Raw genomic sequence first — 111,708 nt, 5'->3', positions numbered from 1 at the left:
TGTTTTTTTTTTGACGCTGCCTAAGAACGACGTGCTCGCCCGCACATGCGCAGTAGAGCTGCTCTCTACTGCGCATTTGCGGGCACGTCGGTCAAGCTTCGTTTATTAGATAGGATTTAACCGATTACTTGCAGACTATATACGCTACTAAAGTTCCTTGTAAAATGTGAACACAAATAATGTTATAATAATATTATCTGTTTGTTAAATACTATTGTTACTTTCACTGTTCCTTGTAATAATGTTCAATAGTTGATTGTTATTGTTCTATGTTCTATGTAAAAAACCCCAGTCTAACCTCCCAGACCAGGGCAACCTTTTCGTTACTTGTAAACCGGACTGATTTGTATTGCATACAGGAATTCCGGTATATAAAAATTAAAAATAAAAAATAAATAAAATAAATCCACACTCTGGATATGCTCCCATGCAGACAAAGGTCTCATCCTATCGTTTGGCTTGTCTGAAATTCTCTAGGTTACGCCCATTTTCCCACTCAAAGGGGTTAAGTATTCTACTCTGGATGGGTGGCTCCTGTTCCTCTGAGCCCTTCTCTCTGGTGGCCCTTGAATTTGTAGGATAACATACGCTTCCTGTCAGCATTGTTTCCAGGATTTAGAGTTAGTACCTTTATGATACTGATTGGGAATTTCTAAATGGAAGAGTTCTGGAAATACCAGTTCTTCATTGCTAGGTGTCTGTAAACAGGACATCAGCTGGTTCCATAGGATTTTGAAGTTCGGACAGTCCCGTCCTATCACCACTGGATATAGAAGCCAAGGAAGAACTCCCATTTCTATCTTGTCCTGGCCAAATGAGGTCTTCAGTTGTACACTTGGGATCTCTAAAGACAAGAAGACAGAAATGAAGAAAAGAGTTAAGGGGATAACATGCTGGTGCGGTAGTTACTAACCTTAACATAAGCCATGGGGATTACTACCCTTAACCAATAAGCCTTGATGCTTTGATGCAACTGCAACATCACTCTCTGTTTTGATGGCAGAGTGGGGGTGGGTGGGTGGAAAGAGGTATTGGATTCAGACTACATCCAGCACAGGCCTTGACTTTTACAGTTTGGGGTACTGTTATGCAGACATAAGGAAAAAAGCACAGGAATGCTTCTATGGCCAAGTCCATAAGCAAAGCGCATCAAGCAGCACTGGCTGGAATTTCAAGAAGGTTCCTCATCCAGTAAAAATATTACTAGCAGTAATTTTTTATGGGTTGTAAAAAGCCTTGGGAATAACTGCACAGAGCAACAGTTACTATCATAAGAAGCTTGCTGGGCAGACTGGCTGGACCATTTGGTCCTTTTCTGTCATCATTACTACATTACTGTGTATGTTATATGACTATGTTCATTTTTGATAAAGGAAAACAGAACATAATCATGGCAATGTAGAGTCTGAGGATACTAGTGGTCCCCTGAAGTAGTTGTATGAAACATGAATTCATGTTGGGATTGCCTGCATTGAGATAAGTTTCCCATTATGGATCTACTAGCTGTTAGACTTTTTATTAAAAGTGTTTGAACTGGACATAAAATGGGTTTATTGAATTAAGGATTTTGTAATCTTTTTGAGTTTTGTCCAAGCACTGTTTGAAATGGTGTGAACACTGAGGAGTTGAACATTTATTTTGAAAACAGGTCCTATGATTACAAAGCTTTGACCCTACATTGTTTAATTTTAGTGCCCGGGTCTGGCATATGATGGTCCAATTTTAAAATATTTAAGAGTATATTACAAGACATTTTGGATTATTTATTTTTTGTTATTTTTTCTGAAACTTAACACATAAAAATTGGAGATTTTTGAATATTTTGCTTTAAAAACAGAACCATTTGCCTGAAGGATGGCACCAAAGTGACTTTCCTCGGTATTGCTGGTTCGATTTTGCCTTACAGGTGTACACTGGTATGAACATACAGCAAAATACTGATGGACACACCAGAGAAAGTTGCCAAAGTGACATTACTTCAGCACCACCATTCAGATGGACAGTGGCATTTTTAAAGCATTGTGGCCTAGGCAGGAGATACTGGGCATTGCTCCTGCCTGTTATGGAGGATCTAGGAAGGGGGTAATTGGAGGCCAGCGTGGGAACTTTCCAGCCACAGCAATTTTAAAGGGGGGAGGGAGAGACAGCAACCTCACACTGGCCTGGGTTTCGGTCAGCTTGGAGCAGGTCCTGGCACACTGTAGGTCTCAGTGCCAGACTGAATCAGGGCAGTCACCAGGTAGGCCTCAACACTGAGCTGGCTCTGGGCAGGCCCCATTGCTGGATAAGCCATGACATTGGACTGGCTTGGGGCAAGTCCCAGTGTCATGTTGGCCTCAGTTCTAGGCCATCTTAAGGCAAACGTCAGTGCTGGAGTGGCTCAGGGCAGACCTCAGCACTGGTTAGGCCTTGGTAATGGGTAGGCCCCGGCATTGGGCTGACTCTAGAGAAGCCCCAGCATTGGAAAGGCCTTGCACTAGAGCGGATTGGCACAGGACCCAGCACCAGGTAGGTCTCAGCACCAGCCAGCTCAGAGCAGGCCTCAACACTTGGTTGGCTCAGGTAGGTCCCAGCAGTAGATAAGCTTTGGTGCCAGGCCAGACCGAAGTCTGGACGGCCCCTGGCCTGAGCCAGATTTTTGGCCTGGAGAGACCCTAGCAGGGCAGCTGGAGGCCCACTATTTAAAAAATTCTGTTTGGGATGTTTTTGTATGGACAGGGGTTTGTTGAATTATTTTCGGTTTAGCAAATGAAAGAAACTGAAAAAAAAACAAAAAACATTTAACGAACCAAAAAACCTAAACCACCACAAATTGCAAAAACAAACCATAATGAAAAAATGGGGGCTACACATTCCTGCATTTTATTCAGAAGCCTCCAACTGAATACAAAAGTACTGCTGGAGTCCCCATGAACCTCCATGAGCTCTCTTCCTGGATCTCATTCTCCAGTCACCCACACTCTTTCAGCTGCAGGATAAGGGAGCAGTCTGGGAGCGTGGAGTCCCCATGAAGCTACATGAGCTCTCTTCCTGGATCTCATTCTCCAGTCACCCACACTCTTTCAGGTGCAGGATAAGGGAGCAGTCTGGGAGCGTGGAGTCCCCATGAAGCTACATGAGCTCTCTTCCTGGATCTCATTCTCCAGTCACCCACAGTCTTTCAGGTGCAGGATAAGGGAGCAGTCTGGGAGCGTGGAGTCCCCATGAAGCTCCATGAGCTCTCTTCCTGGATCTAATTCTCCAGTCACCCACAGTCTTTCAGCTGCAGGATAAGGGAGCAGTCTGGGAGCGTGTTTAGGTAGGTGGTGGAAAACAGCACATGAACATCTGATGTCTAATGTACACAGGCTATTTTCACCCTGCTCAGCTACCCACACAAATAACAGGTGCAAAATACGCTGACCCTTTAGCATATACACTTTACGTTTCCTAATTTTCAAAGAGGAACAATACAGGTAGTTTCTCCTTGGAAATTTTCATAAAGTACATGTGTTAAAAATGCTCACGTAGTTTGCAACTACTTGGGCTGTTTGAAAATTGTTCCCATGAGTGAAATGAAGGGGTTACTGAAGGTCTTTCACACACACAGCTCTGCTATGTGACTGCAGGTCTTTATCGGAAACAGCTCACGTGATGGGACGCATTGCACAACAGGTGACTGATACCTAGGTACAGGGCTATCAGAAGGGACAGAGGAGACAGGTCACTGCTCAGGGCACCAACCCTAAGGGTGCCAATGTGTCTCGTCAGAGAGGAGGGTGGAAGCGATCCGTGCTGACGCTTTCGTGATAGCAGCTCTCCTCAGCAATTATATCCATGCTAGTAGTTTGTGGCCTCCCTGCAGACTGTCTAGGAGCACTATGAGCCAAACTTTCAGAACTATTTATTTGATTTATATTCCACTTTTTGGTACTTCAAAGCAGATTCAGATACTCTAGGTATTTACCTATCCACAGAGAGCTTACAATCTAACTGCCTGATTAATTAAGGCTTTTCTCCCATTCCCAGGCCAATACAATAGAGTGCGCTCGGCCTAGCACACAGGTTTACGCACGTTTGGACGTGCATTTTGGATCTGCTACACTAGCACCCGATGCAATAAGGAGATTAGCGCATCCAAAACACAGGTCCAAATAAACGCATAGCTGATAACGCTCATCACATGTAAATTTTATGTAGATGAGGCTGTTAGCTATTACCCTCTGATGCAGAAAATCATTGAGCACCCAACACGCACTATTTAATGTGGTAAATTTAACTCCGTCCCCGGAGCGGGCTTAAATCAATCCGCGAGTCAAGGGCTCAGGAGAAATTTTAAAAATAGTGGCCTGTGTGGTTCCTACCTTTATTCTTCAACACCTACTGCTTGCGGTGTTTAAGAATAAAGGTATTATGTGATGGCTTGAAGAAAAAAATAATTCTGGACGCATAATATACACGCACAATAGACACGCTCCAGGCCGATTTCGCCTCTTGCTATTGTGCGTGTATATTGAGTGTGCAGAAATAGACCTGAAGCAGGATAAAACAGATACTCGTATTGAGCGCCCGTTGCAATTGTCTCCTGGGTACCCAAAGCACTTGAGCACTAGGACACAATTTTTCCCTAGCATATCCTTTTAATGCAGCAGCTCATTAAAATATAGCATCGAGTGCCCAAGAGACGTAACTGTGCGTGTGTTAGGAAAACGGGCGCTCAATACGAGCATCCGTTTTAACGCGCGTCTTATTGCATCGGCCCCTCTGGGTCTATGGGAAAATACCTTGATGAATCAGGCCCTAAGGTTGTACCTGAGACAACGGAGGGTAAAGTGATGTGCCCAAGGTCACAAGGAGCGACAGTGGGATTTAGCTCTGGTTTCCGCTGTTCATAGCCTGCTCTAACCACTAGGCTACTCCTCCACTCTGTCTGCAGTACAGCATTTTCACACGTTACGTGGACACACAGAGATTAATGCTGGCATTTTGTTAATTGTGTGGCAGAAGCTACACAGTTTATGGAATACCACATATTTGTACTCCAAACGTATGTGCATACAATACAAGATTCACGACATTTATAATATAGCATATATGTGTATACGTGCTACTTGCACATGTATTTGCTATTTGTACACTTGAAACACCTTTGAAAATTCACTTATCTATATTGGGTCCAATTTTCAAAGAGTTTAGGCTCCTAAATTGGCCCTTTTGAAAATTTACTAGGACTGAGTGTCTGAATTTAGGTTTCTAATTTCATTAGGCTCCTAAAGAACCAGTGGACTTTTGCACTTGCTTTTTATATGGGCAAACGCCCTTTGCAAATACAATTTCCGCATGTTATTTTCTGCTTCTGTCTGAAACACCTCCCCTTAATGAAGCTAAAAGTATGAAATTTCCCTCCCCATAATCAGAAAAGGATAAGGCACACAGCACTGGGTCCTGCCCTTCACTAGACCATACTTTATTGAAGTACACAGCTTATTCCAACCTAAATAAAAATAACTGTAGATATTGCTATCTCTTTACAGATATAGAAATTCAGTTCAGAAAACAGAGACACATTTTCGGGAAGATTTCACCTGATTTTTCAAACCATTCTTTGGGGGTTAAAAAAAACAAATAGAAAAAATGTTGGGAACGTGGATCCTTGAGCCGGCTCGAGAGTTGGAGGATCCACTGAAGGGAGGCCTACAGAGGCACTCGTAGCCGGGAGGCGGACCTGGACCAGGAGGCCTGACAGGAGCTTCACCTATACCAGCCCTCGTTCCCCGCAGGTTGAGCCCTTGGGTGCCGGGGCCGGCAGGACTTAGGCGAAGGTCTCCTGGCGGAGGAAGTCCGGTGGGCTGTTTTAAAACTGGCAGAAGTCTGAAGAGGCGGTGACGGTCCAGGAGTTGTGGCGGGCAGCAGAGGTGCAAAACAAAAAACCAGGCCAGAGGTCGGGGCAGGCAGAAGACAAGCGGAAGCCGGAGGACGGGCAGAAGACAGAGGAATCCAGATACCGGGCCGAAGTCAATATCGAAGAGGCAACCGAAGGCAGGAGCAGGAGTGGAGGCACAGGAACAGGAAAGGAGCTGGAACAAGCAGGAAGACGGGAACGGAGTCGGGAACAAGCAACTAGCTACTCAGGAGAGTCAACCTGATGCCAAGGCAAAGCAGAGGTGCACTTAAATAGGCCTCTACTGATGACGTGCAGTTTGGGGCCGGGCCGAGCCTTCCCACCGCGGCCCCTTTAAATCCCGGGCCTGTGTGCGCCTAAGGGGACAGAGCCCCGGAAGAGTTCGGTGGTGTCTCCCTCATGGGGAGAACGCCATGGCAAGGCCCCGGAGCGGCCTGGCTCGGGATGAAGAAGGTAGCGGAGAGCGCTGGCGTCTCCCGGTAAGGGAAGGGGGGCCCGGCTACAGCTGCCCGCATCCAGGTTTCCCCAACAAAAAAAAATCAAAAGCTATTCCAAAGGTTTTCATAGATATACAGTTAAAGGTGAGTTTTAAAATCTGGGCGTGTGCCGACACACGCGCCCGCACACCCGTTTGAAAGTTACCGTCCCTAAGTTTGACTTGAAATACTGTAATTTTCCATCATAGGCATAGAGTTGTTTCTTTGTAGTCCCAGTTTTATTTTAATAAAAAGCTTCATTCACTTTGCTTCTATCCCTTAAATAACAGGCCAATGAATAAACTGTAGGTGATACCTTTTGATTGGACTAAATGCATTTGTATCAAATTTTCAAGAGATGATTCCTTCATCAGGTCAGTACAAAATGAGTTACCCCTTCAAAGAGCCCAAATCCTCTGATGAGTTTCTTGTATTTCATCTATGGCATGTTTATCCATTTCCTCTGCACTTTCAAGCTTTATGAAGAAAGAACCAAAGATATACATAAGTAAAGTACTTGGAAAAAAAAAGGTTAAAACCATGTCTTGATTCCACAAAAATGCATGAAACCTCAGAATACACTTAATAAAGAACTGCCCATTGACCATCATCCAACTGTATCCGTCCTATTCCATCGCAGGACGCTTGCTCCAAGCAGCTTCCTCCAAATGTCTTCTCTCTGCCCTGAGGATCTTTTCCTGATGTCTGAAACACTGCCAAATCAATGGGAAGAAATCAAATAGGATTCCAAGCTGTCTTCTTGAAGACTTTTCATCAGAGTTGGTGTGGCTGTGTCTTCTTGAAGACTTTTCATCAGAGTTGGTGTGGGTGTGGCTGTGGTAGGGGAAGGAGGGAGGGAGGCTGTGTACATATTCAGCCAAATTTTAAATCCCCCCCCCCCCCGCACGCAAACAGGGGTTATGCGTGTGGCCGGGCCTTGCGTGCACCGCGCTCATCTTCAAAGGGGCCCGGCCACGCAGGTAACCCCTGTTACATGCCAAACTGCCGGGCCCAGTAAAAGGGGCTGTCCAGTGGGCAGGAAGGGGCGTTCCAGGGGGCAGGGAGGGGTGGGGCTAGAGGCAGCCGGTACAGCGGCCATTTGCGCTGTACCGGGGAAAGATCGGAAGGCGCTCCATTGGAGCTGTAAGCAACAAAACAAAAAAAAAGACAAGTAAGAGAAAGGGTTTAGAGGGTGGAGTAGAGAGGTGGGAGGTTAGGGTAGGGGGTAGGGAACTGGGGAAGGCCTCAATGCGTCACTGCGTGGAAATTAGAATTATCTACCCCCTTGCACGCAAAATCCACTGCGCATGGGCATGCGCTGGGTCCACGTGCCTTTAAAAATCTACCCCTTAGAGTGCCCAATGTTCGAGTCGGTTAAAATAATGGCTTTCTTTTTAACAGCAAGCATACCTGGCCAACCTTCCACTCTATGTGCAAACTGTCTCAAAGCAGACTCACAAATGGTGACAAATTTCTGTGGACTGTTTTTGGGTTAAATGTGCCCTGCATTTAAAAAATGCACATGCCCAGGAGGCATATATGTGTGCATACTTTCATGGTGAAGATACGCAGTATTTTCTAACCTGCATGGTGAAAGCATATAACTTCTGCCCGAATCCACCAACTGCACACCATGGAAAATGACCCTCCCAGAGTCTAACTGTAAATTATTTGCAGAGATAAAATGAAGTATTGATTTTCTCTTTTTTTTTCTTTTTGGGTTTCATTGCTTTAGAGACACTCAAACAAAAGCAGGCCCTTTAGTTGAATTTTAAAATGTGGAAGTTAAAGACATTAATACGGTTAGATTTGGAAGGGTTAGTATGTCTGATTCCGGCACTGAGCATGCACAGTTACGTCCTCCGATTCGTTTTATCTCACATTTTTATTGCACATTTATTAAGTTTCCTCTGGTTAATTGTGGTATATATTGTACACAGCTCTGTTTTACAAATTTAATAAGATGTGATTAATTGAAAACGTGAATAAACGTGTAGCAATACAAAGACAACACAAGCACTATGACCTAAAAGCTGGAAGCCTGTGATCAGAGCGCTGTGTCGGAATCCCATGTTTATATTCGCTGAGGACTCCTGATAACAAGAAAGCTTGCTCACTATCGGAAATTATTCACTTAGAAAACACCTAAAGGTCTCCTTGAGTAAACTTGTGGCTGAAACTTTATGTTCCAAAGCAGGAACGGATTGCAGGAAAATATCAACCCAGGGGATTTTTATCCAAACCAGTGCACGCTTTATCTGTCCAACTTCCTTGTGTGCTTTCCCTGCGACACATGCTTCAACAGTTCCCAAAAGCACATCAAGCTGAACCTTGAAAGGTACATCATGTGATCTGGAGCCTGACAGAATTCAGCCAAAAAATCTCCTAAATAAATCGTACATTTTTCCTAAATAACTAAGAAGTAGAGCACAACCTATACCAGGGGTGAGCAAACCGAGCTACAGTGCCCCTTCCATCCATGCAATCAGTTGGGTGCCCCACAAATTTGGTTACATCTCTGGTCTGGTGTTAGTCTCTTGCCAACCAATCAGTTCTTGAACCAGTTGGCAAGTAATGAGAAAACGACACTGCCAGTCAGTGTCTGGCACACATGCACTCTCAGACGCATACTGTATCAGATACACTCTCTAGGACACAGGCACCCACTCTGACACACAGACAGATTTTCATATTGAGGAAACTTTATTGGCACACATTCTCAGGCACACATACACTCTCAGACGTATACTGTATCAGATACACTCTCTAGGACACAGGCACCCACTCTGACACACAGACAGATTTTCATATTGAGGAAACTTTATTGGCACACATTCTCAGGCACACATACACTCTCAGACGTATACTGTATCAGATACACTCTCTAGGACACAGGCACCCACTCTGACACACAGACAGATTTTCATATTGAGGAAACTTTATTGGCACACGTTCTTAGGCACACATACACTCTCAGACACATACTGTATCAGATACACTCTCTTGGACACAGGCACCCACTCTGACACACAGACAGATTTTCATATTGAGGAAACTTTATTGGCACACATTCTCAGGCACACATACACTCTCAGACGCATACTGTATCAGATACACTCTCTTGGACACAGGCACACACTCTGACACACAGACAGATTTTCATATTGAGGAAACTTTATTGGCACACGTTCTCAGGCACACATACACTTTCAGAGACAGAAAGTATGTATGGGAGCGTCTTTCTTTCTGATACAAAGAGACACCAATACACTGAGAGTTTATGTGTAGGTGTGTCTCAGTGTCAGAGAGATACCCATAAACACACTTTGTGTCTAAGAGAGCAAATGTATGAGTATATGTTTGTGTGTGTATGTGTCTCTCTCTGACACAAAGACACATGTACACACTCTCTGACTCTCAGAGTATGGGTGTGTCTTTGTGTCTAATAGAGAGAAAAACAAACACTCAGATACACTCTCTCGGACATAAAAAGTATGTGCATGGGTGTCTCTATCTGACACAAAGACACACACACACACACTTTCTCTCTCTCAGATACATACATTCTGCTGCTCATGTGCTCACATACGAGCTAATTTTAACCCCCCCCCCATACACATACACACACACACACACACACACACACACACATATACACACACACATGCGCAAAACCCAGCAGATATGCATGTGGCCGGATCGAGCGCATTCTCTAAATGGCCCAGCCATGCGCGTATCTACAGATACATGGGGAAGAGCCGGGCCAGGGTCTGGAGCGGGCTGGAAGCCGGCCGGGACAGCGCCATTTTGGCTGTCCCAGGGAAGCACGCGCCGACAACCGGCCAGCGCACTGAACTTACTTCATCTATTCAGATAAAATAAGCTCCGAAATAAAAAAAATGAATGTAGGGAAAGGGGTTTTAGGGGAAAAGGCAGGCAGAGTAGGAAGGGGGTACTTCCTCTTCCTTAATTGGAGCGGACTGGGATGGAACTGGAAAAAAGCCCGATTGCGTTGCTGCATCTATTTAAAAAAATCCCCCCTCCCCCCGTGTGCGCGAGTGGGGCACCCGCCAGCTCATGCAGCGCGTGCATGTTATAAAATCAGCGCGTCCATGTGCGCGCGGGTTTTGAAATCTACCCCACAGTGAGAGGCACTGCCGTATCATTAGGTACAGTATTTGTTTGCTGCCAGCCCTTTCCCAGCCTGCAACAGCTCCCTCGCCTTTCCCATTCCCAACCCCTTCTCAGCAGGAGATTCGCTGGCTCCACAGCGAGCTCGGCCCAGCCACCTCTGACGCAAGGCTCACCACCACTGCACAGGCACTGCCTCCTGGCTCACCCACCTCCCTTTCTGTGACTGTAGTTTGCATCCACTTCTCCCACCACCACCATCACCACCACTCTAGCACATTCCCGTTGACTGTATGTTATACAGTCTGCAGGTCTTTAATGGTTCCCCAACCTCTGCTCTGCCTACCTACACCAGAAGAGGGGAGGACCAGAAGTACTCCATGCTGCCCTGGCCTAGACTGAGGTGAGCTGCTGTCACAGATGGACGCAGTGCAGCCAGGTTGGTGTAAGAGTATTAGAGGTCATAGACAAACCTAACAGCCTTGCATGCCCTAGCCCCACACTGCCCAAACACAATTAAAAATAATGCATTTATGTAAATAGGGTAAATAAATGAATACCTGCCCAGGAATCGCTGGTGGGCTAGGGAAGCCCAGGAATTGTTGAGGATTTTCACTGAGCACATTGTGAAATTGCAGGCAGAGCTGAACTGGAGGCTGAAGGGGAGAGATCAGGTTGCAGGTTACTATCACAGAAGTCTAGACTAAATGGAAAAGAACCCAAACACCTTAGGAAACACTGGGGTAGATTTTAAGAAACTGCACCCGCGCGTACGTTTGTTCGCGCGACCGGTGCAAGGCTGCGCAAAATTGGCAGCCTGCACGCGCCGAGCCGCGCAGCCTGCCTCCGTTCCCTCCGAGGCCACTGCAAAATTGGGGCGGCCTTGGAGGGAACTTTCCTTCCACCCCCGCACCTTTCTCTCCCTTCCCCTACCTAACCCCCCCCCCCCAGCCCTATCTAAACCCCCCCATCTTTGTTGGCAAAGTTATGCCTGCTTGAGGCAGGCGTAACTTGCGCGCAATTCCCCAGCCCGGGAGCAGTTTCGGAGGCCTCGGCCACGCCCCCAAAACGCTCCCAGGCCGGAACCACGACCGCGACCCCGCCCCCGGATGATGCACCGCCGCAAAACGCCCCCCCGACACACGTCCCGGGGCTTGTGCGTGCCGCCGAGCCTATGCACGCAGGGGGAGTTTCGGGCAGGTTTTAGGGGGGTACGCGCGTATCTTACACGCGTACCCCTTTGAAAATCTGCCCCACTAGTTTTATGTATCACAGTGCGTGTAATGGAAAATATTTGTTAATGTATTGCTGACGGAGGTACAAATTGGTTAAAGTAATTTTAATTTCATAGCTGGTCAGCAGTGTTTAACAGCTTTAATAGTCGCATGTGAGAAAAGTGGATGATTCATGATCTGGTTCTGAGTTGACTGAACTGAAATTCATACCACTTCAGCAATATTATTTCAGAGAGTCCCATACTGTGTACACTCCACCTATAGATAAAGGTGCTGCAGTGTTGATCTCAGATCCTGTATATAAAAGTACTTCTGTGTTGTTTCCTTACAGGATTAATCTTTGGAATTTGGAAGGTAGAAATCCCATAACTTGTTCTTGTCTTTACTGGCAAATTTATTAGAATGGGAGAACAAAAGTCAAATATTTTTCTTGGGGTGGGGCAAGATGGCCGCCAGATAGGTCGCACAGGAAGCAAGCTCCTGCAGCGGCGTTTATCTTTTTTCTAAATTCATATAGAAAATGCCTCATACGAAACGTAAGGGGAAAATCCGGGGAGCCTCGACTAGCTCCCCGGTAGTTGACCCTTACCAGTCGCGCATCGAGGGATTCCTGGCTGGAGCATCTGCAATGCCTGAAAGGCAGGTCGCTGGAGGGATGTTGGGAGAACGAACACTTTCCCCCCTGACCTCGAATGTCACCTTGAGCCCAGGCGATCCGACGAGACCAGAGCGTCTAGCGCAGGGAGAAGAGTCCCCGCCCGAGTTTGAACGAGGCGGTGAACAACAAGAGTCTCCTGAGCCAGGGTGAGAGAGCACTGGGTCGACTCGAGGGGAGACGGATGCCACACGAGTTGTGGAGCCCCCTAGACAGCTGAAGACGGGTCCGGGAGAAGAACTAAGGACCTTCACTGCAGATACCATTGCAGGTAACATTCATAGCCTGGAAGCACAACGGGACTTGGATGGAACCCGAGAGGAACCTTCTGCAGTTAAAGTAAATCTAGGATTGCCTGAAGATATAACTTTGGGGAAAGTCTGGTATGCTCTTAAAGCCATTGATTCAGTTTTAAAATCGATTGCTCAGTCTATTACGGAAGTTAAATTGTAAACTAAGGAAAATGATACCATGATTGGTATAAATAATGGGAAAATCCAACAACATGAGGAAAGTTTGTTAAAGATGGAGTCCTTACAGCACAATTTTGCTAAATCAGAAACTATGGCTAAAAGAAGAATTGAAAGATTGGAGAACAATTTAAGAATGTTGAATTTGCGTGTGATAAATTTTCCAGTGATTAGAATGATTTCCCCAGTTGGATTATTTAAAACATATTTGAAAGATGTTTTAAAAATACCAGAAACTGCTTTGCCCATTTGCACTAGAGCTTATTACCTCCCACAAGCTGTCTCTGAGGCTGGAGGAGAAGACAGACCTTCTATGGATCTTTCTGAGATATTAGAGTTATCGTTGGAAGCAGAGGTCAAAGAAAGGAAAGCAATGTTGATAACTTTTGCATTTATTTCTGATTGTAATTACGTATTAAAAATGTTTTTGAGAAACAGATCGGCTCTATTTTATGGAGCCAAGATCTGGATCTATCCCGATGTAATAAAGGAAACGCAGCAGCGCAGGAAAGATTTCTTAGTTATGAAACAAAGGGTTTGGGATTTGGGTGCCCGTTACGTATTAAAATTTCCCTGTAAATGCTGCGTCAGGTATCACGAGAACAATTATGTTTTCTATGATCCTAAACAACTGCAGGATTTCCTTGTAGGCCATTCCCAAGATGTTCCTGGAGTGTGATCGACTAAAGTAACAGTTGTGTACCTATCTATAGGTAGTATAATTTAATAATATGCTTATTTCGTTCTGAAATTTCACTTGTCCCAGAATTTCCTATGTTTAAGTGCATAATCTGGAAATATTTTTTAATTTCTAAGTTGGAACTACTTGTTATTTCATCCTAGCTGGATGATAAGAAAAATATGTATACCAGAATGATGTACTGAATTTCAACATATTTGATTTATGTAAGAATATTTGAAATTTTGAAAATTAAAAAAATATATATTTTTTTCTTACATACAGGCCAATACAGTACAGTGTGCTCTGGTGGAGCGCACTGTTAGCCCACATTTGGCCGCGCATTTTTGACGCACTATTTTTACCCCTTATACAGTAAGGGGTAATAGCACATCGAAAATGTGCGGCCAACCCCTCCCCCCCCCAAACTAATAGCGCCCGCAACATGCAAATGCATGTTTATGGGCCTATTAGTTATTCCCACAAGATACAGAAAGTAAAATGTGCAGCCAAGCCACACATTTTACTTTCAGAAATTAACGCCTGCCCAAAGGTAGAAGTTAATTTTGGCCGGCACAGGGAAAGTGTACAGAAAAGCAGAAAAAACTGCTTTTCTACACACCCTCCGACTTAAGAACATAAGAACATGCCATACTGGGTCAGACCAAGGGTCCATCAAGCCCAGCATCCTGTTTCCAACAGAGGCCAATCCAGGCCATAAGAACCTGGCAAGTACCCAAAAACTAAGTCTATTTCATGTTACCGTTGCTAGTAATAGCAGTGGCTATTTCTAAGTCAGCTTAATTAATAGCAGGTAATGGACTTCTCCTCCAAGAACTTATCCAATCCTTTTTTAAACACAGCTACACTAACTGCACTAACCACATCCTCTGGCAACAAATTCCAGAGTTTAATTGTGCGTTGAGTAAAAAAGAACTTTCTCCAATTAGTTTTAAATGTGCCCCATGCTAACTTCATGGAGTGCCCCCTAGTCTTTCTATTATCCAAAAGAGTAAATAACCGATTCACATCTACTCGTTCAAGACCTCTCATGATCTTAAAGATCATAGCGATATTAAGTTGGAGGCCTCAAAAATAAAAAAAAAATTAAAAATTGCCCCGCGGGTCGGAAGACAGATGCTCAATTATGCCAGCGTCCGTTTTCCGAACTCCTGGCTGTCAGCAGGCTTGAGAACAGATGCCAGAAAAATTGAACTCCTGTCAAAAAGGAGGCGCTAGTGATGCACTAGTGTCCCTAGTGCCTCTTTTTACCACGGGCCTCATTTGCATGCGGGCTGATACTAAATCGCGTGCACAGGAGAGTGGCCTGTGCACGCATCAGGAGAGCAGGCACTCGCTGGCTCTCCCGCACTTTCTTCTGTATCGGCCCATTTATAAGTTCTCAAAAAGCCTGCATAATTAGACAGGGTTGATATAGCTATCTTTTGATTTCTGTGAACAAGAACTTCAGTCTGAATTAGATGTTGAGACACACACTAGCACCATTGCAGCTGTGGAAGTTTGGCAGTGTGAAGGTCAGTATTTGTTTTTGATTTGGTTTGGGTTAGTGTTGTAGGTAAACCACTGTATCCTGAGAATGGTAGTGCAGGTCCAGCGTATGCCATCAAGCAGTGTACTCTATTCCTTCATAACAAGCCAGCAAAGCTTCACTTCATTCCTGGGTCAGCATTCTATATCCAGCATTTACAAGCAGTGCTCTCAAAATGTATTACCCAGAAATAAAATAAAGATAAGTGTGAACCAACGAACTGTAACCAATATAGTAAATTGCACTAGTACCACACACATGGACAGACAAGAGTGAGATCATAGTTAGTCATTGAAAGGTTAAAGAGAAAACCTGTTCATACTTACCTGATGGGAATCCTGGAGAATTCTAAAATATCCTGAAGAGCTCGTAATGATAAAAAGTTAACACAATGAATCAGACTTCTTGAATTAAAGTCTAAATTCAACATTTGTTCTCATTAAGAAAAGCTAAATAAGAAAAATACTTTTCTGATATCTTGGTGAGAAGTAATCCTTGTAAAGGAACCAGGTACTATTCAAAACACCGTCTTAAAAATTAGAGTGAGAGTCACAAATAAAAATTGTTTTGTATATCAGAAGCAATATATTCTCATTGAAAATATTGACATTACTGAAATGTTTATTCTGTTATACTTGCTTCTAGAAGTGAAGAACCTGAAAAATTATCCATTTGCCTGCAAAATAAAATTATTTATTTGATTCCAGAGGTACCTTTGAGATCATTAGTCTATTTTAATTTATTTCTTGGTGAAACCTTAAACAAGAGCTAAGACACAAAGAACAGAGATGGCACAAGGACCCCAACCCCACTTCACTGTCAGCCTACAAAGCCACCATGCACTCTTACAGGAACATCATACTCCGCACTAAGAGAGATTTCTACACCAGCAAAATCCACAACTTCCTCTACAACGCAAAGGCCTTGTTCTCATACATTTCAGTACTCACAAAACCCTCCCCTCCCTCCATACCAGAGGACAAAGCCCAAACTAAGTGTAATGAACTGGCAACTTTCTTCGAGAAAAAAATCTCCAACCTTCTAGCCCCCCTCATCCTCTCAAATACCCAACCTCCTCCACCCTACACCTCCCCAACACACAAAAAACAAACTTCGATTCCTTCGAACTCACTTCATCCCTAGAAATCAAATCCATCCTCAAGAACATGAAGCCTTCTTATCACCCTTCAGACCACATCCTCACAAAACTTCTACTCACCATCCCTAACACCATCTCCAAATCTCTAGCCGAATCATAAACTGCTCCCTATCCCAAGGATCTGTACCTGACCCTCCGAAACTCGCCTCGCTTAAACCACTACTAAAGAAACCCAACTTGGATCCTGTAGACCCCACCAACTTCTGTCCCATCGCTAACCTTTCTTTTATTGCCAAACTAATGGAGAAACTGGTCAACACCCAACTCTCTGACTATCTAGACTACCACAAGATACTCTATTTTATTTATTTATTTATTTAAAGCTTTTTTATACCGGCATTCATGATAGAATCACATCATGCCAGTTTACAAATAACAAGGAGGGTGATAACCTAGAACATTTAACAGGTGACAAGAAGTAAGACAAGAAGTACCCTGCTCAGTTCGGATTCCGTAAATCCCTAAACATAGAATCCCTCCTAATCTCACTCATGGATAACATCCTCATGGGCTTAGACAATCTTACCTATTGGCATTGCTGAACATTTCGGCAGCATTTGACACCGTGAATCATTCCATTCTCATTAACCGCCTGACCGACATTGGCATCTCAGGTACAGTCCTCAGCTGTGGGCATGGAGAAAAGCCTTTAAAGAGCGATTCATATGCTCAGCTTGTCCATTGGCTTGAGGGTGGTAGGTTGTTGTCAGACTGATGTTAATGCCGAATTTACGACAAATAGCACGCCAAAATCTGGCAACAAATTGTGGACCTCTATCAGAGACAATGTCCTTGGGTAGGCCATGTAATCTGAAGATGTGACGAAAGAACAGGCATGCCAACTCGGGAGCAGATGTTAGGCCCGGTAGAGGGACAAAATGGGCCATCTTTGAGAATCGATCTATTGTTACCCATATAACGGTTTGGCTCTTAGATGGTGGCAAGTCCACGATGAAATCCGTAGACAGGTGGGTCCACGGTTCCTCAGGAGGTAGAAGTGGTTGAAGTAAACCCCAGGGTCGACCGACCGGGGGTTTTGGTTGAGCACAAGTGATACAGGATTTAACGAACGCTTTAGCGTCAGAGACCATAGTGGTCCACCAGAAGAACTGCTGGAGCAGCGCCAAGGTTCATGCTCATCCTGGGTGACCAGAAAACTTTGAGTCATGTGCCCACCGGAGGACTCTTTCTCGGAGTCATTGAGACACAACAGTCTTCCCAGTAGGGACTGGGTGAGATGCAGACAAGCAGATACAGGCTAGATCGATTATGTGACCAGGTTCTTCCGGAATATCTTCTGGCTCAAAAGAGCGTGATAGGGCATCCTCCCGGAGGTTTTTCCCAGCTGGATGGTAATGAAGTTCAAAATTGAACCTGGAAAAGAATAATGCCCAACGGGCCTGGCGGGCGTTGAGCTGTTGGGCATGGCTCAAATATTCCAGATTCTTGTGATCAATGAATACGACAAACTTGTGTTGAATGCCCTCTTACCACGGGCGCCATTCTTCAAGGGCCAGTTTAATGGCGAGTAACTTGCAAACTCCGATACTATAATTTAGTTCTGCAGACGAGAACTTGTGATAGTAGAATGAACATGGGACTACAGATCCAGAAGCGGTGCGTTGGCTCAGGACTGCCCCAGTCCCAATTGCGGAGGCATCCACCTCAACCAGGAATGGGCAGTTCGGGTCTGGGTGATAGAGACAGGAACCAGCTAGGAAAGCTTCTTTGAGGCGGCGAAAGGCTGTAATCCAATTTCAAGTATCTTGGCCCTTATGAGTCAATGCAGTCAGAGGGGCTGCCAAGGTTGAATAATGTGGAATAAAATGACGATAGTAATTTGAGAATCCTAAGAATCGTTGTAATGCTTTAACTCCCACGGGCTGCTGCCAATCTTGGATCCCTTTGAGCTTGATGGGATCCATGGAAAATCCTTGTTGTGAAATGATGTACCTGAGGAAAGGCACTGGACTTCTCAAACAAACACTTATCCAATTTTGCGAATAAGTGATTCTCGCGAAGTCGTTGAAGGACGGTACAAACGTCCGTGCAGTGTGTAGCCAGATCTTTAGAAAAGACAAGGATGTCATCAAGGTATGCCACAACCTTGGTATACAGTAGGTCTCTGAAAATTTTGTTCATCATTCGTTGGAATACTGAAGGCACGTTACAGAGGCCGAAGGGCATCACCAGATTTTCATAATGCCCGTCTCTGGTTTTGAAAGCTGTTTTCCAAATATCATCAGGGCGAATCCGCACCAAGTTGTACCCCCCACGTAAGTGCAACTTGGTGAATATGGATGCCCCGTGCAGACGATCAAATAGTTCTGAGATCAGAGGCAGAGGGTACTTGTCTTTGTGGGTAATCGAAATCAGGCCATGGTAGTCGATACATGGCCTGAGAGACCCATCCTTCTTAGTCATGAAAAAGAATCCTGCACGAGCAGGAGATGTAGAGTGTCAGATGAACCCCTTCGAAGGTTTTCTTGAATATGCTCTTCATTGCCTTCGTCTTGGGAAGAGACAGAGGATAAGTATGCCCTTGGGGAGGCATGGTCCCAGGTAGGAGTTCTATGGGACAATCAAACCTCTGAAGATCATCTGCTTTTTGCTTAGAAAATACGTCTTCAAAATTGGATGGCACACATAACAGTACCACCTCTTTTACGCCGCCCCCCCGTGGAGGTCTGGGTTTGCTCAGATGGGCCCGATGAAATTGCAGGAAGAGGGTTTTATCCAAGATGTTTCGAGCTGGTTCCCACAAGTTTTCTTTGGGGCCATAACCCTTCCAGGAAAGGAGGTATTCTCACCAGCGGCCCCTTCGGTGGATGTTGAGGGCTTCGTATACCTTAAAGTTGATATCAGTCTCAGCCACCAAAGAAGATGATCCAGGAGACTTTCATGAAGGTCAGGCAGGACCACTAGTTTTAAAAGAGATATGTGGAACATATTGTGGATTCCCAGCATAGGCGGCAGCCGAAGCTGATATGTAGCTGGTCCAATGCATCGAGTAATCGAGAAAGGTCCAATATACCTTGGTGCAAACCTTTGAGAGGGTATCTTGAGCTGGATATACCAAGTGCTCAACCAGACTTTCTGCCAGGAAGGAATTCGGGAGCTGAGCATCGGCGATCTTCAGCAGATCTCTTGGGACAGAAAGCAGCTAGGTGTAAGCGAAGGCAATTTTATCCTCAAGGATCTAGTTCAACTACTGTGTATAAAAACCCATCCTCTGGAGACCTCCTTGTGCATTGCTTCTATCTATGGAGAACCGCTACCCAGTCGAGTATTCCTGACCACAGAGCCAGTTCAACTTTGTACTAGCGCCCTCCACACGGAAGAAATTGAATTACTGATACTGGAGAAATCCATTCATCTGGTAGTCTTAGGACTACCCTGACTCCAATGTCATTCCCCTCAATTTGATTGAGGGTCGCACTAGCTGGTGGAATGGGGTTCCACCTGCCATCAGTCTTGTCTACATAAAGTGGTGCCGCCACCTGTGGTTCCTTTGGCAGCCACCTCTTCAGGTATACCCGCTTCCTATGCGCACTGTTAGCCCCCGTTTGGCTGCGCATTTTCGACTCGCTATTTTTACCTCTTATCCAATGGCAGGAGTTAATTCCAGCTGGCACCAGAAAAGTGTACAGAAAAGTAGAAAAAACTGCTTTTCTGTATACCCTCTGACTTAATATCATAGTGATATTAAGTCAGAGGCCCCAAAAATTAAAAAAATTAAAAAATTAGAAATTAAAAAAAAAAAAAAATTAAAAATCTGCCCGCAGCCCGGAAGACGGATGCTCAATTTTGCTGGCGTCCGTTTTCCGAACCCGTGGCTGTGAGCGGGTTCGAGAACCGACATCTGTAAAATTAAGCGTCGGCTGTCAAACCCGCTGAGAGCTGCCGCTCCATTCAAAAAGGAGGCACTATGGACACGCTAGTGTCCCTAACGCCTCCTTTTACCGCAGGCCCTAATTTGCATATGTTTCTTTACTGAATCGCGTGCCCAGGAGTGTGGCCTGGGTGAGTGTTGGGAGAGTGGGCGCTCCCGCACGTTTTTCTGTATCGGCCCGTATGTTTGCTAATGCTGTTCATACTTTTACTCTGCATAAACTTCTTTCTTTATTGGTATACCATAAGCTATTTATTTATTATTTATTTATTTATTTAAGGATTTTTATATACCGGGGTCCGTAAGAAACATCACCTCGGTTTACATTCAAACATTAATTCAGCAAAGAGCTTTACAATATAACATAATAACTGTATGAATATAAAACTAATTATAACTTTGTAAAAAAAAAAAAAAGAAGATTAATATAAGAGTGTCTGTAGAAATATTCTGAAAGGTATATAATAGAACTCAGTTTATTGATAGAAGGCTTTTTTGAATAGCCAGGTTTTTAGGTTTTGTTTAAATTTTTTGTGGCAAGCTAGTGGTTGGCCTGCATGTTCAGTGCTTCTGCTGTATTCTGTGCAGAAACCTGGGAGATTTCCTTGTGTGTCTACGCCTGCCCTGCCCTGTCCTAGCCCTGCAGACTAGTCCTCCTTTTACCTGTCCTTAATTTCTCTGACCCAGGCTGCTTTGATAGCTGTTTCCTCCAGCTTATTATCACAGTAAGACTCTATCTTCTTGTTCTGCCTGTTAATAAAGGTTGGAATTGAAGCGACCACCTCTGTCTGCAAAGTCAAGACTGAGTAAAGCCAGCTGTGCAGTTACACATAGGAGGCTTTCTTTTGTTTGTCAAAGGAGTTGTTATGCAGGCTCCAAGTAAAAACGTACTAATACTAATACTCCTTAAGTTTCTATAGTGCTGCTAGACATCTGTAGTGCTGTACAAATACACTAAGAGACAATTACTTCCCTGTAACCCTTACAAACTAGTCAAAAAAATATACAGAATGAAAAGGGCTTCGGGAGTTCCAGTTATAAAGAAAATGGTTAAAATAACGTAACATTTCTCTGAGACTTTTTTTTAGGAGACATTTTCCTCCCTTGAATTTTCCAATGGCAAATACGATTCTTCAACAGAATTTAAGCCACAGCATTTTGTTTATGCCTTGTTCTATGCTGTCTCTGAAATTTTTAACCTCTGACATTTTTTTTTTTATTTCTAAGGAATATGCTAATACTCCGTTAAGATTCATTAGCGGCCAATAGCTTGCCAACTTTCAATTTTTCAAATATTTCTTGGAACCTGCAGCTGTTTAGTTAAACTTGTAGTGGCTGATAAGGCGTAACAAGGGAGGACATGCTGGTTCTGATTAGTATCAGCTCGTACCAGGAATTCTGTTAAACTTTTAGCCTGCGATTTCATTTCTCAGGGATGACAAGCTATGTAACAGGTTGAAACTACACAGAGATTTAATATGATGAAAAATATAATTTAATTACATTTAAAGGCCTAACATATCAAAGTGGTATATATAAACCGATATATCAGTGTATATCACATATACAATATATAAAGCATAAGAAGGTAGATATTCAAAAAATATCCAGCTGGGAAAGTTACCAGATAAACATTACTGGCTAAGTAAGCCACACCACTGAATATACTCAGGTAATTTGTAGTTAGCTGGATAACTGGATAGACCCGCCCCCCCATGACATCACTAACATCGGACAGTTAAGACAGCCTCAACACCAGGCGTCGCATATGGGAAGCCAGATAACATCAAGGGGCACCCTGCAGCGCTTCTCACCCCACAGTCATGGGAGGGGAAGTGAAGGAAACAGCTTGATCTTCACCTGGAACTGGAAAGAAGCAGCGATGTAAGTGCTGCGATCATTAGACCCGCCCCCCCCCCATGACGTCACTAACATCGGACAGTTAAGACAGCCTCAACACCAGGCGTCGCGTGCCAGGCGTTGCGCGCCAAAGGGGCGCAACAAAGGGGCTCTCCCCTTTGTGCACCCCTTCGTGCAAACCTTTGTGTATATGTAAAAATTTATTTTTATGTTTCCTTTGTTAACTAAGCTGTTTCATTGTATTCGACTAAGGAATTTTTTCCTGCTTTTTCTGTTTCACTGTAAACCGGCATGATTTGCATTTAATGCAAGAATGTCGGTATATAAAAGTTAAAAATAAAAAATAAATAAATAACTTTGAACCTTATCAATAGCAGGTCTAAGTTATCTGGCTAACTTAGCCAGATAAGGCTGAATATTGCTACTTATCTGACTAACAGGGAGATGCATCAAGCTGTGGTGATGCTCTAATGTGTAGCAATATTGCCTAATATACACATTATTTTGCATCTCCCCACCCAGGTTTCCTCCCCTATTACAATGACCTTCTTTGCATGTGAATTGAATGCATTAATAATGCAAATGCATACAAATGAGGTCATTACTAGGCAGTCTGATGCAAATGTTTTATCGCAGCAAACCGAGGAGGTGGTCAGCCGTGATAAAATACCTACATTTTTTTGAAAAGCAGTAAATGTGAGGCGGGAGGCCTGGGACTTTAACGTGAGTCCTGAGGCTCCCACTTCACATTTAAAGAGCCAGAAAAAAAATAAAAATAAAGTCGCACAGCCAAACGGAGAGGTTGAGCGGGGGTCAGTGGAGGTCACTGCTACATCTCAACCCGGGGCCATGACTCCCCCAGACTAAAAATAAGTACAAAATGCAGCCATGCAGTGATGCCTCTACCCTCCCCACCCCCAAAGTCCAATGATAAATTGTAGGGCCCTGGTCCTCCCTTCTGAAAGCTCAAATACAAAAAAAAAATGGGCCCCTGAGCCCCAGAGCCTCCTGCTAACCTCCTCCTTCCACCCTCCCCGCACGCCTCAAACCTTAAAATCACACCCGTGGTGGAGCTGGTGAACACCTCACACCCAGCCTGATCGGTGCCAAAATGGATCTGGCCTGACCTTGCCCAGCCATGTGACTGGGGCAAGGTCTGGGGATTGGACCCATGACCCATGGCTGGAGCAAGGTCAGATCAGTGCCATTTCAGAAAATGTCGCTGACCGGGCTGGGTGCAAAGCTGTTCGCCAGCTCCACCACGGGACCCGCAATGTGATTTTGTTTCGGAATGCAGGAGGGTGTCGGTGGGTGACCCGGTGCTTGGGGTCCTATTGTTTTGTAGTTGACCTTTTGGGGAGGAGGAAGGGGGCCTATGGCCAAGACCCTACAATTTATCTTTGGACTTTGGGGACTGGGGAGCTAGGGCCATCACTGGGCAGCTAATTTTGTACATCTTTTTTAGTTTGGGGAAGCCAGGGCTGCCTCAAGTGGCAGTCCCAGCTTGAGACTGGGTTCAGCACTGATCCCCCATTTTCTTGGGACACTTTTATTGGGGCCAGCAGCCCTTAAAGGAGATGGTGGTCCCTTGAGGTTGGTGTCCTCATTGTGTTGAAGGGTCACTAGGCACATTATTTTGTCCTACGGTGTTTGGCCACAAGACAAAAGAACACGCTATAGAGCCTCAATGTTTTTGAGGGGAGGAGCCCCATTATCACAGCGACACCCCTTGCAATAGTGGGACCCCTCCCACAATTACATTTCAAGGCTTAGTGGCTCTAGGCCCAAGTTAACTGGATAAGTAGTTCCTCCCTTGAACACACTCATTCTGCCTACCACCTAGCCGGATAAATAGTTATCTGGCTAAGTAGCAGCCATTGAATGCTGCTGGATATTCAGATGCCACCACTTAGCAGGATAAGTCTGAACTTACATGGCTAAGTGGTGCTGAATATTGACCTCAAAATACAATCCCCATCTAATTCTCTCCCTCCATATATCTATTTATTATACTTATATATCACCTTCCTCAGTGATAGACGCATGCACAGCTCTTCCCCTAAACTCCCCAATACCACTACCCAAACTCTCAAAAGTCAATCGTCCCATATTCTTTGATTTTTTGATTGTTAAGACTAATCAGAGAAAATCGGAGAAAATTTTAAGACTAATCGGAGAAAATTCTTTTTCAGTCAATGCACAATAAAGCTCTGGAGTTTGTTGCCAGAGGATGTGGTTAGTGCAGTTAGTGTAGCTGGGTTCAAAAAAGGTTTGGATAAGTTCTTGGAGGAGAAGTCCATTAATGGCTATTAATCAAGTTGACTTAGGGAATAGTCACTGCTATTAATTGCATCAGTAGCATGGGATCTTCTTGGTGTTTGGGTAATTGCCAGGTTCTTGTGGCCTAGTTTGGCCTCTGTTGGAAACAGGATGCTGGGCTTGATGGACCCTTGGTCTGACTCAGTATGGCAAGTTCTTATGTTCTTAGAGGTATAATCAAAATAAACTTAAACATAACCAATAAGCCTTCTTTCGCTTGATGCAAATCCATCATAGCTCTCTGGTTCAACAGCAGGAGGAAAAGGGGAATTGAATTTGAACAGCAACCAACAAGGGCCCCAACGTTTGCAGTCTGGGGAAACAAATAAGTATGGCGGTAACTTGCTGATATGGCAGTTATTATTCTTAACCAATAAGCCTTCATACTTTTGATGCAACTCCATCATAGCTCTTTGCTTCAACAGCAAAGTGTAACGGATTCAAACAGCAACCAATTAGGTCCCTGACTTTTACGGTGTTGGAAACTGATAAGCATGGTGGTAAGCATGGTGCAGCAGATACTACCTGCTTGCTGGGCAACTGGATGGGCCATTTGGTCCTTTTCTGCTGTCATTTCTATATTTCTATATTATGCTTGCAGTGTGGCTGTCATAGCAATGGTACAAATGTCTGGGATCATTCAACCACACTGCGATCCCAGCAGAAGGGTTTTCAAAGGTACCAGGTGGGTGAGAGGACTAGTATTGGGTTTGGGAGGAGGAGGAGGAGGGAGGGGGAAGAGGAGGAACATGAGTGTGTATCAATTGTGCCTTGGCAAGAGGGGCTTACACTCATGTCACTCACAACAGGTTGCTAAGGCAATGAGCTCGGTGAACACGTCCCCGCAATGGGCCATCACTGCGTTGGTCACCCAGATACAGGAACAAAATATGGAATAGAATGGTCTCCTGAACAGGTTCATGTATCAGGCCCAGCAGTAACTTGATCAAGTAAATGGGTTACTACAGACCTTGTGTCTCAGTGATACAAGTCCAACGTCTGGCCTCAGTCCTAGTACAAGCTTTGGTGAACCTTACACTTGCACCCATGAGGACCATGGAATCCATGAGGTATAGTGGGGAACCTCAAGGGGTGCAGAGAGTTTCTCAATGTCTGCAAGTTGCATTTCGAGTTACAGCCAGCACTTTTTTTTCTGATGTCAAGATTATGCATATTCTTTCCCTGTTGGAATGTCCTGCTCTCACCTGGGCTTCTCCCTTGTGGGAACAAGATGCCTTACTCATCAGGAACTTGGATAACTTCACATCACAATTTTGTCTGATCTTTGACCAACCTGAGAGTGTCTCATCTGCTGCCATGGAACTTCTTCGTATTCATCAAGACACTTGCTCAATCAGTGAGTATTGTTTTCTTTTTTGGCACCACCAGGGGGTGGGGGACTATGTACTACACCTGAGTTTAACTGTTCCAGATACCTAAAAGATAATGAGATTAGCAGGCTGCATGCTGCCAGTGGGAGATGCTGTTGAGCAAGGACCTAAGACCATACTTCATCGAGGGGTGGAGAGACACCCAGAACACTGCACATATGGATGCAGGCTATACTGAGCGCAGTAGGCCTGATGCTGGATCATCAATAAGCAATAGAATTTCATACCTTAGTTTCTGAACTTGGTTGGGGCAAAGATAGCCAATCCACCATTTTTTTTGGCATGGTTTATCTGGGAGAATATAAGATGAACTAGCAGCTTGAGATCTTCTCCTGGCCCTAGAAGCACTTATTGCCTTGGCTATTTGAATGGATCTAAGATTTCAGAAACAAGCTCGAAATAGGAAGAGCTCCCACTGGTCTACTCCCATAGCTCCCAAGCCCTTAAGTCGCTCGGATTCCACCCCAGAACTACTGAAGGTTGTTGCCTTCGAAGAGCCCATGCAATTTGGTAACACCCAACTTTCAGTCGATGAAAAACAAAGATGAAGACGGCATAAACTTTGCCTCTACTGCATAACAATTGATTGCCTTTAACGATTTATTGTAACTGAACCTTTCGTGGCACCTGTTAGAATGTGCTATAGTACACATCCACCTACATTAATTTATGTGCCTACATGTAAACCGTTGCGATGGTATATAACTTAGCGACAGTATAGAAAAGAATTTAAATAAATAAATAACCTAGGGACATTTTGTCAGTAGGTGCCCAAAATACTTGGAAACTCCAATGAAACAAGTCTAGTTGGGAGGGCAGTTCTTCACCATCCTGTTTCTCCTCCACAATTGATAGTACCAGTGTCCCTCACCTTTGAGAAATAGTCCAAACTGAAGCTTTAATAGATACTAGAGCCGGGGGCAACTCTTTGCAAGATTCATTGTTACACAATGTGACTGCCCAACCACCAGCTTGATTACTCCTCATGTTATTTCTTCCATTTTAGGAGAACCCTTACCTGGTCATGTGACCGCAGTCACCTTGCCCATCACTATGCAGATAGGATCTCACCAAGAGAAATCTTCTGTTCTATGTGTTACCTAAGACATCCAGTTCTCTTGTATTTGGACTACTCTGGCTTAGACTCCATCAACTGTTTATCGACTGGAGCACCTTACGGATTAACCACTGGGACCCACCCTACCAGGAGCATTGTGCCACTTCTTCTCTGAGTGCTTCACTCTGGACTACCTTGCCTGAAGTACTGGATCTGCCGCTCCTGTACACATCCTGTTCCAGCTTATGTTATGAGACACAACCAGAAGCCTTAGCATCTTGCAATTCTTCTGACTGTCCCAAATCTCTGAAGTCCATTGTCGTGGAATGACAGGACATCTGGAACTAGGACCTCTGAAACATCAGGACAAGGCAACGAAGGAGCTCCGACGGGGAACGAGACCAGTAACAAAGAACCATCTCAGACACACGAAGACCACAGAGGATCTGGACCAGCAAGGAACACTTGGAACACTCGAAACTTGGAACACTTGGAACTCAGGATCATCAGGACTTCAGAATGACAGGACATCTGGAACTAGGACCTCTGAAACATCAGGACAAGGCAGCAAAGTGCTCCAGAACATCATGACAATACAACGAAGGAGCTCCGATGCGGAACGAGACCAGGAACAAAGAACCATCTCAGACACATGAAGACCACAGAGGACCTGGACCGGCAAGGAAAAACATGGACAATCATGGGATCCAATCCAAAGGCCTCGAGGAACTGGAAGTGAGCCCTTAAATAGGGCTGAATCAGGAAATGAAGAGGACTTCCAGTGGGGTCACGTGCTTTTCCCACCACTGGCCGTTTAAATGCAGTGAAGAAGCATGGCTACGCACCTAGAGGAGGGCCCAGGGAGTGAAGCAGGACATGGACAGTTATGGCCTCCAGGCCGCAAAGGTGAAAAGCAGGCAGGCGTCGGGAGCAGCCTGCAGGCCGCAAGATGGCATCTACAGCGGTTTCCAGAGTGGCACAGGCCGCGAAGAGGATTCCCAGAGGGCCGTGAAGGAGAGACTCAGTGGCGGCTTCCTGCCGCATGAGGTGTCCTGGCAGCAGCGCTAAGAAGGATTCATTGGCAGCTTCCTGCCGCATGGATGGAGATGTGCGATGGTTTCCACAAAGATGAAAAGCAGGCAGCAGCTTCCTGCCACTTGAAGGTCCCAGCAGCGGCGGCACTAAGGCCACAAAGACAGAGGTGGCAGCGGCGGCTCACAACCGCGAAGGGAGATATCGGCGGCCCCTCCTGCCTCAGAATGGTGTCAGCCTGCACAGAGGTGGCAGCGGCGATGGTGGCGGTAAGTGGAGGCCTGCTCATGGGATGGGGTCCACGAGCAGGTTCGTAACAGAAGCTCTAGATTTCAACTTTCTATCTAAAAGTTATTGATACCCACATGTACCACAACAACCAGCTCCTTTCCAGCACTGTCTAAAATCATATCTAGGTGGCACATGAAGTCCTCCATCTTTGCACCAGGCAGGCAAGTTGCCAGTCATACTCACTGCTGGACACAGGCCCCTGAAGACACATCCTCAGTGTGAGAGGATCCTAAATTATATGGTGGAAGGTCCTAGCTACAGGATGATTTCCTACCACACCAAGATGATGCATTCCTTCCAGGCGACTTTGCTTCTCCAAGGCAGCACATACAAGGGGCTTCCAGACTGGAGGTATGACTGCTCTACTATTATGTCCCTGAAGGTCTCCTCTATATACCTTTGCCTACCTCAGCTACTCCAGATTTGCCACCTTAGCCTCCAGAGACTGGACTCATTCTCTGAGAGTCAAGAGCTCTTTGCACCAGGTGCACACATACAATCTCTCAGAGCTGTAGCCAGGCAATGTAGTGCCTATGGCGAAGTGAAAAACTGCACCCTCACCCATTACACAACACATGACACTAAGGTTTGGGCCTCTTGGATGCTATAAGCAGTTCCTGATTCCTATTGGCTTCTTGAATTCCTGCCCTGATCAAGATACTTGGGTTCTTCCTGCACTAGGGTGAGCTCAATGAGAGATCACTTACATGACCCCAGTTAATCCCTTAGAGGTCTATGTACTTCTGTACCTACTGGAAATGTAGACATGTCAACCCCTTGTTTGGTTAGGAATGCTGGATGACTAGATTTGTATATAAAAAGACCGTTTAACTTGTTTTCAATTGTACCTATTCTACAATGATTTAGTATGTGTTCACTCAGTTACTTTTATTTATTGTAGATTAGAAACCCAATGAAAGCCAAAAGTGAAAATCTCATGACTATAAAACAATTTTGCGTAAGCAGTGCCACATTCCATTGCTTCATTCAATGTACCCTCCCTGATTTGTCAGTACCAAGGTCTGTTTACTCCTGCACATCCAGCAAATGCTTTTTAATGTAGTAAACTAAAATAGCTAACACTGTCTATCTGATCAGATCTCTAAACCTGTATTTTAAAGCAGTATGCATGTCTCGTGTAGCTAAAGCAATCATAAATTAGAGTGATTATCCAAGGTAGGAGTTATACCATTAATTGAATGGAGTAGGATTTGTACTAAAGAGCAACAGCAAAGTACACTTGTGCAAGGATTTCAAAGTGTTTCTTCATGCTACGATGCAGGGAGACAAAACCCCTAGTCCAAAATTGACGTAATGTTTGCACCCTTGGCAGGAGATATGATGTTTATTGTGCCAGAAGTGCATAATGCGTACCTCCAGTATTAGCCACTAACCATTATAAAGTATTCCTGTTCAATTAGTTCTTATTTTACAACTTTCAGACTATGCTGCCACCCTCTATCAACCACTGAAATTAGAGGTAGAGATAAGTAACACAGTTTAACAATTAATACAGAGAAAAATGAGGGCTACAAAGATCTGATTTAGACTCCTTCTACCCCACAATTCTATTCACAGATAGTCTTCCCTTGAGGAAATACTGTTTATCCTTCTTCTGGATATTCCTCTGGAATATGCACATCATCCATAACTCAGCCACAGAGGTTAAATGAAGCTCACCCACAGGGTACTTGCCAGGTTCTTGTGGCCTGGTTTGGCCTCTGTTGGAAACAGGATGCTGGGCTTGATGGACCATTGGTCTGACCCAGCATGGCAATTTCTTATGTTCTTATATTCTTATCACAAAATAGAAACCCAGTAGAGTCATGGGGCTCCCCGTCCTACATATTTCTCCCTGGGCAGTATTCCAGTGACCAGGGCCTAGCTTAGGGGCCCATCACACATGAATTGAAAGGATAAGTTGGCAGATTGAAAGGATAAGTTGGTCATTTTCTCTTGTCACCTACTGTGTTACTATTAGGCCAATTTGGCACTCTGGCTTTTGCAGAAAATGTCCTAAACCCAGGATGCCAAGATGTGGTCACCTAGATTTAAGTTGCTAAGCCTTGCCTGAAAATGGGCACCTAAGGGTGCGCAATTCGATCCTCTTCACTGATCTCCTTCTTTCTGAACCTCAATATTTAAAACCCACTGTACCCCCAACATGCAAGCCTCTCCCTCCCTCCTACCAATCCCTACCATCCAGCAATCTGGGATCTCCTTTATCCTCTCTCCACCTTGGTACAATAATTGCCTGGTGGCCAGCCTCTTTCCCAAGAAGATGCCGAAGTTCATTCACACCCCTCTGGAAGCTCACCTTATCTTTCCAGAGGGTCTTGCATTTTTCTCAATCTTCTCTCTGCCTGGTACTGCTGGTGGTGTTATTCAGCACAGGCCTGTGGTGATGGCAGGATGGAAATGATGTCCCTCCTGGCTGTGAAAATGCGAGTCCCTCCAGGATTACAAAGTGAAATTCCAGAGGGATGCAGGTGGATACAAGCATTTTCTTGGGAAGGGGGCACTGACCATTAGGTCATCATTGTACCAGAGAAAGGGGAAGAGGGGGGTCATAATTGTAAGGAGTTTGAGCTATCAGGATTGGGCAGGAGGGATGGAGAGGATTATGGCTAGGATGGAGTTGGGGTTATAATTTTGGGAGGAAAGAGATCTGCACAGCCAGGTGATCACTTACTAATTTAGGGATCTAGCACCAAACATCAATGCTACATCCCTAAATTACCTTCTCTGACCTATCTTTACCTGCTTACCTAGCCATTTTTTAGGCCCCTAAATTATCTTCCCTGACCTAAGTTTGACTTTCTGTTTATCCATTTTTATGTCCCTAAAATGAGACACCTTGTGAACTTAGGTGTCAAATGGGGAAGAGGAAGGGGAAGGGATGTTCAGATTTTCAGTTCAGTAGGCATCTAACTCTTTACATTCATAAATGAAATATTTATTTTATTTTATTTATTTATTTAAAACTTATCTACCGTCATAGCAAATAAAATCTGATCAAAACGGTTTAAAAATAATTCCAATTTAATAGAATAAAATGTAAATAAAAATAAAATAAGGTAAAGGTTTTTTGTTTTTGTTTTTTTATTTATATTTTATGCTTTTACCTAATTTACAAAGATAGACTTTGATCAGAAATCACAAACATACATTTTCTCACATTTTTATAATTATTCCATACAGAAAACTATATTCAATTATTTAAACCACAATCGTATCAAAAAAAGAGAGAAGGGGTGAATATCATTTAGGGAGTCTCAAAAAGCTAAACAAACAAACCTCTGAAACCAGCATAGCAGGCTAATTTCTTTTACCCTCACCAATATTTAAACTTGCTTTTTCCCCATGGCCCTCTTTTGGAGAGGAGGATACAAAGACCTTCTTTCTAGAGTCTAGAAATACTCTGAGCTGTTCCGGGGCATAAAATATATATACATCTCTGTTATAGGTAATCACGCATTTGCATGGGTATCTTAAAAGAAACAGCCCCCAACGTATTTAATTCCTGTCTCATAGAGAGAAAGGCTTTCCTCCTATCCTGCGTTATCTTCGATAAATCTGGGAAGATTTGGACACATTGCCCATAAAACTTTCTCCCATATATTGAAAATAATATTTCATTAACAAACTCACATCTGTTTCAGTAGCCATGGAAATAAGTAATGTCAACCTCTCCAAGATATCAGTTAAATTATTTAAATCTAACTGTAGCTGATTACCCTCTCTAGATTTATTTTATGGAAGAAAATAGACTTTATTCACAGATGGTAAATGATCATTTGGTATTCTCAAAGTCTCTAACATATATTTCCTCAATGTTACTCGAGGTTGCTCCCCTATAACCTTAGGGAAGTTCAAGATTCTTAAGTTTAGTCTCCTCGGTCTATTTTCTATAGATTCCACTTTTCTGTTTACCACTTGCTTATCTTGGATTAGTGCATGACAAATATTCTGCGTCGACTTTACTTCTTCTTGTAAAAGAGTAATCTTGTTTGTATTTTCCTGTAACAAATTATCGTGCTCCTGGGACACTTTATCCAGCTTTCCAGATAGCAAATTTAACTGCCTTGCAAGCCCCTGAAAAGTGGGGCCAAAAGAGGCTACCAACTTCCGGAGGGAGTCTAGAGTGACCATGTCTGGTTTAGAGAAGCCCTTGCACACTAGTCCTCCCTGCAGGCCTCCCAGTTCTTCCTCTGCCGCGAGTCCCCCAAATTCATCTGACCGAGGTAACTCACCGCCTCCACCGAGGCCTGGCAGGATTGGGGCCGCAGCGCCTAGCGTTTCTAGGCTTCCGTCGCTTCCGCTGTCTCCGGACCACTCCTCAGCTTCCACTCCCTCCGACTTATTTGCAGAGCTCTTCGGTTCGACGTCTAACGCCATGGCTGCTGAAGGAGATTGCCGTCCTGGCACGACCGGATTCCGGGGGGGCTGAGAGATGTTTCCCCAGATGCAATACGACGCTCCCAACGGTGATTCGTCAGCAGGGACTTTACCTTCCCCAAGCGGGTAAAGTGCAGCCAATTCCGGGATCGTGCGTTGCCCTGGTAGAGTTGGGGGTATGGAGGGATACACCCTCACTCATCCTTTTCTCTTGGGGGGCATTTTGAATTTCTTTAGAGGCAATATCCAAAGTTTTTCAAATAAAACCGCGAGCAGCTCCGGACCGCCGCAGTTAGCCTGCCGCCATCTTGGCTCCACCCCGGTGTGAAATAAGGTAAAGTTTTAAGAGTAATAAAGTTAGAGCAAAAAAATACAATTGGTAACATATCAATATAAAATAATAATTTTATGTTAATAGAAGTTAATAAATCTATTTTACTAAAACAAAAAAGATTGAAATAAGATAGTTATATCAACTAGAGAAGAGTAGAAGAAAAGAGATACTTTGCCTCTTATTCTGTGTTTTTAAATGCTTCTTTAAAAAGATATGTTTTTAATGACTTCTTAATGATAGCAGATAACGTCCAAGTAGCCCATCTAGTTGCCCAGTAATTTGCTTACAGTAGTAACTACCATGTTGTGCCCTCTGTTAAGGGTAGTAACTGCCGCTCCATGCAGGTTACACCCATACCTTGTTAAGGGTAGCAATTTCCGTTCTTTGTAGGTTACCCCCATGCAGAAATGTTAAAAGTTAACATAGGTTACCCCATTTCTTTATTTCCATCCTCTAGCCTCTAGAGATTAGCATTTAAATCTTTGAATATTTATATGCCAAATTTGGCTATGTGATCAGACTGTCAGACCAACCTTTCAGACCCAGTACTCATGACTCATGTAGCAAAGGCAAGCATGAATTAGAATGATTTTCAAAGGCAGAGGTTTTATCAGGGATTGAATGACATTCTTGGATGATCCCAATAGTAGGGTTTATATTAATCAGCAACAGCAATGTACGGTTGTGCGGGGATTTCAAACTGTCTCTTAATTTCATGATGTAAGGAATCTTTGGTTTCCTTTTGAAAAGGAATGTACAATCTAGCTGGGGAAATTCAGAGAGATTTAGTGAAGAGAGCTATGGCTTTGACTCCCCCAAGTGGGAGTTGTAGATAATGTGCTCTAGCAGTATATATATAAATATAAAGCTTGCTGTCTGTGGAGCACTGCAGCCGGCCTCACTCACCTGATGCCGTGACGCCATGGCAAGGACAGCCCTGGGCTCCCTTGTAGCAATGGGGAGCCGCCACCGTGGTCCTGAATCTTCGCGGCCCCGAGTGCCACTATGCTCAGGGTGCCACAGATACCGTTGTCTCCATGCACTCCCTCTCCGCAGCAGGAGAACGCTACCAACTTCAGCTTCTGAATCAAGACTCCCTAGGCACACACATGTGCCTCTCCTCGTGATTTAAAAGGCCCTCGGTGGCAAAAGCTCCGCGGTCCTCTCTAATCACATCACCATCTAGGGACTACTTAAGGCTGGTCCCTGCCTTCAGCCAGTGCCTTGGCAATAGGTTTCCTTGCTCCTGAGAAGTGGATTGCCGTTCCTGAGTTCATTATGTATTCCATGCCTTCCTCCTTCTTCCCTCGGACTGCTCATGGCTTTGACTTGGACCAGATTCTAGGGATGTACAGCAGGGATGGATTCATCCCATTCAGTATTCGTATTTGTTGGGACCCAAATTCGTTGCATCCGTTCTCAAGGGAACCCGATCCGTTCATTAGTTACATATATATTCATTTCCCCCCAAAAAAACCCATCCCAACCCTTTAAATTTAATTAATTACAACCTCCCACCCTCCTGACCCCCCCAAGACTTGCCAAAAGTCCCTGGTGGTCCAGCGGGGGTCCTAGAGCGATCTTCTGCACTCGTGCCGTCGGCTCCGGTATTCAAAATGGCGCCAATAGCCTTTGTCCTTACTATGTCACAGGGGCTACCGGTGCCATTGGTTGGCCCCTGTCACATGGTAGGAGCACAAGATGGCGCCGGCTGTCCCTTGCTCCTACCATGTGACAGGGCCTAGGCTGGGAGGCCTTGGAGGTACTACGATATATGTAATGTGGGGCCTTAGCAGGCCTCAGCGTTTCTAGTGTTCCTTGCATATCATGGCGCAGGTTAAGATTGTTACAATGAACGTGGATGCATCCATTCTCCGATTAAGAGGACTAAATTAAATGCTGAAAACACAAGTGGCTTTCCTACAGGAAACTCACCTAGGGGACGGGGAACACACTAAGTTACGGAGAGATTGGGTGGGCCAATGCTACTATTCCTCTTATAATAGGCGACAACGGGGGGTTGCCATCCTCATCCATAAAAACATGCCGTTTCAACTTTCACGTACCTGCCGGGATGAGGAGGGCAGGTATGTTGTAGTGGCGGGCACCCTGTACCAACAAAAGATCGTTTTTTGTAATGTTTATGCCCCAAATATGTATTCTCATGGGTTTTTTGTTTCCCTGATAAATGTACTGGCTGACTTTTCAGATTACAGCTTTAACATAGTTGCGGATAAGCACCTGGATATCACCCCCACCTAAGTATCCCTCTAGGGCTGATAATACAGAAGGAATTAACCTGTTGTGTCAGGAATTGCACCTGATCGATGCTTGGCGGATACTTCATCCACAAGACTGTGATTTTACCTTTTTTTCTCATCCCCATCGTACATACTCTAGGCTAGATTATTTGTTGATCTCGGATCAATGCTTCCCTAGAGTAAAAGAGGCTAATATTGGGACCATTTCCTTGTCTGACCACACCCCTGTTACGATGATCCTTCAGTGGGGTTTGGGGGCCCGCCCCCCATTTTCATGGCACATGCGGCTGGACCTATATTTGGATAAGGAGTTCCATAAATATTTGCAGGCCAGCTGGAGGGAATATGTTGAACACAATGTTACTTCAGAGGTTTCCCCTACGACAGTGTGGGACGCGGAGAAGGCGGTCATTAGGGTGGCTGTGATCGCCTACGTAGCCAAGAGAAACCGGCAATGTAACGCAAAAATCCTAAGACTTACTGCGGTTCTTAAGGCCGCACAGAGGAATTGGCCAGAGGTGCCTCCTCCTCTGAATCCTCAGAGTCCCCCTCCATAGTGTTTGGATGGGCCGTTATACCTAGGATTCTCCAAACCCTCAAAGAACTGTTTTCATGTGAAATCCTTGATCTTTTCCTGGGTCATGATCCAAGGGATGCCTCCAGCTGCCACCCCGTGGCTTTCCTGGCTAGGTATGCTTTGTGCAGCAGCACAAAGTCCGATGAAAAGGCTGAAGAATTGCCAGAATCTTCCCCCAGGAGGTCTCATCCTCACCTGACTGTGCTCCCTGCCTTTCCTCAGAGCTCTGAATGGCAGGGGACAAAGGCAGCTCCTGCAGCAGCTGCAAACGAGGACAAAATGGCTGCCATGCCCGTGCTAATCAGGAAGTCGGCCACGGCCTCTCCAGATGCTCCAGCAACTTCTTTAGGTCCCTGCTGCTTTTTGGGCACTGCCATAGCCTATCTCGAACTGCCCTCTCCACCAGAGAGGCAACAGGAACTAAGGTTGGTTCGGGAAAGCCTTGCGTGTGCATCGCCGCATGAAGTGCACTTGTTGCTGCTGGCCATGTCCCAGCCTTCCCTGACCGCATGTTTGCTGCGAGCCACTGCTGAAGAACAACTGCCCCAGACCTGGGAACCATGCTGCTGCAGAACCGGCACCTGCACAACCCTGCTGCTCGATCCTCTTCCCCTCAAGTATGGTGGGTTTTTTTTAATAAAACTTTAAAAAGAAACAACAGCTATCTCTATGGTAGCCAGAAGAAAGTGGCTGAAGAACTGCAGCAGGTTTTACAAGTCCTCCTGGGGGAGAGGGAACTGGCACCACCAGCTGTCTACCCCCTGTGGTGAAAGGACTGAGCTATACAAGGGTTCCCAATCCCCTGCTCATCCCCCTCAGAACCAGGAGGGATGGCCCTACCAGGACCGTATTCTAGCTCTTATTTATTATTATTTTTTAAGCTAAACTAAATTTCTAGACTGTAGGTTTTGCATCCCTACCATCTGCTGGAGACGGAGAAATACTGAGGGACTGCAGATGACACACTAGGTTATATGGCAGTGTCAGTAAAACTTTCTCTGTCTCCATCTGCTGGAGGGGAGGAAAAGCCCAGGAGTCTGGACTGATCTGGGTATGAACAGGAACAGGGAATCCAACCCTCATAGCTCCCTTTTGGCTTAGACAGATTTTGGTTTCCAGTTCTTTATAATCTGTTCCTGAGAAAACCAAGAAGTTGGACATTTTTTTCATTATATAGAGCCAAGAAGTGTTGCTCACCCTAACATCCAGGTTCTGGCCCTTACAACTTAGATAAGTTGTTCAAAAATCTATCTTTCTGACTTCTAGAAAGTATTCCATTAGGTTTAGAAAAGCATTTGTTGTTTCTCTTCTGTTAAAATTATAGATTATTTCAATTTTTTAGTCATTTAGGGTCTGATATTAAAAAAGCTGAGTTCCCAGATTTAGGCGTCTAAATTAGGAGCCTCTTTTCAGACAAACATAGGAGTCTAAGTTTTCAACTGAAAATGTATATACATTTAGGAGCTTAAAAATTTAAGGTTTGCTATTCATTATCCTAAATGTAGGATCCTCAATTAGGTGCCTAGTTCTGAAAATCAGAGCTAAACTCCTTTGTTTCCCACATTTCCTTAGCTACCTACTCTTTCATTTCTTAAATTTAGGAGTCTAATGAAACCAGGACCCTAAATATAGGTACTAGGCTGTACTAAATTTTCAAAAGAGATAACAGAAGCCTAACTCCAAAGGTTAGGAGCCTAAACACTTTGAAAATTGGCCACTTAGATTTTATACTGTACTTTTATGTCCTCTTCTCCCCCCCCCCCCCCCCCATACGCATACAGTTAGAATAAAATTGATATCACAGAGCCCAATATTAGCTGGGAGCTGACAGTCACTAATGTACATGGCATTCTTTAAAACAGAGCTACAGGAAAGACGTTTAATACTAAAGAAACATGCAAAAGAATATCCCAAACTATTAAAAATAATATTAAACATGGATATGGAAAGAGGAGGAAAACTCATAATGGTAACAGAAGCTATTTCTAACATGTCAAAGAAGTAGAGGGAAAAGGAGAAGAGAAATAAAAGGTGACAAAGAAGAAAAAGAAACTTAATCAGTTGAATTTAAGCATGTTCCTTTTCCTTCTCAATAATCTAATAATTAGAAATATCGGAAAACTGCAGCAAAGAAGAGCCAGTACTTTAAGAAGTAAAGGGATTGAAGAGGATTGCTCCATTGTTTTATTATCCAGTTGTCGAGTTTTTGTGGGTTTGATAATTCGGTCTCTTTGAGTCAGTATAGCTTGCCTGGCTCCTTCCCACTTTCCAGGTCCTCTCAGGCGGTACTGATATGGTGTACATGGTCCAAAGAACACTTCCTTGGCTAGCTTTGGATCCGTAAGGAGAAGGGAGAGCAAGTTGGGCTTCACATCTATCTGTGTGGCAAGTTCATCCAAGTATTCTATGAAGTCCACTTGTAAAGTGTGGCGTGGGCTATCCACATAACTGGGAAAGGAAGAGAAACACAATGATCAATACATCCTGCTTTCATAACTACAAATTACTCAACAAGAACCATAAGAAGAGTAGTTTTACTTTATTACCAGAATGATAAGCATCCTAGACAGTTATGTATTTGGTCACAACAGTCTGGGCAGCAGCATTTAACACCCTCACTTCCACCATTTAGTTTGAGACCAACCAACATCAAAGATCTCTTGAGACCTGGAATGCCTCAACGAGTTCATGGTCATTCAAGCTCCTTCTTTCTCCAATCTGCTATTAGTCTCCTACAGATGCACACCTATCCTTAACTCTCCCCACTGAGAGTATTCTTTGTTGCTTACACCTGTAGTCCAGACTACAGAGCCCAGGGGTGTCTATAGAATTTGGTCTACAGGTACCTGTTTATTTATTTACCTTCTAGCTAATCTTCAAAGTAAAACCACGCAGTTTCCTTTTGAAAATTAGCTACAAGTTATGTGGGGACGAAAGTACCCATAGACTTTGCAACTGCAATAAATGGGTTGGCGTCACACTTGAAAATATGGGTGTCGATTTGAAAGTGCAATCTACATGGGTCTTTTCCTTCCCCCAACTCATCTCCATCCTCAGCATGGCCCACTTTTGTGATGGCTAAAGCTAGTTGCCTAGTAACAATAGATTACTAGCAAGATTCTGTTTTAGACATTCTATCGTGTGAGTATTCCTATTCCATGAATACCCTGAATCTTGGCACTCAGAAAGATTCAGCATTGTCCTTACAGCCTCAGGTTAAAGCAGCATTGAAGGGTGCTATTTTAAACTCCACATGCTTCGGTATATGAAACCGTTTTAAGAGTCCGGTTTTAGAATAGTCGTTCAATCTCTAGTTATTACCACATTGGATTATTGCAATGCATTGCATGTTGGTCTTCCTCCCTCTACCTTGAAGGCCTTACAGTCAGTTCAGAATGTGGCCATCAGGATTATTACTGGCTCTTGATATCAAGACGACATAAACTTGAAAAAAAATGTGTTATTTTTTTTATTAGAAAGCATATCAGTTACATCAAGGAAGGTATATAAGAATAAGTAGAAGACAATTACAATTTACAAATTATTGAATTTGAACCCCCCCCCCTCCCCACAAATCCTCCGAACTGCATATGCCCGTCAATATTAGTATAACAACAAACCAATAATGCAATAACTGAAGAACATGAGCTTGTGATTAGAGAATGTACAGCCTTGGATATAATTAGGATGACAGAATTTGCTGGCGGTTGTTCGCCTGTAGGATGCTTGATGCTTTACTCAGGTCTTATCATATATAACTTTGTTGCATAGTTCTGCTGTTAAAGAGGACAGAAAACCTGACCATGTTTGTTGGTGAAAGAACTGCTTTTTAGTCAAACTCTCTCACAATTTTCCATTCTAACAGATATAAATCCAGCATGGATGTTCTCCAAGCAACGAAGTCTTGGCTTGTGTTTCACTGGAGGTGTATCTTGGCCTGGTGCAGGATTGGTACGGCCCTCTGGTCAGACCCAGAAAGCGCCTGCTACCAGGAGGCAGAGCACACTAGGAGACAGAGGCTAGCTGGAGCTTCACCAATAACAGTCCGTAGTTTCCTCAAGTTGAGCCCTTGGGTACCCGGACCGCCTGGACTAAGGTGGGCCTCAGATGGTCTCCCGGAGAGGTATCGGAGAGGTGTGCCTACCATGAGAAAGGATGTATGGCTGATGCAGTATGGATGAGCTAGACCTGAACCGGAAGCTCTGGAGACCTCAGGGAGGCAACCGTTCAGGGAGGTCCTCTGGGTGAGGCAGGCACGCCTGTAGGTCTAGCCAAGTGGAAGCCACGGTTGGTCTCTAAAGCAGGTTGGCCCACAGGTCGCAGGAGGCCAGAAGAGAGTGTCCGAGTGAAGCGCAAGGGTTAGAGCCAGAGTATCAGTCCAAGGGTGGTCAGCCAAAGCAGGGATCAATACCAGAATCAGTCCGTGCGAAGTCAAGGCAAGCGAAGGTCGGTTCCAGGCGGCAGACAATAGATTGGTCAGGCAGGCAGTGGTCAGTTTCAGGTGGCAAGCAGAAAGTGGTCAGGCAGGCAGAGGTCAGTACCAAAGTTCAGTCCGGATAGGTACTACCTGGGGATGATACAGGAACATGAAAACATTGGAACAGGAGACACTGGAAACACGGAGGCAAACTATCACACCAACGGTGTCGATCCAATTGCAAAGGCGAGGCTCTGGGGGAAGAGTCTCGCCTTAAATATCAGGGCTACATGATGTCATCTCTGGGCACCGTGGGCCGCGTTCCCGCACTGGGCCCTTTAAAGGGAAGCGCAGCCCCCCACGCATGCGCCTGGAGGCGGGGCCAATGCCAAGGCCCACCTAGTTACTCGAGGTGAGGTTTAGGTATTAGTGTAGGGGGTTAGGGGCCATTTTGGCATTCAAAGTGAGACGTACGAACAGAACAGTGCTCTCTTGTGAAGATTTGATGACCTTCGGAGTGAGGAAACTCACCCAAAGCTGAGATTTGTGCAATGTTCTCTCAACCTAGCTTGATGGACTCTCTACCTGGGTAATATCAAGCTAGGCTGAGAGAACATTGCACAAATCTCATCTTTGAATGAGTTTCCTCACCTAAACCTCACCTCGAGTTACTAGGTGGGCCTCCCATAGAGATATAAATATCTACCTAGTGTACATAGGCGACCTAATGAAAGAGGGCAGGTTCTCCCTCTTTCATTAGGTCGCCCTAACAACAGGGGGTACTGTGCAGCTTCAGCCCCTGCTTGCTTTTCATATTTCTCCCATACCAGTAAACCAGCATTCATATATTGATCATCCCACTCAGGATCCCCATAAGGACCTCTAATACACTGACGAGCTACATTCATATCTCTGGAAGATAAAGAACCCTGTTCTTTATCTTCCAGAGATATGAATGTAGCTAATGATCCAGAGATATGAATGTAGCTAATGTAGCTAATATGAATGTAGACCTAATGAAAGAGGGAGAACCTGCCCTCTTTCATTAGGTCGCCCTAACAACAGGGGGTACTGTGCAGCTTCAGCCCCTGCTTGCTTTTCATATTTCTCCCATACCAGTAAACCAGCATTCATATATTGATCATCCCACTCAGGATCCCCATAAGGACCTCTAATACACTGACGAGCTACATTCATATCTCTGGAAGATAAAGAACCCTGTTTTGGATACGGAGACATATCTCCTCTCCTGTCCTCAGTCCAGCTAGATAACCTATCCACCCATAAATCCACATAATATCTACTAGCTTCTTTCTCAGCCACTATTTCTTTTGGTGTTTGTTTACACACACTCTGGACTACCATAATCAGATCCCCTTTTTCATCTCTACAAGCTGTCTCTTCATCCTTCCCTTCATGTGTAATTACACAGCCCTGCGTCTTACATTTTCGGGGTGGCTGTTGTCTAGGAAAATAATTTCCTATCTTAATCGGTTTTGTCTTACCCTTTTCCCGTACGCTTTTATCCTCTCCTGACTAGTATGAGGGCATTATGGCTAGGTGCTCGCTCTCTCTCCTGACTAACGTTCCAGTGTATTTTAAAGGACAATCATCAAGCTCATTTCTTGGTTGGGGCCTCAAGAAAAGTTCTTTAGCCACTTTGCTTTTATTTGTATTTTAATTGCATTACAAAATATTTCAAAAAAATATATTTGGGGCTTATATCAGATTGGACTCTGATTTGGGCCAAAGATTCTCCTATAAAACTTCCATTAAATTTATTCAATAGCATTATTCGATCAATCCTCTTGTATGGGAATAAGATCTGGGATTTTTTATTAACCCTAAACAGTACAGAGCAGAACAGAACTCCTGCATCTCAAGTTCTGCAAACAAATACTCTGTTTCCACAGAAACACCACTAATAATGGATGCAGAGAACTAGGATATTTCCCCTTAAAATTCACCATATATTCAAATTTCAGCAATATCTCAGTAACAGCAATGCAAACTCCCTCCTCTACCAGGCACTCTCTGAAGTAGCATAAAATCCTGCAAAAAACAAACATTCTAGCAAACCAACTATTTCCAAACAGCACTAACACCCAGAACCTCAAACACTATCCTACCTACAAAAAGGTAGCACTGCAAATATTACACTGGGATAAGAACTCCAATACATCTCCTATTGGAACAACAGAAGAAAGTAGAATAGCAGATTGCTACCAATCCTTACACAAAAGCTACATACTAGCAGTATACCTCATCTTGACCATACATGCAGAGGAGAGAAAGACCACCAAATACAGAATAACTGACCGGAAAATAGAAATGTGCAAACAAAAATGAAATGGAACTCTCAAGAAGCTAGAGTACACATGCAGTGCAACACTGGAGAACTCAAAACAGGAATGAATTTCTTTCTGTACTAAGCAAAATAAGAAGTTAAGAGATGCATATTTCCAAAGCAGCATATTTCAGTCCTAAATTAGTAATGAAATGCTTTCTAGTACCTTTGTTTTCTTGTCAAAAGATATCTTATTTTCTCTTTTCTACATCTCCTTTAACCTTGCCCAGGGTTCCTTTTCCATTTCTTCTCTCTTCTCCTGTCTTCTTCACTTTATCCCCTGCATCTGTAAGATTTACCTTTCACTTTCATTTCTTTTCTTCATTTTTTTTTTACCTCTAGCCAATCATAGCTAGATTTCACCCCTCCTTCCCCTCATCTTTCAGTCAATCTCTCTCTTTTCTCCTCTCATCTATCCATCTTTCTCTCTTACTCCCACCACCTTCCTGTTGGAGGTTGTGGCAGCCTCGAGCTCGGGACGCTCAAGGCTTGGCACTCTTGTTGCGTGACGATGGGATGGAGCGCAACCTAGAGCTCTCCAACATAGAACAAGGAGAATGTGTGCCCTTGCAGAGAAGAAAGTCCAAGTCTGGGAATCAGGAACCCTGAATCCTCCGCTGACCTGCACACCAATGAGGCCATCAACGCAATGGTGGTCTATGAATGGTCCTCTGACCGTTCCAAGCCCTTTTGGACCTGCCACAGGGTGTAGCAGAGGCTGCAGGCTGGACATAGGTCATGGTGGAAGGAGGTTGGGATGAAGATAGGAACTAACAGGGATGAGCACAACCCTCAGGCGCCTTACACAGCACTTGGGACTGGTCGCAGATCACACTGTCCCCTTCATGCCCTACACAGCCAGGTGGCGGGTCACGGACCACGAGGAGAATGGGACAGGCTCGGGAAGTCTCATAGCGCAGGTTAGTAGAAACCCCTTGGATCCTCCGGAGTCGGGACTTGGGAAACGAGATAAAGCCTTGGAGCTTGGAAACTCAGAGTAAAAGCAGGGAATCTCCAAAGGTACAGGTCCCACCAGACCTGGAGCATTAGGACCGGGAACATGATGGAACTTGGGACGTCAGAACATTAAGTAACATCAGGACATCAAGAAACATCAGGACATCACGAAACATCAGGACAGAGACCAGGAAGATAAGAAGAAAGGTGGAAAGAAGGCAAAACAATTGCCGGCATGGTTAAAAGGGAAGGTGAAAGAAGCTATTTTTGCCAAAAGATCTTCATTCAAAAATTGGAAGAAGGATCCAACAGAAGAAAATAGGATAATGCATAAACGTTGGCAAGTTAAATGTAAGACATTGATAAGACAGGCTAAGAGAGAATTTGAAAAAAAGTTGGCTGTAGAGGCAAAAACTCACAGTAAAAACTTTTTTAAATATATCCAAAGCAGAAAGCCTGTGAGGGAATCAGTTGGACTGTTAGATGATCGAGGGGTTAAAGGGGCACTTAGAGAAGATAAGGCCATCGCAGAAAGATTAAATGATTTCTTTGCTTCGGTGTTTACTGAAGAGGATGTTGGGGAGGTACCCGTACTGGAGAAGGTTTTCATGGGCAATGATTCAGATGGACTGAATAAAATCACAGTGAACCTAGAAGATGTGGTAGGCCTGATTGACAAACTGAAGAGTATTTAATATAACTTGCCTAATATTACACACGATGTAATTTTGGTATATAATGCTTACCATGTAAGCACTTACGTTTCTGCTTATTTGCTTTGTTCTCCTGTTAGAAATTGTTTAACCTATCCTTTCCTCTAACTACCAAGTTCCACATTCCCTGTTATAATGTAATTTCCTGCTTCTATTGTTAACTGGTTTTTTCTCCCTAGTTCATTGTAAACCGGTACGATAAGACCTGGTCTTGAGCATCGGTATATTAAAAGAATTTAAATAAATAAATAAATAAATATTAAATCACCTGGACCAGATGGTATACACCCCAGAGTTCTGAAGGAACTAAAAAATGAAATTTCAGACCTATTAGTAAAAATGTGTAACCTATCATTTAAATCATCCATTGTACCTGAAGACTGGAGGATAGCAAATGTAACCCCAATATTTAAAAAGGGCTCCAGGGGTGATCGGGGAAATTACAGACCTGTTAGCCTGACTTCAGTGCCAGGAAAAATAGTGGAAAGTATTCTAAACATCAAAATCACAGAACATATAGAAAGACATGGTTTAATGGAACAAAGTCAGCATGGCTTTACCCAAGGCAAGTCGTGTCTCACAAATCTGCTTCACTTTTTTGAAGGAGTTAATAAACATGTGGATAAAGGTGAACTGGTAGATGTAGTATACTTGGATTTTCAGAAGGGGTTTGACAAAGTTCCTCATGAGAGGCTTCTAGGAAAAGTAAAGTCATGGGATAGGTGGTGATGTCCTTTCGTGGATTGCAAACTGGCTAAAAGACTGGAAACAGAGAGTAGGATTAAATGGGCAATTTTCTCAGTGGAAGGGAGTGGACAGTGGAGTGCCTCAGGGATCTGTATTGGGACCCTTACTGTTCAATATATTTATAAATGATCTGGAAAGAAATACGACGAGTGAGATAATCAAATTTGCAGATGATACAAAATTGTTCAGAGTAGTTAAATCACCAGCAGATTGTGATAAATTGCAGGAAGACCTTGTGAGACTGGATAATTGGGCTGCAAAATGGCAGATGAAATTTAATGTGGATAAGTGCAAGGTGATGCATATAGGGAAAAATAACCCATGCTATAATTACACAATGTTAGGTTCCATATTAGGTGCTACAAGCCAAGAAAGAGATCTAGGTGTCATAGTGGATTACACATTGAAATCGTCGGTGCAGTGTGCTGCAGCAGTCAAAAAAGCAAACAGAATGTTGGGATTTATTAGAAAGGGAATGGTGAATAAAACGGAAAATGTCATAATGCCTCTGTATCGCTCCATGATGAGACCGCACCTTGAATACTGTGTACAATTCTGGTCGCCGCATCTCAAAAAAGATATAATTGCGATGGAGAAGGTACAGAGAATGGCTACCAAAATGATAAGGGGAATGGAACAGCGCCCCTATGAGGAAAGACTAAAGAGGTTAGGACTTTTCAGCTTGGAGAAGAGACGGCTGAGGGGGGATATGATAGAGGTGTTTAAAATCATGAGAGGTCTAGAACGGGTAGATGTGAATCGGTTATTTACTCTTTCGGATAATAGAAAGACTAGGGGGCACTCCATGAAGTTAGCATGTGGCACATTTAAAACTAATCGGAGAAAGTTCTTTTTCACTCAACGCACAATTAAACTCTGGAATTTGTTGCCAGAGAATGTGGTTCGTGCAGTTAGTATAGCTGTGTTTAAAAAAGGATTGGATAAGTTCTTGGAGGAGAAGTCCATTACCTGCTATTAAGTTCACTTAGAGAATAGCCACTGCCATTAGCAACGGTAACATGGAATAGACTTAGTTTTTGGGTACTTGCCAGGTTCTTATGGCCTGGATTGGCCACTGTTGGAAACAGGATGCTGGGCTTGATGGACCCCTGGTCTGACCCAGCATGGCATGTTCTTCTCCAAGCTGAACAGTCCTATCCGCTTTAGTATTTCCTCATAGGGGAGCTGTTCTATTCCCTTTATCATATGTTCCCCCTCCAACAATCACTCTCTCACCCTCCTTGAATTCCAGCTGATCCTCTGTCTCAACCTCAAGCGCTCTAAGCAGACCTCCTCTATTAACCTCCTCCCTCCAGCAGACCCTCTCTCTCAACCTCTGCTCCTCTCAACTGTCTGGCACATCCAGTCCATTTCATGTCCATACAGATGATTCTCTCTCTCCCTCAAGACCTTTTTATAATCCCAAATGATCCTCTGTCATCTCATTCTATTAATCCCATCTCTATTCCCTCATCATTCTCATCCCCATCCTCTCTCTCTCACAGCATCTTCTCCTCCCCTCCAACCCTTTTCTCACATTACCCCCAGCTGATTGCCTCTCATCCTTCTCCTCTTCTAATGCTGCTGACATTTAAGGCACTTGTGACCCCCCTTTTGGGGTCCCAACCCACAGTTTGAATGATGCTTCTGGCCTTTTCCCTCACAGTGCACCCTCCACCTCAACTCTAGTGCCAGCATCATCACCCTTCAAGAATCCAGAGAGTAGGCCGCAAAAGACATCCATGGTATGGAGGCACTTTAAAGTGAGAAAGGACCCATTTCTTGTTCAGTATAGACATGAGTTGAGGAAATGTATGGGGTGTTTGGCAAATGTTGATACACAGCATCACCTACTGAAATAAAACCTGCTAGCTTTGGCATCTGCCACTCAAAGCAGAAGCTTTAGCAAAAGGGTTGACAAGGGGAAGACTCATTTCCAAGTTAAGCCCCTAGCCCTTTCCAGCAGTCAGGTGGCAGGCCATCAGCCCCCAGCCACGATGGTGTTCTGTATCACTGTCCTGAGAGAAGAGGCAAACAGCCTCCAAAGTAGTAATGAGATGCATCAGGGAAATGGTTTTCCTAGATGGACAGCCCCTGCAGATAGTGGAGAACCAGGGATTTAAGAATCTGCTGCATCTCTTAGCCCCAGTTAAAACATGCCCTTCAACACCTCATTCCACATTTTGTATAATCAATACTGTAATCTCATGCAGGCGCAAGGCAGAGGAGAGTAAAGTGCATTTCTCCAGCAACATCACCAGTGGAGATGCTATGCACACTTACCTCTCCCTGAAGGCACGCTGGTGAGAGCTGGCCAAGGGAGGGGCAGGCAGCTCTACCGGAGACTGAGAATCAGGGTGCAGGGAGGCTGTGCTGCACCCGCGGGTGATGGATACCACCTATACTTCATACAATATCCTAACTAGCAATAAGAAAGATGCTGGATGACTGGCAGCTAGACTGATGTGACAGGAGTGTTCTTGCTGGGTTTTTTTGGACAGAAGTACAAATATGAGAAGGGGCAGTGGAAGATGGTACACTTGCTGCACCTAACAGTAAGGACTACCATAGGACTGGGGCCCAACGTAACACAGAATTCCAGTCCTAAAGGACCTGATAGAGAGGTGTAGGAGAAAAATGGGCCATTTTCATCACAGCTTGAAGGTTGGACAACTTCTCCATGAGAAGCAGAAAGAATCTTAGATGCCCCATAAGATTTAAGATGGAAACAAATCCTTATTTGTATTCCTTAGACTTATAAAAGTGAAAGTAACTGGTAGGAACTTAACCCATATTCTGATTTACTGTACTATTATAAATATTTTACACAATATGTAAGACAAACGTATACCGTTTCTCCATTTCTTGTCTTGTCAGGGCAATATCAGCTTTCATGTCTTTCGCCGAGGGCAACTTGCTCAGTCCTAGAAATAATTTTAAAAAACTGTAAGCTTTAGAAGGAATCTTGATTTTGCTGAACAGGGTAGAACATTTATAAGTTTGAACAGGGAAGGCAATGGGACGTCCAACTGATGGAGAGTCACTATGGATGCCATTTCAGATTAAAGACGACATACTATAATTATTGTATTAGAATAATAACTCCTTTCCATGTGATTTCTGGATTTCTGTCAAGTCCCACTTTTCCGACACTAGTCCCAGAGCACTCTGGTCTTTATAGTCTAAATGCAGAATAATAAATACCAGAATATATAGGGAATGTCAGCTAGCAAACCAGCACTAAAGACATCTCTGTCTTCCTACCTGTTTGCTCTTTCCCTTGAATTATTAGCACAGTTGATAGGATATTTCAGTGCTTTTGGTAGTTTCCTATACCATAAACTGGCCCTCTATTTATGGTGCTTTGATATATTATAAACTCATTAATGGCCTTTCCTAAACCTTTTAGCTTGTGTAAGGAATAGAGGTTGGCCTAGTGCTACAAACTCTGTTATACTAAGTCCAAGGCTTTGCTGGTTATTAAACCTAAATTGATGCTGATCTCCTTGAAGGAGACCATCCTATAAATATTCCTCCAGATCTCTTAGCTACATAAATACAATAATAACTTTTCTAATTAAGCCTGCTTGTAATTGCCTGCCTCTACTGTCTTGGATTAAGGAGGATCTGAAAAGATGGCATCAGCTACCTATGTTTTGATTGGGCAGGATAACCAGAATTCCTGCATATCCTTGTTTTTCAAATGCTCCCTGCCGAGTTCCTTAACTCCTTTCTATGTGAATGTGGCAGAATGAGGGTAAGTAGCATATAGGCCAGATTACTGATAATGTCCCAGTCTCTTGGGTCCTTTGCACTTTCTTTTAGAAGCCATCTCCATCTCCTAAGTTGGTTTTAGTAGGCCCTTAAATCAGGATTGCCTTTCACCTTTCTTACTCCTTTGAAAAATCCTTCCTACATGAGCTAAAGGTTTAAATGCAGCTTTGATAGGCCCTTAGCCAGATACTTAATCATTTTGTCACAGATGTGAGCCCTTGGGCTATGGCGTGGTTGACACAGCCAAGTAGGCAAACCTACTAGGCCCATGTTGACAGCAGGTGGACTCGCTCTTATTAGGATGAAGTCTAGGGCTTCACCTATATCAGCCCCCTTTTCCCACAGGTAGAGCTCTTGGGTTCCAGGGGCCAGCAGGGCTTAGGCGAGAGTCCTGTAATAATAACCGCTTAGGTAAAGTCTAGCAGACTAAGGTCAGGCTGGGCAGCGAGCAGATGGTGTCAAAATCCAGGCAGTGGTCAAGGCAGGTGGAGATTGTTCGTGATCTGATGCCTGATGAGAGAAGCAATCAGATAGGGGTTAGCAATCTGTTATAGATCTGTTAGTAGTTAGACTGCGGAGTAGCAATCTGTTAATATTGGCTCCTAAGAAGGAGGGGTCAGCAATCTTGTAGTGTCTCAGATATCGTCTTCTAAGTAGTTAGCGATCTGTTCAGGATCTGATATAGTTGTGGGTGGATCCTTGGGCCAGTGGCAGATGACCACGCCCCCAGGGGAATATCCCTAGAGGGACCAAAGGAGCAGCTGCAAAAGTTAAGAGTTTACATCAGGCAAGGACATTGTTTAAGAATAACATCATGGAAGCATGTATTCCATGCAGTGGTGTAGCAAGGGGGGCGGGGGGGACCAAGGCCCCTAGGAGCCAGGCTGTAGGGTGTAAGCTGATTAAACAAAAGCATTGGTGAAAGTAGTATAAGTCCTCCTTCCCCCTCTAGATTCATCCACTCACCCACCTATCCTAAAAGAGGAGCAAGAGGAGAACGGGCCCTTGCACCTGCTCCTTCCTCCCCTGCCAGGGCCTTATTGGCAAACTGGAACCATGTGGTACAAAGCGAGACACCGGGATCCCTCAGGGGAGGAGGGAGGGGGAGGAGTTGCCTGAGTAGCTGCAAGGCCCTGTACTTCTCTTTCTGATAAGGACAGGCAGGTGAATGAATGAATGAATGAATGAATCAGGGATCATTGGGAGATGGAGCTAATATACCAGGGAATGCCTTGGGGATCTTTTTGGGGGTGGGGGAAGAAGTCAATGGACTGGGAATAGCTTATGGAGAGGGAGAAACTAACGGACCCAGGATCACTTGGCAGGGGAGGCAGTGATTGAATGGACTAAGAATTGCTTAAAGACGGGAAGGACTGGGGATTGTTTGGGGGGGGGGGGGGAGAGCAAGGCGTGAACAGACTGGGATCGCTGGGATGGGAGAGGTGAACAGACTGGGGATCACTGTGGTGAAGGAATGAATGGACTAGGGACTGCTGGTCACCCAGAGGAAGGAGTGAATGGACCAGGGATCACTCTGAAGAAGTAGTGAGTGAATGAAATGGGCAATGTCATGGGGTGTCCATTGGGATCTCTATTAATCTCAAGTCCAATTCACCTGACATGTGACCAACACACTTCTCGCCTGTACAGCACCTGCCTTTATGTGCATGTGTGTGAATGCATGTGAGAGAGAGAGAGCATGTATGACTGCCTGTGGCAGAGAGAGTGCATGTGAGTGTGTGACTGCAAGTGAGAATGTGTGTATATGTGTGATTGCATGTGAGGGAGAGAGAGAGCAAGAGTGTCTGATTGCATATGGAAGAGAGATAGCGAGAGTGTATGTGTTGGAGAGTGTGTATGTTAGGGAGAGCAGAGAAAGTTAGTGTGTACATAAGAGAGGGAATTTGTGTGTATTTGTGTGAGATCTTGTATGTATATGAGAGAGAGGGAGTGTGTGTATGTGTGAGAGCCTATACATATAAGAGAAAGAGTGTGCATGTGTGTGAGAGCCTATGCGAGAATGAGATAGGGAGTTAGGCACTAGATTCCTAGCAGTGGGCCAACTGATAACCTACCAGTGGTCTTCCCATAACTGGACAACAGGAAGAAAATGAGGACTACCAGTAAGGGGGTTGAGTCATATGGTGGGTTGTGACTGAGAGGGAAGAGAAGAAAAGGTATGAGGTAAGGGAAGGAAAGGAAATGAGATTTAGGGAAGGGAAGGGGGATAGGGAGGGGAGGGAAGGGGGTGAGGGTGTTGAGTGACAGAGGAGAGGGAAGGGTGAGTAGGAGTGAGGGAGTGAGTGACAGAAGGAAGAGAGGTGAGAGAGGGAAAAGTGAGTGACGGGGAAGGAGTGAGTAACAGGGAAGGGAAATGAGTGAAGGAAGGGAAGGAAAGGAAAGGGGATGAGAGCAAGGGATTGGAAGGGTAGCGATGGAGAAGAGGGAAGGGCAGTGAGTGGTAAGTGACAGAGGGAAGGGAGGGGTGAGAGGGAAGGGATTGAGGTGATTGGAGTGAATATTTTAATGATTGAGAAGGAAGGGAGGTGACAGTGAGGGAAAAGGGGGTTGAGTGACAGGGAGGGAGGGAGAGTCACAGAGAAGGGAAGGGGAAGTGAGGTAGTGGAAGAAGGGCGTGAGAAGGGTAGAAGGCTGTATGTGAATGAACGTGTGTCTGTGTACATGAGAGTGAGAGAGGAGAATGTTTTTGTGTTCCCCCTCCCCTCCACTAATCCAGGACAATCTGAGGGTGACTGGAAATCAAAAGTTCCCAAGTATGGCAAGGGGAATATTTTCTATCCTTATTAGTTTTAATTATTGGGTGTTATTTAATGTCTCTGCTTTTTTGAAATATTTAATTTATTTTTGGGAAATGTTAAAAATTGTTTTTATCCTTATTATTTATTTGATGCTCTAATAGAGAATAGAGAATGAAACATATAACGCCTCTGTATCACTCCATGGTGCGACCTCATCTTGAGTATTGTGCACAGTTCTGGTCACCTCATCTTAAAAGAGACATAGCAGAATTAGAAAAGATACAGAGAAGGATGACCAAAATGATAAAAGGTGGATGGAATGAAATCCCTATGAAGGAAAGCTAAAGAGGTTAGGACTCTTCAGCTTGGAGAAGAGACGGCTGAGGGGAGATAAGATAGAGGTCTATAAAATAATGAGTGGAATGGAACGAGTAAATATTAATCAGTTGTTTACTCATACAAAAAGTGCAAAGACCAGAGGACACACAATGAAGTTACTAGGTAACACATTTAAAACTAATAAGAGAAAATATTTTTTTACTCAATGCTTAATTAAGCTCTGGAATTCATTGCCAGAGGATGTGATGAAAGCTATTAGTGTAGCTGCATTTAAAAAAGGTTTGGACAAGTTCTTAGAGGAAAAGTCCATTAACCATTATTAAGGAAGCATCACAGAAATCCACCGCTTATTCTTGGGATAAGCAGCTTGGAACGTATCTGCCCCTTGGGATCCTGCCAGGTACTTGTGACCTGGCTTGGCCAGTGGCCACTGTTGGAAACAGGATACTGGGCTTGATTGACCTTTAGTGTGACCCAGTATGGCAAGTCGTATGCTATTAGGGGCAGATTTTAAAAGCCCTACGCAGGGGGGTTACGCGTGCTGAGCCTATTTTGCATAGCCCCAGAGAAGCGCGCAATCCCCAGGGTGCACGTATGTCCAGAGGCTTTAAAAAAGGGGCGGGGAGGTCCAGGGCGGAGGCGTGGCCAGAGGCCTCCGTAGGGCCTCTAGGCTGTGGGATCGCTCGCCGGCACTGGGCCGGCGCACGCAACCTACGCCTGCCCAGAGGTAGGCGCAACTTGAAAAATAAAGGTCAGGGGGAGTTTTAGGTAGGGCTGGGGGGGGCAGAAGGAAAGTTCCCTCCGAGGCAGCTCCGATTTCAGAGCAGCCTTGGAGGGAACAGGGAAAGCCATCGGGGCTCCCCTAGGGCTCGGCGCGCCCAAGGTGCTCATGTGTGCAGCCCCTTGGGCGCGCCGAGCCCAGATTTTATAACATGTGCGCAGCTGAGCATGCATGTTATAAAATCAGGCGTAGATTTGTGTGTGCAGGGTAGCGAGCACAAATCTACACCCACACGTAGGTATTAAAATCCGGCCCTTAAGTTCTTAGATGTGCGATTGAGCTACCAGCTCTGTATTCTGGAGAACGTTTGAGCTATTCCTCAGATGAGAGATCAGTCAGTTCCCATTCCTCATTGAGGGCTGGCAGAATTCTAGTTGGCCAAAATTTAAATTCTAGTTTCTAATTTCAATTCTAATTTCAATTCTAGTTAGCCAAAATTTCAATTCTGAAAGCTTTACCCCTTACTGAATAAGGGGTAAAGCTAGTGCGTCGAAAACGCGCGTCCAAATGCTCCGTCGGAGCGCACTGTACTATATCGGCCTGTATGTTAAGAGAAGGGAATGTTAACTGCCCATCAGACACCCCCCCACGGGCTTGCACAGGTATCTCATTGAAAAACCAAACGATAGCCTATTAGCAACCTTCTTTGTAATCTACTCAAGGGCCAATAACGGAGTAATATTTCCAGCTCTTTATTCCCTGGTAAATTGGATTGTTCAGGTTTATCTTTTAGATCCAGATTGCTGGATTTTCAAAAGATTTAACCAGGCGTTAGCCAGATAAACCTAATAGATTAAAATCAACCCCAATCTGACCTGCTAAAATGCACAAGAGCCTGACTAGGACGGGGATGGAATTCAGCCAGTTGGTACTGAGATTTGTCGCCATGGCCTTTGCACCAATTCTCTTATATTTTCTATATATTTTTCCCTTGAAAATAATGCATTTACATTTGAAAATGTCATCTACATGAGTTATTTCCCTCCCTGAGCTAAACATATTAATTAATTAATTAGGCCACCTTATGTTACCCAACTAAATGCCCACAATTTGATAATCCCAGCATGAACGTTTAGCTGGGTAAGGGCGGAGCAATTTTCAGACACCCAAATTTACCCAGCTAAATGACTTCCTCATCCTCATGGTTTGGTAACCGAATAAACTCTTTACCAGAGTTGTTCCCAAACCTGTCCTATTGAGTTTGCAGCCAGTCATGCTTTCAGGGTCTCCAATGTATGCACATTGATTTCAGGCACAGGCAGTGTAAATATCCTGAATACTTGTTCCCCATTTTATTTCATTAATTACTAAAACTTTCATTCCTTTTGCATGTAAGGCATTGCTTATTTTGTTTTTTTGTCTTTGTAATTACTATTTTATCTACCTTTTCCTTCCACGGGGCTCCAGCGGTGAACTTGGCCTGCGCGTTCGGTGCTGAAGCCCGTCGGGGTAAGGCCTCCTGTTCCGCTCACCCCGATCGGGCTCCCTCGCCGATCGCCGGCCCTTCTCTTCAGCTGCTCACCTACCTGAAAGGACGCAATCCTCCGCCTCCAGCCGGCTGCGATCGGAGCCGCGAACCCCTGCCTCCAGCCGGCCTCGACCCGGACCACGAGCCCACGCCACCAGCAGGCCCCGAGCCGAGCCGCGAGCCTTCGCCCCGAACCGCCCACAAAAACGTCGCGGCGGTGACGTCAGAGGTGCGACCGGCGGGGTATTTAAACTGCCGCTCTCCTCTTCTTCCTCCTTTTCCTTCCACGGGGCTCCAGCGGTGAACTTGGCCTGCGCGTTCGGCGCTGAAGCCCGTCGGGGTAAGGCCTCCTGTTCCGCTCACCCCGATCGGGCTCCCTCGCCGATCGCCGGCCCTTCTCTTCAGCTGCTCACCTACCTGAAAGGACGCAATCCTCCGCCTCCAGCCGGCCGCGATCGGAGCCGCGAACCCCTGCCTCCAGCCGGCCTCGACCCGGACCACGAGCCCACGCCACCAGCAGGCCCCGAGCCGAGCCGCGAGCCTTCGCCCCGAACCGCCCACAAAAACGTCGCGGCGGTGACGTCAGAGGTGCGACCGGCGGGGTATTTAAACTACCACTCTCCCTGGCGTCGCGCGCCGGGCGTCGCGCGCACGAAGGAGCGCGACAAAGGGGCCTGCCCCTTTGTTTCGCCCCTTCGTTTCGACCCTCGCTTCCCGGAGCAGTTTCACACCTATATTACACTAGAGCTCAACCAGCGTCCAACATGCTCACGTCCTTCCAGCTCTCTTCCTTCAAGCAACCACCCAGCGCCCTCTAAGTAATCAACCTTCCTGCGCCCTCCCATCAAGCACCCTGCAAGCAAACTCAGCAAGCATCCAGCCTGCGCCCTCTCAGCAAGCACTCAGCAAGCAACCAGTCTACGCCCTCACAGCAAGCACTCAGCAAGCAACCAGTCTACGCCCTCACAGCAAGCAACCAGTCTACGCCCTCACAGCAAGCACTCAGCAAGCAACCAGTCTACGCCCTCACAGCAAGCAACCAGTCTACGCCCTCACAGCAAGCACTCAGCAAGCAACCAGTCTACGCCCTCACAGCAAGCAACCAGTCTACGCCCTCACAGCAAGCACTCAGCAAGCAACCAGTCTACGCCCTCACAGCAAGCAACCAGTCTACGCCTTTTCAGCAAGCATCCTTCCAGCGTTCTTCCAGAGCACTAACCAACCAATTATTTATCTCCTAATCTCAGCCTATCCTCCCATCTGCCATCCGCCTACACTCTGCGCCAGCCAGCTAACCTCCCACAATGTCTCTTGCTCTTCCAATACCAATCTTACAACACCGCCTCCTATCTAAAAGAACATCTACCAGACGAGCCCCTCACAATAACTTAAAAACCCTCACCCCTATCTTGATCACACCAATTACCCAGCTTCTAGGCCTCTCCCTCTTTTCACTCTCTCTTTTCAATGCACAATCTCTAACGAAGAAATCCCTAATTTTCAATGATTATCTCACCGACGCCAAGCCAGATATCTGTGCAGTAACCGAAACATGGCTTAAGCCCTCAGATACAGCTTTAATAACCAACTACCTACACAAACCTATGACTTCTTCTCACTCCCGAGACTGAAAAAAAGAGGAGGGGGCATCCTTCTGGCTACCAAAAAAAGCCTTAACTTCTCCCAACATCCTTTCAGCTCTAACTCAAAACTGGAAGTCGGCTTCTTCACCTCACAACATCTTCAAATCCTTCTTGTCTACGCCCCCCCGGGACTCCTAGAAGCAGAGGTCTCCCCCCTCCTTGAAATCACCACCATGCTCATCAACCTGGATACTCCAGCAATCATTTTAGGAGATTTCAATCTGCACATAGACAATCCCTCACCATCTAACAGCTGCGTAACACTCATCACAGCCCTGTCTGCTATGGGATTCCAACAACTAGTCAACGAACCCACACACAAAGCGGGTCACACTCTGGACTTGATTTTCGTCAACAAGGGCATTACGACTACATCCAATTTGAAGAACAAAAAGGTTCCATGGTCAGACCACACGCTCATCTCTACCTCATTCACGCTGGAAAAATCCAACACTCCCTACTCCCCCTCTCCTTCATTCCATTACAAGAGGCGATGCTCACCAGAAGACCTTAACAACCAATTGGTCTCACAGCTACCCCTATTAGACCTCACTGACCCGAACACTGCCATTCGCTCCTGGAACAACATAACAGAAAACATAGCCAACAAGCTCTGTCCTTCAACTACAAAAAGATCTCACACCAATGCATCCAACAGACAACCGTGGTTCACTAATGAACTCAGAAAACTAAAACAAAGTTTAAGAAAAAAAGAAGCGACCTGGCGCAAAACCCCTTGTGACATCACCATTTTTTCATACAAATCCACACTTTACCAGTACAAATCTCTCACCTCAAAATCAAAAAAAGACTATTATGCATCTAAGATTCACAACCTGGTTTTTGACGCCAAAGCCCTCTTCGCTTATGTCTCCAGCCTCACTCAAACCATTCCGCGAGAAATCCCAGGCAACATGGCACAACCCAAAGCAGAAGAACTCGCTCAGTTTTTCCAAAATAAAATCACCAATCTCTTAACACAACTGCCTTCCAATACAGCCGACCTCCAGACATATCAACAACCTGCCCTCAAAAACGTCAGCTTAAACACCTTTGAACCCGTCTCTTCCACGGAGATACAAACCATCCTGAGAAGAATGAAACCTTCGTCTCATCCTGCAGACCACATCCCCTCCAAACTTCTTCTAGCTATTCCAGACACAATAGCCACTTCATTGAAAAATATCATCAACTGCTCTCTAGCCCAAGGAACCTTCCCAGATGATCTTAAATGGCCTCAATCTCACCGCTCCTAAAGAAACCCAACCTAGACCCGAAGGACCCTAACAACTTCCGCCCCATAGCTAACCTCCCATTCATCGCAAAGATCATGGAAAAACTAGTGAACTCTCAACTCTCAGATTTCATCGAAGACAACAATCTTCTCTTCATCCCACAACACGGCTTCCGTAAAAATCGAGGCACAGAATCCCTCCTCACTTCGTTGACAGACCATATCTTACTGGGCCTCGACAAAGGAAACTCTTTTCTATTGATCTTGTTAGACCTATCAGCAGCGTTCGACACGGTCAACCACACCATCCTCTTAAACCAGTTATCATCCATAGGAATCTGCGGCACCGTCCTATCTTGGTTCAAAACCTTTCTCAACAACAGAGGTTACAAAGTTAAACTCCAAAACAAGGAATCCTCAAGATTTGACTCTGCCATAGGAGTCCCACAAGGTTCTTCATTATCTCCGACTCTATTCAACATTTACCTGCTTCCTCTTTGCCAACTTCTCACTGACCTCAATCTAAAGTACTTCCTATACGCAGATGATATTCAAATCATCATCCCCATCAAAGACACATACTCTAAAACTCTTGACTACTGGGAATCATGCCACCAAAAATCAAACAACTTCTCAACAGCCTTCACCTCATCTTAAATTCCTCCAAGACAGAAATCCTACTCATCTCTCCCGAGAACAATACACCTAACATTACTCTTCCCACCAACCTACCTTCTGCACAAGTTAGAGACTTAGGAGTGTTATTGGACAACCGGCTAAACTTCAAGGCACACATCAACAAAACACCAAAGACTGCTTCTATAAACTCCAGGTCTTGAAAAGGATAAGACCTCTCTTCCATGCTCAAGACTTCAGAACGATCATCCAGGCAGTCATTTTTTCAAAATTAGACTATTGCAACTCCTTATTGCTAGGTCTGCCTTCTTCCTATTCCAAACCATTACAGATGGTGCAAAATTCAGCAGCCCGACTACTAACAGGCACAAGAAAAAGAGACCACATATCTCCCATCCTGAAAGAGCTACATTGGCTACCCGTATACTTCCATATCATGTACAAAACCATATGTATCATTTTCAAAACTATACATCAATGCACTTCCCTCGATCTTCAATTTCCTCTCCAAGTATACAACTCGACAAGACCTACCAGAGATGTTTATAGAGGCACACTCCAAGTTCCCCCTGCAAAAACGACTAGACACATTACCCTAAGAGATCGCGCCACCTCCACAGCTGGCCCCCTTCTGTGGAATTCATTGCCCACAGATCTCAGACTGGAACCTTGCCTCCCAACTTTTAGGAAAAGACTTGACTTGGTTATTCAAGCAAGCTTTCCAAGACACAATTTAATGACACAATCCAAGGACACAACCCAAGGACTCCTCAAAACATTCAGCCATTAATCATGCCATTTGTACATAACTTGTAATGTGACTTGTATATCGTTTAACCATTTATTCTTTCCTTTTTCTTCCTCTTCACCAAGTTCTGCCACCCTTGTTAATTGTAACTGTACTTTCGGTCACCTGAGTTCTAGTTTGATGTATTTAATGCACTCCCGTTTCATGTAAACCAGCAAGATATGTTCTCATGATTGCCGGTATATAAAAACCTTAAATAAATAAATAAATAAATAAATAAATAAATCTACTTAAAAAAATTGGCATATCCTTGTGATGGAAAAGCTGACCACTTTTGCTATAGTAAAAGTACTTTTGCACTATCTGTATCCACCTTGGGATCTTTTTTTTTTTCCAATACAGTTCTAATGCTCCAACTCTGATTGCCAAGCCCTCTCAATCTCCTTTTTTCTCTATTATTTTGTTTTTTTCTCTTTGCCCATTAAAAGATCCGCTATTTTGTTTTCTCCAGCTATTTGGAAGTTCATTCTTTGCTTAGTTTTGTGGATTTGAAGAGGCCTGTAATTACTGAACATTTTATGTAATCTCTGCAACAACGCTGTCTATAATAAGATGAGCTCTCTGATAGGAATGTGTGTTCATGTAAAACAAATGCCAAAAAAAATCTAATCTCTGAGGCCATATTTGGTTTGCTCTCAATGAAATGAACTGAACATAGCTTCCTATGAAAATAATCAAACATTTTCAGATATTTTACAATTTGTGGCATTAAAAAAAAAAAAGGTGGGGACCTCCCATGGTCCTGTTAAAACATAAGGCCTGACCCTACCCTGCTCGGCTTCACTCAGCCCCTGCAATCCCCTCATGCAGCCAAAAGAATAATCCAGCCCGGCTGGAGACAGCTCTAGGCCTGGTCAGGAAGCCATCTCAGGGCATGCTCAGAGCCTGCCACAACGGTGCTGGCTGTACCACAGCAAGGCGTCAACATGATGTCAGTTTGGGGCTGTCCTGCAGGCAGACGGCACGGTTTCTAAAGGATCAACAAGCCAGCAGAAGCGAGTGGACATCTCTCCTGTCCTTTTGCATGCAGGACCTGTGAAAAGGGTAAGTGGGGGTCAGGGTTGGAGCTCCCCGGCCCTGGCGTGTTGAAATGAAGTGGGGCCATGACAAGGCCATAATCTGGGCAGATGCTGGGCCAGCATCAAGTCAGCTCCAGGCAAGCCCCCAGGCAGGCTCTGGCAGGGGGGACATAATTTTGTTTGTTTTGGATTTTTTTACATTTAATTATTTTTCCAATTCAGCAAACAAACTAAACTGATAAAAAAAATATTCAAACCCCCCCCCCCCCCAAAAAAAAACCCCCAAAATGAATAAATAAAAAATTGTAAGTTTTTTAATGTCTTTAATTAAAGTTTTCAAGAAAACCAGGGCTATATAGAAATCTCGTGGTGAGATGGGTTCAGATTGGAATAACTGAATCAGTTTAGAGCTGTGAATGCTGCAGTATTTGTTCTAGGCCTCAGATATCTGGACATGAATGAAGTATAGGCAAGGATGATAGATATGATTCGAGTTGAAATTCCCTCATGGTCCCTTCTGACCAGGACTTCAGGAGGTGGGGGGAATGGAGTGGGCAGTCAAAACATTCCATGTGTCCAAATTTGTAAGTCCTTTTGTTTTGGGCAACTGTAATACTTTGAAGGTTCAAGGTCTAAAAGTAAATATGAAAGTGCTACATTTTTTAATGTAATTTAACATCATGCTTAAAGCAGCAATTCAGAATCAGTTCTGGTTACATACTTTATTAGCATGAGAAGATTATGCTTTAGAAGGAAGGTAAAAATAACACTTCGTTTCATTCATAGTCTGGGGTCAGTATGCATCAGGAAACTGATGTTCACTCCCTGGCCCCAGGAATCCTGAATTTGCCCACAATTCCTCTTCACTCACCTTTAAGAACCCGAGTAGCCCAGCGAGCTTGGATCTCTGCAATGGGTATGAAGGGACCAAGAGGCTGGACAAGCCCAATGAAAGCTACCGTCGCCTTCTCTAGGTCAAGAGGGAAGACCTGTTTATACAGGGGGATCTTATTGTTGTGAACCTTGAAGGCAGGATCCTCAAAGAAAGGAAACGAGAAGCTGTATCCTGTGGCAAAGATGACCACATCGATGTTCTCCTCCATGGTTCCATCTTCAAAGATGGCGGCAGTTTCCGTGAACATCTTCACGTTTGGCTTTACCAGCACTTTGCCAGATAGGATACGATTTGGTAGGTCATCATTGACTGTTTGGTGCTGGCTAATAATGCTGAAGTGTAAAGAAAAGGATAAATATTATACTGTGAATCAAGAGCTACTTCAAATCAAAACAAATTAACCAGAGGAGAACTCATGTGCTATCACAAGAGACTAAACTGCAACACAGTTCATATCATCATGGATATTTATTTCTTTATGTATATTCTGCCTTTTGGCGCTTCAAAGAGAATTACATTCAGAGGATAGGGAAATACCTGATTGTAAAAAGCATTTACACGCTTAAAATCAAGTTACCCGTGTAAGGAAACTTTTGAAAATTGCTATACTTCTTGCCATTGAATTGTCCATAGGATTTGCCCATGTTAAGTGCACTTACGCATGTAAATGGATTTTTAAAATTGCTATGATAGTATGTTACATTTACACATGTAACTTTTTTAAATTACCTCTTAAGTTTCTATCTCACTCAAGGTCAAACAATAATATGCCCATTATGTGGCACCATTTTTTTTTTTTGTGCAGGGAGAAGATAAATGGTTATCTAGAATATAATTTAATATTTAAAAAAATATATAGTGCTGATATTTAAAACTGTTTAATGGGAGCGGTAAGTAGCCAGGAATAAAAATTGAGAAAAAAAAAGACAGAGAGGCTTTTCTCAAATCTTCAGTTCTAGAGATCTTCATTTTCAACTGTTTTCAAAAGTTACTGTCTAAAATTATATTTTTGGTTTCTTCCTTGTGGCTTCTGGACCATAATATTGGGCTATTTTGCCTCTTATCTGGTTTCTTACATTCTCTTGCAAGGAATCCAAAGGTTTCTGACCAAGTGACCACATATCCTCACCAGGGGGTAGATATGACAAAATAATAGTATAGGAGAGAAGTGAGCTATGGACACACCTGAGAAGTTGGCAGCTAAACGTTTAGGCTAAAAAATGCAGAATCATGCATTGGAGCTGTAAAAATCCAATGGAGCTGTACAGTATAGGAAGTGAAATTTTTCTGTGCATGAATCAAGAGCAAGATCTGGTATGATTGTTATCTAATGATATTAAGGTTGCCAATCAGATGAATAAAGCAATGGCAAAAAACAGAAAAATGCATGGGTGCCTAGGGAGAAGAATGGTTAATAAAAATAGATGGTGATATTGCACCTGTATAGGTGTGTACAATTCTGGTCGCCGCATCTCAAAAAAGATATAATTGCAATGGAGAAGGTACAGAGAAGGGCAACCAAAATGATAAGGGGAATGGAACAACTCCCCTATGAGGAAAGACTAAAGAGGTTAGGACTTTTCAGCTTGGAGAAGAGACGACTGAGGGGGGATATGATAGAGGTCTTTAAAATCATGAGAGGTCTAGAACGGGTAGATGTGAATCGGTTATTTACTCTTTCGGATAGTAGAAAGACTAGGGGGCATTCCATGAAGTTAGCATGGGGCACATTTAAAACTAATCGGAGAAAGTTCTTTTTTACTCAACGCACAATTAAACTCTGGAATTTGTTGCCAGAGGATGTGGTTAGTGCAGTTAGTATAGCTGTGTTTAAAAAAGGATTGGATAAGTTCTTGGAGGAGAAGTCCATTACCTGCTATTAAGTTCACGGGGAGGTAGATCTTAAAAGAATACGCGATCGCGTACTTTTGTTCGCGCACCAGGCGCAAACAAAAGTACGCTGGATTTTATAAGATACGCAGGTAGCTGCGCGTATCTTATAAAATCCTGGATCGGCACGCGCAAGGCTGCTGATTTTGGGCAGCCTGCGCGCGCCCTCCAAGGCCGCTCCGAAATCGGAGCAGCCTCGGAGGGCACTTTCTTTCGCCCTCCCCTCACCTTCCCCTCCCTTCCCCTACCTAACCCACCCCCCCGGCCCTATCTAAACCCCCCCTACCTTTATCCATGGATTTACGCCTGCCAGAGGCAGACGTAAATCCGCACGTGCCAGAGGGCTGCTGGCGCGCCAAGACCCGACCCGGGGGCTGTTCCGGAGGGCGCGGCCACGCCCCCGGAACACCCCCAGGTTGAAACCACGCCCCCGGGCCCACCCCCCCAACGTCGCATCACGCCCCCGAAACGCCGCGTCATGCGGCCACGCCCCCGCCACGCCCCCTCCCGCCCCTTTTAAAAAACCCTGGGACTTACGCGCGTCCCGGGGCTCTGCGCGCCGGCCGTAGACAACACGATTCGACTGCAGGAGGTCGTTCCGGACCCCCGCTGGACTTTTGGCAAGTCTTGTGGGGGTCAGGAGGCCCCCCCCAAGCTGGCCAAAAGTTCCTGGGGGTCCAGCGGGGGTCCAGGAGCGATCTCCTATGCTCCTGACCTCGGGGGACAAAAAACAAAATGGCGCCGGCGCTACCTTTGACCTGTCAGGTCAAAGGTAGCGCCGGCGCCATTTCTACAAGCACCGGAGGTCCGAGAGTAAAAGATCACACCGGGACCCTTCCTCTGGACCCCAGGTAATTTAAGGCATTTTGGGGGGGTTCGGGAGGGTGGGGGATTTATTTTAAAGGGTCGGGGTGGGTTTTAGGGTTGTTTTAGTGTGCCGGTTTTCCCGCCCTCCCCCCCACTGGACCCCAGGTAATTTAAGGCATTTGGAGGGGGGGAGATTTATTTTAAAGGGTCGGGGTGGGTGCCTGAAGGGGTGCCCAGAGACAAGGGAGGATCCTGCACACTCTTGATATGTGCTAGTGAATTTAAAACTGGCAGCTCTACACTGAGGATCACATCAGCAAACAAGAAAGGATAATTGACAACATAAATACAGTGGGAAGTACAGAGAGCTACTTCTGCAACCTGATGTGGATCAAGATTTCACACAGCAGTGGATGAAGAGAGGTGAATTGAAACCCATGGATGAGAGATTGATAACTGTGTCCCAGGATAGTGGACTAAGGACAAGATGATTCACAGCCAGCATAGAAAAAACAGTTCCTGTTCATACCCCAGATCAATCCAGACATGTGGGTTTTGCATCCCTACTGTAGATGGAGGCAGAGAACAAAAACTTTGAAGACACTGCTACATAACTAAGAGTGCCACCTGCAGTCCCTCAGTATGTCTCTGTCTCCACAGATGGTAGAGGTGCAAACCTGCAGTCTGACAAAAAGAAAAAGGAGATAAGAGAAGAGGAAGAAGATCTTCATATGCTCCCTAAGGTGTTAGGCATCTTCGTGGGCCATTCCTCAGGTCAAACAGAGTGAGAAGGGGATTGGAGATCACTGAGCTGTTTAGCCTGCAACACCCAGGGGCCTGAGAGCCAGGGGTCCTGGCTCCCTCCATCTGCCTGAAGCCTTCTTTCCCTAGTCTACAACCAGGAGCACAAGGAAATACTCCTTTTGCTACTGTTATGGCTTTTTTTGGGCTGACTATGTCTCTTTAAAAAACCAAAAACTGGAAGAGTCAGTAGCTCAGCTGTGTTGAGCTGTCAGGGGTTGGCAGGCATTGGGGGAAGAGTCTGAGCCTCGCGGAGCAGGTGGACAGCAGGCACCATGTTCAGAGAGCTCCTGTTTGGGATCCAGGAAGGGCAGGTGGGCTTTGAGAGACGACGCTGCCCAGGGAGACAGGTAGAGTCTGGGATTATTAATTCTGTGTATCTGTGTACAATACTTGTGTCTGGATGTGGAATTGGGTAGTCGATGTCTGAATTGGGTGCTTTTTTCTCCTGGGCATCCAAAGCTTATTCTTTAGAAAGTCACCATGGGGGCAATTTTGAAAGAGACTTTTTCCACCTTCGAAGGGAAATTCAACAGGTTGCAGGCCTAAAGGTAGATGTGAATCGGTTATTTACTCCTTCGGATAGTAGAAAGACTAGGGGGCACTCCTTGAAGTTAGCATGTGGCACATTTAAAACTAATCGGAGAAAGTTATTTTTCACTCAACGCACAATTAAACTCTGGAATTTGTTGCCAGAGGATGTGGTTAGTGCAGTTAGTATAGCTGTGTTTAAAAAGGATTGGATAAGTTCTTGGAGGAGAAGTCCATTACCTGCTATTAATTAAGTTGACTTAGAAAATAGCCACTGCTATTACTAGCAACAGTTACATGGAATAGACTTAGTTTTTGGGAACTTGCCAGGTTCTTATGGCCTGGATTGGCCACTGTTGGAAACAGGATGCTGAGCTTGATGGACCCTTGGTCTGACCCAGTATGGCATGTTCTTATGTTCTTATGACACATGAAGTGACAAGTTTTCTTGGCATTCCGGGGGTCCAGGGCTGCTCGGAAGAATTGTCTCATGCCGATAATTCCCCTTCTTGACTTCTGACGCAGCAGTGAGGCTCGGGGCATGCTGCATGCACGGCAATAATGATGCTGGCCTCAGAGTGTTAGGGTTTTGAGGTATTGGAGTGGATTCTTGGGTACTGCAGTGATGGCCACTCCCACGGGGAGGAGCCCCGTTAGGAACCGCAGTACTAGGCTAGACTCAATACATGGAAACACAGTGAATTCGTATTTATTATACAGCTTGGTGGTACTGCCCAGGGGTGGCAGCAGTGAGGTAACCCAGTAGGTAGTCCAGGGGTCCTCGGGAGAGGAAACCAGTCCCACTTTCGTGTAGATGGTAAGCAGTGCAGAGTGGAAGAAAGAGCCCGGATGTAGACTCCCAGCGCTGAAGCTGTAGATGGCACAAGCTGAGAAGTTAAGTTATTCACTGAAGCTGTATTGATGATAATCCTGGCAGGCAGAAGTAGTAGAGCTGTAGGCACCAAGATAGGGAGAGCAGGCCCTCGAGGAGCGAGTACCCAGTATCCCAGATAGGTACTTGAAAGAAAGCACAAGAGCCCCTGAGGAGTGGGTACCCAGGTTAGAGTTGACCCCGAAGGGTAGAAAGCTTCCAGCGGCAGCTGGGAGCAGCAGAGCAGCTTAGACCGGTAGGAGACAAGTCCGAGTCCTTGCTAACTCGATTTGTTAGCAAATGAAGGGAAGGCTAAATACCCAGATGGCATGACGTCACTCAGAGGGGACGCCCCCGAGGTTCCCACCATGACGCGGATAAAGACGTGGGTGTGTGTGCGCGTGCACCCTAGGAGACCCTCAGGAAATCCATGGCGAACACCTTCGCCATTGCTGTTCCGGGGACACCAGAGAGAGCAGCATGAAGACGCGACAGCAGCCATCTTCCCAAGGCTTGAGGAGAGAGAATGAAGAAAGGTGAGGCACAGGGGTCGAAGCCATCTGAGACCAACAGACACAACACAGAGCGCAGATGGGCCTGTGGTGTTAGGTGGGAACGGTTAAACTCGGCCACAATTTGCTCAGACTGTACCACTGGAGGGGAGGGAAGCTCCGCGGGAGCAACCGGCAGTAGGAGAGTCACCCGGTCACATGGGCCCATCGGAGAGGCCCCTGGGGAGGCTGAAGACATGACTAGGAAGAGGTGCACACACGGCAAGAAGCAGCCACCTCCCAGGGTGAACAGAGTCCCCTCTCCTGCTGTCCCCGGCAGTTTAGTCGAGGTTGTGGGATCAGGAGGAGGAAGGGATGTCTGAACAGGCCTCAGCAGGTGACCAGAGTAGTGATGTGGAGGATTTCTCTACATAATTTGTTTTGATCTTGCACAAGGCCTATGTAGCCAAGCGAGGAGCAGGAGATAAGTGGCCCCAGGGCCTGAAACCTTGGGGCATATAGACGTTACTTAACCCATTACAAAAGACTAATCAATAACACCAAGAGAGAATATTATACTAATAAGATACAAAACTTTAGTTACAATCCTAGAACTCTCTTCTTCATAATCCAGAACCTTACAAGAAATAACATGGAAGAAATCGCTCCTCTCCCCGAAATTAAATGCAATGAGATTGCACATTTATTTAAACAAAAAATTCAAAATCTGACTACAGGTACTAACGATACTGATATTCAGTCAATTAAAATTAACTCAAGACAAAGAACTAAATGGGTCAACTTTGAAGAGACCTCATCAATTGACATAGAAGCTCTTATAAATAAAAATGAACCCCATGACACATCCCTGATCTGTCCGCAGCATTCGATACCATTAATCACACTATTCTCCTTGAAAGACTAACTGAAATTGGGCTATCAAATACAACACTACAATGGTTTCATCCACTCTCGACAACCATTTTCAATGTCAATAAAACAGAAGTTATAATTCTGGACCGGAGACCACTCCCCACTAGTTTGCTTTCACTAAAATTAGAAGATCAATCAGCCAAAATAAATCTTGTAACCCATACTAGCAACTTAGGAGTAATCATTGACAGTGAATTCAACTTCAAAAACACATTTCTATCAAATTCAAAGAAGGATATAATAAACTCTTAACTCTCAGGTGACTAAAACCACTTCTAACCCATTCTGATTTCAGAACAGTACTACAACTATTAATATTTGCAAACACAGACATTTGCAAACACAGACTATTGCAATTCTCGCCTACTCAGCCTTCCATTCAATCACTACAAATTCTACAAAATGCAGCCGCTAGAATCCTAACAGGCATGAAGAAATGCAACCATATAACTCCAACATTAATATCCCTACATTGGCTACAATAAAATACCAGATTGATTACAACATTTTATACATATTACATAAGAATATCTATGGAGATCAAATTGATTGGCTAAATGCCGCCATTCGCCTCCAAGTCCCACAATATAATCTAAGATCCGTGAATAAAGGTTTATTGACTATTCCTTCAGTTCAATCAGCCCACCTTAGTCAGTAAGAGCTAGAGCCCTGTCACTCGCAGGTTCTAAAATATGGAACTCCTTTCCAGCTAAATTACGGCTGCAATCTGACCTAAAGTCTTTCAGAATAGACTAAAGACATGGCTATTCAATAAGGCTTATCAGGATCCAAAATAACATCGGATAGTAAACCGCTTTATTAATTGTCTCCTTCTGTCTCATTTATTTTTTATGAGGTTTTACTGTATTTTGATTTTAATGCTGTTTGTTTGTATTACTAATATAATTAAATCCAGATTTTATTTAATTTTATTGTTTATCTTGATTTTAATCTATTTATATTTATTAATAATCTATTTAAATTTGTTTTACTTATTACTTTATATTACTGTAATTATGTGAACTGTTGTGATGGCTCCCACGAACGACGGTATACAAAATCAAATAAATAAATAAATAAGAGATCTAAGGTAGCCTTGGCTAGAGGGTTGGGTGCCTGCTCCACTGCATGCCTAGACCATCCTATAGGAGATGACTGCTCTGTGATTTCAGAAGGTTCAAATGACCTGCGGAATGATCTGGGAGATGAGCCAGGGGATGAAGCTGTGGACGTCAGTCCAGATATGAGCAAGGATGCAGATGACCAAGATGTTATGGCCGTCAGCCATGGCAAGCCACGACCGGGGCCGACTGTCATGGCCGCCAGCTGCAGCAGTCCGTGGCCGGGACCAGGTACTCACCTGCGGTGTCGGGTGGGCCTGGAGGCTCCTGCAGGAGCAGGGAGCCTCCTCCGGCGTTCTTCCCGCGGCCTTGGCCACTACCCAGGCTGGCCACGGAGCCCAGCGGGGCTGAGTTGACTCCTCCCCCTTCCTGGCTGCCTTAGAGCTGTGCGCGCGGCTGAAGACAAGATTTAAAGGGGCCACGACAGGAAATGGTTGTGGCTCCCTTCTGTTAGGTATTTAAGGCAAGGTCTGCTTCTCAGACCTTGCCTTGGTATTAGCTTCTGGTTCCATATTCTGCGCTGGTGTTCCTGGTCTTCGTCCCGCTTCTGTTCTTCTTCCTTATTGGACTGATTCTTGGCTTCTGACCCCTGGACCGGCTGTCGTTCTTCATTTGGCTTGACCTTGGACTGGCTGCGGACCCTTCTCCTGGCTTACTACTGGACTGGCTGTGGCTCCTTTTCCTGGCTTGCTTCTGGACTGGCTGCGGACCCTTCTCCTGGCTTCGACCCTCCTGGACTGACTCGACCTGCAGGAGGCGCCTGCATCTAGACCAATCTTCAGTCCCGAGGGAGTCTCCTAAGTCCCAGCGGCCGGGTTCCTACGGGCCCCTCCTGGGGTAACCACGAGCTTCCAGGGCAAAGTCTTGTACTCGACTGGCGAACCTTCAAGCTTTGCCCTCCGGCGGTAGGGACCAGAGAAGGTTAACTCCCTCTTTGGCAGTGCTAACCTTACCTCGGTACAGGGGTCCACTTCCGGATTCGTAACACAAGAAGAGGTTCCTGTCACAGAAGGGGTTGACCCTAAGGTGGTCCGTCTGTTCCGCAAGGAGGAATTGAGACCACTTATTCCTCAGGTTCTGGAAGAGCTGGGAATTAAATTAATCCAGGAGGAATCAGATAATGAAGGTGTGGATCCAGTCCTGGATGGGCTTCGAGGACCACCAAAGGCTTTTCCATTGCCAAAAGAGTTGAAGAAGTTGGTGAAATGGGAGTGGGCTACTCCAGAAGCAGGCCTCAAAGTAGCCAGGGCAATGTTGAAGTTACATCCTTTGACAGAGGTGTTACCCAAGGTGGATGCTTTGGTATCAGTGGTGACCAAGAAGACATCCATTCCTGTGGCACAAGTGGCCACAGTGAAGGATGCCCAGGACCGAAAGCTGGAAATTCATTTGAAGAGGATGTTTAAAGTCTCAGCTCTTAGAGTGGTGATCTGTGGTAGCCTTATGCAGAGAACCTGTCTGTGTTGGGTGCAGAAGGCGCAAGAAAGAGGCTTCACCCCAGCAGCCAATTCCAGAGAGGCGGCCTGGTTGGAAGCCAGAATGGCCTATGTGGTGGATGCAATGTATGATTTGGTCTGGACGTCTGCAAGGAGCATGGTCTCAGCGGTAGTTGCACGCAGGAGCCTATGGTTGCATAATTGGTCAGCGGACAGTTAGTCCAAGTCACAGCTGTGTAATCTTCCTTTTAAAGAAAACTGTTGTTCAGGGAAGATCTGGAGCAGCTGATGAAGCATTTGGGAGAGTTGAAAGGGTATAGATTACCTGAGGATAAGAAGAGTGGCAAGAAAACTTTCCCTGCATGTTCCTGCTTCAGGGATATAAGAAGATTTTGTCCCAACAAGGCTGCTTCATTTTCAGGAAAGCAGAGCTCAGGAAGGCAACAGTCCTTTCAGGGCAACTGGAAAACAATCTGAGATAGCTCCGGTCAGGGGGCTGGAGAAAGCAAATCCTCACAATGAAATCAAACTGGTCCACTTTTCCGAGGAGGCACTCAGAGGAAGATTAGCCCTCTTTTACGAGTTCCTCTGGTATGTAAAGCCAGACCACCATTTTCTAGGGTCTGGATTCCTTACTTTGCTTTGCAGAGGCAGTATGCTCTAGTTGTTCTCTGATTTTGCTGCTGTTTGAGTTGATGCCTCCATGGAGCCTTTTAGCTGGATGGGAGTTTCTTTTCAGCTTCCCAATCCATTTGTATTTTTAAACAGATTCATTTAAGTTTAGAGTACCCATTAACTAAGGACTCACTTAAGTTAATTTCTTTGATGCGCTAACATCAAGTGGAAGAGGTTCCCTTCATGAAAGAGGAATCTGAGATTATCAAGATCCAAGGAGGAGAAGGATGAGTTACAATCATCCAAGGGAGAAAAAGGAGAGAAGGGTGAAAGAAGTTGGTATGGACCCCAACCATGTCTAAAAATATCTATTGGAGATTTGGAGAATAGGAGTAACAGGAGTATCATTGTGATACTGGAAGAGAGAAGAGGGGTATACTTGGCGCCAATCAGGTATATGGGGAAACTAAGGTGTTCAGAGGAGAAAACTATATGGAGAGGTAGGAGGGAGATAACCGACTGTGATAAATGGATTTCACCTTTAATACATCACCAACTTGGGAGGGAAGTATAAAGCTTGCCCTATGCCAATGGGATGGGAGAGAAATCAGAATACAGACTGAATCAATTGGTTTTAACCTATTAACTTAAGCAAGACTATAAGAAGTCACAAATTTATTTAAAGCACTTGTACCCATCAAAACGAGAACTGAACCACTGTAAAGAACATTTTCATCATTTCACACTTTATCAGTAAAAGTATTGTTGGAAACCAAACTCTGCTTCTAGTGTGCTTTTTGCCGCAAAGTGACTTTAGCGCTTATCAGTGCTGTACACAAGAACTGTGAACTGGGAATTAAGAGTTGCAATACAAAGGGCCTTGAAAGCTATCTTCCCACTGCCAAGGCAGTTCCTTTTGAAAATTAGCTGCAATGTACTTGGGTTCATATAGTAAGTACCTACAGACCTTGCAGACAGACACATGCAAATTGTCCCCTTAAAGATTTTCAGAAGTATTAACAAAATTAATGTACTCATTTCTAGTCTTATTCCTCATATTTTCTCCTCCAGAGGTGAAAAAGGCAAGGCCATGACTTCTAGCTTGTCCTCTGAATGGGTCCAAAGAAGCATTTAGCTCCCCTTTTCTGTTTTTCTTTTCTCTACTTAAACATTTAGTGGAAAATGTAGCAGGAGTCTGTGCATTGGGACCCACCTGTGGAGAGGCTTTAAACCATAGTTCTCATGATTAAACCGTGAATTCATTTTTTTTTCCACCAATCGATTCAGCACAGATATGGGTAATAACTGTTTGATTAGATAATTGAACCGGCTCAACAGTACAACATCAATTGGGAAACCGTCATCAAAAACACGATTCAGAATCCAGGCACCCCGTCTGGTGCTGAGGTATACCTGCAAAAATAATTAGAAGAATTAAAATTATCGCACCCAAACCATCACCTCTGTCACCAGAAGGGAAAACAGAGCACAATGGAAGAGGTTTAACCTCCTTAGATTATCATACAGACCTCTAGTCTCCAAAGGTTCCTTACCTCTAATGCAGTGTCTTTATACAAGCCTGAATGGTTGATGTCCAAAATACGATATCTTCTCCCCACTATACCGGATGCTCACAACACAACTCAGGCCATTAAGCACAGAAAACAAGAATCCAAAATTATGAAAAATTGTCTATTTTTCATAGCTGGCCCCTGGGATTTTTCCAGCCTTGCACCCACACATCTATTGAGAGCTCTCTTTATGGACAAATGTGAATGAAATTTGTTAGGTGAACTGGAAGCTCAATAAGAGGGCTCTCCTACTACATTTTAGCCAATTATGTCCATGAAGAGCATGCCCCTGATATATGAGGGCCAGATGGACAGGCTTGGAGATGGATGAACAGGCTTGGAGAGAGCTCTAGGTACCTGTCACTGATGAAACACGCCTAAAAATGAATGCAGATAAATCTCAGTGAGTAAAGCCTTCATCTCTGAGCCAACACACCAGTTACACTGCAACGTTCTTAATAGTGAATTGATAGATATGCAAGTGGATGTCAAGCACTCCGCATTATATTTATGCAGTGACTCAAAACCACGGTCAAGGCCAGTGACAGAATCCCAAACTAGATGCCTTCATTTCACACGACACCTGCTAAGTTCACCAGATGACAAGGAGTATAAATGATCTTCTAGCTGTACACTGATTTTTTCTCAAACTGCTCAGAAGCATTAACGTAGGCGATAAATTCCCAGCCTTAGGAAATCCATAATTCTTCCCTATTGGAATTCAGATATTACCTTCCCTATCTTTAGTCTAAAGTGAGACATCTCAAATTAGCCAGACTGAAAGAGAAGCTTCCCATATGGACAAACCACAGAAGAATGTGCATCTTCCTTCCTAAGAGCAGTAGGATTGCTCTGACAGGGAGCAGAAGTCTTTGAACAGTTTTCATATCGTAATTTCTCATCAGCAAACACACAACTGCTCCCTGAAATATGCTCTAAGATTCAGACTACTGCCAACTTCTGGAAGAGTCCTAGAACATACCCTGGTTTAGGCTTATTTCCTCCTCACCTTCTTCCCTCCACTGCCCTACCTATCCCCTTGCATCCCTGCAAGAGAATATCAAATAATATGCACAGATTTATTTGGAGAAAATTATTTGTCCTATCTGCTGTGGTACATCATCATCATTATAATTTATTTATTACACACTTCCAGTCAGTAAGTTCAGAGCAAGTTACAAAGTTACAAAGGCCAGCAAGGACCGTCATACAGAATTCAAAAGCAGGGAATGTATAATAGAGATGAGTTTCGTTTTTCTGGGTCGGGTTGGGTTTCAGTTTTGGTGCTTCGTGGGAAAACTCATTTTCCCACGGATCGTTTTTCAGCAAAAACGAAGCTGAGACCCGACCCAAACCCAGAAAAACGAATAAAAAAAAAAAATCCGAATCGGAAAAAAACCCACCCCAACCCTTCAAACTTACTGTATTACAAACCCCCCCCCCCCCCATCATCCCGATCCCTCCCCAAGACTTACTAAAAGCCCTGATGGTCCAGCAGGGTCCCATGAGCAATCTCTCCCTCCGGGCTGTCGGGCCTGCTACGAATCAAAATGGCGCTGATGGCCGGTGCCATCTTGTGCTCCTATCGTGTGATAGGGGCCGACCAATGGCACTGGTAGCCCCTATGACATGCTAAGGGCAAAGGCTATCAGCGCCATTTTGAATATTGGCAGCTGACGGCACGAGTGCAGGAGATCGCTTCAAGACCCCCGCTGGATCACCAGGACTTTTGTCAAGTCTTGGGGAGTCAGGAGGCCATGTGACAGGGGCCGACCAATGGCACCGCTAACCCCTGTGACATTGTAAGGGCAAAGGGCCATCGGCGCCATTTTGATTCATAGCAGGCCCGATGGCCTGGAGGGAGAGATCGCTCGCGGGACCCCGCTGAACCACCAGGGCTTTTAGTAAGTCTTGGGGAGGGATCGGGATGGTGGGGGGATTGGTGAGGGGATTGTAATACATAGAAAATTCAGGTAAAAATATATCTATCTCAGTTGATGCCAGAAATCATCACAGGTGGTGTCCTCTTTTGGAGCCTTGTGGGTGTTCTTCCAGCTTTTTCTGCTTTGTTGCCCCTCTCACAATGTCTTCGGGAAATCCAACCAATGCTGGTACCCCTTTGCCCCTTTAGGGAGTCTTGGGCTATTCATGCCACTTTTGGTGCCACTCTCCAGGGGCACAAACAGTGACTAAAAAAGCTGAGGAAAGCCAGATCCCTGTGTAACACTGAGGCCAATGGATGGCAGGAGGTTCACTGCACCCCCACTTTGACATGCCGTCTTCTGCCATTGAGGAAAGAGAAACCCCTCTCAAAACCACTCCCCAAATCCCAATGCTCTTCAAAGGGGAAAGGAGAATGGTCTGCCGGACACTATCAAAGGCACTAGAAACATCAATTTGGTCCAAAATGCTTGTCCTATCACCTTCTATATTACATAATAACATGTCAAAGACAACAGCAACAGTTCTGTGTTCTACACCTTACAAATTCCAAATTGGTTTTCATCCAAAATCTCATTATTCATCATATAATCTTCTAATTGTAAAACAACAGCCTACTCCAAACCTTTGCCAATGTGGGCAAGTTAGAGATAGGTGATAAGAAGACAGAGCATGCCCAGATTTACTTTTATCTTTGGTAGTCGGTGTGATAGCTGCCAGTTTCAACTTCTCCAATTCGTGTCCCTCTTAAAACGAGCAATTTAGCATGCTAGTAATAATATTATAGCTAACACCATTCATACTTTTAACAAAAATAAAATAGTCAAGAGTCTACAGGTGAGGAATAGATTTCAAATTAACAATGACAAAGGTAACGTCCTTTATTGGAAATGATCTAATTTCTAACCAAATAGGATATGGGCATCTGGTTCCGAATTTTATCAACATTCCTATCAAGAAAATCCACGTAAATATTGCAATCAAACAATTGCTGATTATCCCCTAAAAGTTTTATTTATTTATTTATTTAACATTTTTTATATACCGAGGTTCTGGTAACAATGTTACCAATCACTCCGGTTTACATATAACTTAGGGATGACATAACACAAGTGTCTTACATATAACAAGGAAAAGAAGAACTGGGTGAATAATTAAATACATTAGATTAAATTGCTTAAAGCATTAAGAGAAACAACATTTTAACTTAATGAAATCTAACATACTAGCAATTCGGATCGGTAGAGTGACAAGTAGTCAGTCTTAGGCAGGAGGAGATTGTATTTGTTTCTGGGGATATTAAGTGGTAGGATACATGATGTGTTGCCCAAGACGGGAGAGTGATAGTGAAGTCGAAATCAGTCATATGCTTGGGTGAAAAGCCAAGCATATGTTTTAATGTGAACCTCTTTACCAGAGGAAATGAAAGACATTGATAAGACAGGTTAAGAGAGAATTTGAAAAGAAGTTGGCCGTAAAGGCAAAAACTCACAATAAAAACTTTTTAAAATATATCTGAAGGAGAAAGCCTATGAGGGAGTCAGTTGGCCCATTAGATGATTGAGGGGTTAAAGGGGCACTGTTCTGTCCCCAGTAAAGGGTACATGTTTGTGTCTGTATACATTGCAGCCCACCTGTGTTTACCTCAGCCCCTCCCTTCTGGGAACTCGTGACACTTTCTGTAACCCAGGATAAAGGTCTGGGAACCTTGCCTTTAAAGGGAGTTTGCCTTTAACAGAAGCCCCCTCCCCTCTGCTCCTCCCATTGGGAAAGGGTCTGCATGCTCTTTCAATCTAACTTGGGTCTTCTTAAGTGCCTTATTGGCTGAAGGGACTGCCCTTCATGTTCCTCCCTGTGTCACACGGATCCTAGGCTCACCATCATTGGATCTCGCCCCTGGCCCCAGCCTGTGGGGACGCTTCCTGTAATCACTCTCCAAGACTGTAAGCCAGTCTCAGCCATGCCATGTAGAAGACACACGTGCTTGTAACCTGTGTCACACGAATGTCTTTTTACATTCCTCCTACCACTTTAATCCTAAAAGACTAATCAGCTTCAAACCCTCGTCTTCTTACCCTGCATCCCAAGAAACTTCATCTCCCTTCTCCTGCCTATTTCCAGCTACAAAGATCTCTGCCAGAAGCATATACGTTTGAAAGCAACAATTGTGAGTAATAAGAAATTATCTATGCAATAAATGATTTCAAACATAAAGATCTTTGTTTTGAAGACTGATTTGGAGGAAAGTTAGCTGTTTTGGATGAGAAAACTTGGGAAGTTTTTATTGAGCCACAACAGGCACTTAGAGAAGATAAGGCCATCGTGGAAAGATTAAATGAATTCTTTGCTTCGGTGTTTATTGAAGAGGATGTTAGGGAGATGCCTGTTCTGGAGACAGTTTTCAAGGGTGATGAACTGAACCAAATCACGGTGATTAGTTTATTAGTCTAAAGCGTAGCAAATTACCTGGACTAGATGGTATAAACCCCAGGGTTCTGAAAGAACTCAAAAATGAAATATTCAGACCTTTCAGTAAAGTTTTGTAACCTATCATTAAAATCATCCATTATACCTGAAGACTGGAGGGTGGCCAGTATAACCCCAATATTTAAAAAGGGTTCCAGGGGAGAACCAGAAAACTATAACTATAGACTGTTATAAAGAATGAAATCACAGAACATTTAGATAGACATGGTTTAATGGGACACAGCCAGCATGGATTTATCCAAGGAAAGTCTTGCCTCACAAATCTCCTATATTTTTATGAAGGGGTGACTAAAGGTGAACCAGTAGATGTAGTGTATTTGGATTTTCAGAAGGCTTTCGAAAAAGTCCCTCATGAGAGGCTTCTAAGAAAACTAAAAAGTCATGGGATAGGAGGTGATGTCCTTTTGTGGATTACAAACTGGTAGGGATGTGCATTCGTTTCATTCGTTTCCTTTACAAGCATGTAATATTAAATGAATGAAACGAATGAAACAAATGCATATCCCTACAAACTGGTTAAAAGACAGGAAACAGAGGGTAGGATTAAATGGTCTGTTTTCAAAAGTGGAAAAAAGGTAAAGAGTGGAGTGCTTCAGGGATCTGTACTAGGACTGGTGCTTTCTAATATATTTATAAATGATCTGAAAAGGAATACGATGAGTGAAGTGCATAAATTTACAGATGACACAAAATTTTGCAGAGCAGTTAAATCTCAAGCGGATTGTGATGAATTGCAGGAGAACCTTGTGAGACTGGAAGACTGGGCGTCCAAAGAGCAGATGAAATTTAATGTGGATAAGTGCAAGGTGATGCATATAGGGAAAAATAACCCTTGCTGTGGTTACATAATGTTAGGTTCCATATTAGGAGTTACCACCAAGGAAAAAGATCTAGGTGTCATAGTGGATAACACATTGAAATAGTCGGTTCAGTGTGGTGTGGCAGTCAAAAAAGCAAACAGAATGTTGGGAATTATTAGAAAGGGAATGGTGAATAAAACGGAAAATGTCATAATGCCTCTGTATCGCTCCATGGTGAGACGGCAACTTGAATACTGTGTACAATTCTGGTCGCCGCATCTCAAAAACGTTGTGATGGAGAAGATACAGAGACTGGCATCCAAAATGATAAGGGGAATGGAACAGCTCCCCTATGAGGAAAGACTAAAGAGGTTAGGACTTTTCAGCTTGGAGAAGAGACAGCTGAGGGAGGATATGATAGAGGTGTTTAAAATCATGAGAGGTCTAGAACGGGTAGATGTGAATCGGTTATTTACTCTTTTGGCTAACACAAAGACTAGGGGACACTCCATGAAGTTAGCATGTGGCCCATTTAAAACAAATTAGAGAAAATTCTTTTTCACTCAACGCACAATTGAGCTCTGGAAATCATTGCCAGTGGGTGTGGTTATGGCAATTAGTGTAACTGGGTTTTAAAAAGATTTGGATATGTTCAAAGAGGAGATGTCCATAAATTGCTATTAATCAATAAGGATTAGTAGCCTGGGATCTATTAATTTCATGTCTGGGTACTTGCCAGGTTCTTATGGCCTGGATTGGCCACTTTTTGACCCAGGATACTGGGCTTGATGGCCCCTTGGTCTGACTCAGTATGGCTTGTTCTTATGTTCTAAGAATACAGGAAAATATGAGCAGTTTGAAAAGAATAAAAAAAAAAGCAGAGAAAGATTAGAAATAGATAAGATCCCAAAAATAAGGGTCAAGCAGAGAGGGTAATAAATTCAAACCAAAGACAAAGAAATGTAGGGGAAAGTGTTTGTTTTTTAGATTTGATCAGGATTCTCAGCTAATTTTCTTTCCTAATTAATTCACCTTGGCTCATGTTTGAGTCTTAAGCCAAACCAGACAGTCTGGGAGCGCCTCCTAGAACAGCATTTTCAAGCCTGTCCTGGGGTCCCCTAGCCAACAATATGCATGAGATAAATATGCATGCAATGGAGTCAGTGCCTGCAAATGTATCCCATGTATAGTCCTTGAGGAAATCCTGAAAACCTGACTGTTTGGGGGTCCCCCAGGACAGGTTTCTGGCATCACTGCTGATACTGTGCCTTCAAGGTCATTTCCTTATCTGAGCCAGGAAGGTAGAATATCATCTTTGCTTTTATCCATGTGAGCCAGAAAATGATCTAGGAAGATTGCAATTTGCTTTGAAGGGATTTTAATAAGATGTAAACTAAAGAATCAAAGGGCAGCCACCAGTTTTTCCAAACTAGCTTGGAGGGGACATTGCCATGAAAGTCACTGAGCAGTGACCCGTGCTGGTTTCTTTCCTAAAATACTAGGTGCTCTCAGTACAGTACTGAGGTGAGGTCAGACTCACCTCGATGGTGGGAAAAGTAATGGAGTCACTGTTGAAAGAATAGTGAACTATCTACAGTCGGGAGAATTGCTGGACCAGAGGCAGCATGGATTCACCAGGGGAAGATCCTGTCAGACAAATCTGATTGACTTTTTTGACTGGGTAACCAAGGAATTGGATCAAGGAAGAGTGCTCGATGTCATCTACTTAGATTTCAGCAAGGCTTTTGATACGGTCCCGCACAGGAGACTGGTGAATAAAATGAGAAGCTTAGGAGTGAGTGCCGAGGTGGTGGCCTGGATTGCAAACTGGTTGACAGACAGAAAACAATGTGTGATGGTAAATGGAACTTACTCTGAAGAGAGAGCGGTGTTAAGCAGAGTGCCGCAGGGATCAGTGGTGGGACCGGTCCTGTTCAATATCTTTGTGAGCGACATTTCAGACGGGATAGAAGGTAAGGTTTGTCTTTTTGCGGACGACACTAAGATCTGCAACAGAGTGGACACGCCAGAAGGAGTGGAGAGAATGAGACGGGATTTAAGGAAGCTGGAAGAATGGTCGAAGATATGGCAGCTGAGATTCAATGCCAAGAAGTGCAGAGTCATGCATATGGGGAGTGGAAATCCGAATGAACTGTATTCGATGGGGGGAGTAGGGCTGATATGTACGGAGCAGGAGAGAGACCTTGAGGTGATAGTCTCTAATGATCTGAAGTCGGCAAAACAATGTGACAAGGCGATAGCTAAAGCCAGAAGAATGCTGGGCTGCATAGAGAGAGGAATATCGAGTAAGAAAAGGGAAGTGATTATCCCCTTGTACAGGTCCTTGGTGAGGACTCACTGGAGTACTGTGTTCAGTTCTGGAGACTGTATCTCCGAAGAGACAGAGACAGGATGAAGGCGGTCAAAAAGGTGGAAGGTCTTCATAGAATGACTTATGAGGAGAGATTGAAGAATCTAAATATGTACACCCTGGAGGAAAGGAGGAGCAGAGGTGATGTGATACAGACTTTCAGATACATGAAAGGTTTTAATGATCCAAAGACAACGACAAACCTTTTCCGTAGGAAAAAAATCAGCAGAACCAGGGGTCATGATTTAAAACTCCAGGGAGGAAGACTCAGAACCAATGTCAGGAAGTATTTCTTCATGGAGAGGGTGGTGGATGCCTGGAATGCCCTTCCGGAGGAAGTGGTGAAGACCAAAACTGTGAAGGATTTCAAAGGGGCGTGAGATAAACACTGTGGATCCATAAAGTCTAGAGGATGTGAATGAAGAGAAGAGGCAAGGGGTGGCTTTGCTTGCGGGAATGACGGCTACTACCTGGAGATTAATATCCTTATTCAATAAACATACACACATTTAATGCGACTCCAATATTGCTCTATGCTTCAACGGCAAGAGGAAATGTGGAAAAAAGGATTTGCATCCACAAAAAAGCAGGGGAGTAGCTTGCTTGTTACGGCGGTTACTACCCCAAATCAAATAAGCCTGATACTTCACTTTCAATGCACATCCAGCATAGCTCTCTGCTTCAACTGCAGGGAAAATGAAGAAAAGATGATTTATATTCAGCATCAACCAACAAGGAATGAATTACATAGTCTGGGTAATCAAATAAGCATGGGAGTAGCTGGCTTGTTACGGCGGTTACTACCCCAAATCAAATAAGCCTGATACTTCACTTTCAATGCACATCCAGCATAGCTCTCTCCTTCAATGGCAGGGAAAATGAAGAAAAGATGATTTATATTCAGCATCAACCAACAAGGAATGAATTACATAGTCTGGGTAATCAAATAAGCATGGGAGTAGCTGGCTTGTTACGGCGGTTACTACCCCAAATCAAATAAGCCTGATACTTCACTTTCAATGCACATCCAGCATAGCTCTCTCCTTCAATGGCAGGGAAAATGAAGAAAAGATGATTTATATTCAGCATCAACCAACAAGGAATGAATTACATAGTCTGGGTAATCAAATAAGCATGGGAGTAGCTGGCTTGTTACGGCGGTTACTACCCCAAATCAAATAAGCCTGATACTTCACTTTCAATGCACATCCAGCATAGCTCTCTCCTTCAATGGCAGGGAAAATGAAGAAAAGATGATTTATATTCAGCATCAACCAACAAGGAATGAATTACATAGTCTGGGTAAACAAATAAGCATGGGAGTAGCTGGCTTGTTATAGCTGTTACTACCCCGAATCAATTAAGCATGATACTTGACTTGGAATAAGTATCCAGCGCAGCTCACTGCTTCAGCAACAGAGGGAATTAAGTAAAGAGGATGTTTATTCAGACAACCAACAATGGCTGAATTGCACATGTAGGTAAACAAACGGAAGTAGCTTGCTTATTACGGCGGTTACTACCCCAAACCAATTAGCTAGATACTTCCCTTAGATGCAGCTCCAGCACTGCTGTCTGCATCGATGGCGGGGGTGGAAGGGAATTGGAACCAAAAAGTTACCAATAAGGGCCCTGACCTCAGCGGTCAGAGTAACAGATTATGAAAACAAATGGGTGTGGGGGCTTGCTGGGAGACTGGATGGGCCGTTTGGTCTTCTTCTGCCATCACTTCTATGTTTCTATGTTACTGCAGATTACAAGCGGCTCCTTTATAGCAACAGCTCTATAGCAAATTCTGGTTATAAGAGACGCTCATAGCACACTTCCCATTGACTTGTTCATCACGTATGCTTGTCTTGACTAGAAAGTAAGCTGTGTGGAGCAGGGACTGTCTCTGACGTGTATCTGTACAGCGCTGCGTATGTGTGGCAGCGCTTTAGAAATGATAAGTAATAATAGTAGTAGAAGTAATTCCTGTTCAGTGTTTCTTGCTGTCTTCATAGCTTATCTTTCTCAAAACACCTTAAAGCGAGAAACAGTAAAAAAAAACAAAAAACATATGCAAAACATAAAACCAAATACAAAGCATTAATACAGCATATAGGATCTGGTTTTCAAAAGCCTTTTCATGCTTAAAACTGGGATTTACATGTGTAAATGAACTTTACCCATGTAAGTGGACTTTTGAAAATTGCTACGGCTGCCATTGAATTGCCTAACTGCACTTAGCACAGGTAACCGGGTTTTCAAAATTGCTATCCTACCCTTTTTAGACTAAGGTCCTGAAGGTTGAATCCCTCACCCTGCTGAAAAGACCCCTGGATCTGGGGGCCAGTGGTCTGTTTTGGTATGAGGAAAAAGATTTGGAGAAAGTGGCCACAGGGATAACAGGGTCCTCCTGCATAGACTTGTGATGTATGCGCATAAATGGCTTTCAAAATCCCACACACACACACACACACACACAGTCATACAAATAACATCATCATTGCCTCCTAGGCCTTGGATGCTAACCCACATTTTGCATACTGCTGCACCACACACCTGGTTAGCGACAGAGCTGAGCTCCACTGCAAGATCCCCTCCGGAGTTCCCAATGCCGATCACAACGATCGTTCTCCCCTGGAATTCAAAAGGATCCTTGTATTCCCGGCTGTGGAAGTAGCGACCCTTGAACGTCTCTATTCCTATAAAGAGAGAAGACTGTTTCACCGCTGCACAGCAGATATTGCGTATCTGAACTTGAGTGAGTCTGATACTGCTCTACACGGCATACTAACCACTAGTTATCTTATTTATTTAAAACAGCATAGGAGCAGGTAAGAACATTCGGGGTCCCCACTAGCTATTTTGTCTCTTTCTTAAAGCCCTAAGTTAGGATTTAGCTAGGATGGAGGAGTTGGCAGACCATGCCTTGCAGGCACCTCCCTGGACTGGTCAGCGGCCTGTATAAAAGCAAGTAGGGCACAAGGAGCAGAGCGGTGTTTTTGTTAGTGTTTTGGAGAAGCAAGAGAGTTTTGCAGATTGAGATTGCCCTTTTAAGGCCCCACAGCCTGATATTCCTGGCCTGGCACCCCAGGGTTGGGCAGGGAGTGGTCTCTGGGAGTGGAGTGGACAAAGAGTTTTGTGAGAGCTGATTGAGAAATTTCCCTTTTTGTATCCCGATCCTTCCCAGGAGGATTTTCACCTCTGACTGTGTAAGAACAGGATAAGGTGCTCTGATTCCTTCCACCCACCTAAAGAGGGACAAAAAATTCTAGTGCTTAATTATGCATTGAATAAAAAAAATATATTTTTTCTTATTCTCGTTTTGACAGAGTAAACAACTGATTGTTTACTCATTCATTCCACTCATTATTTTATAGACCTCTATCATATCTCCCGTCAGCCATCTCTTCTCCAAGCTGAACAGCCCTAACCTCTTTAGCCTTTCTTCCTAGGGGAAATGTTCCATCCCCTTTATCATTTTGGTCACCCTTCTCTGTATCTTTTTGTTGTGTTCGTGCCTGTTCTCGCCCTCGCTCCACCCTCCCTACCTTTGTGGCGCCTCCCTTCGGCTCTGACGGATAGATGCTGCCATGGCTTCTCCTCGCGGCTTCTCCCCGGAATCCCCGGGCTGGCCTGACGCTGCGGATCCGCCATGTTGACGTAAGGGCACGCGCGTGCACTCCAGAGTTTGTACCGGCAAGGGCGCGAACCTCGGGGGCCACAAGGTCCTATGTTCCTAATCTCTGAATACTCCATTCTGTCTAAGACGTTATCGCAGGTACGGAGATCGTGAGTTACTATTGCAGATAGGAACTGGTACTCGCTCCACAAGGGCCCATGTTCCTAAAACCCTTCACAGACTCTCTTCTATTCCAGAAGCCATCTCATACACAGATATTGTGAGTTCTTATTCCAGACTGCATATTGGAACCAGTACTCGCCTACGGCTCCTGTTCCTGAATATACTGAAGACTCTGTGTTGCATAAGAAGACATTACAGATATCTACAATTGTGAGTGTATCATCTACTACTGGTTATGTATCCAGCATACCCTGTCTACTCACTACCTATAGTCTCTCTCTACAGCTCAGCAACTCATAGACCGCAATTCCAGTATCTGAAGGATTTCAGCCCTGCTGGGCACATCAGCTCACTACTGCCACCTTTTGTGGTTCTACATCCTGTCTAATAAAGAACTATCTTTGTTTGTCTCCATACTCCAGCCTAGCCGGTGGTTCCTCTCAGGATATCCTCCTGGGGGTGCTGTCATTTGCCATCAGCCCAAGGATTCACCAATTTACATTAAGTGTTCGTTCCTTACACTACTAGAGCGGTATTATACAGACTGCCACACTGTGGGAGCCAACCCTCAACAGATCATTGACTCTGCCTACGGAGTATTACAGATTGCTAGCTCCTCCCCTTGAGGGAGCAGCATTGATCAGATTACTCACTCCTCCCCTCTGGAGGAGGTGATCCATAACAGGTAGCTAACTCCGCCCCCCCTGGTGGCATGATCATTAACACTTTTCTAATTCTGCTATTACATTTTATTTAGATGCGGTGACCAGAACTGCACACAATACTCAAAATGAGTTGCATCATAGAGTGATAAAGAGGCATTATTTTATTTATCTCTGAGTTACCCATGCCTCTGACTCTTCCACCTCCCAGTTCGAGTGCCCCTGTTTTATTGTAACTTTTCACTTTTCACATTATTGTTTATGTTGATGTTAATGTTATTGCCCCATTGCTTCTTGTAAACCGATACGATATGATTGGTATCATGAATGTCGGTATAAAAAAAGCACTAAATAAAATAAATAAATGATGGTTTTCTCTGTTTTATTCTCCATTCCTTTCCTAATAATCCCCAGCATTCTTGGCTGCTGCCACACAATGAGCAGAGGATTTCAGCTTATTATCAATGATGACACCTAGATCTTTTTCCTGAATGGTGACTCCTAATGTGAAATCTTGCATTTTGTAGCTATAATTTAGGTTACTCCTCCCTGAGTGCATCACTTTGCATGTGTCCACATTAAATTTCATTTGCATGCCGACTCTCCCGGTTTGGTAATGTCCTCTTACAATTTCTCACAATACCCTTGTGATTTAACAACTTGAATAATTTTGTGTCATCAGCAAATTAGGTTACCTCATTACTAGTTCCAATTTCCAGGTCACTTCTAAATATGCTAAAAATCAGTGGTCCCAGAACTGATCCACTATTCACCTTTCTCCCCTGGGAAAATTTACCATTCATCCCCACTCTCTGTTTCCAATGTTTTAAGCAGGTGCCATTCCACAATGGGACATGGCCCCACCATTAGGGATGTGAATCGTTTTAGGACGATTAAAATTATCGTCCGATAATTTTAATATCGTCTTAAACCGTTATGGAACACAATACAATAGAGATTCTAACGATTTATCGTTATAAATCGTTAGAATCGTGAGCCGGCACACTAAAACCCCCTAAAACCCACCCCCGACCCTTTAAATTAAATCCCCCACCCTCCCGAACCCCCCCCAAATGACTTAAATAACCTGCGGGTCCAGCAGCAGTCCGGAACGGCAGCGGTCCGGAACGGGCTCCTGCTCCTGAATCTTGTTGTCTTCAGCCGGCGCCATTTTCCAAAATGGCGCTGAAAAATGGCGGCGGCCATAGACGAACACGATTGGACGGCAGGAGGTCCTTCCGGACCCCCGCTGGACTTTTGGCAAGTCTCGTGGGGGTCAGGAGGCCCCCCACAAGCTGGCCAAAAGTTCCTGGAGGTCCAGCGGGGGTCAGGGAGCGATTTCCCGCCACGAATCGTTTTCGTACGGAAAATGGCGCCGGCAGGAGATCGACTGCAGGAGGTTGTTCAGCGAGGCGCCAGAACCCTCGCTGAACGACCTCCTGCAGTCGATCTCCTGCCGGCGCCATTTTCCGTACGAAAACGATTCGCGGCGGGAAATCGCTCCCTGACCCCCGCTGGACCTCCAGGAACTTTTGGCCAGCTTGTGGGGGGCCTCCTGACCCCCACGAGACTTGCCAAAAGTCCAGCGGGGGTCCGGAAGGACCTCCTGCCGTCCAATCGTGTTCGTCTATGGCCGCCGCCATTTTTCGGCGCCATTTTGGAAAATGGCACCGGCTGAAGACAACAAGATTCAGGAGCAGGAGCCCGTTCCGGACCGCTGCCGTTCCGGACCGCCGCTGGACCCGCAGGTTATTTAAGTCATTTGGGGGGGGTTCGGGAGGGTGGGGGATTTAATTTAAAGGGTCAGGGGTGGGTTTTAGGGGGTTTTAATGTGCCGGTTTTGCGATTTTTCGATTTTTCGATTTTTCACGATTTTTCACGATTTTTCACGATATTTTACCCCCCCAAACGGCAACAATACGATTCCCTCCCCCTCCCAGCCGAAATCGATCGTTAAGACGATCGAGGACACGATTCACATCCCTACCCACCATCCCATGATTTTTTAATGTCCTCTCATGAGGGAATTTCTCAAATGCTTTCTGGAAATCCAGATACACTATATCAACTGGCTCACCTTTATCCACATGTTTATTTATACCCTCAAAAAAAATGTAACAGATTTGAAAGGCAAGACTTCTCTTGGCTAAATCCATGTTGGCTTTGTCCTGTTCAACTCTGCTTACCTATACGTTCAGCTATTTTGTTCTTTATAATAGTTTCTACCATTTTGCCTGCTACAGATGTGGGATTCGCTGGTCTGTAGTTTCCTGAATCATCTCTTGATCCCTTTTTAAAAATTGGCGTTACATTGACAACCCTCCAGTCTTCAGGTACCATAGATGATGCTACTGATAGTTTTTTACAAATTGTCAATAGCAGGTCTGCAATTTCATTTCTCATTTCTTTCAGGACCCTGGGATGATGGAAGAAAATAAATAATTGCAAAACATATGTGCTGTTAGATGATCCCTCATCCAATGGTTCTCAACCTTTTTAGTCTTGGGACACAGCTGGCAGATAATGCTTACAGGCGTGACGCACTGGACACTTGACCATCACGGGGCTAAATATAAACATGTACTCTCCATCCACAGGAACCCGGCCCGCGTCCTCAAACAATGGTTGCAGAGCAAGCTAGGATATTTCAAATACAACTCGCTATATAAAAAAGTTATTCTGATTCTGCTGCTATCTCAGTAAAAGAAACACAAACTCCCTTACTACCAGGTGCATTGTAAAATACAAAACCTAAAAATTAAAACTCAGCACCTGTGAAGCAGACCTTCCATACCACTGCAACACTAATTCCAAGAACTCAGACAGCAATAGCCCTTCCTATGAAAAGGCAGCAGTGCAGCACCAATGCATGTCCTACTGAGAGTGAGAAAATGCAACAAAGAAGATTGATACAAATCCCTACCTACTAGTAAAATACCTCACCTCAGTCACACATCCAGATCCGACCTTCACCAAAAACTGGAGACAGAAACTGGAATGGAAACCTCAAAAAGCCACTCTGCATGCAGTGCAAAACTGAAAAGCTAGAAACAGAAATACAAATCTACACTAAGCAAAGTACAAAGATAGAAGAAATACACATTCCCAAAACTGGCATATTATGGCTCTTGTACCCTGTAACTCCCCTTCCATCCCTCCATCATCCTTCACTTTTCCTAATGTCTCCCTTTCAATCATCTGCTCTCACTCATATTCCTGACTCCCCACATCCTCTTTCCTGTGCTCCCTCTCTCCCCTGCTTGATGCTCCCTCTCCATTCCATCTTCATCTTCCCAGCATCCCCAACCTCCTTTCCCCCACCCTCCACAGGGTGAGGAGATCAGCAGCAGCGTCGCTCCCAGACTCAGCAGGGGAAGATAAGGTTTGCGTCCCATCAGGCCCAGAACAGCAGGAGCTGGCGATGTCTCGCTCTGATCTGGATGAAAGAGGAAACAGCCTCCCACTGGGCCAGAAAGAGGAGAAGGACATGAGAGGAGCCTCCCATCAGGCCCAATGTAAGAGAAGACAACCAACTCCCACCCGGGCTGAAAAGGAGGCAGCCATTGGCTGACCCTGCGACACATCTGATGAGACCCACTGCCCTAGTCCCTACTTCTTGCATGACTAATGGATGCATATAACCTTCCCAATGTGTGTCTGTAAGGAAATATGAACATTTTATAAGCCAAAAGAAAATTGATGAGTTCACAAACTAAGGATGAGAAAAGGCGAGGTAGAACCCGCAGTGGAATTCAGCATATTTCTAATGTGTGCATTCTTGCCTGGGAGAAAGGGATACAGGGGCGGAAAATTCAGATATAATTATGAGTCATCTAAATTCCAAGAACATTTTGTGGTGAACATAATTTGGCTCAAACACTGACCTGTAAAAAAGAGGAATAACTGATTGATTTTCTGAAAGCATAAGGGATTCAAGAATATACTCAGCTCTGCTAGTACAAAGTATGTGCTGCTGTTATTCACAAAGTTACATCTATGTGAGAAGGGTTGCCATAAAAATCAAAATACAGAAGCCAATTGAATTTTGAAATTAAACTCTGAGTGGCCTTTAGCAAAATATAGCCATGCTTAAACAAACGGTGTGCCTCCAAGCAGTCCCAAGATATCATGGATGTGAATCCGTGGGCTGTGGCATGGTTGACATAGATTAACAGGCGAGCCCACTAGGATCATGGTGATAGCCAATGGCCTCGCTCCTACAATGACTGGGTCTAGAGCTTCACTTATACCAGCCCAGCAGGTTCAGGCCTTGGGTTCCAGGGGCCAGCAGGGCTTAGAAGAGGGCCCTGTAAGAAGCAGTCAGATGAAGGCACGTTGTGGGCTGAGGTCAGGTCGGGCAGAGAGCAAACAATGGCAAGGTCAAGGTAGCATCGAGGTCCAGGCAAAGGTGAGGACAGGAGGAGATCAAGTAGTGTCAGGGTCTCGGATGAGTTCAGGGCAGATGGCAGTCCAAGGGCATAGAAAAGGTCCAAAGCTAGGGTCAAAACCAGTGTCAGGCAAAGATGGACAGACAGGTGAGCAAAACACGGGTTAAAAATTAAGGCAAGGTAGGGCAAAGAGACAGTAAGGTAAGACAAGGAAACCAGGGGCAAGGCAGGAACAAGACAGGAGTAGCAGCACACACACTGCAGGAGCAGGAGGACCTGTTACTGAGGCATCGTAGCCCGGCAGGGGTTTAAATACCCTGCTGCATGATGTCATCAGCGCACACCGACTGAGGTTTTCCCGCCATGGGGGCCTTTAAGAGCTACTGTACCACAGGAACCTGGGAGGCCCTGGGCTGATGCAACGAGATGGCGTCTCGTTAGCGTGCAAGCAGTGAAGACGGGGATGAGTGCGGCTGGTTGCAAGACATTCCGCGAGCTAGCTAAAACGTTACACAAGCTTCACACTAAAGCTGTGAGCACCCATTCTTTAAAACATTTGGAGCCCTCGTTTGCGGTGGTTGATGATAACCTACGCTAAGGGAGGAGGCGGTTACCATAGAAGAAATAATCTTTTTAAATTCTTGCAAGTTCGCTCACCTGAGGAGGGGGTAAACAGACTTTCTGAGCAGTAACATTCCCCCTCAGTTCAGCAATGCTAAATGCTCAAGAGTTTAGGAAACTTTACTGGTAAGCAAATCAAAACAGGGCGGTAAAGATTCCCACTTGTAAAGTGAAAACTGCAGCTAACAATACAGAGGATGGGGAGGAGGAAAAATCACTGAAACACATTTGCCAAACTATTTATTTATTTGATTTATATTCCGCTTTTCGGCAGTTCAAAGCGGATCACATTCAGGTACTGTAAATATTAATAAGATAATTTGACTTAAGGAATGGGAGAACTCAGAGCCCAAGTGAAACTACTGGTGGGGGTAGTTCAGTGTGGTAAAGGTAGAGACCCACTTTGGGCACAACTTAAACATCACAAATACATTACAATGTCAGAAGTAACTTTGCACTCTGCTTGATTTACCTGGGAAAGAATTCAGTGGTAAATAGGGGGATGTATGATGGCCGGTGCAAACCAGAATGGCATCAAAGATGGCCGACTCCTGCTTTCCCTCTGTTTCTGTGATGACATCCCATTGGCCAGTGCTGGAGAAATCTGGAAGCTTCTTGACACTGCACACAGTGGTCTAAAAGCAGTGAGAAAATCCATATGAGAGAGCTACCCAGTGCTGGATGTTTGTCACTCTAAAACATATCTTTAAATATAGAAGATGAATGAACTCATAATATGTGTTTTTACAATACACAAATCCAAATGGCAAAATGTAACAAAGCAGGTACAGTACAAGACAGGTAAGGACAACCAATGTATCTTTATTCAAATGTATCTTGCAGCCATCTTTTTGAATAAAGATACATTCTTTGTTCTTACCTGTCATGGACTATACCTGTTTTGTTGCATGGTATTTTCTATTTGGATCTTTAAAATACCTAAAGATAGTCAGATTGTCAGAACACTGAAATTGCTGATCATCTGTAACTTCAGCATTTCAGATACTTTGGTTTATCATTTGGTGGAGAAAAATCAAGCAGTTGCTCTGAGCAACTTAAGAATGCCAGTATAGTTCGGGGAGAGATACAATAAAACATCCTTTCCTAGCATCCAGTCAGATGAATCCAGAACAAATGGGTTATATACCTCTACCAGCAGATAGAGATGGAGAAAACTGAGATCACAGTATATGCACCCCTGCAGTGACATCAGCCTGCCAGTATTCTCCGTCTCTAGCAGATGGTGGACGTGCATCTCCCTACTGGGGATTGCTTCATTTTGAAAAAACGAGAAATCACCCCTCTCTCTCCTACGGGGATACCAAATGATCCCTCCCCCAGTTAAGAATTCCTGAGGTGATTTCTGTGGTCCCTCAGATGAGTGCCTTGATCCGGTAGCTGGTTTTCAGCTGGTGTGGATTTAGCTGATTTAAGCAACCGAAAGGCAGCGGGTGCAGGAAGCAGAGCACGACGATGATGGCACATGCCCTCTCCCCCCTGCAGCCGGAGACCATCTCTGTACTCAGCCAGGTAAGGATGAGCTCAGGTAAGTTTATATATATATATATATATATAACACACAGAGAAGGAGGGCTTTTTTATTGTAGGGCTTCTTCCTTCCCCCGATCTCCATGCTCAGTGCACCGTTTTGATGATTGTCCCGCTCCATGAGAGGTCGAGGGTCATGAGCAGCCTCTGTAGGTTTTTTCACTGTGTGGTAGGCCTCATCGGCGTTTCGCATGCTTTCTCTAGGCTCCCTCTACAGGATTATTAGTTCTGTGTGTGCATTCAGGTTGTGCATCCAGTTTTTGGATGCTTGGTCAAGCCTTGTAGACTGTGCATCCAAGTTAAGCAGTGACCTTAGTGGCCACACGCTTAAGTATGTGGACAAGTTGTGTATTAAGTTTTGTTGTGCTTATCCTAGAGATGCCTAGGTGTGAGACACCTAATTTTTGGATGCCTAGGTTGGATGCCTAGAATTTTTTTGGACATCTTTTAAAAAAATAAAAACTGCTAGATGCATGCCACCAGTCACCACTCGGCACACTGTTGACTATAATGGTGCCTATTAGATATGTTATTCAGCCGAACCTTTCGATTTGACTTTCGTTATCGGCCTGCCACAGGAAATTTTGTTTTCCTGCGTTTCAGGCCGATTTTTTTCGAGGTTAATGTGCTCTAACTCCCCCTTGAAATGTTAGCACGCACTAACCCTGAAAAACAAACTTTCCCAAAATTTTGGAAAAATCCGCTTCATTTTTCAGGGTGGCCAAACCAGGACAAATCTAGATGAAATTGCCTAATTCGTTCTGGATGAGTGCTTATCCCTAGTGCCTATGCCTTTCTCTTTGCACTGCCTGTCATATTCAGGCATCTCAGCCGCTAACTTCTGCCAGCACTGTTTGGAGGCTCAGGGAGAATTATTTTCCTCTAATTTCACTAAGTCTGGTTCTTCCCAGCCAGATGTAGGCCTGGGTAAATGAGTGTCAGGTGGGGCGCCTGGTTTGGAAGTACCCTAACTGGATCTTCAGCAGGGGAAAATAACTCGGTGAGTACACTTCAGATACTTCCTGATAGGGATACTTCTACATTTTCATGGGTAGAATTTTTCCAGGGATTGCAATCCTTTCTTCAGGCACAGTCGTCCACCCTATCCAATGCTCCCAGAGCAGAGTCGCAAGTAGGAACCTTGCCTGGATCTGCTGTTAAGCACCAGAGTACTCCTAGAGTGGCAGCAGGATTGCCCGATATAGATCTGGATGGCATGGATGTTGATCCTGACTCTCTTGAGAATGGTGAAATTCCTCCAGGATTACAACTGTATAGAACTATGCACTGGTTCTTTCAAAGAGATGAACTGCCAGCTCTGATTTCTCAGACCTTGAAAATGCTTGGGATTCCTGAGGCAGATACTGTGGCTGAGCCAAAGAGAAATCCCATTTTGGTTTCCTTGCGTAAAGCCTCTTGTTTTTTCCCCGTGATGGAGGCCATTCAAGAATTGATTGAACTTGAGTGGGGCACCCCAGAGGCTAATTTCAAAGCGGGTCAAATTTTGGATTGCCTCTGGATCCAGTAGTAAGAAAGCAATTATGCTTTCTGAAGGTAATTGCACTTGTGTGTGCAGTGTCCAAGTGGACCACTTTTCCCTTGGAAGGAGGAATGGTCTTGAAGGATGGCCATAATAGAAAGATTGAGACTATCTTTAATCAAGCTTTGAAGCAGTGACAGAGACTTTACAGATAGCTTCTTGTTGTTCCTTGGTGGGTCACTCTTGTTTGTTTCTCTCCCAGAAAGTCAATGACTCTGGGGTCAACTCCAGGGCAGTTATGGAACCAGCTGCTGCCTTCTTGGCAGATGTGGGCTATGATTTGGTATGCACTTCATCCAGAGGGTTGGCTTCGATAGTAGTGGCCATGCATTCATTATGGCTGAGAAATTGGTCGGCCGATGCAACCTCCAAGGCTAACCTCACCAAATTGCCCTTTAAAGGCTCGCTCTTATTTGGGAGAAAATTTTTAGAAGCCGACCAGTAAGTGGGTTAAATCACCGGTTCCTCGTTTGCTGGAGGATAAGAAGCAGAAGCCATGCTCCTTTAACATGAGAGGTTGTGCTAGAGGATCCAAAAGTTTTCAAGTCTATAGAGAAGCGACCTTTCAGAAAACTCGCCCCTTCAGTAGGTCTCAGTCCTTTCATCCCAGACATCCCAGGAATGGGTGCAGGCTCGGGTAGTGGAATTTTCCAAGCCTCCCAATGAAGGTTTGCCGACCTGCCCCCAGGAACAGGAGATATGAATTCGACCCTCCTCTGAAAAGAGAGAGAGAGGCGTCCACCTATCGGATCAATGGGTCCTGGAGGTGATATGAGAAGGATATGCGATGGAGTCTCCCTGCCACTCCCCATCAAAGAAGCAGGCAGTTTACATTTGCAAGGCTCCTCAGACTGCACACTGTGATTCCAGTGCCCCCGTTTCAAGAAAATACGAGGCTGTCCTAAAGAAAAGGAAATTATCAGGTAAGTAGTAATTTCTCAATATTCATTGTCAAATCTGATTCTTATAAACTGCGGCTGTTGCGTCCGGTCGCAGATGGCTGCAACTGCTCTGCCTCACCTCTTTTTTGCCTTTCTCCTTCTCCATGGGTAAGATGGCTGCCTCAGCGTCTCCAACTCAGCATGGGCATCCCCGTCCGCCATGCTCCTTCCCATGGCCTCCTAGGGCACACGCATGCATGCTACCTATGCTTATCTACACATCATGGTGGGAACCTCGGGGGTGTCCCCACCGCATGACGTCAATACCTCCTGATATTTAAGCCTCCGCTCCGCTTCCAACAAATGAGTTAGCAAGGACTTAAGTTTAGCTACACTGACCGCTTCTAAGCTGCATGCTTAGACTCCTCGCTACCCTCCGGGGTATCTCGCTCCTGAAGAAGCTCTGGCCACCCGCTCCTCAGGGTCTTCGCTTCCAACTACCCTTTGGGGTTTCTACTAACTAGACAACTGCTCCTCGTGTCTCTCTTCTCTTTCAGGATCCTGGGCTCCCAGGTACTCACTCCTCGAGGGCCTACCAGCTCAGAGTATCCAGCACTACGGACCTCAGGTCCACCTTCACCATCACCAGGAGGATTCCTGCACTACTCTTCAGTGAGTACCTTTATGATCCAGCTCTCCACTTCCACCCACCAGGTTTGGCTTATCCCGCTCAGCAGAACACTACCAACCTTGAACATCTGGGTGAGACTTCTACATCTGAGACTGTCTAAGCATATTGGTACCTTGCTGGACTTCAGTGCCATTCCTTCCTGCATAATTACCATCTATCTGCAGCAGTACAATAAAGCTTTCCATTTCCAGTGTCTGCTCTCTGAGTCTAGCCTATCGCTGAGGTTCCCCATGGGGCCCCTCCCCGTGGGAGGAGTCATCACCATTGCGACTAAGAGTCCACACTATGCCACAAACCTAACACGGCCATTATGTTCCTTTCATAGGGCTCAGGAGTTTTGAGCTGTGGTTCAGACCTTGGTATTACCAACATTAGATTACTGTAATGCTTTGCTTGCAGGGCTGCCTAAGAATACAGATTTTGCAGAACTCAGCTGTTGGAGTGATATCCAGCTTGAATCAAAGAGCTCATATCTGTCCTGTGCTATGAGAATTGCACTGGTTGCCTATTGCGGAACAGATTCAGTTTAAAGTCGCACTACTATGAATATAAGATGCTGAAGATTGTTGATTAATCCAGGGCACGGAGTCAACTACACTTCTGTAATCCTACTCATGCCTTCTGATCAGTACAAATAGGCCTCTTGTACCTTCCATTAGCAGGACTCAAGGAAAGAAAACTATCAGGTAGGAATTTCACCTCTCTTTTCCTCCTGCTAGACCAGTCTGTATACTTGGTTTCCACTTGGCCAGGTGGAAGACAGGGTTACCCTAAGGATTCTGGACCCAAAGGCCATGGCTGTCCTAGCCTGCACATTCACCTATAATGTTTGGAAAATGAGTGCAGGGACATGGTAGCCCTACAGATTTCATCTGATGAGACTGATGATGCTTCTGCCCAGGATGACCTCTGTGACCTGCTGGAATGTGCATAGAGCACCACCGGGGTTTGCCTACCATTGAGTACATAAGCTGAGGTGATTTCTTTCTTTGATCCATCAAGCTAGCATAGCCTTGGAGAGAACTTCTCCCTTAATGTGCTCCTCCAAACAGCACAAACAACCTGTCCATCTTTCTGAAGAGGGTTGTCACCGCGGAATGCTGTGCACATCCAGGAGGTGCAGCCTTTCATCCTTACCCCCATCTGATTCAGGTGGAAGGGAGGCACAAACTTCAGAAGGAATGAGGGCACTGGTTGGAAGGTGGTAGAATGAGGCAAAATCACTAAGTAGGATTCTCTGCATAAGGCAGCCTGCATTCCAAAAAGCATCTACCAGAGCAGATTACTGCCAAAATGGCAGATTCGTCCTTAATAGCTGTTTGCTTTCAGGATTCAAAAGGTGCTCCTTCTAGTGCTCTGGTTGAGATCCCACTGAGAAAAAAGTCAGTCTGAAGGGAGGTTGCATACTGGACCCCCTTTTTAAAAAATAGTCTGCTACATCTGGCTGTATAGCTACCTAGGTACCTTTAATGAGGTACCTATAGCAGGAAAGGAATGCAGTTTTCACCTTCAGTGAATGTATTTATTTATTTATTTAGAGGTTTTATATACTGCAGTCCCATGTGAAAATCACTAGATCATCATGGTTTCTAGTGCTGACATTCACTAATTATATACCCCACATCACAAATTATTCAGTAGAACAATATCACTGAGTGCTAAGCCTTTGCACTGGCCTATCTGCAAACCGTCTCGGATTTGTGGGATATCTGAGACTTCCATGGGGAGGTTTGGTGAATAAGCTTCAAATAGCAAGGACCCAGTCCACTCCCCCTTTTATAGCCTAGAATGTGGTTATGAAGGGGATATGCTCTCTGTCTCCAGCAACTGAGGAAGAGAGAAATCCCAAGAATAAGGACTGGCCTAGCAAGAGGAAAACGAATGAAACCTTTTTTTTTTTTTTTTACTGGAAATAACACAACACTTGTGTTTAAACAAAAAAAAACCCATCAGAATTCCAAAACCTGGTAAAAAAAAAAAAAACCACAGTCACCAGACTAATAACTAAACTCTCCAAGGTCTCCTCAGCTACTAGAAGTTCTGTACCAGGGTCTGAAAAGCCCCGACACAATTAATCTGAATCAGTACTTTCTTGCAGGAGGAATCAGGAAGGAGAGCTGTGCAGCTTTTGCCTGCTCTGCTCCTCCCCTTAACTCTTTCTCCTCTACTGCCAATGCCACCCTCCACGGACTCTGCCTTCTCCTGACCCTGCCTTGCCTGTGCCTGTAGTTTCCCCTTCCTCTAAAAAATCTCTTGTGAGCTTGGATGGGGAGAGTCCTCCTGCTTTTCTCACTACTGGTAATACTAGGGTTTGCCCCACAGGTGGCGCTGTCACTCCCTTTCCTGAAGCAGGCAAAGCTTTTCCTCTGCCTTCCCCATTGCTATTGCTCGTGCTCTAGCGCCTGCCTCGTGATGGAAATCAATTCTAGGCAGTCACAGTTTCTGGAAGACACCGTGACACTCCTTTTCCCCCCCCTGCAATAAGAAACTCTCAGAGAAACAAAAAATGCAGTCAAATTCACTCAACTGCTGTTTTCTTTAGTCACTGACACTGCCCGCGCCATTGCAGATCTTACAATTCATCAAATTCCTCTGTCTGCACACCACTAATCTCTCTCTACTTTGTCTGCATGGCGTGAAAATATTTTAGAGCCTTACCTTAAAGCGTATGCACTTCAGAAGATCAAAGTGCTTCGCATACATCCGGAAGTACTCCAGTATTTTCACATTGTGCATATAATTTGGAAAGTCATCGGGGATGGGAAAGTCACTGAAGCACATCATCTCCTTGGATGAGTTAACGATAACAGATCTGTAGATGCTGGCTCTGCCATCTTCAGGAGTTTCCTGCATGAAATATCACAGTAAAGCTACAGAAAAATAATATGATAAACAGTAAAAGGGCTTAAAAGTTAATGGTTCAGACTTAGAGACTGATTCACTAAGGGACCTACAAAATAATATTCTAGTGTGCATGCTAAAACAAGTATGATTGTCCATTTTGTGACATAAATGAGATGTGCACACATTATAAAGGAAGCAGGGGCCTTTTAAAGAATTCATGTTCTATATCTTTACATAAAGACCCTTTAAAACATGTTGTGGTCCGCAGGCCCGACCCGCAGGCCACCGCTCTTATCTCCAGCCCCGGACCCCAGCCAGTTCCCGCAGATGCTTGGGGGAGACCTCTCAACTCTCTGGCTTCTAGCCATGTCGCAGGTCACCCGGGCTGGGCTCGGACTCTCGCCCTCCAGCAGTATTATTGGTGGCCACAGATGCAACAAGACGTCCCAGCTTAAGAGGACTCCTGACCCACTTGCACGCAGCAGAATCCCTTGTTAGAACGACTGTAGGGGCTGTTACATCCATTGCCAACCCCCAAGGAATCCTGAACCTATTTGTCCACTGATTTCATAGTGGACTTCCCTCTCTCTAATGGTTGCACTATTATTTGGGTCGTGATCGACCGATTCTCTAAAATGGCTCACTTCATTCCACTTCTTGGACTTCCGTCAGCACCCAAATTGACCTGCCTACTAATACTACTAATAATACTACTATTGACCCGCCTACTAATACTACTAATAATACTACCACCACTACTACTTAACATTTCTATAGCAGTACTCGACATGCGCAGCACTGTACAAACATACAAAAAGACAGTCCCTGCTCAATAGAGCAGGGACTAATAAGACAAACATACAGGAAAATAGCCTTGGGGTATTTCATAAAGCAAGACAATGGTTGAAAAGAAAAGAAAGTTAACAAGACTAAAAGCAGATAATCAGGCATAAGATTGAAAAGCAGTTTCAAAAAGGTGGGTCTTTAGATGGGATTTAAACATGGCAAGAGAGGGAGTGTGATGCACCAGTTCAGGAAGGCTATTCCAAGCACACGATGCAGCCAGCTGGAAAGCACGGAGTGTGGAATTGGCAGCAGAGGAGAAGGGCACAGATAGGAGTGACATCCGATGAGTGGAGTACACGAGAAAGGGTGTAGAGAGAGAGATAAGAGAGGAGAGGTAGTGAGGTGCTGCAGAGGGAAGGCATTTCCAGGTGAGAAAGAGGAGCTTGAACTGTATGCGGAAGCGGATAGGGAGCCAATGCAGTGACTTCAGAAGAGAATGTGTGCATAGCGACTTTGGTGAAAGATAAATCATGCAGCTGAATTTAGGACAGATTGCAGTGGAGAGAAATGACTTGCTGGGAGACCAGTGAAGAACAGGCTGCAATAGTCTAAGCAGGAGGAGATGAGAGAGTGAATAAAGGTTCTGGTAGAGTATTCAGAAAGGAAAGGACGGATTTTGGCAATGTTATAAAGAAAGAAACATCATGTTTTAGCAGTGTTTTGGATATTCGTAGAGAAGGAGAGAGAGAAGTCGAAGAGGACTCCAAAGTTATGGGCCTATGGGACCAGGACGATGTCCATGTTATCCACAGAAACGGAGAAAGGAGGACGAGAGAAGGTGGGCTTGGAGGGAAATATAAGGAGTTCCATCTTGGCCATGTTGAGTTTAAGTTGGCGGAGGGACATCCAGGCAGCAGTCAGACAGGCAGGCCGAGATCCAAGATTGGATTTCTGGTGTATAAAAGTAGATCTGGGAGTTATCAGCATAAAAATGGTATTGAAAGCATGAGATGAAATCGGAGCACCAAGGGAATTAGTATATGGTGAGAAGAGAAGAGGGCCCAGGACAGAGCCCTGAGGCACCCCAGTTGATAGTGGAATAGCGGAAGAGGACGAACCACCAGAGGAAACACTGAAAGTGCAATGGGAGAGATAAGAAGAGAACTAAGACAGGACAGAGTCCTGAAATCCAAGTAAGAACAGAGTATCAAGGAGTAGGTAGTGATCAACACTCAAAAGCAACAGACAGGTCAAGGAGGATAAGGACAGAATAAAGACCTTTGGCTTTAGCCATAAACGGGACATTGGAAACTTTGGCAATGGCTGTTTTAGTTGAATGTAGAGGGTGAAAACCAGACTAGAATGGGTTAAGAACAGCTTGAGATGCAAGAAAGTCAAGACAGCGGTGATGAACAGCATGTTCAAGTAGTTTGGAAGCAAAAGGAAGAATGGATATGGGACGATAGTTGGCTGCACAGATAGGATTCAGTGAGGATTTTTTAAGGAGTGGTAGAATTACAGCACATTTGAAGGCAGCAGGAACAATAGCAGTGGAGAGTGACAGATAGAAGGGATGACTGTAGAGGAGATGGAGCTGAGGAATCAGGTAGAGACAGGATCAGAGGAACAAATAGTGAGTTTGGAGGAAGAGAGGATATATATATATATATATATATATATATATATATATATATATATATATATTTATATTGTTTTCTTTATCATGGGGTTTATCTTGTCTGCTACAGTTCTAGTTATGGTAATCCAGGATGATGTTGCAATTTCTGTGTTTGATAGGTCTATGTTTGTTAGTTCAGTTTGTAGATTTGCTTGAAGAGTTTCGATGCAAAAAGTATAAGAGAAGGAGTATGAGAAGGATTTAGTTGTCTTTTTCTTGCTGTAAGTTTACAATTTGAATATAAGTTTGCATGGATGATAAAGTGGTCTGACCATGGTATATTCGTTATCTTAGTTTGGTGGTTAGACCATATGTTAGTGTTGATGAAGACTAGGTCTAGTGTGTGACCTGCTTTGTGCATTGGGCAATTGATGATTTGACTAAGTCCCAGTGATGAGAGTGCAGGTGGGGCAGGGCTCCCAATCGCGGGCCTCCCGCTCGCGGTCATCTCTTCTCTTAGTTTTGGCTCCTACCTGATTTCTTTCTTTCTTTTGCAGTGTTGCAGGGTGCTTGGTGGTGAGTGGGTTTTTTCTCCTTTTTTGCGATGCCTGGTGGCGTCACTCCCTTTAGCGCTCCGAATCTCACAGCAAGGGTTTTCCATGGACCCTGGAAAGCTCAAGGGAATCCAAGACTGGCCTCGGCCTGTCGGCCTCCGAGCTTTGCAATGATTTCTTGGATTTACAAACTATTACCGCCATTTCATTTCCAACTATTCGGACTTGGCGGCTCCTCTCACTGCGATGACCCATAAGGGCCAAGATACTCGCAATTAGACCCCGGAAGCCATTACTGCCTTTCAGTTCCTCAAAGAGTCCTTCCTCGTAGGACCATGTCTTCATCATCCAGACCCAAACTGCCCCTTCCTGGTCGAAGTGGACACCTATGCTATCGGGGCCGGGGCAGTCCTGAGCCGACATTCAACTTCTGGATCTCTGGTTCTATGTTCTTTTTTTTTCTCGCAAGTTTTCTCCTGCAGAACAAAACTATAGTATTGGAGCGTGCTCAGCACAAATTTACAATTCTCACCGACCATAAGAATCTTGAACACTTGAGTCCTGCCCAGCGTCTCAATGCCCGTCAAGCCTGATGGGCTTTGTTTTTCTCAAGATTCAACTTTAAACTCCAGTATCGCCCAGCTGAAAAGAATCTCCGGGCAGATGCCCTATCTCATTCCTTCAAACCCGAAGACGTTGCTGAAGAACCCGGTAATATTATTGACCCAGCCTGTATCTGTTTATCCACTACACACAGAGGCCCCAGCTGGGAAAACTGTTGTGACATCGCCTCCGTGAAAGAGTTCTCCGATAGGCACATGATTCAAAGTTTGTTGGCCATCCAGGGCAAGCACGTACCCTAGCTCTGCTCCAGCGGTTCTTCTGGTGGCCCACTATGGTCTCTGACACGCATTATCTGCGCTCAACAGAAACCCCCCAGTCAGTCGACCCTGGGGTTTACTTCAACTACTTCCTGCTCCCGAAAACCGTGGACGCATATTTCCACAGATTTCATAGTGGACTTGCCACCATCCAAGGGTTACCATCCACAGGTTTTCAAAAATGGCCCATTTTGTTCTATTACCAGGCTTACCTTCAGCCCCAAAATTGGCATGCTTGTTCTTCCTCCATATATTTTGTCTGCACATCTTACCCAAGGACATTGTCTCGGACAGAGGTCCATAGTTTGTCACCTGTTACTGGCTCGCCCTTTGCTCTAAGTTTAGCATCAACATCAGCCTCACCACAGCTTACTTTGCACAGGCCAACAGACAAGCTGAATGTATGAATCGCTCTTTGAAGACCTTCCTCCGCGTCTATATAAATGACCGTCAAGATAACTGATCTGAACTTCTTCCTTGGGCAGAGTTCTCCCACAACTCCCACATTGCCGCTGCCACAGGTACGTCACCTCTCTCCATCATTTATGGTAAGCAGCACTGGAATCAGACGAACATTCGCTTAGGCCAAGCCGCAACCCGGGCCAAGAAGTCTGCAGATACTCACCGATGCTCTGCTCCTGAGTTTCTTCCCGGCCAAAAGGTCTGGTTAAGTACACAATACCTTCATCTTAACATACCTTCCCAAAGGTTCGCACCTAGATACATCGGGCCTTTTCCAGTCATTCATCGTGTTGGTCCTGTCACTTACCGGCTTCAGCCTCCGCCAACTTTGGGAATTCACAACACTTTCCATGTGTCACTTCTGAAGCCAGTAATCCTTTCCTGGCCTTCACGCAAGGTTCCCAAACCATCCCAGCTGGTTAGGGAGTTAGACACCACTTACAAGGTCTATGAAGTTCTTGATATTCACCGTAGGGGCCACCGGTGGGAATACTTCCTCTCCTGGGAAGGATATGGCCCAGAAGAGAATTCGTGGGAACCAGCCTATAACATCCTGAAAAAAGACCTCCTCCTCCTCCAGTTTCATCGTGCCCATCCGGGCAAACCGAGACCTCCAAGGGGGGAGGGGTGTAAGAGGGGGGTACTGTTGCAATTGCCGGCCACAGCAGGCCCACGGCCAGGCCTTCTTACCCTCTGCAGCATACTCCAGCGCCTGGCTCCACTTCCCTCATGGCTGTGGGCCACCGTCTCCATCCTTGGGCTGTCCCCGGCACTCCTGCCTCCACGACAGACTCCTGTGCTCCGCAGCAGGCCTCTCTGTGTGGCCTGCAGAGAGATGCCGCCATCCCGCACCGTGTCCCTCCCTAGGTGTGCGTGCGCGCATCTCTGTTCCTTTTGAAGGACCCACGGTGGGAACTTGGCCATGGCCCCGAATGATGACGTCGCTGAAGCTCCGGTTTATAAGGCCAGGCTCAGCTCCTGTTAGTCGCCTTTGAAACAGGTCTTCATGCTGGTCATGTACTTCATTGCCTCCTGGTGATTCCTTCATGTTCCTGGTCTCAATTCCCTTCAAGTTTGTTCCTGGTTTATCTTCTCCATTCCTGCTTCCCTCCGGATTGATATCCTGGACTCGACCACTACTTTGCCTGACTATGCTACTGATCTTCTCCTGGACCCGACCATTGCCTTGCCTGACTATGCTACCAATCTTCTCCTGGACCCGACCATTGCTTTGCCTGACTATGCTACCGATCTTCTCCTTGACCCGACCATTGCTTTGCCTGACTATGCTACTGATCATCTCCTAGTCCAGACCTCTGCTACGTCCGACCATGCTACTGATCATCTCCTAGTCCAGACCTCTGCAATGCCCGACCACACTACTGATCAACTCCTAGTCCAGACCTCTGCTATGTCTGACCATGCCAGCACTTCGCTTATGGACTTGACTTCAGCCTTGTCTTGCCACTGCTCCTTGATTGCTGCCTGCCCTGACCTCAGCTTGCTCTACGATGCCTCTACAGTTAGTCCTGGACTTGGCCTTTCAGGATCCGGCCTGTTCTTGCTCAGATGCCCCCTGTTGGAATCTCTTACCTATAGGCACACGGGTCTCCGGGACTTAATCTTGTCCAGTACTGTTGTTTCTGCCCCTGGGCTGACCTCTCCATCTTCTCTTCAGCAACAACACATGGAGGCCCACCTAACTTCAGCCGGCCCCGATATCCAAAGGCTCAACCCGCAGGGAACGAGGGCTGGTATTGGCAAAGCTCCAGCCGGCCTCTGTCAGTCAGCCCACTGCGCCTGCCGACGGTGGGGACCCGTAGGATCCCTCCTACAGGTAGCATCAACCCCACCTCGGCCCAAGGGTCCACCTCCTCTGCAACAGAAATCCCATGTGTGTTGGTTTAGATTATAGTGATAGGAATGTACTATCATCCACCTAGCCAAAATGATGAGATGGATGATGAAATGCTAAGAGAAATCAGGGAAGCTAACCAATTTGGCAGTGCAATAATAATGGGAGATTTTAATTACCACAAATTTAATATCAAAAGAGAGTCAATATGGCAACCCAAGTATAAACCTTAACAAGAAAAAGGGGCCAAAAATTATAACTTTTTAACATAAGCCTAAATGACGGTGTCAGCAAGCCTGTCGTTGTAGCTTTAACAAGAAACCCAACCGGTCTTCTCAATCATTCACCATCATTGTTTTTCTTTATTAATTTTCAAAAAAAATGTTGTTATATATTTTTCAATTTTCTTAAAAAGTAATCAACTCTCATCCATGAGAGATATATAAATGGCAGTCTCTTTAATAGAATAGTAAACACAGCCCAACACGGCCGGTGTTTTGCGATAAATTGCTTCTTCAGGGGCACATGAAAATATTGTTGCAAGAGTCTTTGCCGATTTCAAAATGGACTCAAGGTCTCTGTAGTCATCTTCTCGGGAGAGATTATCCCGCCATGTTGCCTGCAGTGTTTGCTCCAGTCCCATCCTTTCCTGTTCCTGAGGAATGAGTGGAGCAGAAAACAGCCCCTCTCCTTCTGTTCCCTGAAGGGAGATGCTGAAGCAATAAAGTAGCCCAGAACTTTCTAATGTTTCCCGGGAGAACCAGTAATTCCTCAAGTCTCTGGGTGAAATCCAGAGTTCTCAGATATTCAGCACTCAGAACCTGAATGACTCTTATGCTAATAGGCTTTATGTTTCTCAACTAATTCTTTTAACAAATGAAAGAACATGCCAGGCAAGTTGTTTTAAAAATGCAAAAACATTTCACTTCAAAAACTAGGCTTTAAATGTAAAAGAATAATCCTGAGGTGTGAAGCATGCTCACACTAATCAAAGCATTTTTTTTGTTTTCCATGCATAATAATCACATAATCACACTATTAAAGTTGGGTTGATTTTTTTTTTTTTACTGTGACTATGCTACAAGTCATGGGATAGGAAGCAATGTCCTATTGTGGATTGGGAACTAGCTGAAAGAAATAAAACAGAGAGAAGGGCTAAATGGTCTATTTCTCAATGGAGAAAGGTGGATGGGGGACTGCCCAGGGATCTGTTCTGGGAACGCTGCTTATTAATATAATTTATAAACAACCTGGAAAGGGGAACCAATAATGTGAGGTGATCAAACTTGCAAACCACACAAAATTATTCAAAGTTATTAAATCACAAGAAGATTGTGAGAAGTTACAAGAGGATTTGCAAGATTAGGAGACTGGGATACAAATGGCAGATGATATTTAATATGGACAACTGAAAAGTGATGCAAATTGAGAAGAACCATCCAAACTATAGCTATTTTTTTATTTATTTAACTTCTTTTAATATACCGATGCTCAATACAAGTCTTATCGTACCGGTTTACAATAAACTGGGGGAAAAAAATGCTACACAATGCAAGGGTCCACATTAGGAGTCACCACTCAGGAAAAGGATCTAGGCGTCATTGTTGATAATACGTTGAAATCTTCTGCTCGGTGGGCAGCAGCAGCCAAGAAAGGAATTAGAATGCTAGGGATTATTAGGAAAGGAATGGAAACTTTATTTTTGCTTTTTATTATGTTTTTAATGATGTACCCTGCTTTGACCAGATTTGGTACCTGATTGAGTGGTTTATAACGATCCCAGAATGAGAATAAAACAGAGATTTCAGAATGCTCCATGTGTGATCTCATCTTGAGTACTGTGCGCAGTTCTGGTCACCACATCTCAAAAGATAGAGCAGAATAAGAAAAGGTACAGAGAAGGGCGACCAAGATGATAAAGGGGATGGGACAATTCTTCTATAAGGAAAGGCTAAAGAGGTTAGGACTCTTCAGCTTGGAGAAGAGACGGCTGAGGGGAGATGTGATAGAGGTCTATAAAATAATGAGTGGAGTGGAACAGGTAAACAGTTGTTTTCTCTTTCAAAAAATACAAAAACTAGGGGACACTCAATGAAGTTGCTAGGTAATACATTCAATTAACATATTTATTTTAAATTATTTGTTGATTAGTTCAAAGATTAAGCTGAATCCCAAAATCACATAAACAATATTAAGAAAAACAGAATAAAATGGAAAACACAAACACAAGAAATTTACAGTCCAATATTATTTATTTATTTTATTTATTTATTTAGAGGATTTATATACCGATGAACGTTGGGAACAACTCATCGGTTTACATTAAAACAAAATTATAGCTAACCGAGCTTTACATAGAAATTGGAACCAATTGTAACAAGGAACAGAACAGATAATAACAGGACAACATTAGAACTTAACTTAAGAAGGGGAATAAGTAAAAATGGATCAAACACATATATAATAGGGAAAGGAAGGGAGGATCTATTTACAGGAAACAGGGGGGTATAGTAATAAAAATATAATAATAATAATATTAAGGAATTCAATTCCAAGTAGTCAAGTGCCAGGGTAGGATGTTAAGCGAAAGCTTGCTCGAAGAGGCAAGTTTTTAGGTTATGTTTAAATTTTTTTGGGCAGGGTTCCTGCCGCAGGAAGGGAGGAAGTTTGTTCCAAAGGACATTAAATGATGGAACAATCAGTTTTCTAATTACAAAACCTGAACTAAATCTAAGCAGTTACCCGGGAATAACAATTATGTTGCTCTACTAAGCTAAAGATAACAATAAAATATTATTCACCTCAGGAACAAAAATTCATTTATTAAAGGCATTAAAACCATAGGGCTGGGTTTTTAAAAGGTTACGTGCGCCAGGCCTATTTTAAAAAGGCCCGGCGACGTGCGTGAAGCCCCGGGACGCGTGTAAGGGGTGGGGAGGGGGCGGGGCAGGGGAGGTCCGGGGGCGGGGCCAGAGGCTTCAGGCACAGCGGACATTTCCTGCTGTGCTTGGGATCGCGCGCCGGCAGTCGGCCGGCGCGTGCAACTTCAGCCCCAGGGCTGAAGTAAGTTTGGAAACAGCAAAAAGAAAACAAAAAATGTAGGGGGGGGGGAAGGAAGGTGGAGGTAGGGGAAAGGAAGGGAAGGTGGGGTGTGGTTGGGAGGGAACGGGGGAAGGCAGCGCGGCTCGGCACACGCAAGTTGCACAATTGTGCACCCCCTTGCGCGCATTGACCCCGGATATTATAACATGCGCGCGCGTGTTATAAAATCGGGCGTACACGTGTGCGCGCCGGGTTGCTCGCGTGCAACCTTTTAAAATCTACCCCATAATTTGCTATACAGCCGGGTAATTCTGAGAAGCTACACAAGCATTTGCTTTCAGATATCATGTTTGAAAACCTGTTGATATGACCAGGTCTTCAAAGCTTTATTAAACAGGGCACTATCTGACAAGGGGCAGAGCTGCTCTGGCAGAGATTTCCAGAGAGTGGACCCTGCATTTGAAAAAACAAATAGGAGAACATTTTTTTTTTTTTACTCTACATATAATTAAGCTGTGGAATTCGTTGCCAAAGAATGTGCTGAAAGTTATTTGTGTAGCTGTGTTTAAAAATGTTTTGGATGCATTCCTGGAGAAATCCACTGCTTATCCCTGGGATAAGCAGCTTGGAATCTATTTACCCCTTGGGATCCTGCCAGGTTCTTGTGACCTGGATTGGCCTCTGTTGGAAACAGGATGCTGGGCTTGATGGACCTTTGGTCTGACCCAGTATGGCAATTTCTTATGTTCTTATGTTCTAAATCTTCTTGCATGACTCACTAAGTGGTATTTTAATGTGCACATTACATTTTTTGCAAGGTTAAATAATCCCGTGTCGGCTCGATCCAGTAAGGCCGCGGTAAAAACAGTGAGGTAGTGTCAGGCGCACCCTTCCTCCCCGCACGCACAGTTCTCTTCACTAACTCCCCGATACTCTCCTCTAATCGCATGCAAATGCATGCCGCGGCTGTGAAGCGTTAGGGAAGGGTTATGCCCGCGCAACCCATTTTACTGTATAGGCGCTGTAACAGCGCCTATACAGTAACCAGGGTGCGCTGGTGCCTGTCATTTCAAATGACATTTGAAATGACAGGTACCAGGAAGTGTAAAAAAGTGTAAAAAACAAAAAACCTGTGTGTTATATAAAAAAAATAAAACAATTTTAAATACCTGTCGGAGGGCCGTGGGTCCAGGCGGCCGGTGGGCGGCGGGCAGCCATCAGCGGCATCCGGTAGTCCCTTCTCCCTGCCTGGATGAGCGCCAAAATCGCACGGGCGGGTCGGCAGCGGGGGGGGGGGGGGGGCGGCAGCAGGATCCGGGAGCGGCGGGTAGGCAGCAGCGGGGTCCGGGGGTGGCAGCGAGATCCGGGGAGCCAGCAGCGGCAGCATGTTCGATCGTGCAGGCAGGTAGGTGGCAAAGTAAAGATGGCCGCCTGCACGGGAAAATCGTGCAATTGGCCGCTGAAGACGTGACGTCACACCCCGTGACGCCAAACGTCGTGACGTCACGTCTTCAGCGGCCAATTGCACGATTTTCCCGTGCAGGCGGCCATCTTTACTTTGCCACCTACCTGCCTGCACGATCGAACATGCTGCCGCTGCTGGCTCCCCGGATCTCGCTGCCACCCCTGGACCCCGCTGCTGCCTACCCGCCGCTCCCGGATCCTGCTGCCGCCCCCCCGCTGCCGCCCCCCCCCCCCCGCTGCCGCTGCCCCGGACCCCCCGGACCCCGCTGCTGCCTACCCGCCGCTCCCGGATCCTGCTGCCGCCCCCCCCCCCCCCCGCTGCCGACCCGCCCGTGCGATTTTGGCGCTCATCCAGGCAGGGGAGGAAGGGAGAAGGGACTACCGGATGCCGCTGATGGCCGCCCACCGGCCGCCTGGACCCACGGCCCTCCGACAGGTATTTAAAATTGTTTTATTTTTTTATATAACACACAGGTTTTTTGTTTTTTACACTTTTTACACTTACCATAGCAGGCCCGAGCCTTGCTACTTTTTCGTTTGTTTTTTTTTGCCCTGGTCCCGTCCGGTCTCCTGCAGCCCCGTCCGGTCCGGACGGGGCTGCAGGAGACCGGACGGGACCAGGGCGGGTAAGCAATGTTTTTACCCTACACTACACTACACTAACTCCTACTAGGGGGAGGCGGTAAACTAGCAGGTTAAGGCCGCGGCAGAACAGCGGGTTACGGAGGAGATAATATCAGCGCCCGTTACAGTATCGCAGGGGAATAGCTAATTCCTTCATTATACAGCTTTTTCGTTCATTTACATGCCGGGTGCGGAAAGGGTTATGCGTCTGTTTTCAGAAGCGATACGGATGCGTGAAACTGGACACTGTATCGCCGAACTGCCTTGCGCGCCCGAATTGTGCGCTACGAGCACGTTACAGACGGGCAATCCTCGAGCGGACGATACTGGATCGAGCTGTGTCAGCTCGATCCAGAAAGTACACCAGCATCGTATCTTCCTTACTTTAAATCTCCAGAGACCCCCAATGTCCTCGGTCCTCTCAAAGCAGGTGGGCTCAAGCCCCTCATCCAAGCAGCATTTGATGGCAGTCAATCCGCTGGAACCAGCTCCAATCACCGCCACCCTCTTCACCATGGTCTCCAGTGCCAGGGTCTGTGATGCTCAGCAGATTCTGTTATATTTATAGAAGAAAACAAATCTCATTAGATGACTTTATGTTATGGAGATCATTGTGCACCGCGATATTTTTTCCTAGTATAACTGCTCACTTCCTGCCCCTCCTTCTTTGAGGGTGGGCCGGGCGTTGGAGTGAGAGGAGAGGAGGTTTGTGGTCTTAGAGGAAGTCTGCTGGTGTAGTTTTGTGATTTCTGACTGAGTTGTGCTGTTTTGTGTTGTCATTTGTTTCCCTTTATCTTTGCCTTTTGTTATATTTGTTAGAGTGAAAGATAGAACGTCCTGATTGTCATTTTCTGTGGAGTGGAGGAGGAGTGTGAGGAGTGGAAGAGTGTGTGTGTGATGAGGAAAACATGGAGCGTGATAGGCCTGGGAAGAGAAGAGATAAGAGGTGGGAGGATAGGAGGGCAGGAGTGCCAGGGGGAGGAGGAGTAGGGACAGGGGGACAAGTAGAGACAGGCAGGAGGGAAGGGATAGGAGGAAGGGGTTAGGCAGGAAAGAGTGGTGTGAAGAGTACGGCAGCATAGGGATAGAGAGAGCAGACGGGAATGGAGTTGGGGGGGGGGAGGAAGAGAGGGAGAACAGGATGGAGAGTGAGGGCAGGAAGTGGCATCCCCTTCGGCCAGTCAACCACCAGTACGGCAGAGGCTGAAGGGCAATCAGGTTCAGCGTGGCAGAGAACGAGCTTCTCATTGCTGGTGTCCTGCAGCACTACGCCAGTTTGTTTGGAAATTTGGTGCAACAAGTACCAGTGGCAGTAAATTGACTATTTGCATTTGTTTTGACATTTCCTTGGTTTCCCCCATGGCACGGTGTTTTGCTGTGGGGGGAAACCAAGGAAAACAAATGCAAATAGTGGATTTACTGCCCCTGCTACTTACCAATTCTGTGCATGGAATTTCTACACTCACCTTGCTATCAACATTGCCTATAAGAACCTCTCTCTGCACACCCCATGCCTTCTTATTCATTTATATAGGGTGTGATTTTACATTCTTACTTGGTCTTGGTACACACTCTCAGCTGCTGACTGAGGGATGATGAGTGAGGGAGTACCATGTGCTGTACAATGGGAATGGGCAACCAGCAGAGGCCCTAGAAGGGTTTTGCAGCTGCTGGGGACCAGGCTGCCTGCCACACTCTGGCTGACACCCCGGGACAGGGCTGCCTTTGGGATCTGGATGCAGTGTGCAAGGTGAGCCTTCCCTTACACGTAATATATTGACCCCCCAAGACAGGACAGTACAGGCACGGCAGCCAAGCTGCGGAACTCTACTTTGTGCACAGCACCAGCTGCACACCTCGTTGTCCTCTGCTCTGCATCTCTGCAGAGGGTGTACCACACAGTACTCACTCACTCCTCCTCCCTACTTGTCACACAGCAGCTGAGACTGTGATGCACGATTCACCAAGTACACAGCATAGTGGAACACACACACACACAGAAAGCCATGCACCGGGCATTGTATATCCATGCCTCATGTTTAGCTGCACGATGGTAAGCACTCATGTGAGTCCTGCCTATAGTCCAAGCAGAACCTGCTCCTTTACAGTGCCTGTTCCACGCAGCACTGCATTCCCACATGGAAGGGGCATTTCCTTATATTTATATGCACGATGGTAAGCACTCATGTGAGTCCTGCCTATAGTCCAAGCAGAACCTGCCCCTTTACAGTGCCTGTTCCACGCAGCACTGCATTCCCACATGGAAGGGGAATTTTCTTATATTTATATGCACGATGGTAAGCACTCATGTGAATCCTGCCTATAGTCCAAGCACAACCTAAGAACATAAGAAAATGCCATACTGGGTCAGACCAAGGGTCCATCAAGCCCAGTATCCTGTTTCCAACAGTGGCCAATCCAGGCCATAAGAACCTGGCAAGTACCCAAAAACTAAGTCTATTCCATGTAACCATTGCTAATTGCAGTGGCTATTCTCTAAGTGAACTTAATAGCAGGTAATGGACTTCTCCTCCAAGAACTTATCCAATCCTTTTTTAAACACAGCTACACTAACTGCACTAACCACATCCTCTGGCAACAAATTCCAGAGTTTAATTGTGCGTTGAGTAAAAAAGAGCTTTCTCCGATTAGTTTTAAATGTGCCCCATGCTAACTTCATGGAGTGCCCCCTAGTCTTTCTATTATCCGAAAGAGTAAATAACCGATTCACATCTACCCGTTCTAGACCTCTCATGATTTTAAACACCTCTATCATATCCCCCCTCAGTCGTCTCTTCTCCAAGCAGAACCTGCTCCTTTACAGTGCCTGTTCCACGCAGCACTGCATTCCCACATGGAAGGGGCATTTCCTTATATTTATATGCACGATGGTAAGCACTCATGTGAATCCTGCCTATAGTCCAAGCAGAACCTGCTCCTTTACAGTGGGGCTGTTCCACGCAGCACTGCATTCCCACATGGAAGGGGCATTTTCTTTAGCTGCACAACAGCCTTCCATGAGTTTTCCAAGGGTCTGTGCCATGCATCCTTGTGGGTAGCCAGCCCAACCCCTAAGCACGGCGTTATGTGCCCTACTCCAATTACTTCCAGGGAAAGACATCGCTGTGAGAATGAGTCCGAGGGGAGAGAAACAGCCACATGTGCAGTATAACGTTCTCCAGCATTCTTTATGTGTCACCTCTGCCCCTCAACAGACAGCACATATAAACTCTGAGTGTAATTGTTGAAAAAGTTGTAAGAGCATTCCTACGCCTGTCCATAAGCAGGTCTGTCACATGCACGCCCTCTCCCGAGGACAAGCAGTGCATGAAAGTTCTGCAAAAGGTGAGCGTGCTCAATTTAGAAACACACACTGCCTGGTAAGGTGGATAGGAACCGAGGTGCAAGGGAGCAAGCCACATACAGAACGTCAGTCACCGAGTGTCACACTCACTTAGGATGGCCGAAGGGACTACCTGCTGCTGCTGCCCCTGCACATACACATTAGCAAGGCCTATGCTCCACCAATGGTTGCCACTCAACCAAAAGCAGGTGTGTGTCAGCTTCCTCTAACAGGTCATGAGTGGGTGTGACTCCTTCCTCCACAAACATTATCTATGGCTGCCCACAGGAAACTCCCCTACTTACTGCAAGATTGTGACATGGGCCCCTGAATGGCTTAGCTGGCACAAACAGCCTGCTTGCCAAAACGCCTACATGCAAAGGACATCATCAGTCCTGGCAAGCACATGGCCTCTGTGGGAGCAGTAGCCCTATACAGTAAGGATGGAGGGGCGGTTACAATGGCGGCAGTCTGTATGCTCATTACCTGTTCACATGACCACACAATGTCGCCAGAGAATGCAATACACAGAGGACTGCATGGACTTTGCAGGACCATAGCAGGGCACCTCACTAATTAAAGTACTAGTGTGTAACAGGAGTTACTGGTGAGCCTACAGCGTAGCAGCTGTTCAGCAGTACACGCAGACGTGTTCACACGCGTGTGCATCGGCAACACCACGAAAGCACGAAAGTATGGAAAAGTCATCCGTGATTGTGGTCCGGTACTATGTGCTAAGTGTTTTGCACAGGAGTGCTAAGGCTATGTGCTTTACAGCGCCTCAGAAATAACACCTGCAGTGTCAACAGTAGTAGGTGTAGGTTAACACTGAATGTTGTGCTTATGTGGAGGGAACAAACATCTGTGCATACTGCTGCAGCACATGACTGTGACGCATTACCCACTATTACCTTCCTGCAACCACACATCTACAGATGACAGTGAGCCTAGGTGTGACAGGCCAGTTAAAGGCATGCAAACCCTTTGCCTGTATGATGAAGAAAGATATGAGCAGCAGTAACAGTGGCTCTAAACTATACTGGCATGGTGACATGCCCCAGATCAAGTGAAGGCCGGACAGTAGCAGATTCACACGCCTGCCTTCACTCACCTGCAAGTGCATTCTCCCATAGCTTTCCCAAGAAGGCGAGGCCGCCTACATAAGATCACGACAACCAAGCCCCTCAACTTTTGCACATCTATTCCGAAACATTTCCACGCTTGCTGTACTACGGTGCATGCATGTAAGAGTGCATGCATTGAG

At 45.1% G+C, this 111,708-nt stretch overlaps 1 protein-coding gene across 1 annotated transcript; it reads right to left on the bottom strand.

Moving 5' to 3' along the window:
* Positions 1-37,454: 37,454 nt before the first annotated feature.
* On the bottom strand, positions 37,455-107,651 carry LOC115100362 (dimethylaniline monooxygenase [N-oxide-forming] 5-like). The gene is made up of 8 exons (XM_029618782.1): positions 107,486-107,651; positions 95,630-95,818; positions 88,784-88,946; positions 81,395-81,537; positions 70,894-71,093; positions 60,161-60,516; positions 47,680-47,752; positions 37,455-38,095 (listed from the first exon to the last, which is right to left on the bottom strand). The coding sequence occupies exons 1-8, from the start codon at positions 107,615-107,617 to the stop codon at positions 37,705-37,707; spliced, it is 1,647 nt and encodes a 548-aa protein (XP_029474642.1). The 5' UTR covers positions 107,618-107,651; the 3' UTR covers positions 37,455-37,704.
* Between the last annotated feature and the right edge of the window lie 4,057 nt (positions 107,652-111,708).

The sequence above is a fragment of the Rhinatrema bivittatum genome, chromosome 10, assembly GCF_901001135.1.
Source record: "Rhinatrema bivittatum chromosome 10, aRhiBiv1.1, whole genome shotgun sequence".
NCBI lineage: Eukaryota > Metazoa > Chordata > Amphibia > Gymnophiona > Rhinatrematidae > Rhinatrema > Rhinatrema bivittatum.
Note: the sequence above shows the minus strand (reverse complement) of the source record. Positions and strands in the feature narration are given on the sequence as shown.

Bases quoted from the DNA above. Each gene is read 5' to 3' on its own strand.
- LOC115100362 (XM_029618782.1), bottom strand. From the start codon at position 107,617: ATGGTGAAGAGGGTGGCGGTGATTGGAGCTGGTTCCAGCGGATTGACT. The intron at 95,819-107,485 runs GTAAGGAAGATA...TATTTCATGCAG, and splicing joins GGGGTCTCTGGAGATTTAAA to GAAACTCCTGAAGATGGCAG. The intron at 38,096-47,679 runs GTATACGTTTGT...TTCCTTTCCCAG, and splicing joins AGACAAGAAATGGAGAAACG to TTATGTGGATAGCCCACGCC.